The 142,380-nt window shown below is 45.9% G+C and overlaps 5 protein-coding genes and 2 long non-coding RNA genes across 9 annotated transcripts in view; 4 read left to right on the top strand and 3 right to left on the bottom strand.

Annotated features, from left to right (window-relative positions):
* The first annotated feature begins 5,440 nt into the window (after positions 1 to 5,440).
* Positions 5,441 to 11,990, top strand: UCN3 (urocortin 3). The gene is made up of 2 exons (XM_072825089.1): positions 5,441 to 5,753; positions 11,016 to 11,990. Exon 2 carries the CDS (start codon positions 11,022 to 11,024, stop codon positions 11,523 to 11,525), a length of 504 nt encoding a protein of 167 aa, XP_072681190.1. The 5' UTR covers positions 5,441 to 5,753; positions 11,016 to 11,021; the 3' UTR covers positions 11,526 to 11,990.
* A 9,404-nt stretch (positions 11,991 to 21,394) lies between these two features.
* On the bottom strand, positions 21,395 to 29,617 carry TUBAL3 (tubulin alpha like 3). Of its 2 annotated transcripts, none has more exons than XM_072825087.1 (4): positions 29,524 to 29,617; positions 25,654 to 25,897; positions 24,112 to 24,264; positions 21,395 to 22,758 (listed from the first exon to the last, which is right to left on the bottom strand). In XM_072825087.1, exons 1-4 carry the CDS (start codon positions 29,524 to 29,526, stop codon positions 21,818 to 21,820), a joined length of 1,341 nt encoding a protein of 446 aa, XP_072681188.1. In that variant the 5' UTR covers positions 29,527 to 29,617; the 3' UTR covers positions 21,395 to 21,817. The 2 variants fall into 2 exon arrangements, with proteins under 2 accessions (XP_072681188.1, XP_072681189.1); XM_072825088.1 differs by lacking the exon at positions 29,524 to 29,617 and adding an exon at positions 28,348 to 28,483.
* An 11,292-nt stretch (positions 29,618 to 40,909) lies between these two features.
* On the top strand, positions 40,910 to 103,782 carry NET1 (neuroepithelial cell transforming 1). 2 transcript variants are annotated; one of them, XM_072825932.1, is made up of 12 exons: positions 40,910 to 41,052; positions 61,222 to 61,288; positions 65,364 to 65,423; positions 95,604 to 95,711; positions 96,322 to 96,489; positions 97,125 to 97,187; positions 97,458 to 97,554; positions 97,933 to 98,009; positions 98,678 to 98,935; positions 99,368 to 99,538; positions 101,356 to 101,542; positions 101,860 to 103,782. In XM_072825932.1, the coding sequence occupies exons 1-12, from the start codon at positions 40,925 to 40,927 to the stop codon at positions 102,264 to 102,266; spliced, it is 1,791 nt and encodes a 596-aa protein (XP_072682033.1). In that variant the 5' UTR covers positions 40,910 to 40,924; the 3' UTR covers positions 102,267 to 103,782. The 2 variants fall into 2 exon arrangements, with proteins under 2 accessions (XP_072682033.1, XP_072682034.1); XM_072825933.1 differs by lacking the exons at positions 40,910 to 41,052; positions 61,222 to 61,288; positions 65,364 to 65,423 and adding an exon at positions 89,956 to 90,214.
* Positions 102,414 to 112,034, bottom strand: LOC140633433 (uncharacterized). Its single transcript, XR_012031044.1, has 2 exons — positions 111,732 to 112,034; positions 102,414 to 105,277 (listed from the first exon to the last, which is right to left on the bottom strand). It is a non-coding gene; the product is annotated as an uncharacterized lncRNA (long non-coding RNA).
* A 9,419-nt stretch (positions 112,035 to 121,453) lies between these two features.
* Positions 121,454 to 122,310, bottom strand: LOC140633431 (calmodulin-alpha-like). The gene has a single exon (XM_072825931.1). It carries the CDS (start codon positions 122,167 to 122,169, stop codon positions 121,720 to 121,722), a length of 450 nt encoding a protein of 149 aa, XP_072682032.1. The 5' UTR covers positions 122,170 to 122,310; the 3' UTR covers positions 121,454 to 121,719.
* A 6,672-nt stretch (positions 122,311 to 128,982) lies between these two features.
* Positions 128,983 to 130,877, top strand: LOC140632920 (uncharacterized). Its single transcript, XR_012030567.1, has 2 exons — positions 128,983 to 129,131; positions 130,649 to 130,877. It is a non-coding gene; the product is annotated as an uncharacterized lncRNA (long non-coding RNA).
* A 10,365-nt stretch (positions 130,878 to 141,242) lies between these two features.
* Positions 141,243 to 142,380, top strand: part of LOC140633429 (calmodulin-like protein 3) — a 1,254-nt gene continuing 116 nt past the window's right edge. Inside the window, exon 1 of the mRNA XM_072825930.1 lies at positions 141,243 to 142,380. This exon is cut by the window's right edge and continues 116 nt beyond it. Within this exon, the coding sequence (XP_072682031.1) occupies positions 141,375 to 141,824 (450 nt within the window). The 5' untranslated portion in view covers positions 141,243 to 141,374 and the 3' untranslated portion in view covers positions 141,825 to 142,380.

The following is a 142,380-nucleotide window of genomic DNA, read 5'->3' as shown; positions in this document are numbered from 1 at the left end:
CAGCCTAGGCTTAGCCGAAGGAAGCAGATTAAAATTCACAGCAGGTAGGAATATGCTGGCTTTTACTTCTCATTGACTGATTAGATAGTTGGTGGAGCATGGTACCTGATTGACCTCCAGGCATCAAGGCAGAGGTTCCAAAACGCATCTAGGGGCCGGGTCAGTGGCTAGAAGAGAAGAAGTGGCAAAGGTGCATTTACCGCACTTGGGGGAATGGCGTCTGCTTGGCCATCATTACCGCCGAGCCTCCACGGAGAAGTGTGGGAGCACGCCGCCTGCTGTATTGCTTTTGTGTAGAAGTTTCAGAGTTCCCATTTCCTTTGCTACTGGAGGAAATGTATATCCTCTATGTGGATCTGGTGCTATGGACTACTTAGTTTGCCCACCACCTAGATAGACCCCTGAGTTTGGGAAGACAGAGAACAGGCGTATCAGGCTATCCAAGAAGGCTCATGTCTGAGTCTGCCCCTTCCTTGGAGAAACAGAAAGCTTTTGATGCTTCGTCCCAGGCGGCCCTGTTAGAGGCAGCTGCATCTTGCTGGTGGCCCCTCAGGAGACCCTATGAATCAATCAGCTACCAACAGTCCATTAGGGAGAAGACCATAAAATGTCTGACATGTCACCACTGTGCCTGGATGTGGAGACGAACCAGAATTTTTTCCCACCTGTCCCCACTGCCGCTGGTTTCAAGATGGATACAAAGTCCAGTGAAAATAATCTGTGATAGATCCACAGAGGAGGTGTTGCAGGACCGCTCCGGAGAGGCCTGGACGTGACCGTGATGTAATGGGTCTGCTATTATTGCAGGAGTATGCCCTATTTGCAATTAAATCAGTCCTGCTTGTTGAAGAAACAGGAATGAAAGCATGGGTCTCCCCTTCCCTAAGGATAGAATGATTTTACCAGTTTACTGTTCATTATTTTTTGTGGGATGCAGTGAAAGCAGTGCTCCGAGGACACATTGTGGCTTTGAATGCTTCTACTATAAACTACGAGAGGGAAAAATGAAAATGAAGAACTAACCCAGCAGAACACACCAGGAAAAACCCAGGGCAAATAGAAAGCACAATGTGAGACAAGACAGCAGAAAATAATCCAACTACATCCGTAATCACTATCGGTATAAGTGTGTTAAAGGCTTTGTTAAAATACAGGTGATTAGATCAGATTTTAAAGTTTAAACAGGTACCACTGCCCAAAAAAAAGTCGACACAGAAAAGACCAGAAAAGCGCACCAGGCAAATGTTACCCAACAGCACCCTGGAATAGCCATTTGGATACAAAGCAAAGCGGACTCCGAGACAACAGATGTTATATGGCATGAAGGGGTTGGCAGTAATGTCATGAAACATGATGAAACAGGCCACTTGCACGTACCCAACACTCCAGAAAGAGCAAAAAAGTGGACAGATCCACAAGAAGAAACACACACACACATGCACGCACGCACACACACCTGTCAGCCACCCAGGAGTCAAGGAAAATAAGGGGAGGACTGGAAAGTAAGGCTGACAGTGATATTCTCTGTTTGCGCAGAACTTCAACGGGTTCATACCAATGCCCATGACGTCAACCTTGGTAGAAGAAGAAGGCGGGCACGCCGCCCCACACTTTGTGAGACGGGAAACAGGAGCCGAGAATGTGCCGGGCGTGACCAAGGAGCCACGCGAGCCCCCACCGCAGAAGTGGAAGTGCTCTATCCTGACACCAAGGTAAGGACTCCTGCCCCGCGGTCCAGCGTGCTCCTGTCCCCTCGTTCCTTTCCCTGCCTCCTTCTTTTCTATTTCTTTCCCTGCCTCCCTTGGAAGCGGAGAAACTGATGGTGTTATCTCGTGCACCTGCTCTGAGCACTTTGGGGAGAGGCGCTTTATAAACACAAGCTGGTTCTGTTGGCGTGTGAAGCTGCTCGGCGCCCTCCACCTGCCTCCACCGCGGGGTCCCCCCCTCCAACCACATTCTAAGGCTGCATCCATGGAAGACACCTGTGACCCACCAGGGCCAGAGAAGAGCGCCAGCCTAGCACAGTGCCAGGTGTGCACTTCTGCAGAGGGACGGAGGGAGACCCTGTTGATGAGCAAGTCTCACCAGTCGGCTTCCTTCTGCCCAGCGCTCTCTCCAAGCCTCCATCAGATGCATCTAGAAGCAGCTGTGCAGCTGTAAAGCAACCAGGCTGCTCTTGACCTTTTAATCTCTGCGAAAAGCACCCTTAGGACTGTGCGCCCAGCCACCGCCCAGGGCTACACGGACCCCACATGGGACCTTCTCCTTTCAGGCTGAGAGTTCATGGGAGTCATGAGCCAAGCCCAAAGCCAACCCAGATGGGCCGATAGGGCCTGAGGAGCCCAGCCCTGTCTGGAGAACGGATGGTGCCCTCAGGGACAGCCACCAGCCACTGCCGCAGAGAGGCCCCACGGTCCCCTGCAGCTTCCGACTCAGGTAGAGAGACTCTGTAGGACGTGAGAGGGGCCAGGGCAGATCAGCAAAAAGAGGCCAATGTTGTCTCTCTTCCTAAATCCCACAGTTTAGGGCAGGGGTTCTCCACTGGGGGCAATTTTGTCCACCGGGGACCCAGCTGAGACACTTGGTTGTCACCGCTGGGCAGGGGAGGGTGTGCTGTGGGATGTCCCAGGAGACGGGATGCTGCTGCTAACATCCCAACATGCTCAGGACAGCCCCCCACGACCTCACCCGGCTCAAAATGTCAGCAGTGCCAAGGCTGAGGATCCCTGCTCCGGGGGTATCTTCACAAGACCACCTGCCTCGTATCCCAGAGCTCAGAAAGGCAGAGAAGGGGGTCAACTCAGGTTTCTAACCACCTACCCCTCAATCTACGCAAATTCTATTACTTCGTAATTATCTGAAATGGGCAAAAAGAACATTTCTCCCAATGACAAATATATGGATGAGCGAACAAGTGAATGAATGAGTTTGGATCAGCTCTCTAGTTGCATGTGGCCACTAGGCTCAGGAGAACCTGGGGCAGGCAGCTGCAGAAGAAGGAGCAAGGTGAGGTCCAATCCTGCTCGTCCACAGTGGAGGCTGAGACACTGGGGGGCTCCACATCCTCCCCCACAAGGCCACAAGGGCTTTCCACTTGTTCCACAAAACACCTCTGAGCACTAACATGTCGAGATGGTTCCGGAAGTCCACTTACTCTTCGTCCAGAGGAATTTTAGGAGGTGAGAAGGCCCATGGAGGATGGAGAGCTGTGGTCTTGCCCAGAGGCCTGGGCATAGCGTGGGTCTTGCACGGCCCTTCCAAATGGTTCAGCCCCAGGTTCAAAGAGCTCTGGGCTCACAGGAGACCCAGATCCTCACCCTGACTCTGTCCTCGGTGCCCTCATCTGTGAAACAAGGAGGTTGCCTGCCTCAGTGTCCCTACTTCTTCACGCCATTATATTTGGAATGAAATCGAAACCCCCTCAGCTGGGCGTTGGGTGCCTCCGGGTGGGAAGCCAGCCTCCTGACCCAGACCTGCCCACCTGCCCCTCCACCCCCCAACACATCCTCAGACCTTCTCCTCCCTGGTTCTCTCCTTCTCAAGCCTTTCTGTCTGAACCTCTGCTCTCCTCTCCTGGCACACGCTGCCTGTGTTCAGTCTCCCCTGCTCCTCCGTCCTGTCCTCCGGCACTGGCCATGCTGACATTAGGCTGTTTTTACCCATCCTTCCATACTGTGATGCCTAAGAGAACAGGGTTCTCAACTTTGAACTCCTCAGGGCCCTGCCAATACCTGGCACACAGCAGGGGCTCCAAAAATATTGGATGAATGGATGGAAAAAATGGGTAAAATTCAGATGATTTTCCAGCAGAAGCTCTAGGCACAGTGTGTCTGCCCCCTTGTGTGTCCTCTGATGAACACAAACTTGCAGAGCTCTGTGAGCCGCTAAGGATAACAGCACACGGCAGGACCCACAAGAATTAGAAGACAGCACTTGAACTTCAAGTCACCTTCTCTGCTTTCAAAGCAGGACCCACATCCAGCTTTCAAAAGGAGGGAAGGATTGTGAGAATTCAAGCCCCACACAGGAAAAAAAAAGAAGAGAAAAAAAGGTAGATTGCTGCATATAACATTGAAGAACCAAGTAGAGTAGCAGCAGGAAAAAAAATGAAGAAAAATAATTTTACAGAGGTAAAGTTTTGTCTCTTAAGACGGAGCTTGCTAAACCTTATATACCTTATTTAGGTAATGAGAGCACCTTATGACACTAACAGTCTTATAATGCTGTTGTTATACTGCCTCAATATGACTTATACCGGCATTGAAAATGCATTAAATTATGCCTAACAGTTTATAAGTCAATTACACAGGTGCTCAAAGCTAATTTCTCAAGACCTCAGGCTATAACCCCCTGTTTTTACTAGAAAAAGACTGTGTCAAGTTACATAATTTTGACTTTAAGCAGCCTTTTCAGAAACATAACCAAAGTATGCAATTGCCAGTCCCAAATGTTAGGATAATCTCCAACTTAAAACCATTATACACTAAATGGATCAAAGCAGCAAGGTTTTCACAACAAAACTGTGAGAAGGTAGGAAAAACATAGCCAACCTCAACCCAAAAAAACCCCATTCATACTCAGGCTAAAAACTGAGTGCTAATGTAAAACAATTCACAATTACTATAACACACACCTAAAATTTCTTGATGCAACCAAAACACTAACAACAAAAGAGGCATTTCCCTAGAAAGGGGTCTATTCCTCGGCCATTAGAAAGGACGAACACCCACCATTTGCTTCAAGGTGGATGGAACTGGAGGGCATGATGCTGAGGGAAGTAAGTCAGTCGGAGAAGGACAAACATCCTATGGTCTCACTCATTCGGGGAATATAAGAAATAGTGAAAGGGAATAAAGAGGAAAGGAGAGAAAACGAGTGGGAAATATCAGAAAGGGAGACAGAACATGAAAGACTCCTAACTCTGGGAAACGAATCAGGGGTGGTGGAAGGGGAGGTGGGCGGGGGGTGGGGGTGCTGGGTGACGGGCACTGAGGGGGGCACTTGATGGGATGAGCACTGGGTGTTATTCTATATGTCGGCAAATCAAACTCCAATAAAAAAAATATACAAAAAAAAAGATAAGTTGAAAGAGAACAGACCACGTTCATGTAACTTTTATTACAGGACATTGTTACAATTGTTTTACCTTTTTAGTTATTGTTGTTAATCTCTTACTGGGCCTCATTTGCATATTAAGCCTATTAAACCATATCAGGGGCAAAAAGAAAAAAAAATAAAAACAAAGGAGGGATGGAGTGATGAGGACGGGCATGGAAAGGCTGAAATCAGTAGGAGCTAAGATCAGGAGCTGCTTCTCGGGTTAATAGAGCCTTTTCTCCTTTTCCTCAATGAGCAAGTTGCCAGGGCAGGAGGGGAAGTGGGAGGTGGTGGGAGGGCCAGCGGGAAGGCGGGTAGGAGGGGTCAGGGATGCAGAGTGTCTGTCATCTCCGTGACGCAGACAGCTGGTCCGGTTGTCTTTTAAACGAAATCGCATCCCAGGGTAGACACCGCGTCTGGGATTACGATCCACCCCGTGACCTGTCCCTTTTATATATACATATACACACGAGGGAGTGGAGTGGTTTCCATAGAGAGGGAACCATCACGGCCCACTTAGGACACACAAAAGGAAAGAAGAAGTGACTCCAGCAGAGACAGAAGTTCAAGGGGATGTTTCTGGGGCAGATCTCCTGGTCCTGAAGCTGCACCTGCCACGCCGAGCATTTCTACTCCAGAGCGAAGGCCACTCCCAGGTGAGCTTTTGGCTGGGACTCGCCCATCCGGGGTGAATTTATTTGCCCCTAGATAAGGCAGGACGTGCTGGGGACTGGGCGGGCGGGGGTGAGAGGCAAAGCCGGCCAGCACCCCCCCACCCCCACGGGGGCACCGGCCCAAGGGAGCCCAGTGTGCATTTTAGGTAAGAAGTGCATCCTCCCTTTGTTGGTACAGAGAGACCTGCTTTGCAAAGGTAAGAGATTGGAGGCAGAGCGGGTTCTCGCAAATGTATTTTTTCCAAACAAATGGGGAGGCGGGTGTGAACAGAAACTACAAACTACAGCCTGTTGTTCCCCACATTCCTGGCTGCAGGAGCAGGAGGGTGCTGGGATTTATTGCTTCCTCCCTGGACACCTGCAGGGCAGGTGATGTCTCTCTTTCTCAGGATTCACTCCCGGGACAGGCGAGAGGGTGAGGGGGGTTTCGAACCCAGGTCCTCTTGCCTTCAAAGCCCAGCGTCCTTTCTCCCTTGCCCGTGCTGGGGACCCTAGAGGGAGGGGACTCACGTCTGTAATAACTCGGGGCCACCACCTGGGAGGGGGAAGGAACACAAAGATAGACGTTGGATGTCTCTATGTGATGTCCGGGTTCTCTGAGGAATCCCGTTTTCTCCGTGTGGCAACCTTGCAAACACGCGCACACGCACACACGCGCACACACCACTTCTGAGAGTGGATTGAGTGAGGTGAACATGAGCACTGCCGGGGACACGTTATCCGTAACATGCACACGCTTCTCCCGGTGCTTCCTCCGTCTTTGGGGCGGTGGGGGGGTGGGGTGGGGGGAGCCTTCAGGTAGGAACCCTCCTCGCCCGCTCACTTTGAGGGTGCCTTGCGCAGCCAACGGAGGGCTCCCCGGTCTACCAGAGAGGGCAGCTCCTTGCTATGACACCTGCTGAAACGCATAAACGTCCCCCAGATTCCACAGCCACGGTTTTATATTTTAAAAAATTTTAATTTAACTTCTTCCCGGTGTTTGCAGATGAACAGGGTAAAATGGGAGGACTGGTCCTGCCTCCCACGGCTGGGAAGCGCTGGCCCCAGGCGCAACTGGGGAATGGGTGCGTCTGCCTCTGGCTTCAGGGCCGGTGCCCATCCCTCCCGGGGCGCCTGGGCTCTCGGGTTCGGCTCCGACGGGCACCTGCAGAGGTGACGCTTCGCAGGGGAGGGTGCGGTGTCAGGTACCCAAACCAACAAACCCACGATGGATGGAGAGCTGTCCCCTCCTTCCGTCTGTCTCCCTGGAGGGGGAGCGCTTGCTCCCGCAGCAGGTGGCTGGGACTTGTCCGCCTCTGTGGGGTCCCACTAGGGGGGGATGGTGAAGGAATCCTAAGAATGTAGGAGGGGAAACGCTGGGGAATCAGACCTCCGGGCGGAGCAAAGGACTTCCTGGCTCCCTTGCGGAGACCTTCCCTCGCAAACCCTAAATGAAGCTCTCTCCACTACTTCCCGCCACCACTCGTCCTTTCTCTGTGAACTGGGTTTTTCTGAGCCTTTAAATCCTTTCAGTCTTACGAGCCCTTGGGACCTGCCCCGGAGCTTTAAGATGTCTCCAGGGTGTGAGGCTGCTGAAGCCACCGCTCCTACCAGGTTTACACAGGCGGCCACTGGGTCCTCAGTGAAGGATAAAGCCAAATGTGCGGCTGTTGAACATGACGTTACAAGAAAGACCAATTCCACTTTCCCACAGAGACGGTCCACATGCCCCTGGTGACTGTTGCCTGTCCCGGGAGCTGGTGCGCAATTCTTTTTTTTTTTTTTTAATTTATTGATTTATTTATTTATTCATGAGAGAGAGAGAGAGAGGCAGAGACACAGGCAGAGGGAGAAGCAGGCTCCATGCAGGGAGCCCGACGTGGGACTCGATCCCGTGTCTCCAGGATCAGGCCCTGGGCTGAGGGCAGCGCTAAACTGCTGAGCCACCCAGACTGCCCTGGTGTGCAATTCTTTTTTTTTTTTTTTTTATAAATTTATTTTGTATTGGTGTTCAATTTGCCAACATATAGAATAACACCCAGTGCTCATCCCATCAAGTGTCCCCCTCAGTGCCCGTCACCCAGTCACCCCATTCCCACACCCACCTCCCTTTCTACCACCCCTAGTTCCTTTCTAAGCAGGTCCCAGGAGGGAAGGGACAGCCGAGGGGTGGTTCCCGGATCCGCAGCAGCAGGACCCATAGGAGCAGGTTAGAGACGCAAATGCTCAGGCCTCGTCCCATCCCTACCTTACCTATCCAGAAGCTCCTGGGGTGGCGCCCTGTGGCCGTGCTTGGACAATCCCTTCGGGTGATGCTGAGCTTCTCCAAAGGCTGAGAGCAGCTGACTGGGACTTCGTTCAAGGCCGGAAAAGCCTGCGAGTGAGAGGATGGAGAAAGTGGCACAACAGCCAAAAACTTAAAAAAAGCCAGAAATACAACACAGTAAAGAAGAAATCGGCCTGCAGGATCAAGTGAGTGGCCGAGAAGAACCTGGCATGGAGAGATGTAGATGGAGAGAGACCGAAATACGGAGACACAGATGTCACCTCCCAGATGGTTACGCGTGACCTGAATCTCATCCTCACGGGACCCAGAGATGATTTATGTGCAAACATATATTTATGTTATGTTCGCACATAAGTAATAGGAAGCAGCCTTCTTTGCGAAGCGCGTCTGGCTGGAGCAAGAGCTCTTCCACCCCGATTTCATCCTCCACACGGGCTTTCTGAGGTCCTCGTTGCTGTCCCCCTCTGTCGGATGAGGGGATTGCAACGCATGGAGGTTAAGTGACCTGCCCACCGGGCTCAGGCGAAGAGGGACAGGGTGGGCTTGAACCTGTGTCTCGCTAACTCCCAAGTCTGGGAGTCTGTGGGTGTCACCGCACACTGCCATGTGCCCCGGGCACCTAGGTCAGGCACTTCGGTCATAGAAAGCAAGCATCGTGTATTTTTCCATAACTGATCAATTAACTTGAAATCTTAACGATGTAAAAACAAATAACAAAGAGATCCACCTGGTTCTTAAGGGGGACGTGGGGAAGGCAGGCGGTCGCTACAACGCGGAATGGCCAGGAAAGCACCGGCCTTCCACGGGGCGCTGGCCTGGTCAGTGCGTGTGAGGGCGCACAAGGTGCTCCTTCAGAGAGAGGACGAGGCTCGGGTGTCTGAGGGTTGGTTCTAGGTCCATTCACGGCCTAAAGAAGCTGGGAGGGGGTGTGGGTTCATTCCCACTCAGGAAAAGACCTGCTTACGGTCATGTTGACAATGATTCGCAGAGCTGAGGCCAGCGCTCGGCCTCCACGGCCAGCCCCTCTCGTCTCTGCTTGTCACCTGTCCCCGCAGAGAACAGAAGGATCATCTGCTATGCTAATAGGTTTTTTTAAAAAGAATTTATTTATTTATTCATGAGAGACACAGAGAGAGAGGCAGAGACACAGGCAGAGGAAGAAGCAGGCTCCCTGTGGGGAGCCTGATTCAGGACTCGATCCCAGGACCCCAGGGTCACGACCTGAGCCAAAGGCAGGTGCTCAACGACTGAGCCCCCCAGGCATCCCCAGGATAGCACTTCTTAATGCCCAGAAGGACCCCCGTGTTGACTTATTTATCCAATTTTTTTTGCTTCCTAAAAAGCTACCTTATAGAAGCAGTCTAGCAGGTTCCACAGAGAACTCCACCTTTCTTGCTTTCTTTTGTGGGAGCCAAGGATGTCATAGGCAGGAATTAACTCCAAGTTCAGGTAAAGCAGCCGAAGCGAACAGCACAGCCCTTCCCTCCTCATGCCCCCTTGGACCGTCGGGCAGCCTGAGAAGAGGGGTGGGCGGGGGGATCGGCGGGTCGGGCGTGCAGAGGCCGGGGCCCTTCCTCTGGGGGGGTTGATGGACTCCCACACCTTGGACCTCACATGGTTTCCCTGCGCCTGATGAAGGGAGACAGTGAAGTAAGGGAACCTCAGGTCTTTATTCATCCCAGAGCAGGAGAGAGCGTGGGCAGGACAGACCAAGGGGGCTGGGGTGCGGGTAGGGGTCCCGGGCCCCAGGAGGGGCATGCTGCCCACTTGGCCGTCGTCTTAAGGCACAGTGACCACACACAACCAAACGCTGGTGTCTTCTGAGCGCTGCGAGCTGTTGCTGCAGAGGAGGTGGGACAGAGGGTGGGACTGGCCCGGCGCAGCCCTTCTCCCCGCCTCGTCCAGCGCCATTGATCAGGGGCCCAACGCCCATGATGGCTTCGAACCCAAACAGCCCAGGTTCCAGGAGGGACACTGCGCTGGATGTTTTCACGGCCATGCACACTTCCTACACTAAATTTAGGTTTTCTTCCTTTGCCTTCTGTTTTTTTTTTTTTTTTTAAATAAAAGACTCGATTCAAAGGTCACTCTAGACCATAACCCTTTCATACCTCTGAGCATGTCCGTCTAGCCCTGGACAGCTGCACGACCTGCCCTGCATTTCAAACCACGACCGAGCAAGCACCCAGAGAAGCACGGAGCCACTCCTGGTAAAGCATGTGCTTGGGTGTCGGTGCCTCTGGGTTCGTTCTCAGATGATGGCCCTCATTCAGGTCGATGGCCAGCCAAGAGCGTCATGTAGTAGAAAAACCTGATAATTTTAGGATTGAGGTCGCCTCAACCCTGCACGCTAGAGAACATAGGTGTCCTTTGTGAAACATTGAACATCTCGACACAGGGACCAAACTGACTTTCGCTTTGTAAATTCTATAGTAAAGCCAACCAAATTCACAAACTTGTTTGCTCCTGAGGAAGCAGGCAAAGGACCTTGAAGATCTGCCTCAGAAACACTGGCTGGACCACCCACCATGGTCTTTAAGCAATAGGGACGCACTCAATAGGGCCCCTGCTAAGGATGAGAGAGCTGCAAGTCCTCGGCTGCTAAAATCAACCAAAATAAGCTACTAAATGCTCATCTCGCCTATTTGCCTTTCATTTTTCAGGGCCAGTGATGACCAGCAAAGCTGAATGAAATATAACCCATCAATTCCAGCCGATTAGTGGCGCTCAAACTTTCCCAACCATGAGAATCATCTGAAGGGTTTGTTAAGCCCCAGATTGCTGGCCCCAGACTTTGATCTAGTAGTTCTGGGGGTGAGAACTGAGAATTCTTTGCATTTCTAGCAAATTTCCCGATGATGCTGCTGGTCCTGAGACCACACTTTGAGAACATTGTAGAACATTACCAAAGCCCCGGGTCCTTCTGAGCTCCGAGTCCTTGTCACACCCTCTGCTCTCATCCCTGTCTTCTCTTCCAGGGAGAGATGCTGATGCCAGCCTACCTCCTGCTGCTGCTGCTGCTGCTCCCAGGAATCCCGCAGCCGGGCGTCTCCCAGAAGTTCCACCCAGGAAAGTCCTTCTTCAGCTGCATCAACACAGCCTTGTGGGAGGCCCGGCAGAGCCCGCTGGAGGATGCACCGCTGCTGAGCAAGAGAAGCTTCCCCTACCTGCCCAGCCAAGACCCATCCTCAGGGGAGGACGAGGAGAAGGAGGAGGAGGAAGAGGACAAGAAGAAGAGGACCTTCCCAGGCTTCGGGGGTGGCAACGGAGCCGTAAGCGCCCGGTACAAATACCTGTCCCCAGCTCAGCTCAAGGGGAGGCTGCACCAGGACAAGGCCAAGAGTGATCGGCGCACCAAGTTCACTCTGTCCCTCGATGTCCCCACTAACATCATGAACATCCTCTTCAACATCGCCAAAGCCAAGAATTTGCAGGCCAAGGCAGCTGCCAACGCGCACCTGATGGCACAGATTGGGCGTAAGAAGTAGAGGCAGAGGCCAGCAGGACGGCGGCACCTCAAGGACAGGGACGGGGGTCAGGGTGGAGGGTGAGGGTCTGCCAATTTGGCTGCTTTGTGTTCTGAGGGATGGGCCCAGGTCTCCAGGCCGCCTCACTGCCCGCCCCCCGTGTTCCTTTGGTGCCTCCAGCCCCCCTCTCTCCACTGCACACACACACTGAACACTGTCCCGCCTGCATGGACCTGAGCCCGTCGGGGTGTCTCCCGCTCTGCGCCTCCTTTCTGCTCCCCCGCAGTGAGTGGCCAAGGTCGCTCACGCCTGCTCGCCAGGCTCTTCCTCCGTGACCCGTGCCCGAGAAGAGGGCGCACAGCGCTGCTCGTGCCCACACGCCTCCCAGCCACGGGGGCTGCAAGACGAGGTGCACCGCTCACCGTCCTGCCTTCAGACCCCTTCCCTTCTCTCTCGCCCCCATTAAAACCAATGGCTTCTGCAACCCCGAACTGGTTCCAATTCCTTGTCCTTCATCAATGGGCTTCACATCTCTGAGCATGGAAAAGGGGAGGTGAAGGAGGGAGGTGGATGAGTCCCATCCTGATGTCTCCTGTGATGGAGAGCTTCTTGGAGATCCTAGGAGAGCTAAAGGGAGGCTTGGGAAGGCCAAGCTGGCAGGACACTGCCAGCCGTCACCCAAGCTAGAGCCATGCGTTTGGCCTGGTCCCACCCAGGAGGCAGAGCCTAGGTCTGCTGTAGGATGGGCACCAGGTCAGGTGGGAAGGGAGCTTTCAGTTACCCCCCTTGACACCCCAAACTCCTCCATGGCTGAGCATGGGGCCACTAGGCTGTTAATAAGGGTTCATTGGATCGGAAGTAGCTACCCAGCTGATGCCAGGCCTGGTGGGAGAGGCCGGCAGGGGAGGCAGGGCCTCTACTCTCCATGAGCCCGGACGCTGAGTGATGATCTGAGAAGAAGCAACTTCCACCAGGGACTGTAGAAGCGCTGGACTGCAAGATGATAGCAACTGGTGTAAAAACTTATATGGGGGGTTTAGAGATGAGAAGGTTTAATATGAGCAGAAGCTCACTAGAAAGGGGCATCCGCAAGAACTCTGTGGCCTCTGGCTGCAAAACCCGAGGGCCAGATTCCCAACCAGGGACTGTGGGTCTGCTCCCTTCTGTGTGCAGATAAGTCACAGTCACAACAGGAACTTCCGCACGCGGCCGTTACTTCACAATAAACAACACACGCACCAGCAGCCAACGCTAGGCAAAGTCTGAAGACGGACACGTGATTAGATAAATGCTTGCCAGTCATATAACAGGGACCAAAGGCTCCCTGATCAAATGCATAGAGCTGCTAAAAATTAAGAACAACCCCTCCCCTCCAAATAAGCAAGGACATGAATAGATCTCTCTCTGTCTCTCTCTGTCTCTGTCTCTCTCTCACACACACATTCAAATGCTCTTTGCATGTATGAGAAAATGCTAAACTTCATTCCAATGAGAACTGCCCTCCCAACAATTTCTCACCTACCAGATTGGCAAAAGTCCCTAAATATGACCATTAACCTAGACTCCACGGGTAAGGCGAATAGTCACCCTCCTCCGTTGCTGCCTGGTGGGAATATAAACTCCAGAGAGGCAATTTGGAGGTACCTATCAAAATTACACATTTATTTTTTTTGAGATTTTATTTTTTAAGTAACCTCTACACCAACATGGGCTCTAATTTACAAGATCAAGAGTCACACACGTCACCAACTGAGCCAGCCAGGTGCCCCTACAAACTCATTTTGCCTTTAACTCAGCAACCCCGCTTCCGGCAGAAATTACTGGACAAAGTAAAACTGGATATTTTTGTAAACAGTGAGTCAAACATGAGATGAATGTGTAATGTTTGGTTTTCCTGGTACATTCTTCCTCCAGGTAATCTGCATTCTCTGTATGTCGCTTCCTCCACGTCTTTGACAAATGCCTCTTTCTCACTGACCATCCTCCTCTCCTCTTACCATGGTACTCTTAAGAGGACCGACGCTCAAAAAACTGAAAATGCAGCTTGTTTCCATTCTGGAAAAGGCTCTCAGAGCCTTATCTGTGATTTATTTTTTTATAATAAATTTATTTTTTATTGGTGTTCAATTTACCAACATACAGAATAACACCCAGTGCTCATCCCATCAAGTGCCCCCTTATCTGTGATTTAAATGTGAGCATAGACATAGGGTTAATGAACTAGGAATTTGCCAGAACTGGTCCCAGCAACAGTGGGAACACACAGGTTTATGTAGGAGCAACCCAGCATTCGCTGTCTGAGCTCCCGACTCGGACCCTGACCTGAGCGCACGCCGAGGCCGCAGGGGGCTCACAGTCACATCAGTGATGCCCACGAGGACAACAGCCACATCCACAGATCCCCAGTGATCCCCCTTCACCCTTGACTGTACTTTGTGAAATCCCTGGGGAGGCGGAGAGAGAACTGGTGTCAATCCTCTTATTTTATTTTTAAGATTTTATCTCTAAACGAATTTCTATACCCAAGGTAAGGCTTGAACTCACAACCTCGAGATCAAGCGTCGCGCACTCTACCCATTGAGCCAGCCAGGTGTCCCAATCCTAATTGTTTTATAAGGAAGGACCACCCCCCCCCCCGCCCCATCCCCTTTGCCTTCTCCTCAGTGGAGAAGAATACGTCCATAGGAAAGGAACAACCTCCCCAGCCACAAGAATCTAACATTCCAATTTAGTGGCAAGAGTTGAAGAGTATTTTAGGAGGATATGACAAGCCCACGGCCATCCCTGGGTGCCACAGCAGGCTCCAGGTACACAGGATGCAACATTGTGATTGAGGCTTTGGTGAGTCCTTGAGGCACAATACCTGTCACCTGCCCAAGACACAACTGGATAACTCTGCAGGGCAGATGCCCACAAACAGGTTGCTTCACACCCACAAGCCCAGTCCGTTACCAAGTGACCTGTCTCGGGGCAGGCGACTTGGCCTCCATTCCTTATCAAGGATGCCCCGTGTCATGACAGTCCTGAAGAGGGCTGCTCAGGTTTTCACTGGTCTGCGTTATTGCATTTTGTGGAGATTACTGATGAATTTGCAATCCTCAGAGGTCTTCAGCAAAGTCTCACTGTGTAGGCTCCCATCCAAATCATATCAGGGAGCCTCCCGGATCCCATGCCCTAGAACTGAGAGTGCCACGTGCTAGAAGGTCTAGGAGGGCACACCCAAAGACAAAGGCTGATAGAACTGAGTTCAGCTGACATATTATATAATAAACATTTTTAAAAATTAAAAAATAGTAGGTTCCTAACTAGTCTTAGAATTTATGAGGGACTGTGCTGTGTTAGCACTGAGGACACTCCTCTGAAGTGGATTTAAATTAAAATAATAATAATTATTATTATAATGCTTTGGCTGTATCCATAGAGAGACTGTGGGATGAATGATACCAAAAGGACTCTTTCTTTGTCAAGGGTCAGTAAGATTCATGGGGCCAATGAAAATACTAGTGTCGCTTCATCACGTCCAGGAAAGGAAATCCCATCATGGAAAACAATTTTAAAAAGATGTGATGAACACAAAAGCATATGAGCTTCACAGGAAAGTTTTGGAAGTGGGTTTTTGGGGGTGATAATAATGATTTCACATCAGAGAAAATTCTCAACACAATTTCTGTTGGATTATTTTTTTTTAATTTTTATTTATTTATGATAGTCACAGAGAGAGAGAGAGAGAGGCAGAGACATAGGCAGAGGGAGAAGCAGGCTCCATGCACCGGGAGCCCGATGTGGGATTCAATCCCGGGTCTCCAGGATCGCGCCCTGGGCCAAAGGCAGGCGCCAAACCGCTGCGCCACCCAGGGATCCCTCTGTTGGATTATTTGTGTTGATTTGAACTCCTTTGAAAAAAATGTCAAAACCCTCTTTTAAAAATAAGACAAGGTTCAAAAGCCAAGTGAGGCTGCTCAAAGGAGACAAGACCAGTGAATGGATGAAGTGATCTCTAAATGTCCTACCTCGTAAGAAATCTGAAAACAAACACCAACCGCAAGCGAAAGGGCCTACTTTGTGACAGTGGCATGACTTGACAGCTGTAACCAAATAACCAGGGAAAGCTGAGGGACACTCAGCATTCAGTCAGATATTTAATATAATTCAAAAAAATGGAGGATGCACAAGTTCACAAGAATGTAGTATTAAACTAAAAAGACAGTTGCATATGTTAAGAGCCAAAGAAGTACAAAATCTTGCCAAATGGTGGCAAGATAATAAGGATTACAGATGAATTCCAGTCTGACTTGAAAATTAAGTAATCACATTAATCTAAGCATGGGCCATCAGACAATTTGTTATATTAAAATAAATTATTGGGGCAACCTGGGTGGCTTAGTCAATTAAGCGTGTGCCTTCAGCTCAGGTCATGATCTTGGGGTCCTGGGATTGAGCCTCATGTCAGGCTCCCTGCTCAGCGGGGAATCTGCTTCCCCCTCTCCCTCTGCTACTCCCCTACTTGCTCTCTCTCTCTCTCTCTCTCTCAAATAAATAAATAAAATATTTTTTAAAATTGTTGAGGTATAATTGACATGTACCATTATGTCATTATATTAGTTTCAAAGGTACAACATAATGACTCCCCCTTGTTCTTTAATTAATGACATTCCCATCACAGACTGTTCCTAGGGTTGAGCGTGTTCCATCAGAACCTGTCACAACCTGGTGGATGTCACTAAGAAACCTCCGTAAGCCGAGAAGGCAAAAGACAAAAACATTATCTTGGGAAGGAAACCCCGAACCTATGGGATGACCCAGTATTTTCTTAAAGGTAAGCATGCTTCATCCCAGGAGATCATTCTCCCCACTTCCTCCCTAAGCCATTATTCGCCACCTGAACCTCACATCATCATTTGGTCACCCCACTGCCCATTGTTGTTACCATTCACCAACGCCTGGGTCAGTACACCTCGTTTCCCCATCACTTTAGCTCTCAGCTCATGAGTCTCTTGGACACCATTCCTGCCTTCATGGTTTCAACACACGTATAGATGACCTGTCCAACATCCTGGGTCTCATTGCCACTCCCTGACCCTGACCAACTCACTCCTAAAGTCACACTCCAGACTTTGCCATTACACCATAAGCTGTCCAACTACCCCTCCTTATCTCCCCAGCTTGCTCCTTCCAGGAAGCCAACCCCAAACATCTTCCAGCCTCACTGAGACCAATAATCCTTCAATCCTCAAAACTGCCCTTCACTCTTTGCCAGTGTAAATGCTGTGATCAATCATCATCACTGTACCCCTGTAGACACCTGTAATTCCCCTGTTCTGCTTCTGCTTTGCCTTATGGATTAAACCCCCATGAATTCACTCTACCCCCCTGTCCCTGTACTTTGAAGCTGAACATGCACACACCCATGTGCACACACAATCACCAATCCCACTATGCAATCCTGACAAGCTCTTCATGCAGTGCAGCAGTGACATTGCATTTCCTTACACTCCCACTCCTACTACCCTAGACGTTCACTCATTTTCCTCTCTCTTCCAACCTCACATATTTCTGCCCCATATCCAATCTTAGGTGATGACTTTGCTTTTCATTTCACTTAGAAAATTGGATGCTTCTGAGGCAAAATTTCATAAAATCCCATCACCGCCTTCACCTACGCTAAGCGTCACTATCCACAAGCTCTCTTTCTTCTCTACATTGGACGCACCATTGGTGCTCCTGTGTCAGGGACAGCCCTGTGTCATACACAAGGTTCCCCTCTCCTCCCCTCCCCTGTTGCCATCTTAAGACACGGATCCAACAACTCTTCCTTCTTTCTCCCACGTCATCGGCATTACCCCACCTGCCATTCACATCAGCACAAAAACCCACTGTACTTTTCCTACATCATACCAAACCCCAAAAAAACCTTGACTGCCGTTCCTTGCAGACAGTAGCCTATTACTCTGCTTCTTTTACGGCAATCTACTTTTGATCCATTTCTCTCTTGGGAATGAGTGTCTCTCATTCCCATTAAACCCACGCTATCAGGCCTCCATCCCTACCCTTCCACTGAAACTTCTCATCAAGGTCAGAAAAGACTTCCACATTGCTAAATTCAATGGTCAAGGGACAGCCCTCATCCTTCTTGACCTGTAAGCATCATTTGACACAGTGGACCACTAACTATCTCCTCCTTCACACACTTTTTTCCAATTGACTTTCAGGACACCAGAGTGTTTCCCTTCTTCCCCACGGGCTGCTCCTCTAGATCTTCCTTTGCTGGTTGGTTTTCCTGGTACATTCTTCCTCCAGGTAATCTGCATTCTCTGTATGTCACTTCCTCCACGTCTTTGACAAATGCCTCTTTCTCACTGACCGTCCCCCTCTCCTTTACCATGGTTTATTTTTCCCAACTGTACCTATCACCTTCTAACATCTGATATAATTCAATTGTTGTTTATGATCTTTCATACCCACCCCCATCTTCACTACTGTATAAACTCCATGAGGGCTGGGATTATTTTTGCTTTATTCAACATTATATCCCCAGTGGTCAGAAGAGTGAGTAGCACCTGAGAGGTGGCCAGTGAATAACTAGTGAATGAGTCAATTAAATAATGTAGTAAAGTTCTTGCGACAAGGAATCCGTACATATTTAGCATTTAAAGTACAGCTTTTCTGATAGTTGAGTATAGAAGCGTTTAGGCTTATAATTCCGATTTTAAGATATGTGAACTGAGTGAATGATTTATATTTGTGATCTTAAATAAAAATCTTACTAGCTTATAGGCGGTTTGGAGTACTTGAGCATGCTTAATCAGCATGTTTATAGTTTCACTTATTAGATTTTAAAAGAATTACTTCAAGTACTTGTGCAAGTCTGTTGGACAAAGCCCTTAAAAGAAAACAGAATATATTAAATTTATAAATGCAATCTAAAATATTTAAGAGCAATCTTCTAAGATTGCAAAGGAGATGAAAAATTTGTGTGTATTCCCTTTAAAAGCGATTAAATTTGGTAAGCTTAGAAATGATCAGATTCTCATGCTGACCTTAAAAGTGTAAGGAATAATTAGGTTTTGTTTTGTTTTTTAGAGAGGGAGAAAGCAGGCTCCACGCCCAACACAGAGCCCTGGTGAGGCTGGATCTCACCATCCTGAAATGATGACCTGAGCTGAAATGAAGAGTCAGATGCTTAACGAACTGTGCCACCCAGATGCCCCCAAATAGTTTTTTTAATCTTAATGTTAGTAGACTATTAATTTTTGAAAACAAGAGAAAACCTCTGAATAGTCTTTTTTGAGTGTATGAATACACACAGGCACTCGCTTGCACACCCACACACACGAATTTCCTTGAAAATAACAGAACAATTATGTGACCTGAGGGGGTTATTTGAGCATTCACTAGTGCCCTCTGGTGTCTGAAGAGAGAAACAACAAATGCTCCTAAAACCAGTAAAAATCTAACATAAGTTCAAAGCTCTCTGTAGGATATGTACATGAAAATATATGCATAATTCATTAGTAAGTATTTACTATAATATTTCCAATTAGTGAGAGATTTCATAGTGTATCCCAAGTACCCCTAATCCTGGGGTGGGAGTAAATGGATGCCCAAGAAGCTACATGGAACAGGAGAACTAGGTTTGAAGTATTACATCACTCAGCCACAGAAGGAAAGAAGGAAGCAAGCAGCAAGAAGGAGCAAAGGCAGAGGAGAGAGAAGAACAGGTGCTAAAAGGGGCTGGGGGGGGGGGCGCTCCAGTTTGGATGGAGTGCATGGCAGCACAGTGAAGGATGGCACTGGGGATTTAAGTTGGAACTAGTGAGGACAGGCTCTGCACACCACGTGCAGGAATTTTTTTTAAAGATTTATTTATTTATTCATGAGTAATTTAGAGAGAGGCAGAGACACAGGCAGAGGGAGAAGCAGGCTTCCTGTGGGGAGCCCGATGCAGGACTGGACCCCAGGACCCCAGGATCACAACCTGAGCCAAAGGCAGATGCTCAACTGCTGAGTCACCTAGGGGACTCCATGTGCAAGGATTTAGACCTCATACTTAAGAAGTTGGGAATCACTAATCCTTTGAGCAAGGGGGCAAAATAATTCCGAATGTCATCGCAGGGTGGTGTGCAGGACAGGTCAGGAAGGCAAAGGGAAAGGTGGAAAAGCCTTTGGGCTCTAGTGGTGCTAGCTCTGGGGAGAGGGTGTGAAGGCCTGAGCTAGGTCAGCTTCTATGGGAAGAGGAGGAAGGGAATGGATCCATTACAGAGGTAGAATGGGTAGGACTCCTATAAGTAGAGAGCAAGAAGACAATCAGAAGACAGTCAACGATGACAGTGTTTTAGAATCTGGGAAGATGACATAAACAAGAGAGAACACCAGGGGAAGAGCAGATTTCTTTTGAGGAGAATGGTAAGGTTTTCTTGGACAAAGTTAAATTTAAGTGTAGGCAATACATCAGAAGGTAGGTCCAGCAAGTAGGTGGCAGTTTCAGTACAAAACTTGAGAGAGAAGGAGAACTTAAAGTTTTCACAGTGACCCACGTGGAGCTGATGTGGTTGTGGACAAAGTAGCCGAGGGCCACAGGAGAGCATCAAGCCTGCCTCCATCAGAGGTGGACGAGTTGGAAGAGGAGCCTGCAGAGATGCCAGGTGTAGTGAGAGAACCAAGTAGAGCTGAAGGAATCACAGGACAAGTTTCAAGAAAAAAGGAATAACCAAACGTTTAGGGCAAAGAAATCTGAAGGCTGAGAAAGTCTTTGTTTCAACAAATGAGGTATGATTGGTGATCTTACAGGTAAAGTTTTCAGTAGAATGGTGGGGAAGACGCATCACAAACGAGCAGTAAGCAGAAAATGAGGCATGGGCATCAGACATATATTCCCTAGAGAAGCTTGACAGAGAGGAAAAATGTGAGGATCCAGGATCAAGTCCCGCATTGAGCTCCTACGAAGAGCCTGCTTCTCCCTCTGCCTGTGTTGTGGCTCTGCCTTTCTCTCTCTCTTTGTGTCTCTCATAAATAAATAAATAAATAAATAAATAAATAAATAAATAAATAAATAAATCTTAAAAAGAAATAGGACACTCAACTTTATGCCTTCAGCCAAGGCTTTAGTGGCAATTCCCCTCAGATGTCTACCTGAACCAAAAGCCCTGACCATGTTGAGGCCAAGAGAGTACAAATGGAGGACTGCAGGGTAAACACCGGAGCTGAATGAGGCACTTGGAAACTACCATTAGCTCAAGAGCAACCCCCAAGCCCAAGTGAGCACCTTTGTAGTGTCTAGTTCTCCCTGAATCTAATGATTAGTCAGGTAAAACATCATGGATAATAAAAATGTGACTGATGGTTTTAATGCATTTATAGCTATGTGTTTCCATTCTAAGTTATAACTTGTTTGAAAGTGGTATAGTTTAATACCAAAAATGAATTCCGTTAAGTGTTTTTTAAGCTTCAAACTCTTAGGTCATGCCCCCTCCAACCCCTAGAGCTTCTGTAGTGAAGCTCAAGAATCTGCATTTTTAAAAAATTTTTATTTTTTAAATTTTTTTAAGTAATCTCTACACCCAACACGGGGTTTGAACTTACAACCCTAAGATCAAGAGTCGGACACCACCCACTGACCAGCCAGGTGCCCAAGAATCTGCATTTTTTTCCTAAATGTCTCTACTGGTTCTGATGCAGGGCTCTGTTGGCTACACTTCAAGAACATCTTTTCAAGGACGGGGGTGGTGAGAGAGATCCCTTTCACCTTCTGACCCATAGGAACACAGATGCACATTTTTGAAAGACCCAAGAATATTCTTGTTTTTGTTTGTATAAAAAGCAAGCTGAGACTGTAAGGCCTACATTTGGAAGAAAGAAAAGAATGATACTGAACATGTTCATTATTTAATCAATGTACAAAACATAGCCATGGGGGAAATAACATTATTATGTGCTGTTTTATACTTCAGGAAAGGAAAAGCAAAAGCACTGACTTGAGGGTTTCATCGTCTTTTGTTGAAAAAGCAAAGAATAAAGCTAGGTTTCCATTCGGAGAAAAAGAAAAAAACAAAAAAGAAACATGGACAGGATCCAGAAGCTCGAAGGACCCCAAACGTAGGAGGTTCACAGGTAGTTGCGCTGAACTAGCAGACAAGGAAATCCGAGCTCAGTGTTGATACTGACCTATTCAATGTAGTGTGGAGCTTAGGGGCTTGCTTGATTTGGTTTCCAGTTTCTTCCAATCAGGGAAACTCTACCCACCAAGAATAGATAATGTCTTGAAAAGAAAGCATGACACTTCAACCTAACACTCATTCTCCCTGACCACGTTTACATCAGAAACTTCGCCCCATTTCTTCATAATCCTTCTCCAGGGCAGCCAAGTCTTCCCGGGCCTCTGAGAACTCGTCTTCCTCCATGCCTTCTCTGGTGTACCAATGCAGAAATGCCCTCTTGGCATACATGAGGTCAAACTTGTGGTCCAGGCGGGCCCAGGCCTCCACGACAGCCGTGTTATTGCTCAGCATGCACACGGCCCGCTGGACCTTGGCCAGGTCCCCTCCTGGCATCACCGTGGGTGGCTGGCTGTTGATGCCTACCTTGAAACCAGTTGGACACCAGTCTACAAACTGCACAGAGTTCCTGGACTTCATGGCTGCAATGGCTGAATTCACATCTTTGGGGACCACGTCCCCTCTGTAGAGGAGACAGCAGGCCATGTACTTCCCCAGGCGAGGGTTGCACTTGACCAGCTGGTTGGAGAAGTCAAAGCAAGCAGCAGTGATGTCGCACACAGAGAGCTCCTCACGGTAGGCACTCTCAGCGGATATGATGGGGGCAAAGGTTGTCGTGGGGAAATGTATTCTCGGATAAGGAACCAGGTTGGTCTGGAATTCAATGAGGTCCACATTCAAGGGCCCTTCAAACCTGAGGGAAGTAGTGATGGAAGACACTGCCTGACCTATGAGCCTATTAATGCTGGCGTAAGAGGGACACTCGACACCAAGTTTATGGTGGCAGATGTCATAGATGGCCTCATTGTCCACCAAGAAGGTACAGTCCGAGTGCTCTATGGTGGAATGCGTGGTGAGGATGGAGTTGTAGGGCTCCACTATGGCAGTGGAGATCCTAGGGGCTGGATACACAGAGAACTCCAGTTTCGTCTTCCTGCTGTATTCCATTGAGAGCTTCTCCATTAGGAGGGATGTAAATCCGGACCCCGTGCCTCCTCCACAGCTTCGGAAAACCAAAAATCCCTGAAGTCCACTGCACTGCTCTGTCTGGGGAGGTGAGAGGAGATGTGAGAACTGGGTCAAATGAACCTAGGAGCAGTGGTAGTGGGAGGTCAACAAGTTCCCCCCCAAACAAACAAAACCTTCAGAAAGGACGGGTGTACCATTATTAACACCATCATAACACACGCAAGTGGTTGGTTACCTCTGGGGGTTGGGGGGGGTACTTTAGAATTTCACTCTAAGCAAAGCAGAAATATTCAGCTGTCTGTAGCTGCCCTCCCCAAGTTTATCTGCATGTGACCTAAAGCAAGATCTTTCTCAGTAATGAAGAAAGCAAAATCGCAAACTATTGAAGCAACCTATCCCCCCACTTTCCTCCCCAACCCCCGGCCCGGGAGATGAAGTACCTATCGCTTCTATGTCCAATCTACTCTGGGCTAAAAGACATCGGGTTCCTTGAGGATTACACCAGACACCGAAATAAGCACTAGACAAAAGGGCCTCCAAAGGCAGGTCCTTAAAGAAGAATTAACGGTCAGTAACTACAGTAACCAATCTCCAGGTAGGATGTGCCTCCTGTTGACTTCATGAATAATGGATACTACTGGAAAAGGACCAGGTTCAGGATGCTCTCTCTGGAAGCCTGTGCTGACAAGGTGAGCCATGAGGAGTTACAGAAACAAGAGTAGAGGAGGGGGCTAGTCATTATAAAGCAGGTCATCCTGCCATTTGTGGCAGCGTAGGTGGACCTTAAGGGCATTATCCCAAGTGAGAGACATCAGATGCAGAAAGACAAATACTATATCATCCCATTCACATATGCGGAGTCTAAAAATGTCAAACTCCTAGAATCGGAAAGTGGAACGGTATCTGGCAGGGGCTGTAGGTCAAAGGACACAAACCTCCTGTTAGAAGATGAGTAAGTTCTGGGGATCTAGTGGACAATGTGGTGACTTTGGTGAACACCATGTTGTACGCCTGAAAGTTGGTAAGAGAGTGGATCTTGAATGTTCTCATGCCCCTCCCCCACACACACACATTGACTGTACTGTGGCAATCACTGCACCATAGATGTGTATCAACTCATCACGTTGTACACCTTAAATTTACAGGGTTGGGTGTCAGTTATCTCAATAAAACAGTGAAAAAAAACCCAAAATATTTCCTCATAAGTCTAAAAAGAGAGTAGGTGGGGCTGCAGTAAGGGTAAAGGTTTCTTTCGCCCTTCCTACAGGACAGAGCCTAACCAAGGCCAACAGCAGGATGCTTCCCAGCTTTGAGCATCTGCGGAAGAGGCCACAGTGGTGATGCAGGTGGGAGGATGCGCTGGTGCTGTTGGGAGGGCAGGTCCCAGGCCTTGGGGTCCTGCACCCGCTGGGGAGAAAGGGGGCCACTTGCCAGCTTTCGGATCCTCTCTAGCACAAGATCGATGATCCCTGACCCCACGGAGTAGCGACCGCGGGCATAGTTGTTTGCAGCGTCTTCCTTCCCACTGACCAGCTGTTCTGGGTGGAAGAGCGCACGGCGCGGGCCAGCTCGAATGCCATCTGCAGGAGGGGACAGGAGGTCAGTGCTCCATCCATTCGGCTGCCACCCCTTCACCAATTCCTGCACAGCCCAGCACCCTGCCCACACATCCCCAGTGTTGCGGTGAAACAAGGGCTTTACACCACTGGACTGGCCTCCCTAGTCTACAAACAGGGTCATCGCTTCCAGATAGATTGAAAGTCCATCCTCCCATCCTATACCCTTTATTAGTTTCTTGTGGCTTCTGTAACAAATTACAACAAACTTGGCGGCTTAAAGCAAGAGGAATATTTTCTCTCACAGTTCAGGAGGCCCTAAGTCCAAAAATCAAAGTGTTAGCAATGCTGCTTCCTCCAGGGGTCCCAAGGAGAAGCTGTTTCACTCCCCTCTCCTGGCTTCCTCCTGCTGGACATTTGGGGAGCTCCTCGGCTTGGGGCTGCACCACTCCTGCCTCCATCATGCATGTCCGCTCCCCCTGCCTGTGGCCCCTCTTCTCACAAAGACACAGACTACTAGAGTTAGGGCCGACCCCAACCCAGTAGGACCTCAACCTCATATACCCACTGAGACCTTATTTCCAATAAAGTCACATTCTGAGGTTCTAGGTGCACACAGATCCCATCATGCACACTGTGACACTCTGGCATTCTAAGGCGAGTATTTCTATCTACAAATAGCCAACTGAGTGCCAGAAAAGTGGGGAAAAGTAGACCGACCTCAATTATTAGGAGTATGCTTTAGCAGAGAAGGTGTGACCAGCTCCAACGCCCACCCAACTCGAAAGCAGTTGATATAAACACAACCAAAACTCTTTCCTTCATTCTAAAACCATTCCAGCTGCCTTTGGACAAGATCAGCTGCTTTCACCACTTCCAAGGCTAGATTATAAAAATGCCATGGACTTCAGCTTTGTGCTCATGAGATGCTTGCTCTTAGAGCCGAGCGGCCACACCATGCTTCTGGACAAGATACTACAAAGTCTGCCATTAATAATCATAAAATTGTACTGATTTCCCCACAATTAGAAGATGTGTTTGGCTCCTTGTCTCTTTGGAATCATGCTCAGGTAATGCCAACTTTCAGATTCTTTGTTGGAACCCTCTAGCAACTGGTCTTTAAATTCAAGAAAAGATTTAATCTTCTGTCACAACAAATGTGTGTGGAGAAACTAACAAGGTTTGAATTTGTTTCATCACACAAAAAAAGAAGACTACACTAGTACTCCCTTAGGGTATATTTCATGCCGATCACCTTAGGTGGTCATGAGCGAACTTCTAGATTTAAAAAAAGTCCCTATGATCTTATTCAGATAGATTCATGTAACCTAGTGATCCCATCCACTGGTACTGGATTTGTTAGCTTTGATTGTGGACCTGGTTAAGTACCGTTGAATGCGAGTCTTATGTTACCTATAACAGTGGGCTCCAGATCCATGAAGAGTGCTCGGGGCACGTGCTTCCCAGTGCTCGTCTCACAAAAGAAGGTATTGAAAGATGCATCTATATGCTCCATGTTAGCATTTTCCAGCTGATCCTTTTTACTGTTGAGAACAACACCATCTGGCTGGATTCCATGTTCCAGGCAATAGAGTTCCCAGCAAGCATCCCCAATCTGGATGCCAGCTTGGCCAATGTGGATGGAAAGGCACTCCCTCTGAAATAAGCCACAGGAAGTTAGAACTAAATAGTCTTCTTAGATAACATGAGCTTGCTCACTCAGTAATTCTGCTCACAAGCAATAGAAAGCAAGCTAGCATAAGCCAATAAGAGAAATGTACGATAAGGCTAATTAATAGTATCTCATAGAAATAAAAAACCAGGTACAGGTATGTTTTAAGAACAATTGAACCAAAAACTCCAACCTTACTGAAAGATTTCTTTCAACAACATAACTTAAGTATTTATTGTGTAACAGGCCAAGAGTGAGGTAGAAATATATATACATAATATACTATATATGTATGAAATCAAGCTGCCTCACCTAGAAAAATATCAGGTAGTTACTAGAAAGGGATAAAACCAAAGATAAATGTATAATCTTGATATATATTAAAACCCATAGCACTTAAATTGAAGATGTTACCTTTTCATATATTGAGATTTTATATTACTATTCATATGTGCTCTAAATAAGGAAGGATGGAACATGAGAGACTCGCAACTCTGGGAAACGAACTGGGGGGGTGGAATGGGAGGTGGGCGGGGGGTGGGGGTGACTGGGTGACGGGCACTGAGGGGGGCACTTGATGGGATGAGCACTGGGGGTTATTCTATATGTTAGCAAATTGAACACCAATAAAAAATAAATTTATATTAAATAAATAAAAAAGGAAGGAAGGAAGGATGTTCTAATCATAAAAGTAGTGGAAAATTTACCAAGGAAATGTGTAATAGATTTAACAACCCAAAGTTGTAAAATCTCAATACTGTAATAAACAAATAAGAATAATGATGTATATAAAGTGAGTTATGTATAGTCCTTCATATTAAGGTCTATCAATAAGGCAATTTTATATATATTAATTTTTAAAAATGCTTGAGGGGCACCTAGCTGTTGGTAGAGCATGCTACTCTTGATGTCAGGATTGTAAGTTCAAGCCCCATGTTGAGTATAGAAATTACCTAAAAATAAAATCTTTAAAAACCCAACCGTATACTTGAAATATCTAGTAGATAAATAGGCAAGTAACATACACAAATGAATTATTTTGAAAAAGAATCTAAAATGCAAAGATTTAGGCACAATGGCATTCACAGCATTATTGTTTATAAGAGTGAGAAGCAAGAACCAATCTACATTCATTCATTGTTGGGCATTTGAAGAACAGTTAGGCAACCCTTAAAAGTTTACCCTCCAGATTTTATGACATGGGAAAAGCTTATGAAAAAAGATGAAGTAAAAGGTATGTAAGTCACATAATTATATATTAAATGAAATATCAAATATATTAAAAATAAGCATAGAAAAAGATCTTTAAAGTACATCAAATATTAACTTCAGTTCTATCTGGACAGTGATCTTTTTCCTGGTTTAAACTCTACTGTTTTCCATCACTGTCATCAGCCTCCACTCTCCCATCCCACGTTTAAATCACCATTCATATCTTTTTTTTTTTAATTCACGAGACACAGAGAGAGAGAGAGAAAGGAGAGACACAGGCAGAGGGAGAAGCAGGCTCCCTGTGGGGACCCCGAAGTGGGACTCCATCCCAGGACCTCAGGATCACGACCTGATTCTCAACCACTGAACCACCCAGGCATCCCCACATCTCTCTTCTTAAAGACCAACAAGTTTGGGTCATTTAAACAGACACAAATATCTACTCAACTAAGAGAAGTAAAGAAAAGGTTAAATCCTAAAAAAACATAAGAACAGCAATCGCCAATTCGAATGTGGTTGGGTTTTGGTTGCCAGCGGGCGTAGGACAGGTGTATGCAGGGGGGCTCACGGGGCGAGCAGCGTGTTCTCCGCATCACTGGGACCCTTCCAGCTGTTAGCCTGTGAGCCGGTGGGCAGCCCTGCCCTCGTACAGGCTGCTCTTTTCCTGGACAAGGTCTGAGATTCAACTACGAAAAGACCACTAGTCCAGGGAGGGAAGGAGGGAGGGAGCTCTGGCCAGTCACAGCCCTGCAATGCGACTTGGATTCTGTTCTTGCTCCGCTGCATCAAGCCCTTATACCTCATCTCCTTGATTCGCCAGGCCTAACACAGCCCTCTTTGCTTTATGAGGAATGCAAATTCACCACCTGAGTAGAATTTCCTCCTATTTCCTTCCCGTGTAACTATGGGTCTCTCATGACAAAGGCGGCAAATTTGTCTCATGACAAATTTCTCAATTCAGAAAGCACCTCGCTTAGCATCAACCAGTGTTCCAACCTCTGTCTGGCACAGGAAAAAAAAAAATCAAACAACATGTTCCAGCATAATAAACAGGCTTCTAACACACTTGTCTGCAAAGCATGCTTTTATTCCTCCCACACCTGCTGGACTGCAAATGATCTCAGTACATCAGATACTGTAATCAGATCAAAACTCCCTAGATTTAGGTAAAAATGCTGAAGGGGGGAGCATTTCAAGATTTTCACATCATTTAAGCTACTTACACCTCAATTTCTCTCTGTCCTTTCTGAACAAGCCAGGAATACTTGGCCCAAGAAGGATCAATCACACCCTTCCTGGTTTGAGAAGCAGCTGAGTTTATAACACGACTGTGTCCCAGAGGACAGAAGGTAATCTTCACCTTCCTCTCTTAGCCGGTCCCTCCTTTGCAAACTATCTGTTAAATATTAGTCACACTATAAAGTAAGATTGTAAACTGCGCATTCTGTATCAATATTATAAATCGCAGCATGTTAGCTGCAGCAAGGTCAATCTGAATTACTAGGAAGGCATCATTTTCTAATTAACGTTTTATTTTGAGATAAGGAGAAGTCGTAGATTCCTAGATTCAGATGCGGTCCTAAAAAAGGGTAGGTATCTTGCAAGACGCTACAGAACAGTTTCACACCCAGGATACCGAAGTTGATTCAGTGAAGACGGGGAACAACATTTCCCTGACTGCAGGGACCCCTCTTGTAGGAAGGAATCATTTTTTTCAGAGCAGAACAGCTTCAGCATCCTTAAAATGTTGGGGAGAGAAAGTCCAAGGGGGATGAGAACATCAAAGATGAGAAAGCACTATGAAAGGCAACTTCCATTTAAGAATTTAAAATTCTAAGATACCAAAAATTACTGTGACAGACACATAAGACATTAAAGGAAAAGTGGATCTTAAGAGAGGATCCCCAAAGAGGAATTACCGTAAGTAACTAAGTTTCCTGTTGTCTCCTAAGAAGGAAACTCGAGAGGATGTCCCTGCACTTTACCCTGCCATGCATTTATGAGCTTTAGCAACAATGACCCGGGTCTGAAGTCCCCAGAAACTCTACAAGCGTAACTAAAAGTGAAGCAATGGATTTCTACAGAAAAAAAAAAAAAAAAAAAATCAGCACAGCAGGTCTACGACAAATGTAGACCTAAGGGAAAGAGAGGTTCTTGTTTCAACACTTGAGTTAAAAGCAGTGGAGCACTACACACCCACCAAGTTTTCCCCCAAAGCCGCAAAACTACAGCTGGACGGACGAGAGCTTATCCAAATCTTGATAGAAACAAATGCCCCCTTGCTGATTTCTTCTCTGGAGTAAGAATTTATGAAGGGCGGGTTAGTGGGAGAGGACCAAATCTGGGGAGTACCCTCAGCTAGGGCTAGGGCGCTGCCAGCTGGGGACACAGCCACTTACCATGCTGATCCGGAGATGCCCCCACCGGGCCGGCAAGGACGAGTGAGCGGGGCCCAGGCCGACTTTATCACATCTATCACAGGGCAGGAAATGACTCCACCTGAGGGCAGAGGCACCTGCTTCACTTAAAGCTGTACACGCCCCTCTGCGCTGCTCTCTGTCCCCCAGGGGACCTGAACCCCCCTCCCCCCGGGAGAGTCTGTGCACGGCCACCGGTGGAGCTTACCCAAATCTACTTCCACCTTAAACTCATTTTTTGTTGCTGTTAAAAATAACAAATGTCTCCTTCCAAACATCCTCCTGTATTAAGACTATGTCAATTATATGGTCTCATTCATTCGGGGAATATAAAAAATAGTGAAAGGGAAGAAAGGGGAAAGGAGAAAAAATGTGTGGGAAATATCAGAAAGGGAGACAGAACATGAGAGACTCCTAACTCTGGGAAACGAACTAGGGGTGGTGGAAGGGGAGGAGGGCGGGGGGTTGGGGTGACAGGCACTGAGGGGGGCGCTTGATGGGATGAGCACTGGGGGTTATTCTATATGTTGGCAAATTGAACACCAATAAAAAATAAATTTATAAATTAAAAAAAAAAGAATAAAAAAGACTGTGTCAAGCATGGAAAGGGAAGGAGTAAAATTTGCTGCTGCAGCAAATAACTTTCTCTAGTGCATCAGTATTACCTGAGTATCTTCTCTTTAAATAAGACTCAAACAACCCCCGGGGGGCAGAGAGCAAACGGAGAAAGTGTCTTTTTACCTCCCACCTCCTACTCCTGCACCTTGATCACCAGCACTTCCAAATGTATGGCGATTTTCTGTGTGTTTATTATTACTAATTTTATTATTTATTCTATTTTAAATTATGGTATGGTCATACGCAATATACACGGATGCCGTGATTTTTGATTATTCAAACTAAGATCAGAGAACAGACTCTAAACGATTTCTCTCTATATGTATTTGTCAAGACAACCTCTATGTTCTGCTATGTGGTCAAGTTTTGAAAATGTTCTATGAATGCTTGAAAAGAATGTACATTCTGTAGTTTGTTGGATGCAACGTTTTTATATACATATTTCAAACTGATTCACTATGTAGTCTAAATTTTGAGTATTGGTTACTTCTAAAGATGTGTTAAATTTTTCCGTTATGATTGTTGATTTGTCTATTGTTTCTCTTTCTGACAGTTTTTGCTTTATATATTTTGAGGCTATGTTAAGAACATGTGAACTTTAAATTATTATATTTTCTGTGGAATTGAAATATTCTATTATTTTTAAATGGCTATATTGGGGCACCTGGGTGGCTCAATTGGTTAAGCGTCTGCGTTCAGCTCAGGTCATGATACCAGGGTCCTGGGATCAACTTCCTCATTAGGCTCCCTGCTCAGCTCTATCCTTCTCCCCTGCTCGTGTTCTCTCTCTCTCAAATAAATAAATACAATTAATAAAATAAAATAAAATAAAATAAAATAAAATAAAATAGATAAAATAAAATAACTATATCTATGAGTGATTTTGCCTTAACATCTTTATTATTGAATATTAATGTTGCTACTTTAATGCAGTTTTCTTAGTATCTGAATGATGTCTTTTCCAGCATTTTACATTCTTAAGAATTTAAGAACCCTTCAGTATTGTCATATTTTTGATGTGTCCTTTGTAGGCATAACTGAGTTTTTTCCAATTTATCTTTTAATCGAATAATTTGGTCTCATTACATTTAATGCAACAACTAACATAGATGGGTTTAGATATTTGTGCTTTTATCTTATTTCCTCTTATTTTTTTTAATTTTTAAAAAGATTTTATTTATTTATTTGAGAGAGACACAGTGTAAGAGGGGGCACAAGAGAGAGCAGGAGCAGGGGGAGGAGCAGACTCCCCGCTGAGCAGGGAGCCCAATGCGGAACTCGATCCCAGGACCCTGGGACCATGACCTGAGCCAAAGGCAGGTGCTTAATGGACTGAGCTCCCAGGTGCACCACTTTTATCTTATTTCTGCCTGTTCCCATGTTCCAGGTTATTTTTTTACATCCTTTCTTTTGCACCAATGAAATGTATTTAAGCCTGCAGGGCATTATTGTTGTTGTTGTTTTATAAAATCAATGTTTGTTTTAGATTTACCCACGTTACAGCTTTTTTTGCTTTTCATTCCTTCTCCCATTTCAGAACTTACTTTTTTTTCCTTTTTACTTCTTCTGCCTGAAGTAAATCCTTCAGAATTTCCTTGAGTGACATCTTTCAGTTACTTTTTTTTTTTTTTTTTTTTTTTGCTTTTGTCTGAAATGCCTTACTTTCACCCATCTTCCTGAAAGTTATTTCAGCAGGTAAGGAATTCTATGGCAACATTTCTCCCTGAGTCCACTGGCTTCTGGCTTCTGTTCCTGACTACGAGAAGCTATTGGTATAAATATTGTTCCTTTTAAGGTCTCTTTGGCTGCTTTAGGACCTTTTTCCCTTTTTTTTTTTTGAGGTTGAGATGACATTTATACAACATAAATTAACCATTTTAAATTGTCCAACTCAGTGGTGTTTAGCACATTCCCAGTGTTGTGCAACTATAACTTGTATCAAGTTCCAAAGAATTTGCATCACCCCAAGAAAGACCCCATACCTGATAAGCTGTCACTCCCCACCTTCCACCTCTCAACTCCTGACAACCATTAATTGACGTCATCTCTATGGATTTACCTATTCTGGATATTTCATGCAGATGCAATCATACAATATATGTGACCTTTCGTGTCTGGCTTCTTCTTCTTGGCATAGTATTTTGGGGGTTCATCCACCCTGTAGCACGCGTCAGAATTTCCTTTCTTTTTATGGCTAACATTCCTTTGTCTGTACATATCACATTTTTAAATTTTATTTCAATTCAATTAATTAACATAATGTATTATTGGTTCCAGAGGTAGAGTTCAGTATTCATCAGTCTTACATTACACCCAGTGCTCATCACCACGTGTCCTCCTTAATGCCCGCCACCCAGTTGTCCCATCCCCCCATCCTCCTCCCCTCCAGAGATCCTCATTTGTTTCCCAAACTTAAGAGTCTCTTACGGTTTGTCTCTCTCTGATTTAAACTTGTTTTATTTTTTTCCTCTCTTCTCCTGTGATCCTGTTTTGTTTCTTAAGTTCTATACATGAGTGAGATCATTTGATAATTGTCTTTTTCTGACTGATTTATTTTGCTCATCATAGTATCTTCCAGTTCCATCCACGTTGTTGCAAATGGCAAGACTGATTGACTGATTGATTTTTTTTTTTGCTGCTTTAGAATTCATCTTTGTAAAAAAAAAAAAAGGAATTCATCTTTGTGTTCAGTTTCTTTAGTTTTACCATACGTGTCTTTTTTGCATATTTTTTATAATGTGTCTTTATGTGGATTTCTTTATTTGTCTAGCATTGGATTTGTTGGGCTTAATGATATGTAGATCCATGTCTTTCTTAAGTTTTAGAGAGTTCTCAGCCATTACCTTTTTGAATATTGCTTTCCTCTCATTTTCTCTTTCCTCTTCCTTTTGGTCGACATTTTTACTGTAGCTGGTACATCTCTGAACACCTTGTATTTGCAATCTCTTTGTACCCCTGTGCCACATCCTGCTTAATTTCTACGGCTATCTTCCTCTTCATCCATTGCTTTTCTTTGGCTTCGCCTAATCTTTTTTAAAAGTCACATACTGAGTTGTTAATTGTAATTATATATGTTTTCGCTTTTAGAAGTTTTTTTTCTAAATCTGCTACATCCAGCTTTTTATAAATAAATAAATAAATATTTTATTTATTTGAGATAGAGCAAGAGAAAGAGAGAACGAGCGGGGTGGGGAGCAGAGGGAGAGGGAGAAGCAGAATTCCCACTGAGCAGGGAGCCTGACTTAAGACTCAATCCCAGGACCCTGAGATCATGACTTGAGCCAAAGGCAGACACTTAACCAACTGGGCCACCCAGGAGCCCCTCCAGCTTTTTTCTCTTTTTGTAATTGACTCTTTCCCAGTGATATTTTCCATCTTGTCTTCTATACATTTAGACACAGTAACTGTAAATGTTTCCTAATCTGTCTGATTATTCCATGAAACAAACATCCTTCTGGTCTGTTTCCTCTGTCAGTTTTTTTTTTTTTCTGATTCTTCCCAACAGTGGCTTTTCCCCCCTTATGTGTGAGCTTCTGATTTTCTTCAAAAACTTACATGAAGAGCATCTTTGAGGTCTGAGATGAACATGTTTCTCCAGAGATGATTTGCGTTTGCTTCTGCAAGGCACCTAGGGGATTTATCTGTTTACACTGATTCACTGAAGTTTTCTTTTTCAGACCATCCAAGTGAATGATTTTAGGTTCCCTTTTGGTCTAGGGCCAGCTTGTGGTTATAACTTCTGAGATGCAATCCCTCCCAACATCCTGCTCTGCTCAATGCCAGGAAAAAGCTTTGTCATTTCTTGAGTGTTGAAAACTAGAGCCGGCTTACCCTTATTCTAAAAGTATTTTGGGATTTGAACTTTTTGGAGAAGGATCTCCTATGAAACTATCTTGGGTTGGGGTCCTCTTCCTTGTGCCCACTGAGTCCATGAAAGCTGATGCTTCCCGGTTTGGCACCCTTAGCACAAAAGCAAGTTTCTGGCCTCCACCACCTCTCTCATTTCCTCAGGAATTGGCCTATCTTATTCATGAGTCCTTTCAATATATTCTTTTGTGTGTTTGTTGGCGTTTTTAGTTTCACTTAGTGGTCAAAAGGGTCCAAATAACTTATCCCATCTTATTACTGGAGCTGGAACTGTTTTTTCTTAGGATTTTATTTATTTATTCATGAAAGACATAGAGAGAGAGGCAGAGACACAGGTAGAGGGAGAAGCAGGCTCCCTGCAGGGAGCCTGATGTGGGACTAGATCCCGGGACCCCAGGATCATGACCTGAGCCAAAGGCAGATGCTCAACGACTGACATATCCAGGTGTCCCTCCAATTGTTTATTTTTAAACTTGTAGATGTGCTTCTTATAACGATGATGAGAGTCTGTCTTTTGATGAGAAAATGTGTTCACATTGCTTGTGATTACCAATATGCCTGAGTATATTCTTGCCTTACTTCATGTTTTCCACTATGTTTTTCTTTTCTTACTTTTCTCCAATTTGATAGATCGATTGAATTTTCTTTGCACCACAATTTTTTTTTCTAGTGGTTTGTAAGTTGTAGCACATTTTCCAGGACTTCTGTTACTCTCAAAATTTTAATATGCAGATTTGATTATATTTTTTAATTTATATATTATTTTAATCTTATATTTTTGTCTTTTAGAAATATATTACCCGCTGAAACACACACACACATTTTCAATCTTTCCCCTCTCCCTTTCCAAAAATTTTTTTTAAAAATTTTATTTATCTTTTTAAAAATTGTATTTATTTATTCAACAGAGACAAAGAAAGAGACATGGACACAGGCAGAGGGAGAGAAGCAGGCTCCTCGCAGGGAGCCCAATGCGGGACTCGATTCCCAGGCCCCAGGATCATGCCCTGAGCAGAAAGCAGACGTTCAACCACTGAGCCACCCAGGCATCCCAACATTTTATTTTTAAGTGATCTCTACACCCAGTGTGGAGCTTGAACTTATAACACTGAGCGAAGAGTAGCATGTTCCACTGACTGAGCCAGTCAGGCACCCCTCATTCTTCCTCTTTTGATGCTATCTTCACTTCTATCACTTCCCAAACTGAAAATATCTGGAATTTTGGTGCCAAAGTATCACTAAAATAAATTTTTTACACTAGCCATCAAAAATTATTTGGGCATAAAGATAGTTTTGGCTTCTTTATACACTACTGCTCCCTGTAACCCACTTATTCTTTCTTACAGGATTTGTTAGTCATGTTGCTACATTATATATGCAATTATTTTTTTCTTTTTTTAAATTTAATTTAAATTTTTTTTGCAAGTAATTTTTTCAATTATGCAGATGGTACATTTGATAGGTTCTTCTTGCAGATCCAAAAATGTGTTCTCTTGTTCTTAACCTTTAAGTACCAATCTGTTTGAATATGGGCTTTTAGGTTCCAAATCATATGTCCTCAAATCTCTGAAGATATCGACCGTTATTTTTTCTTTCCAATGAAAACTATTGCACTGCTCTGATTCTTTTTTCCTTGTAGATAACCTATTTTTCTCTGAGAACTTTTATGATTTTTCTCTTTATTTCTTCTAACATGAAAATTTCCATGACGTGTCTATATAAGTAAATCTTTTTAAAATCACCTTGTTCTGTACTTGGAGGACACTTCAAATATTCAGGTCATATGCTTTCTTGAGTCTGGGCTTTTTATTTATTTGATTATTTTCTCCTCTCCATACTGCCTGTTCTCTTTCCTGGAACTCTTGTTAGATGTAAGTTGAAACTTTTAGTTCTACCCTTTTGACTCTAAATTGTCCTTTCATTCTTTCGTTTCCCAGGCTCTTTGCATTATATTTTTGGAAAATTCCTCAGCTAGAACTTTTGGCTAGTTAATTTGCTTCTCATCCGTGTTGGCTCTGCTACTCATGTGTCTTTTGGTTTATTTTTATTTTAAATGGCCAGAATTTTAGTGTGTTTTTTTTTTTTCCATGGCTGAACTGGCATCTCATCTCTCCCTTTGAAGTTTTCTTCTGTTTACTTTATTTACTCTCTTTCCTTGTGTTCAAATTCTTCCCCCTTTAGGATTTTGATGTCTCTCTCATCGTGAAGGTTTTCCTTAAATCTTTTAACAGTCATGGTTTTGTCTTTCATCTTGTTTTCTTAGACCTCTATTTGCCAAGCTGTGCTATTTTCTACAGCCTGTTTCTAGTGATAAAGGGGGAGGGTTGGAATGTACTGCCAGAGTGGCTTGTACATCTCCTGGTTTAGTGTTCTCCATCTTCCCTGGAATATTCAGCTTTCTGAGGCACTGCTCCACATCTCCAGCTCTGAGTCCCACTCACTGCTTTAGCCTATGGGCAAGTATACTTCACAATTGACTCACGTGCTCTGTATATACCTTCCAACTTAATGGCTCCAACAAATCATTCAAACTCCTTCTGCATCTTGTACCTGTTGATTCTGCATGGGGAGCTCCTTTAATCATGTGCTCTCCAGCAGTTTTCTCCTGAATTTATGAGTTCTACTTGTCTCAGAATTTGATCTTCATAAAGTCAATCCTGTCTGTCCCTACCTGCCAATAATCCCCCAAATTTTTAGGGTTCTGGTAGTTCTATATAATAGAGATGAAGAGTAAGCCGATTCCATTTTATAAAATCAGAATCATGTTTATTATGTTGCTGTGTCAAATTTCTCCCATTGCCCTCTGATTATTTTTAATTGAAACAAGATAAGGGAAAATGAGATGATTTGAGTATCTCATTTCTGGTCCACTGACATATTCAGTATGTTTCATTTTTTTTTTTAATTCTCAACCTCATATAGAGCTATGATTAACTTAGATTTGCAAAGGAATTAGAACAAAATTAGAAGAATCTCTTCTGCAAAGTAACTTAAGAAATACATCTTAGTATTATTTTTTTTAGTAATTCCTTACTACCTTGAAAGACTAAATCTGAAAGCAATAAAGTTCCCTAAAGTAATAATAATTGGAATTTCAAGTCTGGAGAAGTCTTCTGTTGTGATGGTTAGTTTCATGTAGCAACTTGGCTAGCCCATGGTGCTCAGTTATTCAATTGAACACTAATCTAGGTGTTGCTGAGAAGGCCTTCTGTAGATATGGTTAACACTGACAATCAATTGATTTTAAATATTACCCTTGATCATGTGGGTGGGCCTCATCTAATCAGTTGAAATGCCTTAGGAGCAAAGCAGCAGCAGCAGCTTCAGCATCTACCTGAGTTGCCAGCCTTCCAGTCTGTCCTACTGACTTGAGACTTTACAGTGCCCACAGTGATATAAGCCATTCCATGAAATACATCTCTACATATGTATAATATACTACTTCATTATCTCATATACATATAATCTCTCCTCTATATAAAACTCCATTTTTCATAAACATAAACACACACATACACACATATATATTATATAAATTTATTACTATTTCTATTTCTCTGGTAGACTCCTCACTGACACATGGGGTGGCACTCCTTAGATCTTGAAAGAGAATGAAAAAATACCTGCATGTATAAAAGTATGGTGTGTATAGTTAGGATTTCCTTTCTTTACAAAGTTCCCCTCTTAAGTATTTTTTGTTTTGGTTTGTTTTTCTTTTTTTTTTTTTTCTTCTTAAGTATTTTTTAATATAGGCCAGTCAACTCACTGGCTAAGTGAATGAGAAAAAGAAAGCTTCTAAGGAAGAAATTCCTGTTCAACAAAAATTCTTCAGCATTGAGAAGTAATTCTGATATTCTCACATTTCTGAAGTTATCTTTGCTAATTCTCCGTTGGCAGCCAGAATCACTTTTCATTGTCATTCCCACCCCCGCTGAGCCCACATCCCTATATTCCTCCCTCTCCATCTTCCTCCCCCATGACTAACATAATTCAGTACTTTAAAACTCCAATGGCCTCCTCACAAGACAGTCCAAGAATAAAAGCAATTCGACTCAATCTACTTCTAATCAATTGTGCTTCTCCTGGGCACACATTTTTCTCCCCAACTTCCATTCTCCTAAAACTCCCCCAGCTGGCACTCTAGTTTCCAATTTTACTGTTTTTCTCCTTAAAATATCTAAAAGCAAACCACAATAGTAAATAGATGATAAATGGGTGAAAAAAAAAAAAAAGAATAACTCTCCCTTCCTTCCCCTACACACAAACACACATGATAGATTTTAAAAAACAATAAAACTGATTTCAAATAGTCTGCTCTCTGGTGCCTGTACATACTGTTCTGCTGGTCAGATTAGATGATGGAACATTGTCTTCATCAAATAATTTTACCATCAGAGTAACCTTCCCATTTGGCAGTTTATGAAAGCACAGCTTCGATATTTTTTAAAGCATTCTTCTAACTCTGATTTTCCTGCAAAACATGTCTCTGAGGGCCTGGTGAAAGAACTGAAGTATCCAGGGTGCAGAATTAAAGAAACTTGTGCATTCCCAGCATTTTCCCTCTATAACCCCACTCACATACAACTGGCACATACTATCTGACCGCGCTGGTTGCTAAAACAAGCATGATCCGTATCACTTGGTAAGTAGTTTCACAAAAAGAGAGTGGGATTCACTTAGGGAATGAAGAGAATAGGTTTTAGAATTATTGATTTGTGAACTACTTCATATCAGTCTACTAGTTGTTGAAATAACCTTTGAGAAAGACCCCCAAGAGAATATTTGTAAATCTCTGTTTTGGTTGAAACCAGCTCCTTCTGGGCACCTGGCTGGCTCGGTTGGAGGAGCATGTGGCTCTTGATCTTGGGGTCATGAGTTCAAGCTCCTGTTGGGTGCAGACACGACTTAAATAAATAAAAACAAAGAAAAACAGATCCTTAACATTTCTTTTTTTTTCTCTCTCTCTCTCTAGCATTTCTGTACTGCTTTATTCTAATGGCTGCAAAGCAATACTCTCTTCTTTAACTTTGGGGGAAGGGTAGGATAAGGTAGGATAACTCAACATGATTCTCATAACACAAGAACTTTTCCTTGTCTTATAAATGCAATTCAAATTCAGCATCTCATGATTTAAAAAATCACGAAATAGGGACTCCTGGGTGGCTCAGTGGTTGAGCCGCCGCCTTTGGCTCAGGTCGGGATCCTGGGGTCCTGGGATTGAGTCCTGCATTGGGCTCCCTGCAAGGAGCCTGCTTCTCCCTCTGCCTGTGTCTCTGCCTCTTTCTCTGTGTCTCTCATGAATAAATACATAAATAAAATCTTTTTTAAAAAATTCTGAAATACAATAAAGTAAAAAAAAATTTAATACTCATACTCTGACTACTTAGAGATACATTTATACATTGATTTCATCTTCTTCCTGTTTAATTGCTCACAAGTCATAACTCAGAATATACTGAATATACCTTTATATTCCTTGTTTTTATTTCAAAAGTACAGTACTTATTGTATCATACATTCCAAAATTAATTTTTATTGGCTGCAAATACTCTTTCTAACGGATCAACTATCATTAACCACTTCCCTATCATTATTTAGATTGTCTTTACTTTTTCTGATATTAGAAACATCAGTGCCCTTAACATCTTCACGTTGTAGGGAGAACCCAATGTCACATCCATCCTCTCAGGGTGTCCAGTGGGCATGAGAGTTAAAATGAATGCAGATTAACAGGGTTTGAAAAGCAAATCAAGGGCAGCCCGAGGGGCTCAGCGGTTTAGCGTCTGCCTTCAGCCCTGGGCCTGATCCTGGAGTTCCAGGATTGAGTCCCACGTTGGGCTCCCTGCAGGGAGCCTGCTTCTCCTTCTGCCTGTGTGTCTACCTCTGTGTCTCTCATGAATAAATAAATAAAATCTTTTTTTAAAAAAAAAAAAAAGGTCAGAGGAAGAGAGACTTAATTGTGGGAAAGTAGCTGCAATATATGAGAAGAGAAGAGGTACTGTAATGAGTGTTGTTTCTACGAATTCTCTGTCCTTGGGCTTCCTCTTATCTCCCCAATGGGTTGTTCAGGACGCTTTTTCCTTCTTGGTTCAGGAAGGGCAGCTTTCACAGGGGAGTCCGACCTCCAGGTTTGAGGAAGGAAAGGACGAGCTCAGAACTGGTGCACATAGCTCAGAACAGACCCGACAGTATACTGGGGGGGGGGGGGGGGGCATGCTCTGCACCCCTCGATGCACATGCAATCCTTTTTTTTATTATTATTTTTATTTTTATGTTATGTATTTATTTTTTTGCACATGCAACCTTATGATGCCTTAGGATGTAGTCCCAGAAACGGAATCTGTAGCGTCAGAGAGAAGTTTTGCAGCCTTTGACACATAAAACGCAAGAACTTAAAAGCAAAGACCGTGCTATTGAACGCCCGTGTTCTTTACTTGAGAAGGTCCTTCACTTGCTGACTCGGCTCCCGAGGGCGATCAGACCGCAGCAGGGCTTCCCCAGGCGCCGCCCCGAGGTCGCCTGCACCTGCGGTTCCCGGGGATCTACGTCACGAGGAGGTATGTGGCCAGCACATCCCAGCTTAGGGCACCACCTTCGGCCTCTCTGGGACCCCAGCACCCTTCCGGCGCGCCCCGGCCGCGGGCGATAGCCCAGGAGCTGTCCGAAGCGCCTGCGCGCCGGGGGCGGGCCTCGCGTCTCCTAGCAACCGCCCGCCGCCCCCGATTGGCTGCTCGCCGCGCGGCCGCCATTTTCAAACCCCGGAAGATGGCGGCGGCGGCGGCGGCGCCCCCCTGACAGGACCCGCGCTCCGGGCCGAGGCGGTCGGGCGCCGTGCCCGTCCCAGCGGGCCCCCCGGGCACCCGGCCACCGCCCCACCCCCGCCCGCCCCCTCCGCGCCATGGAGCCCGCGCCCGCGGCCCCGAAGCCGCCCCGGCCGCGGAGGCGAAGCCGTCGGGCCTCCGGGCTCCACGCCGACGGCGCCGCGGGACCCTCGGCCGACGCCCCCAGGCCCGAGCCGGACGGCGGGTAGGCGCGGGGAGGGGAGCGGGGGAGGGGCGGAGAGGGGATGGAGGGGGAGGGGCGGGGGCTGGAGGGCGGGACCGGGGGGAGGGGAGAGAGGAGGAGGGGCCTCCCCCGCCTCCAGCCCTGCCTCGGAGGGGGCGTGCGCTCCGCCTCCCCCGCGCCCCCCTGCTGGGGGGGCCTCAGGCTGCTCCCCCTACTCCTCCCCTTCCTCCCCCCGCTCTGGGGGGGCTCAGGCTGCTCCCCCTCCTCCCCTTCCTCCCCCTGCTCTGGGGGGCTCAGGCTGCTCCTCGTCCTCCTCCCCTTCCTCCCCCTGCCCTGGGGGGGCTCAGGCTGCTCCCCCTCCTCCTCCCCTTCCTCCCCCCGCTCTGGGGGAGGGCTCAGGCTGCTCCTCCTCCTCCTCCCCTTCCTCCCCCTGCTCTGGGGGGGGCTCAGGCTGCTCCTCCTCCTCCTCCCCTTCCTCCCCCTGCTCTGGGGGGGGCTCAGGCTGCTCCTCCTCCTCCTCCCCTTCCTCCCCCTGCTCTGGGGGGGGCCTCAGGCTGCTCCCCCTCCTCCTCTCCTTCCTCCCCCTGCCCTGGGGGGGCTCAGGCTGCTCCTCGTCCTCCTCCCCTTCCTCCCCCTGCTCTGGGGGGGCCTCAGGCTGCTCCCCCTCCTCCTCCCCTTCCTCCCCCCGCTCTGGGGGGGCTCAGGCTGCTCCCCCTCCTCCTCCCCTTCCCCCCCCTGCTCTGGGGGGCTCAGGCTGCTCCCCCTCCTCCTCCCCTTCCTCCCCCTGCCCTGGGGGGGCTCAGGCTGCTCCCCGTCCTCCTCCCCTTCCTCCCCCTGCTCTGGGGGTGCTCAGGCTGCTCCTCCTCCTCCTCCCCTTCCTCCCTCTGCCCTGTGGGGGTCAGGCTGCTCCGCCTCCCCCGCGTCCCCCTGCTCTGGGGGGCTCAGGCTGCTCCCCGTCCTCCTCCCCTTCCTTCCCCTGCTCTGGGGGGGCTCAGGCTGCTCCTCCTCCTCCTCCCCTTCCTTCCCCTGCTCTGGGGGGGCTCAGGCTGCTCCTCCTCCTCCTCCCCTTTCTCCCCCTGCTCTGGGGGGCTCAGGCTGCTCCTCCTCCCCTTCCTCCCCCTGCTCTGGGGGGGCTCAGGCTGCTCCTCCTCCTCCTCCCCTTTCTCCCCCTGCTCTGGGGGGGGCCTCAGGCTGCTTCTCCTCCCCTTCCTCCCCCTGCTCTGGGGGGGCCTCAGGCTGCTCCTCCTCCTCCTCCTCCTTCTCCTTTTCCTCCTCCTCCCCTTTCCCCCCTGGCTGTGGACCGGCTCAGGCTGCTCTGGCTCCTCCTGCTGCCCCTCCCCCAGGCAGCGGGGTGGGGGTGGGGGGTGTGGTGGGCGGCTCAGCTGGGGGGTAGGCTCAGAGGAGGCAGTGACCCTGCTCTCCACTGGCTGCAGGGGTGGGGTCGTGGCGGGGGCGGGTCCTAAATGCAAACCGGGAGCCTGAAAGTGCCGTGGGTGACTCCCAACAGGCAGGGAGGTTTTGGCCTAGAGGGTGCCTGTGATGTTGGGGGACACCAGCATCGGTCTTTTGGAGAACTGGCCCAGTCGGTGAACCGAGCAGAACTGCCGGTTCCAGCCTCCCCAGTGCAGAGATGCGAGAGGGTGGCCGCCGACCCTTTTTCCCTGTTCACGCCGTGTCTCGAGTGTCCCGAGTGTCCGGAAGGGGCACTGAGGGCTTCAGGAGGCGGTCTGAGGAGCAGCGCTGCAGGGAAGTGCGGAGAGCTCCGCTTGCCCACCCACGTGGGAGGTGGGACCCTACATGTCAGGCCTGTCCTCGCCCTCGCCCGTCGGTACCTGGAGACGGTGCCGGCCCCCTCTTGTACAGGTCGAGACCTGTGCCGGGCGTCTAGTGAGATGGTGCCCGTGCCGGGCGGACGGAGCAGCTGCGCAGAGAGCCCTGTTCGCTCCTGCTTGTGGTTCTCGTCTGTGAGTTCCACCTCTGCTCATCATTTCAGAAGCCCCTGTAGGCCATTTCACACACTGCTTTGGGCAGAGTCCCGTACATGACATACGTTCCCTGTATGCCTGATGTGCTGATCCCTTTTTGAGAGCCAAGACACCTTACTTTCATCAGCAAGGCATTTATAAACCCATCAGTAGGTTACTCCGCAGAGGTCTAGGTTTTTTGTTTTTTTGTTTTGATTCTGGGAGTTCTGGTGAATAAAGTAGATGAAGTCCCTGTTCTTGTGAAGCTTGACTTCTCACTAGGGGAGGGTCACCTGGTTGACTCAGTGGTTGAGCATCTGCCTTAGGCTCAAGTCCCCAGGACCTTCATCAGCCTCCCCGCATGGAGCCTGCTTCTCTCTCTGCCTCTCTCTGTGTGTCTCTCATGAATTAATAAGTCTTAAAAATTCTGATTGGGTGAGAAAGACCTGAATCAAATATATAAAACAACAGGTGGTCATGCTGTGAAGAGAATAAAGGCATTAATAGACCTAAGGAAGGGGTAGTGTTGCTGTTTTTAAAAGAGCAGAAGGGGGATCCCTGGGTGGCGCAGCGGTTTAGCGCCTGCCTTTGGCCCAGGGCGCGATCCTGGAGACCCGGGATCGAGTCCCACGTCGGGCTCCCGGTGCATGGAGCCTGCTTCTCCCTCTGCCTGTGTCTCTGCCTCTCTCTCTCTCTCTCTCTCTGACGATCATAAATAAATAAATAAATAAAAATTAAAAAAACATAAAAGAGCAGAAGGAAAAGCCTGTCTTACAACATTTGAGATCTGAAGGAATTAAGGAACTAAAGCTTTGTGAATATTTGGAGAGGAGCAGCAAGTGCAAAGGCCTTGAAGTAGAATCTTGTTTGGTGTGTTTAAGGAACTGCAAAGAAGCCAAGATGAGCTAGTGCTCAGGGGAAGAAGGGCAAAGGATGCAGAGACATGGCTGGGGCCATATCATGCAGTACCTAGGAGCCCCGGAAAGGGCTTTATATTTGAATTCGTGAGTTGGGAAGCTAGAGGAAATGATGTGATGTATATTTTAAAAATACCACTCTGTTAAAAAGCAGAGACCAATTAAGGTATTGCAGTGGAGACATCATATCAGAGTGGGAGATGTGGAAAATACTCACATTTGGGACGTGCTTGAAAATAGAGCTGACAGGATTTGCAGATGGATTAACTGTGGAGTTAAGAGAAAAAGACAAAGGAGCACTCTGAGGTTTTTGGCCTCAGCACTAGAAGGGTGGATTTTACTCATGTCAGAAAAGGAAGACTTGGAGGAGGTTTGTTTTCTGGTAGGTTATGAGACGCTTATTAAAGAGTTCACAAAATAAAGAGTTCACAATTATTTTTTTCCTCTTTTTTTTAAATTGAAATATAATCAACATACAGTGTTCTATTAGTTTCAGGTGTACAATATGGCGATTCAACAATACTATACGTTATTCTACTCGTTACTCTCTTATTTGCTTTTTTCTCTTTTTTTAACCTCTTATTGAACTTTAACACTTGAAAGAGTGCACAAATTGTGTTTAGCTCAGTAAAATTTCATTAAGTGAACCCACCTACATATCCAGATACGAATTTGAGAGTTGTCAGCAAATTGGCTTGAAATCATGGAACTGGGAAGTCATCTAGATAGCGAGTATAAATAAAGAAGAGTTTGAGGACAAACTCTGGAAGCACTCCCAATATTTAAAGGTCAGGGTAAAGAGAATTCTCAGAACCAAGTAAGAACAGTATCTAGGAGGGCAGATGAAGAAAGGACTTCAAGAAAGAGGATATGGTAAACTATGTCAAATGTTACTGATAAGGAAGGACTGCAAAGTTTAGGTTGGATAAGGAAGAAAAAGACCATTAAATCTGGTCATGAGAAGAACATCATCTTAGATCATTTCTATAGACTAGATAAAATACTGAATTTAGAATGTTTGCAGGGTTTGAGAAGAAAATGAGGTATGATTTATTCAGGAAATATGTAAATGCCAGATACTAGAAATATGGAGATGGAAGATACTATCCTTAATCTGTAAGAGTTTATAATTTTATAGGGAAGAAAGATACATTGATAATTACAATTGTGACAAAAGTTACGTAGAGGTGTACACAGGATGCCATAGATGCAAATAAAGGGAACACTTAAGAAAAGAACAGAAAATGATTTCCTGTTGAAATCCCTGAGTCTTGGAGGACCAATCTAGAGAGGTGTAAACAGGTGGCTTCTTACAGGGGAGAAGCATGCTGAAAGGCCCTGAGGCAAATGAGCATGAGTTCTGTATATCACCTAGTTGGCTGTGACTGGACACTACTTGTGTGGAGGGAAGGATTTAGGGATAGTGATGAGAGATTATGCTGAAGAGGTAAGAGCCACATCATGAAGGAGTCCTTTATGCCATAAGAGTTTGGGTTTTATCTTAAAGGTGATGGGGAAATACTGAAAGACAAGCCAGGGACATGATCATATTTGCAATTTAAAAGGTCATTCTGCCTCCACTGAGAAAAGTAGGTAGCAATTGGGGTCATAACACTCCTTAAGTCTTAGAAAATACCCCCAAATTTCAGATTTGTAGTCCCTTGCAGTCCAACTATGGATACCAAATTAAAAATCCCAAGTGTAGATGATGACTTGGTGGGAAGTCAGTCTGTAGTAGTCTGGATAAAAAATGAGTTTTTGAATGAGAGCTGGCAATGAGATTGGAAAACAAGAAATACTCAGTGTGGATTGCACTTTCAAGAAGTTTCATTGCAACAGGAAGGCAAGAGTAACGGGGGAGGCAACACAATTTTGTGGGGCAGACTCTTCAGGTATAAACTTGATAGGATTGGGAAATAGGTAGAGGGAGACAGGAAAGAAAGGATGATTAAGCAAGGAGCCAAGAAGGCAGAAAAGGATGGAATTCAGATTAAGGGTAGAGAATTTAGCCTGGCTAAGAGCTATGGATGGCTTACTTTTGGATAAGTTTTGAGGAGTAGGGAACGTTGTGAGCGGGAATTTGAGGCTGCCATTTTTTTGTGTGGGTAGAAATGAGGTCTGCTGAAGAAAGGAGGTTAACACAAGCGGCATGAGGATAAAAATGAACTTGGAAGAACCCTGGAGGCAAACTAGGGAGTGAAATAACTATTCCATTTTCCAGAAAGAATGTAAGACACCTGCATAAAGACACAAAATATGACAGGGTAATATCAATTAATAGTGGAGGAAGGAAGAAACAACTATTTAAGTTGACACCAAATCCGGAAATCATTAAGGAGAAAACCTGGTGTATGAATCTATGTAAATATAAAACTTTCTGTAGATAAACTCACTGTACACTAATTTGAAAAACAACATACAGTACAATTTTGCCCATTTAAAGTATACAATGTTTTTCTATGTATTCACGTATGTGCAACCATCACCACCATTTTAGAATAATTTTATTAATCTTGAAAAGAAACCCCATGCCCTTTGGTTATCATTCCACCTCCCCAAAGCCCCTCCCCTTCCTTTGTCCCCAGCTCTGAGTTCTTTCTGTCTCTGTATTTCCCAGCTCTGGACATTTCATACAGATGGAATCATGGGGCCTTTTTTGCTGGGCCATCTTTTGCCCATCTTTTTTTAGTTATTTGTCCTTCATTATTGAGTTACAAGAGTTCTTTATTCTAGACTCAAGTCCTTTATCAGATTTATGATTTGCAGATATTTTCTCTTATTCTCGGTTGTCTTTTCAGTTTCCTGATGTCCTTTGAAGAACAAAAGTTTGTTTTTTTTTTTTTAATTTTGATGAAGTCCAACTTATTTGTATTTGTTGCTTTTTCTTTTGGTGTCACATCTAAGAATCCTTTGCCAAATTCAAGGTTGTGAAGACTTACCCCTAAGTTTTCCAGTTTAAGCTCTTATATTTAGGATTTTGATCCATGTGAGTTAATTTTTATGTATGATGTGAAGTAAGAGAACTCTTTTTCCTGTAGCTGTCCAGTTGCCCCAGCTCCGTTTGTTGAAAAACCTGTTCTTTCCCTATCAGATGGGCTTGGCATCTTGTCAAAAACCAGTTGATCATAAGTATCTGTTTCCTTTGGGACTTTAGATTTTATTCCCTTGATCTGTATGTATATCCTTGTTCCAGCACCACACCTTATTATCATTACTTTGTAGTAAATTTTGAAATCGAGACATACGAGTCCTGCTTTTGTTCTTCATTTTTCATGACTCTTTCACCTATTCTGGGTCTATCGCAACTCCATGTGAATTTTAGCATCAGCTTGTCCATTTTTACAAAGAAATCAGCTGGGATTCTGATAGGGATTACATTGAATCTGTAGATCAGTTGTGGGAGGTATTGTCATCTTAGCCATGTTAAGTGTTTCATCTATGAACAAATAATGTTTTTCCAACTATTTAGATCTTTATTCTTTCATCAGTATTTTGCAGTTTTCAGAGTATAACTTTTGTACTATTTGCTTAATTTATTCCTAAGTATTTTTTTTCTTTTGGATGCTATTGTAAATGGAATTTCTTTAATTTCATTTACAGTTTCATAATTTCAAGTGTATAGAAATACAATTGATTCTTGTATCCAGCACTGTTGCTGAACTCATTTTTTATCGTTTTGATTGTTTTTCTTGGTGAATTCTTCAGGATTTTTCTACAATGTTATGTCATCAACAAATAAAAATAGTTATATTTCTTCTTTTCCAACCTGGATACCTTAATTCTTTCTCTTCCCTAATTGCCTTCACTAGAAACTCGAGTACATTGTTGAATAGAATCAGAGACTGGAAATCCTTATCTAGTTCCTGACCTTGGAGGGAAAGCATCAAGTCTTTTACCTTTAACTGTGATGTTAGCTGTGGAATTTTGTAGATGCCCTTATCAGACTGCCATTTATCAAACTTCTATTTCTAGTTTTTTGAGTGATTTTATCTTGAAAAGGTATTGGATATTGTCAGATGCTTCTCTCCCCGCCTCACCCTAACTTTGGTCTGTTTTTTATTGTTACGATGTATTGCCTTTTTTTTTTCTTCAAAGATTTTATTTATTCATGAGAGACAGAGAGGAAGAGACACAGGCAGAGGGAGAAGCAGGACCCATGCAGGGAGCCCAATGTGGGACCCGATCCCGGGTTTCCAGGATCACACCCTGGGTTGAAGGCGGAACTGCTGAGCCACCCGGGCTGCCTGTATTGCCTTTTTTTTAAAAAAAAAAATATTTTATTTATTCATGAGAGACACAGAGAGAGAAGCAGAGACAGGCAGAAGAAGAAGCAGGCTCCATGCAGGGAGCCCAACAGGGGACTCATAGGACTCGATCCCAGGAACCCCAGGACCACATCCCAGGCTGAAGGCAGGCACCAAACCCGCTGAGCCACCCAGGGATCCTGATGTATTGCATTTTTAAAAACATTTTTATTTATTTGTCAGAGAGAGGGAGCACAAACAGAGGGAGAATCTGGCTCTCCACTGAGCAGGGAACCTAATGCGGGACTCAGTCCCAGGACCTGGGATCATGACCCAGGCCGAAGGCAGATGCCCAAACCAACCTTGCTACCCAGGTGCAATACCCTTGATGTATTACATTAATTTTTAGGTGTTATAACAACTTTGCCTGACTATAAGTCTCCCTGGTCATGGTGTATAACTTTTATACTATTGGATTCAGTTTGCTAGTATTTTATTGAGAATTTTTTTCCATCTATATTCACAATATAGTTTTCTTCTAGTGTCTTTGGTTTTGGCATCAAAGTAATACTGGTTTCATGAATTGAATGGTGTTCCCTACTCTTCCGTTTTTTGGAAGAGTTAGTGAAGAATTGGTATTAAATCTTTAAATGTTTGGTAGGATTCAGGGGTAAAGCCATCTGGACCTGAGCTTTTCTTTATAGTTTTTTGATGGCTAATTTAGTCTCTTCCCTTGTTTTAGATCTGCTTCTTAAATCAGTTTCAGTAGTTTGTGTCTTTTAGAAATTTGCTCATTGCATCTAAGTTAATTTGTCAGCATACACTTATTCATAGTATCTTTTATAATCTTTTATTTTGTAAGATAAATGATAATTTATTATCTTTTATTTCTGTTTCTAGTAATTTGAGTCTTTCCTTTAATCTTGGTCTGTCTGGAGATTGTCCATTTTGTTGATCTTTCCAAAGTATGAGCTTTTGATTTCATTGATTTTTCTCTACTGTTTTTTCTGTTTCATTAATTTCTACTTTAACTATTATTATTTCTATTCCTTTGCTTGTTTTGGGTTTAGTTTGCCCTTCTTTATCCATTGTCTTAAAATGGAAAACTATTTCTTTGAAATCTTTTAATATAGTTATTTATAGCTGTAACTTTCTCCCCAAGCACCACTTTGGTTGCATCCTACAAATTTTGATGTTTTGTGTCTTCACTAGCACTAATCTCAAATTATTTTGTGATTTCTCTTTGCTTTCTTCTTTCACTCATTGACCCATTGTTTACTCAGGAGTGGGTTGTTTAATTTCCACATATTTGTTAGTTTCCCAATTTTTTTTCCTATTGTTGATTTCCACTTGCATTCCACTGTGGCTAAGAATGTATTTTGTATTATTTATATCCTTTTAAATATATTAAATGTTGTTTTATGCCCTAGAATATAGTCTCTCAAGGAGAATGTTCTATGTGTATTTGAAAAGAACCTATATTCTTTTGGACGTAGTGTCTATAGATGGCTGCTAGATCTAGTTGGTTTATAGGCTATTTAAGTCTTGTATTTCCTAGTTGATCTTCTAGTTACTACTCTACCATTATTGAAGATGAGGTGTTGAAGGTATTATTGTTGAACTGTTTTTCCCGTCATTTCTGTCAGTTTTTGCTTCCTGTATTTTGTTATTAGATACATACATTTGTAGTTGTTATTCTTCCCTGATGCATTGAACCTTTTATCATTATAAAATGGCCCCCTTATCTCTGGTTACTGTTTTTTGTTTTAAAATCTATTTTGTCTGATATTAAATAACAGTCTAGCTTTCTTGTGGTTTGCTGTTTGTATGATGTCTTCTCTCTTACTTTCAAGCTATTTGTATCTTTGAAGCTAAGATATATCTTCTATAGATGGTACAGTTGACTCTTGAACAATGTGGGTTTGAGCTGCATGGGCCCACTTATATGTGGATTTTTGACAGTGCTGTAAATATATCTTCTTTTCCTTATGATTTTCTTAATAACGTTTTCTCAAGCTTGCTTTATAGTAAAAATGTATTGTGTATAATACATATACAAAATAAGTGCAAATCTACTATTTATGTTATTGTCAGGGGTTATGGTCAACAGCAGAGGGTATTAGTAATTAAGTTTTGCACGAATGAAAAGTTAAATGTGGATTTTTGACCACATTGTCCAGGGGGTGGGGGGGTCACAATGTCCTCCTAACTCCACATTGTTCAAGGGTTGATGATATATAGTTGGATTATGATTCTTTTTTTTAAATCCAGGTTAACAATCTCTTTTGATTGGGTGATTTACTCCCTCATTTGTAATATTAACTATTGATAAAATTTGATTTATGCCTGCTATTTTATTTTGTTTTCTATGTGACTTTTGTTTCTCTGTTTGCCCTTTACTGCTTTCTTTTGCATAAAATTTCTAATTTATGGCATTTTAATTTCTTTATGGATTTTTTTTTCTCTTTTAAACTGATTTAATTGATGCTCTTTGTTTTTTTGGGTAGATTCCTATAGGCTCATTGCTTTTAGTCTGAATAATTCTGTATGTGGGACAGGTCTACAAATAACAAATTTTCTCAGTTTTTGTTTATCTGATAATGTCTTTAGTTCACTTTCATATGTGCAAGATAGATTTGCTGGATATAGCATTCTTTGTCAATAGTCTTTTTCCTTGAGCACTTTGAATATGACATCCCACTGCGTTTGGCTTTCATTGTTTCTGCTTATAGTCAGCCCTTAAACATGTTGGGATTACTTTGTAATTAGCAAGTCATTTTTCTCTTGCTCCTTTTAAGATTCTCTCCAATGTTTGACCATTTTTACTGTGATATAACTGTGGATCTCTTTGAATTTATCTTCCTTGGACTTCACTTAGCTTTCTGGATGTATATGTTTTTGTTTTTCAGTAAATTTGAGTCTTCAGGCATTATTTCTTCAAATATTTTTTCTGCTCCTTTCTCTCTGGTACTCCCATTACATGTATGTTGTAGAAGAAATTTGGCAGATGAAACAAAATTTTAAGAGTACATATATATTTTTTGATATGGATTTTATTTATTTATTCATGAGAGACACAGAGAGGCAGAGACATAGAGGGAGAAGCAGGCTCCCTGTGGGGAGCCTGATGGGGGGCTCAATCCCAGGACCCCAGGATCACGACCTGAGCCACCCAGATGCCCCTAAGAGCACATATATTTAAACTGAACACTATATATAAAGTAATTTATCTTAAGAAAGTAACTGTACAAGTATATGTGGGTGTATGTATAATCAAGTATATCACAACACATTTTTATAGTAATAAAAAGGCTAGAAAAAACTGGAAGGAAATTAAATACATTATGATACTTTTTTACAGTGAAATATTACTACAATAGTTTTAAGTCTTTTTCCATAATTCAGATGGAGTTTATTTGGTATATCATATAAGGTATATTTGGATGTCCATTTTCTTTACCTGTACAAGTCTTTTCTAGGGTAGCAGTTCTCATTTTTGTGGTATCATGACTTCTGTATACTCTTTAAAATTATTGAGGATACCAAAGAGCTTTTGTTGATGTCTATTATATTTATTTAGAATGATTAATTTGTTAATTTTTTTAGCAGTCAGACCCGTTATATTTGCATAAACAACATATTTTTGAAAACAAAGATTTTCAAAACCAAAAATTAGAGGTCTGGAGTTTTTATAAGTTTCATTGATTTCTAATACCTAACTTTTTTTTTTTTTTAAATGATTTTTTTTTAATTTTTATTTATTTATGATAGTCACACAGAGAGAGAGAGGCAGAGACACAGGCAGAGGGAGAAGCAGGCTCCATGCACCGGGAGCCCGATGTGGGATTCGATCACGGGTCTCCAGGATCGCGCCCTGGGCCAAAGGCAGGCGCCAAACCGCTGCGCCACCCAGGGATCCCTCTAATACCTAGCTTAATAAAAGAGAGCAGGATTCTTTTGCTTCCTGCAGTATGTAGAGATGAAGTATATTAGAGAATGAAGTATAGATGAGTATATAAAGAAAATATGCCCTGACATAGATTTTTAGTTCAAAGTGCATGAGCCCTTTAATGGTCTTTTCAGACAATTATGGGTATTCTTCTTGGATTAATATACCAGAACTTGACAAGTGGTAGTTTCTTAAGGTTTGGCTACAGTTTGGAATCTGAAATGTATCATGAACTTTTCATTCTTTGTTATACTAAAATCCATTGTCTTTTAAATTTTTTAATAGATATGTTTTACTTATCCATGATTTTGTGACATGTATTTGTCATTTAAAAAATACTGGTGTACTGAGTTATGCAGATCTTCCAAAGGTTGATACAAACTATTACATGCTATCAAAAAATCACATTTATATAATCACCAATCTCACTTGAAAAGCTTTTAAGTGTTGAGGTATGCTCACATGATACAGTTTTCAAACATCCTAATTTTCATTTGAAAGCACAGATTTTTATCATTGGCAGGAATACTTCATTGTAGAGTAAATGCCTGCAAAGTAGTCAAGTCCAAATAATGATAGTTTATCTGTTAGTGGCTCCTTCAAGTAAATACATTGTTCTCTGAAAATGACCAGCTAAATCAGTTCATAAATCCATTGATCACACAATTGCTTTTCTTCAAGACAACCTTGTTAAACTATGTGCCCTTATTCATCAAGGATCTTCCTCTAGCAATTTTTATCTTTAAATTGTTGCATTTCATCTAGTTATATTTCATATCTGATTATTGGGGTTTTTTGAAGTTAATGTGTTTTGTCTCTGGCTTCTCTAAAGAGTAGAGAAGAGAAGATACAACCCAGTGTATAGGTGGAGGGTTTGGTCTCCTAATACGGCTTACACATTGTAACAAAAAAAAGAAGAAAAAGTTTAGAATATGTTGGTAGATTGGACAGCGTAAATGTGGGGGATATAATATTATAAGATGCAAAGTCATAAGCTGAAAGTGAGGGCCAGTTGAGGAGGGAGTATTGGAAGAGTAAGAGAAAGGTTTGAAATAGTTATTTCCAAAAGTAGGAGAGGAAATGACCAGTAATTTCACTGCTAGGCCAGAGTGAAGACCTACCTGAAATTTGTGGTCAGGGCAGCCTGGGTGGCTTAGTGGTTTGGCACCGCCTTCGGCCCAGGGCATGATCCTGGAGACCTGGGATCGAGTCCCATGTCAGGCTCCCTGTATGGAGTCTGCTTCTCCCTCTGCCTGTGCCTCTGCCTCTCTCTCTCTCTCTCTCTCTCTCTCTTTTTCTCGTGAATAAATAAATAAAATCTTAAAAAAAAAAAATTTGTGGTCAGAAATTTAAAGTGAAACTAGCACATGGTGTGTGTGTGCGCGCACGCGTATTTGTGCATGTGTGCATGCACATGCATACATACACATGCATGCCCACCCTCTAATAACCTGACCCATAGGTCTGGAGCTCATTTCCAGCTATACCCATTGCTAATAATTAATCCTGGCCTGCGAAGCAAGAAATGCGCTACGTCAGAATGAAGTGGGCAATAGAAATGGCTAGGATGTACAGCTCCTAGGAGAGATAGATGACTTACTGTTTTTAAGTCTGTACCAAGTTAAATAAAGGGTTATGAAGCTGGTTTGCCTCCACTAAATACTGATTGTGGGGGGAACATGTCATATGTGTAGTGACTGCTATAGGCTCTAGCAGGGGAGAAATTAATGGGGAGGAAGGTAGAAACAGCTAGAATCCAGTGGAGTGTAAGCTTCTGTGTAGGTTCTATGGCAGGCCTCTCAAATCCTTTCTCCCCTTATGTCCCTCTCTTTTTGTCCTGGGTAGGAGGAAAGGGTCTTGTCCACGGACCTTGTCCTGGGTAGGAGGAAAGGGTCAGTCCACTGGGTAGGAGGCCCTGCCATATAATTCAGAGCTCAGAGGAAGGCCTGCTTTCCTGGTCTCATTTCCCTGATGCTGACTCTGTTCGGGCCCTAGCTTTGATTCACCTAATTATTTTCTCTGGGAATGTACATTCTTTTAGACTGACACCCATAACCCAAATAAAATACTAGTGTTTAAAGAGTTTAGGCTTTACGGTCAGGTTTCCTGGGTTCAAACTCTGGCTCTTGAGGACTTAGCCTCTTTAAATCTTATTTCATAGTATCTCTGCCTCGTTAGGTTTTGAAAATCATGTGACATAATTCATGTAAAGCATTAGGACAGTACCTGGACAGAGCAAATGCTCCATAAATATTAGGTATTATAATTTGTAATTTTTGCAGGAAACACTAGAACTATCACTTACTTAACATTTATCAAGAATATTAGCAGTTAGCTCTGTTGTCAGCTTTTGTAGAGGTGGTGTAGGATATTTAGCAGTGTAATGCGAGATGCAAACTGACTAGATGTGAATCCTGATGCTGCCACTGCCGACTTTGAGGCCTTGACTAAGGTTTCACTGATGTGTGCTGCCACCTTCTTCATTTATACTTTGTTTATAAGAACCCGACTTTTAGAGTTGCTTGTAAGAGTTATGAGTCAATGTACAGAACTCATGTAAACATCCAGACGCTTAGAATAGTGCCTGGGACATAACAGGCATTCCATAAATTTCTTGATGCTGCTGTTATTAACTCTAAGAAACATTGAGTCATCCATTTTAGTACCAAGAGGGCCTTAGAATTTAGCACAACTTCTTCTATGGATGAGAATGTGAAGCTCTGAAATTTCACAGCTCGATGCTAGAAAATGTCCTGTATTTCCTAACTCTTAATGTTCCGTTTGCCATGCCTCCACAATATGTCTCTAAAGAGATGTATTAGTAGCATTAACCATTGGAACAATTACCATCAGTCATGTAACCACATTTAAGGAGCTTTTCTATGCAAATACTACAATTACTGGATATAAATAACATTTAAATAATTCTATTTCTGCTGTTTGGAGCCTTGGGAGAATCTACCAAATATTCTATATCACTTGTATAGCAGGAGCATAAATCCCTACTGATCCTTCTAAGGATTTTATAGCATTTTTCTTTTAACAGATTTGAAGTAATGTTCTCCATTGGTAGAAAGATAATACATGGGGTGCCCGGGTGCCTCACTCAGTTAAGCCATAGACCCTTGATTCATGATCTCAGGATCCTGAAATCCAGCAGCATGCCTCCCCCAACACTACATCAGGCTCCATGCTCAGCAGGGAGCTCGCTTGTCCCTCTCCCTCCCCCAACTGTCATGTGCATGTCATTCGCATGTGCATGCGAATGCTCTTCGTCTCTCTCAAATAAATAAAATCAAAAAATTAAAAAAGAAAGATAATTCCATCCCAGTGATTAACCAGTGGTGATGGGACTTACTCTGTACATTTTTTTTCCAATGAAAGTGATAAATATATAGAATGCTATCAAGGGTTAAAGGTAGTCTTTAGCCAGACTAGCTGTTATATAAACTCAGAGCTAAGGATTTCTGTTCCCTTATTTAAAGAAATTTCACTTTTTGAATAGGGTATTTTTCAAAACGTATTTTATTTTATTTTGTTTTGTTTTGTTTTGTTTAAGATTTTATTTATTTACTCATGAGAGATACAGAGAGAGAGGCAGAGACATAGGCAGAGGGAGAAGCAGGCTCCCTGCAAGGAGCCGGATGTGGGACTCGATCCTGGATCCTGGAATCATGCCCTGGGCCAAAGGCAGACGCTCAACTGCTGAGCCACCCAGGTGTCCCTCAAAACGTATTTTAAACCACATTAGGGCATATAAACAAATAATTGAGCCAGTCCTCGATAATTTGAGATTGTCATTGTCATTACTGTTTATATAGTTGCTAAAAATAAAAGGATATCCTCATTAGTTCCTAAGGCTATTTGCTCCCAAATCAAATGATTACTTTTTTAACAGTTTTATTGAGATACAATTTGCACATCATAACATTTACCCATTGTAAGTGTATGATTCAGTGAATATTAGTAAATTTATGTAGTTGTGCAACTATTACCACAATCCGTTGATGGAACATTTCATCACCACGGATATTACCTCATGTTTGTGTGCAGTCAACCCCCACTTCCACCCATAGGCCTAGGCAGCCACCAACCTGCTTTCCATTTGTATAAATTTATATTTCTTTACATCTTATATAAATGGAATCATATAATATATAATCTTGCAGTTTATCCATATTATGGCTTGCATGAATATTTCATTCCTTTTTATTGCTAAATAGTATTCCATTATATGAAATGAATATTCTACATTTTGTATATATGCATGATGCTCAAATGTGTTCTAGAAATGTTCCAAAATAGATCTATTATTTGGGGCTCACAGATAACAAAGTTGAGAAAGCCCTAATAGAGTAAGAGATATTAGTCTATATGACTTTCTTGCGGAACCTTTACCAAGTGGGAGAAGAGACAATTTCTTTTTTTTTTCTTTAAGATTTTATTTATTTAAAATAATAATTGGAAGATTGGAAGATTAACTCCCTAACGAGGGATCCCTGGGTGGCGCAGCGGTTTGGCGCCTGCCTTTGACCCAGGGCGCGATCCTGGAGACCCGGGATCGAATCCCACATCGGGCTCCCGGTGCATGGAGCCTGCTTCTCCCTCTGCCTGTGTCTCTGCCTCTCTCTCTCTCACTGTGTGCCTATCATAAAATAAAAAAAAAAAAAAAATGTTTAACTCCCTAACGATTTTTCTCAATTATTTATATATTTATTTATAAATGAGAGACACAGAGAGAAAGGCAGAGACACAGGCGAGGGAAAAGCAGCTTCCCTGTGGGGAGCCCGATGTGGGACTTGATCCCAGGACCCCAGGATCACACCCTGAGCCAAAAGCAGACGCTCAATTGCTGAGCCACCAGGTGCCCCAAGAAGAGACAATTTCTTAATAGCAAAGATGCTAAGTAGTCAAAACAGTCCATTATATCAGATATTTGACCCAAATAAATGAATTGTTTCAGTAATATTTGTCATTGTTTTTTGCCTGATTTACGAAGAAATGGGAGAACCTTAATAGTTCAGCACCCCAAATACCAACAAATTTTCACTACAGAGAATAGTTTACATCATTCTTTCTACATTCATGGTAACCTTAGCATCTACAGAGTAAAATTTTAAATTTTAGCTGCTTATGAGTTATGCATAGTAGTTTGTAGTTAGGCTAAGACATTTATTTGAGTTGCACTGCTGGTGTGTAGGACCAGCTTCCTTTGTCTAGCAGCTGTATTTCAGCCCTATTGTATTTTTTTCTTGTTTTACCATGTAGGAACTAATTCTCCTTAACAGATCTGGAGGCATCACAATTTTCAATTATACTCTGTCTTATTTTGGGTGCCCTATGCATCAAGTCGTCTTGCTAAATGTCAATGACCTAGTCTGTTATATTCCTATCTTTAGCCCTTCTATTTTCCTTGCTTTTTAAAAATATTTATTTTGCTAACTCATTTTGGTGGTTCTTTGTTAAAAACTTCTAAATGTCTACCTTGTTATAAGCCAGTATCTTTACATTTTTGTGGTTTTCCTTTTTAATTGGAAGATTAACTCCCTTATGTTGTCTAGTACATTTTATGAAAATGTTCATTGAGCTGTCTTTCTGCTATTTATAATTCAAATTCAGTTCTTATTTGCCACGATAGAAGAGGGCAGTAATACAAATCATAATCTAAGAATGAACTAACGATTTTTCTCTTATTGAATATCATCTTTACCATTGTAGTTTTGCTTTGTGTAGGCCAAAACTAGTTCAATGTAAAAATAATTTACATTGTTTAAAAACACACCAAAAGATAAGAAAAGAAGTATGGATGTTAGGCCAAGGAATAATCACAATGAATTAATAGAAAACACGATTTACTACAACAAGCTGGTTCCTTCACTTATTAGTTTATTTTATGCCTGAAATGTTGTAATTGTTTGAATATATTAAAAAGAGGATTGGACAAAAATTATTGAAAAGATGAAGGACCATCATTTCTTATTTCAGCCCTTAATACCTCTTTAAATGAACTCTGCTTAGTATCTTTTAGAAAGGCCACTTACAATTTTAACATTTTATGAAATAAAAACTTTTTTTCCCACAAGGATTTAAAATAGCTATTACATTTGGGCCTGACCCCTGTGAAAGATAACTGTATGTCTTTCCAAGATTTTTTAAAAGTTGGCACTGTCTTACATGATTTTTGGGCACAATTTGTTTATTGGGTTCTTTTTTTCCATGGGTATTCAGAATAAATAGGTACTTGTTATTCAATTGGGAAAAAATAGCATTACTATAAAACTGATTACAGCTTGTACTGGAAAGAATCTTGCCATCTGATTGGAAATATTTTTCCAGTTTGTTGACCTATTTGAAATTCCTAAGAGCTATTTTTCTTTCCAGCTTTCAAACATGAAATTCATTCTGAGGTCAGTTTGGTTGATTCTAGGGACTAAAGAAATGAGTAACTTTGGTTTTGTGTTCTCCTTAAAACTCATCTTAAGGATGTATTTATTGAATATTTTAAGTGCTACTATAATTACTACTTTGTAATGAATATTTGCATTGGATTAAAAATAATCTTATGAGAAATCATAATTAATGCTTCTCAACCAAGTCCCCACTGATGCTGTTATTAACCATGTAGTATATAACAGCACTTACCTAGAGAAGTATTTTTAAAAAGTATGATCCATGGATACATGGGGTATGAATGTCCTGTTTTTCCCTATTATCTTTTAGCGTTGTTTATAATATTATATCTATGTATTGTTTAGACATATGAATTCTGATTCTTTTCAGATGTCATGTTGGTTTAACCTAAATACCTCACTCTAGTGTTTTATCAAAAATCATACTATTTTCTTCATTGTTACTTTTTCTGCAGTGGCAAGAAAAATCAGTTCCTTAAGTTCTCTTGCTCCGCTAAAGAGGCCCTGGGGAGGCCTGGGATGGGGGGACGGAAGGGGGTGGGATGAGTTTTAATAGTAATAAAGGTGGGGCATCCAGGGGTTCAGTGGTTGAGTGTCTGCCTTTGGCTCAGGTCGTGATCCTGGGGTCCTGGGATCGAGTTCCGCATCGGACTCCCTACAGGGAACCTGCTTCTCCCTCTACCTGGGTCTCTGCCTCTCTCTCTGTGTGTCTCATGAATAAATGAATAAAAATCTTTTTTTAAAATAGTAACAAAGGCTTACTGTTTTAATATTTCATAATAATAATTTAAATAATTATTTAGGAAATGCTTACTTAAATATCTTAAGATCTTTCTGCATCTAATTATCAGTGGAACCCTATTTCTCTGTGCCGGGAAACTTGCTGGAAACTGAGGCTGACATAGAAAGAGGGAAAAATCTGCTAGTTTTGTCATTGAGCCCACTTTCTAATATGCTTCACTAAACTTTGTTGCTATGCCTTCACCCTCTTGCTTCTTCCCGACCAGTCTTGTTGCCTCCCAGTTCATCCCTCTTGTTCCAAGGCTTATTGCTGCTGCCATTCAAGATCAAGTCCATACTCTCTAAGGGTTGTTATGTAAGGCCTTTTATCTAGTCCTACCTTATTTCTTTAGATACTCAAACATAAGGAACTACTTGCTGTTTCCTGAATATAATTCATTTCACTCCCACTTGTGCTGTTCTCTTTGCCGGAAAAGCCTTCCTGGCTCTCCTATGCTTTGCTAATTACTATTTCTCTTTGATTTAGCTTTAATATTGTTTAAGAATGGATTCTGTGAAGCCTTTTGACATCCTCTTTCTCTGTGTAGCCATTTTCCCTTGTGTTCCTTGTCAACATGTAAGCAGACTGCTGCTTTATATTTAGCTTAAAAAACTACCTGTATTTGATGTAAGCTTGTAAAGTCTTGTAGGTTTAATAGCGTCTGTGGTATTTTGTACTTAGAGTGAATAAAGACCATGAGGATCAAGGGTGAGAGGTGGAATGAATATACAAATGGAGGATGGCCTTTCAATCCAGAAAGCGGAACACTAACTTTTCTAACAATTGAACCACGTGGCCAGGACTTGATCATAACTGCCAGGTTCCCTAATTTTTATCCTTGCTTCCAACTTAGAACCAATCAAAGCAAGCCAAATACACCTTCCGCCGCCACCACCAATCACATAGGATGTCTCACCTTCAGCTTCCCATTGCCAACAGTCTCCAATCAGGGCACACTTTTGAAACCTTCCCTTTTTTCCACTATGAAGCTTTCCCACTCTTCAGCCTTCCTTTGAGTCTTCCTCAACACAAATGATGGTGACTGACTCCCCGCGTCTGGCAGGCTCTGAATATATAGCCTTTGCTTTTCTCATTTATTTCTATACAAGGGGAAAACCTATTTATATTTACTTACATCCAAAGTGATTAATGGTAAGTATTTATAAACCGTATTTCTTGTGCTATCTATATTTTGTGTTTTTTTTCTACATGTTTTATAAACATAGAGGTTTATATTTTATAAAGGTGAAGACAGGTTTTGGTTATAAGGATTCTCATGAATGGAAAAATAACACAGAAGAAAAGTCTGTCACTTAATAGTAATGAACAAAAACTAGTCAAATTTTAATCTTGAGATCTTCGTCTCAGATACAGTTTTTAAAATTCTTTATTTGGTTAATTAAGCCATAACTTTTTTAAAAAGTACATGCAAGAGATTTAAACATGAAATGCAAATTAAATATGTTTGGGTTTTATTATATTGAACATCCTTTTATTTTTAAAATACTAGGCATACATAATGACTTTTATTAAATATTTTTTGCATCATTTACTGCTTTTTATTTAACCTATTAGTATACTATACTATATAGATTTCTTGCTATTGAACCATGTATATGTACCTAAAGTAACCCTGCTTGGTTTGGTGAATTATTTTTGATATGTCCACTAATTTTATAAAGGCCCTTTCACCTTTTTAAAGATCGTAAAAATGACTAAACCCTATACCCTGGTTTTTTTGGGTTTTTTTTTATTTTTTTTATTTTTATTTTTTTTTGCATGCTCTCATTTCTACAATGAAATGACTAATAAGGCTACTTAAAATCATTTTGAACCTATGAAAAAGAGCTTTTAGTATGTCTAGAGTGCTTTGTTTTATAAAAGTTACTCTCAGTTTATTTATTACTTGAATTTTCTTTTAACAGATATTCCCTTCGGAGAGGTAGCTCCTTCACATTTTTAACACCTGGCCCCCATTGGGACTTCACTTTGGTGAGTAGCTCCTGGGTATTTTATGTCCGGGCATTGATAGAATTAATTCCTAGATTGTCTTTCAGTCAATGTGGTGTACAACTCAGTTGTCGGTACTTCTCTGAGTATCTTAAGGTACAGACTTCCGATCACCACCCTTGGCAGTCTAATTTAATTCTTTTCTGCTAACAAGCTAAAAAAATACTTTTATTTCAATTAAATATAAAACGTATTTTGAAAAGTACCAGATCTTTTTATTTTTAACCCTATGCAACCCTTTTTCTTATTACTACCAGTTTTTAAATTAGAATATATTATGAAACATGAAGTTGTTTTTGTGTTCATACTCTAACAGCTTTTTTCTTGTTTGAAAAATATAAAAATGATTTCAGATGATATATATGAGTGAATTATTTTGTGTTGTTAATCATCCTTGTATCCTAGTCTCATTATTTTTAGAATGAGACTTTACGGAGGCATCTAACTGCAAAATGACACCAGACAATTGATTCTTTTTGTAATTAAAAACTCATACCTTATAAATACTCATAAAAATAGTGTATATACAAATAGAACATGATTCTTTATTTTCTTATTTGGAAGAAATAGCACATATCATTCTGTTTCTAGTTTGCCAAGCTTTACATAATCATGTGCCAATGGGTTCAGCAATACAGATTTAATTTGTACTCTCTTCTTTTGTGTTTAATTTATATTTCTGTTGGAGACTTTGAGATTTCTGTACTCTTAACACCAGTAACTTATATTAATTGGTCAGTGAAGCATTCATAACAAGAATCTCCTGACTTTAATATAATTCTCTATTTTCTTTGAAACTTTTTTCATCTTAGTTTCTTTCCCTTAATAGTTGACAAGCCTAAACTCACACAGAAAAACTTTAGTAGAGAAGTATCTCCAAACTTGATTTTGTAAACCTATCAGCAAAAATATTTTGAACATGTATGCCTGATACATTTATTTGGAATTTTTATGTATGTACCACCATTATTAACTACTAACAGCACAGTACTCAACTTAGGGTGAAGTTCATGATAGTGGACATAAGTCTTTATTGCAAATAGCCATGACATTTTCACAGTGTGAGGTCAATTTCTTAATCTGTTATATTTCCTTATGATGTAGATGATGATGAGCTCATCATCTGTGTATTGAATATTAGTAAAGCTTATTCTTAAGGATTAGTAAATACATAAAAATAGAAGTTCTTGCATTTTCCTCCTCCACTCCAGGGAAGATATCTTACATCTCCTCTGGGATGGGTACATCCCACTTGGGAAAAACACTTTTGTAGAGTTCTCCCATGACAAAAGAAACGTCTCATGGTTCATGTATTACGACGTTTGGAATGTGATTAAGGAGTTCTAAGAGAGAGATTTATAAGGAAAAAAACATGGTTTAAGAAAGGAAAAAACAAAAGTAAGCATCTAGCTTACTTTTTTTATAAGTAAAAAAAGAGATTTATAAGGAAAAAACATGGTTTAAGAAAGGAAAAAAACAAAAAGTAAACATCTAGCTCAAGTAATTAGAGAAAACAGCAGAATGAACCCAAGAAAATAGAAGGAAAAGTGAGAATGGTTAAAAATAAAATCAGCGCCCAATCATGAGAAAATTCTTGGCAAACTAGGAATAGAATTGAACTTTCTTAGCCTGAGACCTACCACAAGCAACATGTTTTGTAATGATAATATGTTAGAAACATCCCCTTAAATTTTTTTTAAAAAGCCTACTGTCACCATGTCTATCCAGTATAGTACTGGTGCTTCTAACCAACACAGACAGGAAAACAAGTGGTATTCAAATTAGAAAGGAAGAGACAGTAGGATTCCATTACTTAGGAACAATATGACTATCTACATAGAATATCCAAGAGAATATTAATTGCAGCTGTTAGAACTAATAAGAGTTCAAGCAAGATTACAGACTATAAAATTTATAAAAAGAATTCAATAAAATGTATATATACTGGCAATAAACAATTACATGTAACTTGTAAAGCTTTTATTGAAATAACAATTTTTAAACCTAGAATAAATCTATGAGAAGATCTGTGAGATTTTTATGGGAAAGATTGGAAAGCGTTAATAAAGAACATAGACACCAAATTAAATGGAAAGAGAGTTACGCAACATGAAAATATCAGTACTCCCCGTATTAATTTGTAAATTCAATGCAGTTCTGATAGAGTATAAGAGATCTCAATTCTACAGCTCAGGAAGAAAAGTGAAGGCCCGACAGCTGTAAAAGTATTGTGCAAGTCGGGGATACATGTGACTTATTATATTAGCTGTTTAGACTTATCCCACAGGTACAGTTAAGTATGGAACCACAGTGTGAATGAAAGTCTAGGTAAGTAGGCCAATGCCATAAGATCGAGAACCCAGAAACTGACATATATATGAGAACTTACGGCATCATAGGCATCAGGGGGAATAGTGCTTGCAACAGAGATAATAGCGGTGGGACAGTTAGTTAGCTGTGGCTCATACCATATACCAACAAACAAGTTCTAGATGGGCTGCACGTGTAAATAGGAAAAGCAAAATATTCTTAAGATACTTAAAAGAAAGTACAATAGAATGTTTTAAAATATGTTAAATGTCTTTATACATATGCAGACACATGTACATGATTTTATATAAATGCATAAGTACACTCATAAATGAGCTTTTCCCCTCAGTACACTTCTTTCTGACAGTTTTCCCCCTTTCCTCTCTTCCGTCAATCCTTCCATCCCCAACCTCCACTCTAACCCTTGTACCTGTCCTTTATGTTTTGCTCATATAATTATTTACACACACACACACAGCTTTACAAATAAAATACACACATGCATGATCTTTGCTTAGTTTGTTTTTCTAAATTAGGATCATATTATTCATATTTTTCTAGATCTTCTGGATATGAACTTAGGATCGATAAAGATTTCTTGTCACATCATTTTTCATTTTTTCCAATCCTGATTTATATTTTCTTTCAGATCTTACACAATTTTCTTAATGTCTTTTAGCTAAATTTTGAAAAGTATGTCATAGCTTTTCCCTGCTTCTTTGAGCATTTTGTTCTGAGGTACTTTCATTCCCTGTAGGGATGTTACTCTTCCCTTTTTCCCGTTTTTTCCTTAGTTACTTTGTATAGGATTTGACTTGGAGAATTTTCTGTTCATTTTAATGTGAATTTAGTTTTTCTGAACTTTGCAAAGAGGCTTGATTCAGATCAACTTTGATCTTCACAAAGAACTTTGCTAACTTCACAGAGCTCCCTCTCCTCATTTTGATGATGCCTTACTTCTGCGAGATCCAGGCTCCATCTGTTCTCCCCCTTCCGTCTGGACTTCATCTTTCCTTTTCTCTATAGTCCCTATCCTGCTCGATTTTGACTCCACTCCTAGCAGTTTCTCCTTGGGATAGAGTCAGGTCCTGGAAGGGAACCCTGGCTGGTCAGTTTTGAGAGTTCACAAGAGCTAGACTGTGTCACAGGTAATCCGAAAAGTTATTCTGAGGGGTAAGTGGATGACATGTTACTTAACGATTCTTCTTCAGTAGTGATAAAGGACAGAAATAAGATTGTACAGTTTCGCCACTACAGGCATCAGCAGAGTTGAATGAGGCTGAAGAATGATAGCTAGGAGTGTGTTGTCTTCCAACCAATAAATCCTGCTTCAGGCAACAAGTCTTAATTTCTTTGAGCCACGAGAAAAGGATTTTTTTTTTCCTAGTGAAGGCCTTCCCCCCTCCATAGGATAAATAATGTGTTCCTTAAAAAAAAAAAAAAAAAAAAAAAGTTGCCTTTATGTTTAAAACATAATTTACTTTTTCTCAGAGTTGTGTTCTAGAAAAACTTTCCGTAAGGTTTTTTTTAATAGGGTGTAGCATGAGATGATTCACTCAGGGAGACTAAGTAGTAAATATACTAGAGATAATTTATGAGCATCCCTCAGAAATAACCTCTTTTAAAAAAATTTTAAGTACAGCTTCACTTTTTTTATAGTGATTTTTCTGGTTTTATGGAGTCCTTGTTTAATGAAGCAACATGCATTCCTTCTATATAAGAATGAAATCTTTTTTTTTCCACATAGAAAAGAAAGCGGAGAGCAAAGGATGATGATGTTGTGAGCCTTAACAGCCTTGATCTAAAGGTAAGCCTTCCTTCTCTGTCAAAGAAAAGCACTTTAAAAATGCAGATAGTGTTTTATTTTTTGTAGCTATAATAATAATGAATGCTAATTTTTAAAAAATTGTAAGTGCAAAACTGAATAATGCTGGCTCTTATAGGTATTTTCTTTTTCCTGTTGTTCTTAAGAATGAGGTGAGAAAACAAAAAAAAAAAAAGAATGAGGTGAGAGCCTTCCTTAAGAACCATGTAGGCTTTAGCTAGTGCTCTCACATTCAAATGTGTAAAGAGGTCAGGCCTACTGTATATGCCTTGAGGAAGGAAGGGCTGTGGTGGAAAAGAGAAACATGCCCTCCTGCAAGAGGCAGCTGCTACTGTGCTCTAGCCCTTGGCTACCTTTAGGACTATCGAAATCTGGATTTTTAAGTGAATACTATGTAAAATTGTTAAGTCCCAAAACCTAGTGTCTCTGGAATTTCTTAGACCATTTTCGTCAGTTGGCCAACTTTATAGAACCATCTTGGTTTTAAGGAACCTTTTTTTAAAGATGGTTATGTAAAAGTTATACATTTGTTAAGTGAGTTAAAAAATGTCTGGCATCGTGTGAAATGATGGCAAATTTTTATAGGTCTGTCCATCAACATTTTACCAAATCCAGCTAGCCAGAGGGGGGTGGGATGGGGCATGTGTATGTACATAATATGTTTATGGAAGAACTCTGTGTTTTAAGTGTTAGGCTTTTTGCAAAACAATTTTAATTACACTTAAAAATCTTACAAAGAGAAAAAAGGATAAAATGGCAGCTCTGAATATTTTTAGGTATGCTTCAAATCAGATCACATACAGAAATAGGACAGTATTTATCATTCACCACAATAAAATCCATGGTCAAATCTACTTAAAGACAATCCTCTGGTTGATCCCAACTTCTGCATAAAGACAATCCTCCTTTGGTTTATCCCAACTTCTGCAATTTGGATCATTCTCATTTTAACTATCAACCTGCCTCCTCTCCCCTGTATTATTTTGAAGAAAATCCTTTAAGTTGTATCATTTTATCTGTATCGTCAGATTAAGTGTTCATACTTCCCTTGATTTGTCTTACACCTTTTTTGTTTTGGTTTTGTTCATTTTGTCTGTTTGAATTGGAATTCATATAAAAGTCCAAACGTTGTCTCTTCAGTGTCTTTTAATCCACAGATTCTCTCTCTAGCTTTTTGGGTTTTTTTAGGATTTGTTGTTGAAAAAGAAATCGTGTGTAGAGCCTTTTACAGTCTGCATGTTCATGGTTGTGTCTCCATGGTATCATTTCTTCTGTCCTCTCTTCCCTTTATTCTTGATAAACTGATAGAGCTAGAGATGGTTTGGGCTCTCTAATTCCTTGGGAGGTACATCATGTCTTTTTGTGATGTTGTCAAAATTAATTATCATTGCCTAGATTTATTTGTTCATTGAGGGTTGCAAAATGGTGAAAGTGCCTTTATCAGTCATCTTTATTATATTTCTGTAAAAAGAAAACTGCCCTTGGGGCACCTAGATGGCTCAGTCAGTTACACGTCTGCCTTCAGCTCATGTCATAGTCTCAGGGTCCTGGGATCTAGACCCACATTGGGCTCCCTACTCAGCAAGGAGTCTGCTTTTCCCTCTGTTCTCCCTCTGCCCCACACCCCCCACTTCCTGCTCTCTCTCTAATAAGTAAATAAAATCTTTAAAAAAATAAATAAATAGAACTCCCTTCATCAACCATTTGGTTACTATGACGTACTTACTTATACTAAAGGTAGGACAGGTGCTTGATTTGATTCCTTTTATGGTTTTCAAAAGTGATGAGTTTTATTCATTACAATTCTCTGAAAATAGTTAATTTTTTTCTTTTTAATATAATTATGAACTTGCAGATATTAGCACATTTGTGGTGTTCTGATCCATTCTGGTTATTACTCTTACAATGTTTAGATTACCCTATCTTTGGCCACTGGACGCTGCTTCAGGATGGCTTGCTCCTAGGTCCTTTTTTCCCCTAGTTTTAAGGTATAATTGACATTTAATATAATGTAAATTTAAGGAATGCAATGCATTGATTTCCTATATCCTTTGACATTGACCCCCCCCCCTTATACCTAGAGGCTCAGTGGCCTCCCTTTCTTCAAGGATGACCAGTTATTCCATGCCCACTTGTACATTTTGTTGTTTCTGCTCCATACCTGGACTCCGTCATTTATAAAAATCCTGGTTTCCTTAGGAAATGGTAGAGGCTTAAACCTGTACTTTAAGAACACTCCCTGCTGCTGTATTGATCCTTTTTCTGTGCCTTTTAATGGACAAAGCTAGGAAATATATATCACTTTTTCAGATAAATTATAAGTTTATACTTATATTTCAGATTTGAGGCTACAATGTTTCTTACTCAGTCTCATCAATATTACTATCTGGATTTCTCGGCCACACCAAAAATCTAGGTCTTGGAGATACTGACATAATTACTGATTTGATTTACTCACAGTTCAAAGACAACAGTCTACATTACTGCAAATCACTACTGTATTACTATAAATGAGACAATTACTGAAAACATGTTTCATTTTTCAGATTTTTTTTGTTTTTTACATATAAGTTGTAGTGAGTATTACAGCTTACTATGTTTTTCAATTATTGAACTAGTATTTTTTTTGTTAAGATAGCACTTGCAAGTAGGAACAGGGGAGGGGCAGAGGAGAGAGAGAGAATCTCAAGCAGACTCCTTGCCTCCTTGCTGAGCATGATGGGGAGGGGTGGGGTTGGCTCAATCTCAGGACCCCAAGATCATGACCTGAGCTGAAACCAAGAGTTGGATGCTTAACCAACTGTGGCACCCAGGCGCCCCTGAACTAGTGCTTTTCTATGTGTAATTACAACAACAACTCACTTGTTCCTTTTTATTTTCAATTTTTAAGAACTACTACTTTTTAATTATTTTTTCTTATAATCATGTGACAAAATTGTATGGAATTTCAAAGTTAAGTTCCACAGTATTCTTGTTTCTATTCCTGGCCCTTCTACCCTACTTCTTTCTTCCATACAGAATCCTTTTTTTCTTTTTTTTTTTTTAATTTTATGCTTTATTCTTTCACTTTTTAAAAATAGAAGCAGTTGCATGTATATTTGTATATCCCACTTTATTGGCTACACAGTAGCACGCTGTCCTTCATTATGTGCTCTATTTTATTCTTTCCTTGTTTGTTTTGCTTGTGTGTTTATTGCTTTGTAATGTCTTTCCATATTTAGGAATGTTCATGTTTTTGTTCTCTTGGTTATTTTTTTTTGCTTCAGTTTGCTCTTTTTAGCCTTTGTAAGTTGGTTCATTCCTACGAGCATTATTTTAATCAACTAACACCTCTTCTCCCTCCTCTCCTCCTCTGTTAACAAACTAAAGTAATATCTCTTCATTCTAAATTAATACATTTAAAGTATTAAGTGCTTATTTTACTTTTTATGAACATCACCATTTTCCATTTCTTGAACAGTTTAATTGTGTCCATAAGATCAGAGCATTTAGCCATTGCAGACTGCTGTGTACCCTGGTAACCATTATCTAGGCTTTAGTTTCACAGGTAAGTGTATATTGAATGTTGAGTACCAGTTCTAGGTTTTTGGTTTTCTGAAATTCATTCCCTAGCAAAGGGGTCAGCAAACTGTAGCCCACAAACCATTTCTGACCTGCTCATTGACTTACATGTATTGTTAACGGCTGCTTTTAAAAACACTACAGTGGCAGAGGTTGAGTAGCAGTGACAGAGACCATCTGACCTATAGAGACTGAAATATTTACTATTTGGCCTTTTATAGAGAGTTTGCTGACCCCTCCTCTAGACTTGAGTAAAATTCAGAGGACTTGTTTGTTAATGAGGACAGTATTATGTGAGTTACCGAATGTTCATGTTGGTTGATTTGCAGTCACTGTACTTGAAGGGTTTGAATGGATGAAATCCATGGCTCACATTTTCTTTCCTTGATAATTAAATATTTTACTCCATTAATTTCTGCATAAAATGCTACTGTTGAAAAGTTACTATAAATACATATTTTTGAGTCATCTTTTATTTTAGGAACATTTTTTTCCTCATAGTTTTTGTCATTTTTTTCTATTCCATTGTTTTCTGTCCTCTCCCTGCCTTTTATACTTGGATTGGATTTTTTTTCTTTTATATTTATCACTAAAAATATTTTTTATCTGCTCATATCTTTTTTATTTTTATTTTTATTATTTTTAGTAGGCTCCATGCCCATCATGGAGAGCAACATGCGGGGCTTGAACTCCTCATGACCATGACCTGAGCTGAGATCAAGAGTCAGATGCTTTGCTGACTGAACCACCCAGGCTGTCTTTAAATTTGTCTTCCCTTTTGTCTTCTTTTTCTCTTAATGCAGTAGATAGATTTTCTTTATTCTGAAATAATTTTTCTTCTATTTTTAATTGTTTTTGAGTCTGTCACCTCATTACAAATCTTGCTTTCTCTGCCCATCTAATTTCTGAGTTTTGTGTTCTTCCATAGCTTCTATAATTTTTTTAATTTATGTTATAGAGATATTATTCTACTTCACATTTTCTGCATCTTTATAATACTTTTAAAAGGGATTCATGGGGACGCCTGAGTGGCTCAGCAGTTGAGCGTCTGCCTTCGGCTCAGGAAGTGATCCTAGGGTCCTGGGATTGAGTCCTGCATCAGGCTCCCCATAGGAAACTTGCTTCTCCTTCTGCCTGTGTCTCTGCCTCTCTCTCTCTATCTCTCTCTCTCTCTCTGTCTCTCATGAATAAATAAATAAAATTTTAAATAAATAAATAGGATTCATGATTCTTTTCTGTTGCTCTTTTTTTTTTTTTTTTGAAGTGGAATAAGTTTTCCTGTCTTAAAGGTGAGAGGAGTGAGCCCTTTTACCCTGTCTTCACCTTCATTGCTCCAGAGCTCCCTCTTCTGTTGTCTGCACAAAGTGGTTTTTAACAGTACAGCCTCAGGCTTTCTGAGATCTTTTTCTTTTCTGCTCTTTTTTATCTGGGCTTTTTTTTTTTTCTTTCTTTGCTTCTGTTGCTCTGTTCCACTCAATTTGGATCTACTCCTAGTATTTTTTTCAAAGTAGTGTTATCTTCAAGAGTTTAAGTGCCGCAGACTGCTTAACCTTTATAGCACTGCAGGATCTTTGCTCAGCCCAAGAATTTGATCTTGGGGTCCTTCCCAGGTTAGACTACTGTCCGCAGACTAGCATGCTCGTGAGGGGTTCCCTGTCCTCAGTGCTCTCAGAGAAGCCCAGTTGCCTTCCCTTTGATAACCCTGTAGGTCTCCTAGCTGTCCTATTTGTCACTGCCTGGCCAAGAAAAGGTTTGGGGGGAAATACTGTGTCTTCATTTTGTTGTAGATTGAGTTTCCTGTTTTGCTAGGTTAGTTGCTCTAGCTGCCTTTTTTTTTTTTTTTTTTTAACTTTAAAGAGTGAAGACCTGTCAAAGACTTAATTAACATAATAATGAGTGAACCAACAGAATGGTAAAGCTAATCAAACGACTATAGGAAACACTGAAGTATTCTAATTACTGAAAGAAGGAAAGAATGGTGAAGGGGGGCCTGGGTGGCTCAGTCTGTTGGGTGTCTGACTTCTTCTGGCTGGAGTTGTGATCTCAGGGCCCTGGGATGGAGCCCCACGAGGGGCTCTGCGCTCAGCCTGGAGTTTGCTTCTCTTTCTCCCTCTGCCCCTCCACTCATGCTCTCTGTCTCTCTCTAAACTAATTAAAATATTTTTTAATAAAAGAAAGAATGATGGAATAAGATTGCTGAATTAGATGGAAAACAGATTAATGTCCTCATCTGTAGCTCTACCTGCAAAATGTATTTGCACTGTTTTCAGCTTTCTGCAGTTTAATATTTGCCCTTACAGAGTCACAAAACCTGATCAATAACAGTGAGTCAGAGAAGATGCACATCCTAGAAGATGAAATCATCCACTGAGAGGACGTGGGGACACCCTTTATGTCTGATTTCAAGTTTTGATTTTCCTCTATTGCTAATTGTTAATATTACCACTTTTCTAATTCTGATTTATACTCTTTAATAGCTAATATTGGAATATTACAGTTTTTTATGAGCATGTTTTTCTACCAGGCTTTTCTTTTTTGTCGGGATATTATTTTTTCCCTTATACCTTTTTTCTTCATGAAAATTTCATAGAGATGTGACTGTGATTCTTTTCTATTGGTCATTACCACAGGAAAATGGCCTTAGAAAGGAGGAGTGCGTCAGTAGAGCTTTTCTAGCTTCATGACTCTAAAGCTTCCTCTTCTGTTGACTTTAACAAATGGTAGATATAGATAGACTTTGAGCTCTCCAGGACCTGTTTCCCTCCTCAACTTTATTCAGAACTCTTTCCTGTGTATCTGTCACTTCTATTCCTCTTGACTTGAATCTATTCCCAGAACTTGCGCCACAGTGTAGGGCTTTGTCCCGGAAGGGAGCTTTGAAAGTTTCTAAGCTCATGTGTTCCAGCCTTGAACCCTTTACTGCTACACTTGAGGAGATAAAACCCTTCCCGGTTTCAATTACTGTGCTCTCTGAAGCTGCAGCCAGTAGCTGTCATGGTTTCAGGATTCCTCTCTACTCAGACCTGGCAGATATTTTATTTTTCTCTGCTTTCTCTTCTGATACCATATAAATCTTATAGTTAGTTGTTGGTAGTTTATCCATATTAACTTGTATTTTGGAGTTAATGGAGATATGTACCTTGTTACATATCTATTCATAATAACCTTTGGGTTTTGGCCTAGCTGTCCTTGTTCTGAAGGATTTGGAAAAATTGTAAAACTATGTCTCTGCCACCACCTTAAGCCAGAATTATGCCTTCTGTATCTTATTCCCAATGGTGAAAGGCAAATTTAGCGTTCTTCTGAACCTAATATAATTTGATCACATATTATTGACATTGAATTTACAGGAGTTATTTAAATTGCTATAATTCTTAGGGTCATATGTTATGAACTGATACCAATATTCATCAACTAGCCAAAAGATAAGCTTTTTATTGTCTTTGAAAATTTATCAAGTTTGGGGCAATGATTATACATTTGCATGTACTGTTACTAGCTTCTTCAAATTGTGGAGTTATCTTCAAGAAAGAAATCCTTATAAAAATTTGGTGACATTAACCAGACTCACTTGCATGCCATGATATAATCTCCATTTCTTCTAAACCTAAGTAATCATATACAACTGTGATAAGAAAAGAATGAATTTGAAATAATAATTTATTGAATATCATCTTTGTATACTCAAAACTTCACTAGGGTCAGCTCTAAATTCTTTCTTTTTTCTTTTCTTTCTTTCTTTCTTTCTTTTTTTTTTTTTTTTTTTTGATTCCACAAATATTTTATGGAGCACCCATAGTGTTCCAGGTCCTATACTTAGTTTCCAACCAGGACAAAATCATGCCTGCATAGATTACAGAAGTATGATAGTGTTCTTAAAAAGAGGAATTGGAGGGAGAAATAGAAGATTTGGGGAGGTTTTGATTTGGAGTTGAGTTTTTATGAAAGTGAATATGAACTGGGAAAAATCAGACACCCCAGTTGGGGGCGTCTACAATGGAGATTATCATTGGATTGGAGAAAAACCAGACACCCCAGTTGGGGGCGTGTACAATGGAGATAGTCATTGGATTGGAGCATTGTCATTGGATTGGAGCATGTCAAGAATTAAAATGAGTTAAGTGTAAGGAATAATAAACATATTATTTGGAAAGAGTCAAATATATGAGGAAGAACTAAGAAATGAAGTAGTACAGAGGCCTAATTGGCCACTCAGTTTGGAGGCTGAAGAGTTTATCAATCTATGAAAATGAGCAGAAAGGACATTCTGGATTCTTGAACTGATTTTCTGTGGTTACAGTCCTTCCATCTCTGTAGAAAGTACTGGTTAGTGAGGGCCTGGTACAGAGTCTGGAAGCCTGGAATGAGACTGATGGCTGTGGAAATGAAAAAAGCATTCCTAATGTTTCATCTTCATCAATTTTTTTCTTCTTACTTAATTATCTTTCTTTGGAGAGTTCATTCACTCGCCAGATTCAGCTGTCTGTAATTGATGACTCCCTAATCTGAATCTCTAAGCTAGATCACAGTCCTGATTTTCAGACCCTTTATCCAGTTGCTTCTAGAGATACAGCCTTGTAACTGGCCTCCCTGCCTATAGCCTCTTTATGATGCTGTATTGATTTTCTTGGGTCTGTTTTTTTTGTTTTGTTTTTTGTTTTTTTAAGAGAGAGCGAGCTAGAAAGTGAGCATGCGCGTGCATGCAAGTTGGGGAGGGGCAGAGGAAGGGAGAGAGAATCAGAGAGAATCTCAAGAGGACTCCTCCATGCCCAGGGTGGAGCCCAACATGTGCTCATTCTCATGACCGGAGCTGAAAACAGGAGTCGGGAAGCCTGACCAACTGAGCCACCCAGGTGCTCCTCTTTGGTCTGTTCGGTACCTTGCTTAAATTGTTTCAGTAGCTACTCATTGCTTTAAAGATAAAACCCAGATATTACTTAACAGGTAATCCCCATTGTATGAGCTTCCTGCAGCATCTCTTCAAAATCTCTCTTCTTATCATACTCCCTGTTTCCTTTCCCTTCTACATCCTTATTTTCTTTGCCTGAAGAATGCCTCCCTATCCCCACTCAGGCATTATATCCAGGAACCCTTCCCAGAGTCTTACACCTCTGCTGTATCCCACCCCCACGAACCTGGGCTGGTTACTTTTCCCATTAGCCCTCTAGGTAGGGAAAATTGAATAGAGAAGGAACAAATTAGGATTTCATGAGGAGGAAGGAGGTCAGCATTGAAGTTCTGATGATCACAGTAGCATTAAGCTATATTTATAGCTTGAAAATAACAACTCAACTCTGACTGCAGGTCAGAGTCACCTGAGGGTTTTTAGAGGAGGAAATGTATGGCTAGGTCCTATCCCGGACTGTGTAAATGTGAGGAGATGGCGGAATAAGGATGGGTGCCCTTGGGACCTAGGAACATCTGGTTGTTGGTTTCTTTTAAGATTTTTATTTATTTATTCATGAGAGACACGGAGAGAGAGAGAGGCAGAGATACAGGCAGAGGGAGAAGCAGGCTGCATGCAAGGAGCCTGATGTGGGACTTGAACCTGGGAATCCGGGATCACGCCCTGAGCCAAAGGCAAGCATTCAACCGCTGAGCCACCCAGGTGTCCCTTGGGTTTTGTTTTTGTTGTTAAAGTTGTTGTGGTGATTCTTAAGTATAGCCAGGGTTAGAAAACCATTAAGTTAGAATGTGACATTCTTAAGGTTGTCCTTCTCCCCCAAAACACACCGTGAAACAGATACACTGCCAACTCTCCCAGCCCTGTTTTGGTTTTGCGTGGCCTTTCATCTAAATACAACAGTGATTATGTAATATACTAATCACTTTGTATGGTCTTTTGAGGACTGCTGCTTCCAGCCATTGCTTCATTTACCTCTACTTCAGTCACCTAGCCCCATGGCCTGACACATAATAGGTGCTCAGTAAATATTTAATGAATGAACAGATAATATAGGTTAAATGAATCCAATAAGACTTTGGACTTAGGTAAACATGTAATATGAGCATTGTTACATGTTTTGATTTTGGATATCTTACATTAGGAATGTAATACTGATGTTAAGAATTTGTCATGTAGGGGATCTTTGGCTATTTTGTTGCGAAGTTGTGGTTGCTTAATCAAATTTGTCTCTAAATTTTAGCACTCTGTTTTATCAGGTTGCCTCACCATTATATTACATATAAAATTATTCATTTTAAAAGGAACAAAGTATTTGTTTTTCAAAGGTGTTTCTCAGCTGTGTTGTTAGCAACCATAACCTTGCCCTTTTCTTCTGATAGTAAAGAGTCCAAAGTGACTTTTTACAAATAATACCAGGATGAGTAATACTGAGTCATATTTTTATGGCTAAAGTTTTTTAGCTCTGATAGTCATGAACAAAAAACAAACCAGAACTCTTCAAAGGAAATGATTATATATATATATAAATAGTTCATTCTTTTTCAGAATGTTCAGATTTAGGGATTTCACTTTCTGATTAGTTAAATAGTATATTAAAGGGTTATACTTTGAGTATTTGTATACTGTAACTTTTAGATTAAACATAATGAGTTATATATATTATTCCTAATAAATGATTTTAAAAACATTTGTGATTGTTTAGAATTATAATACTCTTTTGTCAGTTCCTGGCTTAATAAAATCTCACTTTTGAGAAACCCACCTCTTAGAACCATGACAGGTAATTGGTGATTTTTCTGAGGCACAGATTTGAATAATTTGAAGCTCGCTGCCATGCTAAAACTAGTGGCTTATTATATTTTTTAAAGATTTATTTAGAGAGAGCAGGGGGAGGGGCAGAGGGAGAAAGAGTCTTCACACAGTCTCTGTACTGAGCAGAGAGCCTGATGCAGGGCTGGTTCTCACCAACCCAGAGATCAAGACCTGAGCTGAAACTAAGAGTTGGAGGCTTAACCCACTGTGTCACCCAGGAGCCCCTAGTGGCTTATCTTATGAATAAGGCTAACTTACTGCTCCCCCTTCTTCCATTTTGATGTAACTTATGGTCTCTGCTGGTTGCCCTGTAAGATAATATAATAAAATATTATTTCTGTGGGACACAGGTCCAGAAAATGAAGCCAACTGCTGGCACAAGTAATGAAAGTTAAGAGGAACAGAGGATAGATACAAGGCAATGGTTCTTCTTAGCCAAAAACATAAAAGTTAAACATAAAACAATTACTCCTGATAATGCTCTAAGAAGCCACTGAAGTATCCAGAGTTATTTATCCTTATGCTTAATCATTCCTAGACCTCTGTGAATCATTCCTAGACTATGTGCATTTAAATGCTTGTATCTACTTTTCAGTTATAAAAGTAATACAAGAATGTATTGTCCTTGTTCAAAATTAAATATTTTTTTTTAAGTTTCCTTGTATCACCTTCATCCTGTGAAGTAGCCAGTTACTATTTGATGTGTTCCAGGTTCCTTTCTGTTTATTTAAGTACTTTCACGCAATGTATATAATGGTTACCTATATATGATCTTACTATACATGTGTTATAGCTTGCTTTTTTCTCTTTATGTCTTATCAATACCATATAAAGCTACCTTATTCTTTGGTTGCCATATTCCTGTTCCATAGTATAAAGTACCATAATTTATTTAACCAGTCCTTAAAGAATGGCCCTTTAATATCTTTTCCATTTTTTTCACTTTAAAAATAATGCTGCAGAGGTGCTTGGGTGGCTCAGTCAGTTAAGCACCTACCTTCAGCTCAGGTCGTGATCCCAGTGTGCTGGGATCAAGCCACACAGGAGGCTCCCTTCTCCGCGAGGAGCGTGCATCTCTCTCTCCCTCTACTGCTCTCCCTGCTTGTGCTTGCGCTCTCTGTTAAATAAATAAAAAATAAAATCTTTAAAAAAAATTTAAAAATAATGCCACAGTGTGTCTTCTTGTATACAGAGGAACCATTGTTGTGTCTCTAATACAGATATCGAGGTAGAAATGCTGGGTTACAAGTTTCAATTTTGATAATATTGTTCACTTGCCTTCCAGTAGTTTGACAAATTTATACGTCTTCATCAGTTTATGAAAACATATCTCTGCATTCTTCTCAACCCTGAATGTTTTTAATGTTTTAAATTTTTGCCACTGCTGTGATAGACAACCGGACAGAAAGTTAATAAGGGAATAGAAGACTTGAACACCACCGTAAACCAATTGGACCTGACATCTATAGAACACTATCCAAAACGAGCAGAATATACATTTTTCTCAAGTGCATGTAGAACATTCTCCAAGATAGACCATATAAAGCCTTAATCAATTGGAAAAGATTGAAATTACAAAATTGCATTGTGATTACAAAAATAAAATATTTTTGTAATCACAATGGAATGAAACTAGAAATAATAGAAGGAAAATTTTAGCACTATCTCGTATCAGATTACCTTACTACTATATTATGTATAATAATGTATGTGAAAAATTCACAACTATGTAGAAATTAAACAACACAGTATTGGACAACCAGTGGGTCAAAGAAAAAAAATCACAAAGAAAATCAGAAAATACTTTAAGACAAATGGAAATGAAGACATAACAAAACATACCAAACTAGTGGGATGCGGCAAAAGCAGTGCTAAGAGGGAAATTTATAGCTCTAAACTCTTATATTAAAAAGGAAGAAAGATCTTGGGGCACTTGAATGGCTCAGTTGGTTAAGTGTCCAACTCTTGATTTTGGCTCAGTCATGAGGGTTGTGAGATCAAGACCCACACTGGGTTCTACTCTGGACTTGGAGCCTGCTTAACTTTCTCTCTCTCCCTTTCCCCCAAACCCCTGCTTGCGTGCATGCACTCTCTTTCTCTCTCTCAAAAAAAAGATCTCAAATGAGCAACCTATTTTCACACTTTAAGGAACTAGAAAAAGATGAACAAGCTAAACTCAAAGCTAGCAGGAGGAGGGAAAAAGTAAAGATTTGATGGGCATTAAATTAAAAAGGGAATAGAACAACAATAGAGAAAAATCAATGAAACTAAAATATGGTTCTTTGAAAAGATAAAACCAACAAATCTTTAGGTAAATTGACCTAAAGAAATGAAATGAAATAAATGAAAATGAAATGAAAATAAAGACATCACTACCAATTTGCAGAAATAAAAAGGGTTATGAGAGAGAACTGTGAACAATTTTATGCTAACAGATTGTATGACCTAGATGAGGAGGACAGATTCCTAGAAACCTACCAAGACTGAATCATGGAGACAATCTGAATAGACCTATAACTATTAAAGAGATTGAATAAGTAATCAAAACACCTCCCAAAAAAGAAAAGCCATGGACCAGATGACTTCATTGGTGAATTCTACCCAACATTTAAAGTAGAATTAACACCAGTCCTTCTCAGATTCTTCCAAAAAATTGAAGAGGCCAACAATACCCTGATACCAAAGCCAAAGATACTACAGGAAAACTATAGACCAATATCCCTTATTCCCTTATAAGTTTTGATGCAGAAGTCTTCCAGAAGATACTTGCAAAGTGGATTCAGCATGATAATAGGATTATACACTGAGACCAACTGAGATTGATTCCCAGGATGCAAGGATGGTTCAATAAATGAAAACCAATGTAATAACCCTACATTAACAGAATTCAGGACGAGAAAACTTCATGATCGTTTCAATTGATGCAGAAAAAAACATAAGACAAAATCCAGCACTCTTTTGTGATTAAAAAAAAAATAGCCAACAAACTAGGAATAGAAAGAAACTTCCTCATGGATAAACAAGATGTGATACATACATCCAATGGAATATTCAACTTTAAAGAGGAATTGATTACATGCTACAACACAGATGAACCCTGAAAACATTATGTTAAACAAAATAAACCAGACACAAAAGGACAAGTGTTGTATGAGTTTGTTTATATGAAGTACCTAGAATAGTCCAATTCATAGAAGCAGAACAGAATAGTGGTTACCAGAGGCACAGTAATGTGTATAGGGTTTCTGTTTGGGAAGGAAGATGGTGGTAGTGATGGTTGCACAATGGTGTGAGTGCACTTAATCCTTCTGAGCCCTACTTACTGTACTTTACCCTTCAAAATGGTTAAAGTGGGGGGTGCCTGGCAGGCCTATTTGGTTAAGCATCTGCCTTAGGCTCAGGTCATGATGGGGGAGGGAGTACCTGCTCAGCAGGGAGTCTGCATCTCCTCCTTGTTCTGTACCTCCCCCCACTCATGTTCTCTCGCTCACTCTCAAATAAATAAAATATTCAAAAATAGTTAAAATTGTAAATTTTATGTGTATTTCATCACAGCTTGTAGGGTTTGGGTTGGTTTTTTTTTTTTTTTGTCTCTTGTTTTTATCTTTTGATAGGATCATTTATTTAATATTTTTCATTAATTTTTTTGTTAATCCTGTTTGGCATATTTTGGACCTTCTAATTGCAAAGAATTACATACATTTGTTTTTAGAAATGCCTTGTAAAATTTTTTGTTTTCAGATTATTTTCATCCTCTTACTCTGGTTGTAGCTTTTAGAACTCAGGAAGAATCCAGAAAATCTGGAATTATTTTAGGTTTACTAACTCTTTTTTTCTTTCCATCTCTTTAATCTTGTATGCTATTCCCCAACTTCATTTTCTAGCTTGCTAATTCCTCATTAGTGTCTATTCTGCTAGTTAGCCTATTTACATTTCTATTTTGGTAATAAATAAAATTTTGACAATTTTATTTCCAAGATCTCTAATTTTTTGTTTTCCCATAATAGTCTTTATTTTCATTAATGTACTTCCCTCTATTACCTTTCTGAGAATACTACTTCTATTTCTTTTAACATCTCCCTCTATTTGCTTTGTTAACTAATATAAAATAAACCATTAACCAAATGAAATTATGCTAGGGCCAGTAAAGATTGTTTAGAAGTTGCAAAGTTTTGGACTCAACCCACGTGTGTAACTATTAGTGTGACCTTGTACAAATTGTATAACCATTTCTGTTTTCTGTATTTATGATAAAATTTTAATCTCAAATTTGATTCATAGCTCTTTTTATCCACTCCTCAGCATATTTGGTCTTCATTCATTCATTCTTGTATTACTGAGCTCCTTCTGTGTGCTAGACACTCAGAGAACAAAATATAGTCTTCGCCCTCATGAAGTGGAGGCATATCTGTCTCCAGATTGTATCTGTCTGCAAACCTAGAAATTTGTAGAAGAGATTTGTATTCTGTTTATTGCATGCATCTCCTTCCCACCTTTTTGAGACCCAGATTCCTCCAAGGGTGAAAGGAGAAATAGGAAAGAGTCTCTTTACCTTACTGGATGAGATTACAATCCTTTCGGTGTTGGTTTGTAACTTCTGTTCTATCTCATCCTCTATGGGATCAGCGAGAATGAGTAATGGCTCCACCAAATCCTGCTAATGAGGGATCCATTCCTGTCAAACTCCTCAAGGTAGTGATGATAGTTTATTGCAAGATGAGCCATGTCTTTTGGATGTCCTCTAGCAAGTAGCATACCATGTACCCTTCAGTACGTGCTGTTGTTTGCCCACCCGGGTGCAGCCACCCCAGCAAGACTATGCCCTCAATCTCACCTCTGCTCTTTGTACTAGAGGAACCAGACATTCATGTGGGCTCAGTGCCATGTTGGCTCTCTCTCCTCTTGAAAGTCCCTAAGGGAAGGAAAGCTTGGAGAGAAGAGAGAACAGTTTCTTTCCAGGCAAACTATAGGCCCCACACCAACAGTTTTATTTCTGAGTCCTTTTCTGCTGAATTGGAGATGGCTACTGTGGGCATGAATGGTTCATTCTCTGATCAGATGCTCATGAGTAAGTCTTGCAGGAAAGCTGTAATTGAAAGACATTTTCCTCCTCCTCTTCCACCACCCAAAATAGGTTTGTCTCACCCTGAGCTAGTGGCTGGTGCCACTTGCTCATAACTCATTGAACTAGAAATATGGGTGTCTTGGGGCTCCTGGGTGACTGAGTAGGTTAAGTGTCTGTCTGCCTTCGGCTCAGGTCATGATCTTCGGGTCCTGGGATCAAGGCTCACATCAGGCTCTCTGCTCAGCAGGTCAGCTTCTCCCTCTCCCTCTGCCCCTGTCTACCCCCCTTGTGTGTGTTCTCTCTCTCTCTCTCTTAAATAAATCTAAAAAAATAATAATAATGGGACACCTGGGTGGCTCAGCTGTTGGGCGCCTGCCTTTGGCTCAGGTTGTGATCCCAGGATCCGGGATCGAGTCTCACATCGGGCTCCCTGTGAGGAGCCTGCTTCTCCCTCTGCCTGTGTCTCTGCCTCTCATATAAACGAATCTTTAAAAAAAAAAAATACGGGGGTCTTAGTCTACGTTTCCCCCAGAAAGTAGAACATGAGATGAGGCTTTTATGTAGATTCTTTATTTGGGGGACATAAGGGACTGGGAAAATGAGGAAAAGTAAGTTCCAGGGCGATTTGTTGGTTTGGCAGCTAGGCCTCTGAGGAGTCACATAGAGCATCCTCACAGGCAGAGAAGAAACAGTTCATCTGTTGGTCCAGGTTCCCTGTAGGATATATGCACCCTAGTATTTTTGTAGGTTGTATATTCATAAAGCATTCAAGAAGCCCTGGAGCAGAAAGATTGATTTGTAGTACAACTAATCAAAGGGTAGGGTTAGGGAATGTGAGGAGGAGGAGGAGGAGGATACAAATGCTGTTTGATTGTGTACACTCTGTACTGTGGAGATGTGCTCATAGACTCCTTTAAATCCCGTCTGTCACAGAGGCTTCTAGGTAGTGGCCAGCTACCAACTCTGCAACAAGCAGATACAGAGCAACAAGCTACAGTGTCTGCTGCTACACAAATCCCTAAATGATGAGCATCTTACTCCTCCACTACTGTGATAGCGTTCCTTCACCCTTGGCCAGCACTTCAGAGTCTGAGTTGCCTGCTCCACCTTCATCCTTGAGGGGTCTGACCTCCTAGTTTGCCTTTTTTGAGCCTTGGTGGCTACAGAGCAGGTTGTAACTGGGAAGCACCACATCTGGGAGTGATGATGAGAGGGATCAGTTCTACTTCCACCCCTTGATTCCTAGGACCAAGTATGATAGCTGTTGAGGACATAGCACCATATATAGGTTATTTCACAAGACCACATTCTGAAGGACAGTGTTCCAACACTGCAGAATTTTAACTGAGCTGCTGCAGTAGCTAAATCTTTAATAAACAATTACGTCATTCAGTTAAGGTGTCTACTTCTGGATAATGGGGAATATGGAGGAACCCATGGATCAAGTGATTATCTTTCCATTGCTGTAACTCCTTTGCTATAAAGTGGGTTCTGAAGTCTGACCCACTTGTTTAGGATCCCATGCAAGTAGAGCAGGCACTATACAAGCCCTTAGAGGATGGTGCTGGCAGGGGCCCTGAAGATAGACCAGGAAATTCAACGTCCAGTGGAGGTGTCCATTGCAGCAGGTGTGAACCACTGCCCACTCTTAGAAATAGGGTCTGATGTAATCAATTAGCTGCCAAGTCTGCCCAGAGAATGGGACTATCTGGCCAGATTTCTAGCTGCTGACAGGTTGGGCATTCATCAGTGGCAGTGGTTAAGTCAGTCTCGGTAAAAGAGGGCTCTGCTGGTGGACCTGCACATACCCTTCATACCCGTGCTACAGCCGCACTCTGTGGGCCTCTTCCATTAGCGCTGTGATGGTTTAGGAGAGAGACTTGTTGATATGCACAGGATAAATCATTGTTTTTACCTGATGCTTCCAAGGTACTAGTACCTTTGTATTCTTGATAACAGGAGACAAAGATCCTCTCGCGTTGTGCACACTCCATAGGTCCATTTATATGCTGCTTTCCAAAATTCTCAGCCTTGTTTTAATCTTGCTCCTTCCAAGCCCTGAGCAATTAGCCAAGCTATTCACTACTTCTCAGGAGCCTGTATATATCTGTATTTCCTGCCCTTTCTCCTGTATAAATTGGACAACTGCCTGTAGCTCTGCCTGCTGGAATTGTTTCCCTGTACCCTTCTCCTTCAAGATTATCCCTAAATGGCACTGCATTGCAGTAGGGAGTCTGTAGTAGTGCTTATAACAACAGATGAAGCTAATCTACCCAGGAACCCAGGGGAAGTTTTTCTCCTCTATCAGTTGGTTATCAAGAACTCACCACCAACAACTGAAGGCTTGAAGGTGTAATATCAGTGTACTGGGACAGTTGGGGACATCTTTTTATGTGATTTACTTAGGCCTTTTGGTCTTGTTCAGGCCTAACTCCACATAGACCATTTCCATCATATAAATGATTGCCATTGTACCTGCCCAACCTCGTGACTTAGTAGGCTTGACCCTGTTCATTTTGGACAGCTCTGATTACATTAATCACATGATGTTCCATGGGCAGGTCCTCATTCTGTAATAGAGCTGCTAGCACATGAGCTGCTGCTCAAACAGCAAGTGATTTCCTGCCGTGGAAAAGCATAGCCTAGTTTCAGAACCCTAAGGACCTGCATTGCAATTCTTTTCCTGGCTTTGCCAGAGATATCACACAGCATCTTTGTCTACCATAGAGACCTCAGGCTTTATCAGATAGGCTGGGTCACATGGTTTGAGCAGCAGGACAGCTTGCACCACAGCCTAGACCTGCTACGGAGACTTCTTTTGCTCCAGATTCCATTCAAAGCATTTTAGGTTACTCCATTAATGGGTCAAAGCAAAACTTCCAGATACAGGTAAAGTCCTTCCTAGTGCTAGGGAATGCAAGGTACAACAACTTGTTCTTCACCTTGGAGGAGAGATCTCAGAAAGTCTCAGGCCATTGGACTGATTAAAACTCTTCTAATGTGAGAGCCCCAGGATTTTCACGGATTTTCATTTGACTTCCTAGGGTGTCCAGAATACTTGCCATCTCCTGCCCACCAAGTTCTGTTTGAACGATGTCGTCAGTTTACTAAACTAATATGTTCTGTGGATAGGAAGGTCCTTTAGGACTCTGACGGAAGAGAAAAGTTAATAGCCTCAGGACATGAAATAGAAACTTCTGTCCTTCCCATCATAAAAGCCAACTACTTTTGATCCTCCTCACTAATGTGAATTGGAAAGAACACACGGGCCAGATCAATAGCCATATTATCAAATGCCAGAGGATGTCTTGATCTGTTCCAATAAAAGATCTGCATCTTACCCAACAGCTGAGATTAAAGCTACCACTTCAGTTAAATTCACAGTAGTCCACTGTTGGCCATCGTGGTCCATCTCATTGTAGGAGCCCCACGAATTAATTGGATGAAAATGTAGTGGAGACTGTCATTCCTGCCCACTGTAATTTTGGTGACTATCTCTGCATTTTCCCTTGGTGTGCAATATTGCTTCCATTTATCATCTTGACTCTGGGATAGGGGATAGAATTTCAGGGGCTCCCACTTGCCCCTTCTCACCGTAATGACACTGAGAACATTATGAAAGTTACCAGCTGCTTTTTCAAAGCCTTTGAAACAGTTAAGAGAAGACCACCAATTCTACAACCTTTGCAGTTCCGATAGGATGTTTTTCCTATGCCACAACTGCTCTGTGGGCCATTGCTTAACGCCATCTGTACCGATCAGCAACTATAGACCTCATTACCCTTTTTCCAGAATCTTGTTCTGTATGTCTAGTCTCTAGGGCCAGTATCAGTGTCAGTGTCCTAGCTGGATTCCTTTCAGAAATCAGCCTGAGACATTTTGAGATGTGGTTCCAGGGAATGGGGAATTGAAACAGAAGAAAGTAGCTAATACCAAGTGCCTGCATTTAAGCTGGTCACCACTGGGCAGCTGAGGCTCGTTTTTGCCAGAACCTCCTGAAGAGCCTTGTAAGATACATCACAGAATTGTCTTGTCGAAGGACTGAAGAGGGAGCACTTATCGACCAGCCCCGGTGCTCCATTAGTCAGTGGCTCACCTGTAGGATGTTAGTCTTACAGTCTCAGGCTTCCTGTGTAAATACTACACTCCCTTCAGGAAGCCCAAAGTGGGGAGCAAGAACTGCCGAGTACAGCTGGTTGCTGTAGCAACAATTGAAGTAAAAGTGGGCTGAGGAAATAGGCTGGGCACAGGACATAGTACCATTTGTCTTAAGGTTCGGGCCTTAGCTGAGTTTCAGGGACAAATGAGAAAAATCCCATTCGGCATCTTACTTTGCAAGTGTAAGTGATCTTACATTATCCTGGGTGTTACTTGCTATCCTCTGTACTTGAGATAAAAGTCACCACTAATAGCACCAATACCCCATTTTATTTGCTGTTTGTGTTATTGGAAAAAGAACTCTGGTTTTGCTAATACCAAGCTTCTTAGCCTCTCAGGTATTCTGTTTATAGTCTTTCCTTTTTTTTTTTTTTTAAGGTTTTATTTATTTATTCGTGAGATGCAGAGAGAGAGGCAGAGACACAGGCAGACGAAGGAGCAGACTCCCTGCGGGGACCCCAATGCAGGACTCAGTACCAGGACCCCAGGATCACCCCCTGAGCAAAAGGCAGGCGCTCAACCACTGAGCCACCCAGGCACCCCTGTTTATAGTCTTTCTAATAGTAAAAGATCTCGATTGATCTTTTTCCAAACCAAGCTCTTAGTAAAGCTTGGAGACCATCAGGTTTTTAATCCAAATAATTTTGTAAAACTCAGATCCATAGGGCACCTGGGTGGCTCAGTCATTAAGTGTCTGCCTTTAGTTCAGGTTATGATCTCAGGGTTCTGGGATCCAACCACCCAGCTCCCTGCTCAGCAAGGAATCTGCTTCTCCATCTCCCACTTTCCATGCTCATTCTTGCTCTTGGCACATGAGCTCTCTCTCATAAATAAATAAAAATCTTTTAAAAGACTCTCAAATCTACATATAACTTTATTACCAACTTCTTTCATGTGCATCTAGTCCAAATGTAACTGCCTTTTTGTTGTTTTGTTTCAAAGATTTATTTATTTCCGGAGTGGGGGTGGGCAGAGAGAAACCAGACTCCTCACTGAGCCCCACAGAGCCTGTGGGACTGATCTAACAACCAGGAGATCCTGACCTGAGCCGAAACGGAGAAAAAAGTAGGTTGGCAATTGCATTTCACAGTATTACCTGCAGATGGCAGCGGAGAGCTAAGAGTTTGTTTTCTCTTTCCCATACTAGGGCTTTCCTGGCCCAATCTCCAATTGCTTATTACTCCAGACAAAAGTAAATAAAAATAAATAGTATCCAGACCAAAAAAAAGTAATGATTATTCTTTAGCTCTAGTTTATCTAAATTCTAGAATTTTGATTTCATCTTAAAAGGAGGAAAAAAGGTTAAGTAGCCTTTCTCTATAGAAGGGAAGCAATGTTCCCTCTTTTTACCTTCTTCATATTTTAGGAAAGAAAGTATTGAGGGCTCCATACAAGCAGAAGAACAGAGGTTACAACTATAACTGGTCTTTGGAAACCCGTATTTTCACCAAAAACTGGTCTCTTACAGAGCTGCATTATTTCTAGAAAACTCAGTTTTTAAGTTTATAAATTTTAGATTTTTTACACAGAGAAAAGACACCCAATCTGTGCTTCAGTTATGTGATTAGTAATATGTACAAGTCATGCTTTAATAAGCTGGGAATAACATTAAACGATTGAAATAGGATCTCCTCTAAAATTGAAGCAGTTGGAACTATTTTATTATCTTTTTACTTACCTGCCTCATTATGAAAGACTATGAGGCAACTCATCTCTCAATTGTTTCATGATTTCCTTCTCTGCAAAGCATTCACGTTTATTTCACAAACACTAGCCTGAGACAAGGAGACCCAATTCCCTGAAGGAGGCCGGCATTGACCACGCATCAAGTGCACACTGAGCATGCTGCAGGCGGTGCTGTGCTGCCCATCTCAGCAGGAAGGTGTGCTGTGACGGGAGTCGGTAGACCAGACTCAGGCCTGTCCAGCTCCTAGTTAACTCTGCAATTTCGGACAAGTTTCTTAGACTATCTGAGGCCCAGCTCCTCCATTTGTAAAATGGTGCTAATTAATAACACAAACTTCATAAAGCTGGCCAAGCATGAAGCTCCGATCCTGGGGTAAGGACACAAATTTCCCTTTTCTTGTTTTACTGGTGCTCAGTGTCCTCCTAAGAAGATGGAGGAGGAGAAGGAAGACTAATGACCTCAAGGACCTTTTCAGCCTTGTGATTTTATGGAGCATTGTTAGCGTCGGAATCCTCTTAGGCTCATTACTCAGGGTGCTCATTGAACATCCTGTGTTCATTATTGCTTTTTTAGATGCTATCTACAGTTGCCTAAATTATATTTAGACCATACCCCTGAACACTCAAAAGGAAACGAAGATTTTAGGATTGGTGAGCTGGAATTTTTGTGCCATGACTATCACCATTAAACCCTATGTGGCTCCTGTAGGCTTTCAATTTTTATAAGACTTCTGTTTACCTCTTGGGTCCTCAACTACCAGGGAGAAATGACAGGAATCTCCCTCCTCATTATCTTGGCCTTACCTCTATCAGAACTAAATAGAAAAACAGTGAAAAGAGATGTCAGGTAACAGACCCATGAGGTCACACTGGCAGCTTCTTCCTACACTCCCTGAGTGTAAGGCCTGTATTCCCTTAGGAAGCTCAGTGGCCATCAACAACTGGCCTTACTTGCATCATTTTTGAACCAGTGAAACTAAACCAGACTCCTGGGTTGTAGCCTCACCTCTTTCTGAGGGCTTGAGCAGGTCAGTGTTTTTACCTGTAAGAACTGTTCTTACCTGCTATATAGTACTGTCTTCTGCACACAGCCACCCTTGAGGCCAACCATATCCATGAAATGTATGACCAGGTGTGGTCAGAATAGATCATGAGATCCAACCAGTCACCATTCTTATTTTTTTTTTTTTAAGTCTCCGAGCAAAAAGATGAATTGCCTTCATCTTGAATACAAAATACATTGGCATTTATAGAACAGCAGCATTGATGCTTCCTGTAAGGAGTTACTCTCTCCCACAAACCTTAGTAACTTGTTATAAATAGCCTGTGCCCCATATTTATTCTGCTCTATTCACTCTCCAGCCTCCTTAGTTTATCTTCTTTCTTGATTTCACTGAACTAGCACACTCCAGGTCCTCATTAAACTTAGAGTCACTCAAACCATGGGCCTTTTCTTACCCTTCTTAACCTTTCTGCTGTAAGCAATACCTTTTCTTCCTTTGGTATCTTGCTGTTTCTTTTCTGCTGACTTTTCCTTTTGCAAAAGTCTTTTTCCCTTGGCATCTCTCCAAAGTTAGATCCTTGTTCTTGTCCAGATTTTCTCTCCTAAGCATCTCATTCACTCCTAGCTTCCACTCTAGTCCCTGTGTATATGGCTCGCCAGTCTAAATCTGCCCTCTGGCCTCTTCCAGGTTCTTGTCCAGCATCTTCAAGTATTAGCTCAGGATTTTCAATTTTACGTTCTTCCACCACCTCAGTAGATCTAAAAATGAAACTCAGAATTCTCTTTCAGAGGTCATTCTTGCTTATTTCTTTATGTGTATTAACGGTAATCCCTCCTAACTTTAACATTGTAGGCATCTTTGACTTCTTGATGTGTTGGCCCTTGTACATATCCTTTTCCTTTCCCACGGTCCCTACCTCAGGCCAAGTTCTTGATACCTGATTGTGATTCTTGCACTGTATTTCCAGTCATCTTTCAAACCATCTGAAAGACCAGCTTATAACCTAACTTCCATTTGGAATCTCTCACCTGCTCAGTATAATCCTCTGCTCATCTATCTTACCCACAGTCCATGATCGCAATCTGTGAGTTCACTTCTTCATGCTCTTTTGGGAAAGCCTACCCTTTCCCCTTTCCCAGTCCCATTTCTCCTCAGAGGACTGCTAGAAGCCACTTCTCCTCCTGAACTCCTATGGCACTTATTAGCTAGCTGTATAACTTACTTGGAATTTTCAAGAGCTGCTTCTTATGAGTTAACTCTTTGTGTAGCCTACTTTTTACACAGTGGTTTATTAACACTTTAGGAGCAGATATGAAACCTATTTTTTATATCATCCACAGTACCTGGAATAAGGCCTTCTACATACACTTCTCAGATTTCTCTGATCCTAATAAATTCTGAGAACAGAATTTTTTTTTTGCAAATTACTGACATCATTCATAGTAGTTAAGATAAAATCCTGCCTTTCAAAATAGAATACAGTATGTTCTGTTGAGAAAGAAAATCTGCTTTTTAGCAGGCCTACCAAACCAACATAAGTGGTGTTTTTCTAGAGAGGAAAGAATTTAGAGACTGTCACTAATGCATAACTTGGGGCCAGTTACTTCACCTCCCTGAACCTCATTTCTCTACCTGTAAAGTACAAGACTTCTTACGTTGGCCTTTTGACTCTTTTAGGACTATATCAAGAGGAGTTATTCGGAAAAGAATCCTGTTATTAGAAATCACCTTTTTTGTGTATATGTTGTGAAACACCTCTTACACAGATACCAAGTTTTTAAAGCCTGTAAGTGTCCAGAGTGCTGCCTTTGCAATCCAAGGGAGGGCAGTTCTTCCCCCACAGCCGCCTGGTGGGGTGACCTCAGGTGGGCGGGCCCTCGCGGGGGTCGGTGCACTGGCACTGAAAGCTCCTTGCCTAGTCGGGCTTCTCTTCGGTACATACACGCAGTTTTCTTACTTGGAGCCAAGCTGTCCACAACTGAGTTCGTCCCGAGTTGCTAGGGTTTGAAAGAAAACTGTCCCGGGGACTGAGTTCTAGAGTAGGTAACCTAGATAGGCAATTAGTTTCCCTTCCGGAATGCTTCTTAAGGGAGGAAGACCCCCTAAGGTTTCCTTGAGCCTGCTCGTCTCCAAGTAGAAATGCCAAACTTGGAAAGCTTTCTCCTGCAGGGCCAGCGGGAGCCTAGGTGTGCCGGGCTGTCGGTAGGCGCGGTCACGTGCCCGCAGGCCCCGCCCCCCGCAGGCCCCGCCCCCCGCAGGCCCCGCCCCCGCAGGCCCCGCGGGCTGGGTGGTTCTGGCTGCGGCCGCGGGAGTTGCAGTCGGTGGCGGCAGCGGCGGGAGCGGCGGGGCCGGCAGGGAACGGAGCGGCGGGGCCCATGGCCGCGGGGGGGCCGCGTGCAGGGAGGGGAAGTCTGCGCGCCGGCGGTGCGTCGCCGTAGGGCGGCTCGGCTCCCTTCCAGCTGACGGTCTGCAGGGGCGCGGGGGAAGCATGGTGGCTCATGACGAGGTCGGAGGTCTCCTGCCCATCAAGAGGACGATCCGGGTCCTGGATGTTAGTCATCCGTCCTTCCGAGAGCAAGAGGTAAGGCAGCCGCAGCCTTCGATGGCCCCGCGCTGGCCCGAGGTCTCGGCTTGTTCACGGTCGCCCCGAACCCCACTTTTGACGGAGCGTTGAAATAAATGCAGGACTCGGAGCCCTCTGCAGGTGAACGGCTCCGCGGTGGAGCTGTGGGAACCCTGCACGGGCAGGTTTGCCCGGAGCGACACTGATACGGACAGGGCAGGCTGAGTGTGTAGGCTGCTCCAGTTGGTTACGTTGGTCACGTCTCCCGTGCTTCGCACTTTGTTCTTCTTAACGTGGACTAATGTTCCTCGTCTGAGGACCTGCCTGTGGGCTAAAAGGAACATAAGAAAACCTTCCGTGCAGGTTCACGCTCGGGAGCAAATGGCAACTAAAATGCTCTCACCCAGCGCTGGTTTTTATTTTTCTTTGCGCATCTAGTAAGTTTATCGTGTGTAACTTTTTTTTGGAAAGAAAAATATGTTAAAATGTTTAAACCATCAAATCATTAGTTAAGTAGTTCTCCCCTCCTTTGTCTAAAGTCATCGTGGTTTTTAAAAGTCGTTATGAACATTTATCAAAATAAGTGATTTTTGTGCCATTTTACTTAATTTTGACAGTTGATATTTAATACTGTGTGGATATTCTATTTATACTGCTTACTATAAATAAGTACCCTACGGTATATACTACATTATCACTTACGGGTTAGAAATAGTGTTCCTGTGTTCAATTAACTACAGACTTCTTAATCTGGATTGTGGTGATAGTTTTGTGGCTTTACACTTGCATCAAAACTTACCTGATTATACATTTTAAATATGTGCAGCTTGTTGTATACCTCGGTAAGGCCGCGTATTATACATACACACGCCTTTTGGTAGTTAAAATAGCTGCCATCTCTAGGACTTACGCTTTCATTTGGTATAGTTTAGTTTTGGATTTTGTTTTTGTTTGGTTTTGGTTTTTCCTTTCATGTTTCAGTTCTCTCAAAATGTGTAAGCATTTCCTTTAGGGCAAGTCATACGTGATTATCAGTATAAATACTGAAACTGATCATTTTTTGGACCATCAAAAACTAGTCCTTTTCCATTGGTATCTGGCACTGGCCATGTTTCTGGAATATCTTTATTCCAAGGATTTAAAGCACTGGGAATGTTGTCAAGTTTTTAGTACTAGCAATAAGAACCTAAAATAAATGACTAAATTTGATTGTTTCTAAGTAGAAAGGGAAGAAATCCTGTATAATCATAACTCTTTTATCTTTCTATAAACAATTTTTTCTTTTTGTTTTTCTTATTTTCAAGTTCTTACCAAATAGTTCATCCCGTAACCCAAACAGATAAACCCAGATATATAGATTTTTTTTCTTTTTAACTAAGATTTAATTTTTTTTTTTTTTTAAGTAAACTCTACACCCAACGTGAGGCTCAAACAACCCCAAGATCAGGAGGCGCACGTTCTGCTGAACAAGCCAGCAAGGCGCCCCTGTACTGGTGTTTGTTTATTTATTTATTTTAAGTGTCTTGTTTTGGTTAACTATAGAAGAGACTCTCCTAGCATATCCTCTTTCATGATGTCATTAGGAGAAAAAAACCTTTTTATCAGAAACAACTGCATTCACAACAGAACTTTTCTGTTTTTGTTGTTATGTGCAAAGTACATTCCAGTAAAAGAATTAAAATCCATCTTGGGACACCTGGGTGGCTCAGCGGCTTAGTGTCTGCCTTCAGCCCAGGGCGTGATCCTGGAGACCCTGGGACCCCGGGATCCAGTCCCACGTTGGGCTCCCTGCATGGAGCCCGCTTCTCCTTCTGCCTGTGTCTCTGCCTCTCTCAGTGTGTGTCTGTCATGGATAAATAAATAAAATATTTTTAAAAAAATAAATAAAATCCATCTTAACAGTTTTCTGTTTTCAACTGGATTAGTAAAATAAATTGAAAACTGTCTAAAAGCAGATATCCTAAAATAATGCATGTGATTGCCTGGCTAAACTAGAAAGTCTAGTTAAAACCTAATCTAAATAAAAAAAATTAAATAAACAACATAAATTTACTTTAGAGGTATTGGAGTATATTTCCATGTCTGTGAACTTTGGCCCTGGTAAGAGATTGGCTACAGGAGAAAGTTCCTGTGTATGGAAAATTCGTTGGTATTCCTTGTTTATTCTCATAGATGTTCAGTGTCTTTTGAGGAGAGTGTATAGTTTCACCATCTGCACTGGCTCTTTAAGCTTTTTGTATTCACCATGGCACTGTTAGCCGCACTCCAGAGCAGAAATAACAGCAGCAACAAAACCATTTTGTAAGCCTTATTTTGAGTGATGGTGAGGCAGGTAGACTCCTACCCTACTCCACTCATCACCTCCAAACACTGTGCGTCTTGGCAGATATGAGTGTAATACCAGTTCTTGAAAAACTTTGTGTTTGAAATAGTTTTGGTGCAGGGCAGATGTCTAGGTTCTTAATAACCAAACCTAGAGCATTCAGATGGTTCATCTGGACCTCTAAAGACAAACTCCATTTGGTTGTAGCTGACATAGGCTGAATCCTAACCTGTGTTTTTAAAAGAAATTTTTGTTCCAATTATTAAAGTGACCCTGTAATAGATGAATGCCTAACCCATATCACGTTGCCACAGAAGTTTTCTCTGTGTGATTTTTTTTCTCAAATACTGTATGTGTAGAAGTGAACCATATTCAGTGTTACAGCTTTACATTTCACCCACACTTGAGTTATTAAAATTTTTCATACTCTTGAAGTATATATGCTGAAAGTTGGTGTGTGTCTCCTAAACATTCATCACAGATGTCCTTTTAGTAAGGCAGTAAGGCCTTTACTTCTGGATCTCCAAAAACATGTGAAGAGTACAGAGATGTCTCCCCCCCACACACACACACACCCATTTCCTGATTTAGTACTTGCACTTACCAGGACAGTCACAGAGTCTCATGTTCTAGTGACTGAGCTAGCCTGGAGCTCTTAATCAAGACATTTTAGATTAGATAAACTCAGAAGACCGCCATATCCTTTGTGAAGATAAGAGATACATGGCTTTCTAAAGGGCTGTAGAATGTACTTAACCACCAAATCCAAATACTGCTCAACGTAAATATCCCACCGCCCTGAACAGACTGCATACACAAGATCCGTACTAAGTTCAGAAAGATGCTTTAGATATATTTAACATTTAATCATCTAAATCTAAATTCTGTAGTTTTAACTTGAAGTACCACATAATTTTGAGTTACCAGGAAATGAGTGGTTGAACAGTAACTAATCCTCTAAAGATAAGAATTTTTTTATCATTAACTTGACTTAATATAATAAAATGGATATCAAAAATCTTTTCCATCGAAACTAACTTTTCAAATTCACTGCCGAAAGCTTATTTCCAAAGACATTTTAAGTTGAAATGACTTATTCTGTGAGTTACTAGGAAGTCAAATTTGTTATGTTTTAAGCAGGAAAGAGGAATTAACTTCTGTTTCCAAAAAGTGGAACAGAACTTTCTGACAACTGCTTTGTTTCTGGTTAACATTGGCATATCTTCCTTTGTGAGGAGGTAATTATATCTCTGTTCAAACAGAAGACTCTTTGTCCTGTCTTTACTAAATAGAAAGGAATGCCTTATGCTGGACCTTCTGCCCGTGCACGTGTCACTTCAGTCTTGCACAGATGTATGTTGTAAAGGCATCCGCACATGTCCTTAGCCACACAGTGTGTCACTTTACTATGTATCTTGAAGGTTTCTTTTTTAGTTCATTTAACATTTGCACGTTAGTGGTTTTATAGTCAGTTTTACTTCGGGGTCAATCATGTTGGTGGGAGAGAGTTAGTCTGCAACTCTTCTTCGTTAGGCCTTCAGAGACCTGAGCTGTTACCTGCCCAGCCTCCTTACGTGATAGGTCACACTCCCTTCTGATACGAGTGTGTACCTTCAGGAGCTGTGATAGGCCTTGCGTCATTGAAGGTTCTTCCCAGAGGATTTTAACTCTTTCTGCTAGTTTATTCTAAGGGGACTGTTTTTACTCCATTTTCTCACCCCTTTTTTATATGACTTCAGTCATCTCAAAGAGTTCTTAGAAAAAAATGTTTCATCTGTCATTTTTAAATGGTAATTTTAATTTTTACATGTTATCTTTATTTAAAAATTAATTTATTTTTATTAAGTTAATTTTTTATTATATATCCTTCTGAATTATCATCAAAATTATTTTTTAAGTATACCACAATTATCAAAAGCACCAAATACAATTAAATATGCTTCTTAGATATGTAAAAGACAGACTTTTTGTATGACCTGATGTTATTTCTCTGACTATATGAGTCACCTAATGCTAGGTCTCCATTTTCCTAGCAGTAAAATTAGAATAATGTAATTTGTTAAGTTTTGAGATCCTTGAATGATTAAGTAATATGTTTGCTGAACTATTATTTTTGAAACAATACGTATAGAATAACGATTTCTTTTCAACTTATATGTGTTTCTTCCTTTAAGTTAATAAATTAAATGTTTGAGAGAGAATCTAATTACAAATCCCAGTGTTTATGTAGCAAGTGGAAATATTTCTAAGAATGTTAGTAATAGCAGAAACGTAACATGTTCCAGGCATTGTTTAAGCCACTTACACATATCTTATTTAATCTTCGTAACAACTTTATAAGAGAAGGTCTACTATTAACTCCATTCTTCAGATGAGAAAACTGAGGCCCGGGATACTCCCCAACAAGTGCTGGAACCAGGATCTGGGCCCAGTCAGTCTGATCGCAGAGTCCTGGTGCTCTCCTGACCACTGTCCTGCCTCTATTTGAATACCTCCCGTCACAGGGATGCTCTGCCTTCAGAATTGACAGCCATTCCAGTGGCAGATACATTCATTTAAAAGCTATTCTCTAACTGAAGTGCTTAAGAATGAAATGATATACGATGTCTGGGATTTGCTTTGAAATAGATGAAACAAATGCTCACACCAGAAACTTACTGAAGCTGTGTTACAAGTACATGGGATCCATCATGCTACTATTTTTTGCTTTTGTGTATGTTTGAAATTTTTCATAATAAGATACTTTTTTAAAGTGTATTAAACTAAAAAGTTCTGTAGGATTCTGGAATCTAAGGTCTGTGTTTTCATTTTAGTTTTTCTTCCATGTACTGGTAATATTTGTTCTGTTCTCAAAGTGATATTCAGCTGGCCTTTTTCAAACCATTAACTTTTTTAATAATTTACCATCATTAGTGTTCTTAGTATTTTAATAGCAAAGGACAACATTCATTTTCAGAATTTCATGTTTTTCTCTATTTTATAATTTACAAATACGGTTTTTGAGACTGTTCAACTTTGTCCAAACTTGTTTGAAACCATTACACCTAAACACACATTTAGTGTAACCTGTTTTTGTTTTTACAGGAGCCAAGCAATAAAAGAGTTCGACCTCTTGCTCGGGTCACATCCTTGGCAAATTTGATCTCTCCTGTAAGAAATGGAGCAGTCCGACGCTTTGGTCAAACAATTCAGGTAAGCAAGGGATGGGACTGGGTGAGTAGTGTAGTAAGGAAACCTCTTACAGAAGCCTAAAATACGTATTTTCCTTTGAGTTGTACAAACAGTTTTGCACTATTATATTTAAACGCAAAGTTTTTTTAACATGCTGGCAAGGAATATTTTTACCAGAACAGTATCAAGTTACATCTTCTATCAAAGAGGAGTCTTGGGATCCCTGGGTGGTGCAGCGGTTTGGCGTCTGCCTTTGGCCCAGGGCGCGATCCTGGAGACCCGTGATCGAATCCCACGTCGGGCTCCCGGTGCATGGAGCCTGCTTCTCCCTCTGCCTGTGTCTCTGCCTCTCTCTCTCTCTTTCTCTCTGTATGACTATCATAAATAAATTAAAAAATTAAAAAAAAAAAATTCAAAGAGGAGTCTTAAATAGTTTTTAATCCCCAAAAATGTAATTTTGGCTGATAAATTTTAGATTGAAACTTGGATAAATGATTGTTTTATGTGCTGAGATGCTGAGAAATTCTCAGAACTATGTTTTTGTCTTTGTTTTTTTAAGAAAAAGAAATAATTATTGTATCCTTTAAATCTCTTTTGCTCACCTTTTTTTCTTTTTTTTTTTTTTTTTAAGTCATTTACCCTTCGTGGTGACAGCAGATCTCCAGCTTCTGCCCAGAAGTCATCGAGCAGATCAACAGTCCCAACACCTGCCAAAAGGAGAAGCAGTGTACTGTGGTCAGAGATGTTAGATGTCAGTATGAAAGAGTCTTTAACTACCAAAGAAATTAAACGTCAGGAGGTAAGCTGGCATTCAGTAGCAAGGCCATATTTTTTGTCTTACACTAAAAAAAAAAGTCCCTATTTTTTATTTTTTTTATTTTTTTTTATTTATTTATTTTTTTTTTTAATTTTATTTATTTATGATAGTCACATAGAGAGAGAGAGAGAGGCAGAGACACAGGCAGAGGGAGAAGCAGGCTCCATGCACCGGGAGCCCGATGTGGGATTCGATCCCGGGTCTCCAGGATCGCGCCCTGGGCCAAAGGCAGGCGCCAAACCGCTGCGCCACCCAGGGATCCCAAGTCCCTATTTTTTAAACATGTTGTGTCTTAAGAATAGCAAACTAATACCTAAGCAAAATCAGCTTGCAGTTTTCTATCTGTGTGGTAATTCATAACACATGCTGAGCAGGAACATTTTGTGATGGGTGGTAGTCATCAAAGTTAACTCTGATGGACCAAAGTTATAAAACATATGGCAACCTCTTGAGATTCCATTCTGAGTTAGAGTTTTCAGACTGTATCATTTTAAAAAGCACTCTGCAAAACATCAGCTAAATAATTAATGACAAATATCAATTGTATATAATTTTCCTTTCTCAAAGGAAGGAATGACCTGTAATGTTTGCTGGATTTTTTTTTTTCCTTTTTTTAGGCAATATATGAAATGTCCCGAGGTGAACAGGATTTAATTGAGGATCTCAAGCTTGCAAGAAAGGTCAGTAAATAACTTCTTATCACTTGCTCTAGTTTTAAAAAATTATATTTCACAAATTTTAAACTTTTTATATGACTTGAAAATCTCTTCAAATATGAGTATCAATAAGAGACTTTGAGTATTAACATATAGTTTGGTTTCTTTTATGTGTAACATATAGAATCCACACTAGCTTTTATATAGTTAGTCATGTTTGCGTTCAAGGAAGGTGTCTCATCATGTTTTATTTGCTTGATCTCTTTGGGTGACATATTTTTCCCCCTCTGACAGGCCTACCATGACCCTATGTTAAAGTTGTCTATAATGTCAGAAGAGGAACTCACCCATATATTTGGTGATTTGGACGCTTATATACCTCTCCATGAAGGTGAGATATATGATATTTAATTTCTATTAGTGTCTGAACAGCATTAACACAAAGTTTTTTTTTTTTAATTTGTGGGGGAGGGTATTTTTTGTTTGTTTTTTAGAGCAAGCAAGGTGGGGTAGAAGGAAGGGAGAGAGAGAGAGAAAGAGAGAGAGACAATTTCAAGCAGGCTCCATGCCCAGCACAGAGCTCGAGGTGGGGCTTGATCTCACAGCCCTGAGATCATGACTGGAGTTGAAATCAAGAGTCAGATGCTCAACCAACTGAGCCACCCAGACACTCCAACACAAGTTCTTTTGAATCTAAACTTCTAATTTAGTGCTGAATTACTTTTTAAGATAAATTTGTTATTGGTATTTCTGCCTTTTTACATTTCAGATTTGTTGGCAAGAATAGGAGAAGCAACCAAACCTGGTGGAACAGTGGAACAAATTGGTCACATTCTTGTGAACTGGGTATGTAGTGAGCTCCTTACACCAGCTCCTTTTTCAGTCTATGCCATACTTGTCATTTGTGGTGAATAGCAGATCTAGTAAATGAATTCTAAAAACAGAGAAACAAGGCATTAAGACAGAACAAAATTATATAGCTGTAAGAAGTTACAGTGTTTACTTAAGAAAATACTTCACGAATGATACAGTTTTATTTGTTTTAAAAATCTCTTTCTCTTGGGACAGAATTCCCACATTGCCTGTTTTGTTCCTTCAGTTAACATTTCGGTCCCTCCTAGATGCTAGGTGCTGTTCCAGGAGGGCTCACTGGGGGTTCAGTAGTGGAAGGTGTCTACATTTATAATCCAGTGAGAAAGGGTGGGTAGTCAAGTACATATGCGATCTTAAGGTTGGTGATGACTGTGGTAGAGAAACACTCAGGTGCCCTGGAAATATAGAAGACTACCATCTAAACTGAGGCTGGGAGAAAGTAGAAGCCATGGGTCTTGGGTTAGATGTAGTCAAAATTACAAAAGGACATTCTGATGTTGGCTCAGATACTACCTTACCCCCATCATCATCTGCAGGGAAACTTTTGCAGCTTATTAAAATTTTCAAGAATTAGCTGCAAGTTTTGTTTTTGTTTTCACAAAAACATGTATCCTACTGTGTTTTCTCTTCGTATTCTTTAGTTGCCAGGCTTGAATGCCTACAAAGGCTACTGTAGTAACCAGCTGGCAGCCAAAGCTCTTCTTGATCAAAAGAAACAGGATCCACGCGTCCAGGACTTCCTCCAACGATGTCTTGAATCTCCCTTCAGTCGAAAACTAGATCTTTGGAGCTTTCTAGATATTCCTCGAAGTCGCCTGGTCAAATACCCTCTACTGTTGAAAGAAATTCTTAGACACACTCCAAAAGACCACCCTGATGTTCAGCCTTTGGAGGAAGCTGTAAGTCTAGTAAATGATTCTTAGATTTTTCAAGTTTATATATTAGCTTGCCTTAGAAACATACACAGTGGTACTCTCAAATCTTATGCGTATTGCAACATAGCAAAATGCTCTGTTCATTACCCAGTACACTTGTGTACTAAGCAGTAAAGAGACGTAATGCGTGTTATATTTATATTTTAATCAGAAGACTAGATTGTAATATCTGACCTCTTCCACCAGCTAGCTGTGTGGCTTTGGGCAAGTCACCCAATTTGGCTGTGGCTGTCTTTTCATCTGTAAATTGAAGAGACTGACTGAATTATCTGATTTCTAGAGAGAGTCCTTTCAAGCTTTAAAATCCTATCACTTTAATATAATGTTTTAGCCCTGTAAGGAAACCATAAAGCTAATATGCTGAAAATGCTTCATTGATTTCTTGATAACTTTTAGATACTGATAATACAAGGAGTTCTCTCTGATATCAACTTGAAGAAAGGTGAATCAGAATGCCAATATTACATTGACAAACTGGAGTATCTAGACGAAAAGCAGAAGGATCCTAGAATTGAAGCAAGCAAAGTACTGCTCTGCCATGGGGAGCTGAAGAATAAAAATGGACATGTGAGTGTATATTTTTTCTCACCAATATGAAATGAGCTATTACTTTCACCTTTCCCCCTTGTTTAATTTTTTCTGCATAAGTTATGAAGCAAGTTTTAAAATAAAATCATCACAGTGAGAAAATTACTAGTTTTTACTTTACATTATTAGCTTTGATGAAGCAAACTTTGGTTTCTGTTGTGACAGAATGACTCAAAGGTCTTGGTTGGAGAACAGTTTGTATATTTTAGTTTAGTTTTTTTTTTTTTTTTCAAAGATTTTATTTATTATCACCAATTCATGAGAGACACAGAGAGAGAGGCAGAGACACAGGCAGAGGCAGAGAGAGAGACAGACAGAAGCACAGGCAGAGGGAGAAATAGGCTCCATGCAGGGAGCCCCTGTGGGACTCAATCCCAGGTCTTCAGAATCAGGTCCAGGGCTGAAGGCGGCAGTAAACCACTGAGCCACCTGGGCTGCCCTATATTTTAGTTTTGAAGCATAAATCAACTTTTTTGGCTAGGGGTTCCTTTCAAAATAAATTAATAGTTTCCTAATTTAAAAAACATGTCTTTCAATTTTTTTTTCAAAGAGTTTATAGTGATAGAAGTAACTTGTAGCACTACTAAACAAATTTCTACAACAGTTTGAATGAAAGCAAACTTATTTTTTAAATATTAATTATACAGGCACCTGGGTGGCTCAGTGGTTGAGTGTCTGCCTTCGGCTCAGGGTGTGATCCCGGGATGGAGTCCCTCATTGGGCTCCTGGCATGGAGCCTGCTTCTCCCTCTGCCTCTCTCTCTCTCTCTCTCTCTCTCTCTCTCTCTGTCTTTCATGAATAAATAAGTAAAATCTTTAAAAATGAATGTTTATTATAAAAGTATTTGCTAGAACTAAATAAATGTAAGCATGGATTTTTTTTTTTTTTTTTTTAAGATTTATCTATTTATTTGAGAAAGAGACAGAATGCACCTGTTCAAGGGAGGTGCAGAGGCAGAGAGAGAGAGAGAATCTCAAGCAGGTTCCATGCCCAACATGGAGCCCGATGTGGGGCTTGATCTCAGGACCCTGAGATCATGACCTGAGACAAAACCAGGAGTCAGACGCTTAACCAACTATGCCACCCAGGGACCCCATGTAATGGTATTTTGTTTTATTATGTGCTTTTCAGAAAAAAGGCCATTTTTTTGGAAGTTTTATTTTAATTCCAGTTAGTTAACATACAGTATAATATTAGTTTCAGGTGTATAATGTAGTGATTCACCAATTCTGTACATCACCCAGAGCTCACCACAAGTGCACTCCTTCATCTGCATCACCTATTTCCCCCATTTCCCTACTCCCTAGAAGCCCAGTTTAGAAGTTGAGATCTTTTCGGAAAAAGTTGAAACCTGACACCTCTGATTTCTATTATGAAGCCTAATTGTTCTATAAAGGCTTACATTTGTGTGGGACAAAATCAAACCATTAACATTTTTACCAGCTTGCATTTGTTAATCCTTGTTTTGTTAGAAAACTGGTATCTGATACTGGTGTCTCCAGACATGTTACTACTGGTAGGTGTTTTGTGGTGCATAGCGTTTACTCAGCTGCTGCTTAATCTAATGTTACCCGCTGATAAAAATAAATTTTATATAGTCTGAGATTAGAAAAGCTCTCCAAGTAGAACATGGGTAGCTTTGAAATCAAAGTCTTTATGAGATCATTTGTAAGGAGGATGTTAGTAAATAAATCTGAGGAAGTTACTGTCGAATCAAGTCATTTTAATGGTGGATTTCAGTCACTTAAAATTACAGAGTTTCACATTTAAGACATATTTATTTCTTGTTTTTCCAGAAACTTTACATATTCCTGTTTCAAGACATCTTGGTTTTGACTCGGCCTGTTACACGAAATGAGCGTCACTCTTACCAGGTTTATCGGCAGCCAATCCCTGTCCAAGAGCTGGTCTTGGAAGACCTGCAGGATGGAGATGTGAGAATGGGAGGGTCCTTTCGAGGGGCTTTCAGCAACTCAGATAAAGGTAAGAAAACAAGCTTTAAAGTAGTTTAAATACACATAAATTCAAAACCTAAGTGAATTTAGTTGTCCTTATACAAAAAAAATTGTAAATGAGAAGGATTCCATTGTCCTGTACCTGTTGCACTCACTGAGTTGGCAGGTGCTTTGCTGCCCTGACCCAGCAGGTGTATCTAAGGAGTCAGGGATGGGCTTTTCCTAGGCTGTCTGCCTGATGGATGTACCTGCGATATGAACACCCCCCATCCTAAGATTGCATGCTGACTTTATTTACCAGAAACTTTTTTAAGTCTCTTTTTTTACATTTCTTTATTCTTCTAGCTAAAAATATCTTTAGAGTTCGCTTCCAAGACCCCTCCCCAGGCCAGTCCCACACTCTGCAGGCCAACGATGTGTTCCACAAACAGCAGTGGTTCAACTGCATCCGTTCAGCCATCGCTCCTTTCCAGCAGGCTGTCGGCCCAGCTGACCTGCAGGGTCTCCCAGAGCTCGACGAGGAGTGTGGGGAGAACGACCCCTCTGCCGGGAGCATCCGGGCCCGGAGAAGGGCCTCCACGGCGTCCAGCATGACTCAGGTCCAGGTTGACGGAGACACTTCAGAATGTGTGTCCCCAGTGCACACAGCAGAGGACGTGAAGAGTGTGAAAGTTCACCAAACACAGTCTGGCTTCCGAAAAGCAAGGGACAAAGCCCAGTTCAGTGGCAAACGGAAAGAGACTTTGGTATAAAGGAAGTTCTGTGTATGAACTGGTGGAGAGACTGTTTATTTATAAATGTGTACAGTTTGTTTTTTCTTGTAATGTAAGCATGGGAGCATTGCAGGGCTACTTAATACCAGTCTTAACATTTTCTGTGTTTTTGGTTGGTTTGGGTGGTTGTTCCTTTTTTTTTTTTTTTTTTTTTTTTTTTAAGGCAGCTAAAGATACATGCAGATTACTGTTAAACTGTAGCCTTTTTTTTTAAAGATATTTTTCTCAGATTATTTAGAACATGCAAGCCTTTTATTAATCAAATGAAATATTTATGAAATGGATTTTCTCTTCTGCATTCATCAAGACTTTCTAATTGTGATATTTACAATATTTGCCAAAACTTAAAGTTTTACAAATACTGGGATTTCACCAGTGTTTCTCTGGTAAACTCTGCATACAGAGTTTGAGTTTGTAGCATCAGCAACCTGAAATCTTCACACAATATATGTTTGTGATATTTCAGAACTTACAGTGAAACTTAAAGTCTTTGGAGAACAAACCGTAAAACTTACTAAGTTTTCCATTTTGTCAACTGGAATGCTTTGTATTTGTTTTTCATTGCACATTCCTCATTTTTCATCCATTTAACCTGCCAAGTATTTAATTTTTTTTTAATTTGTAGTTTTTAGTATTTGCTTTTATTTTTTTTTACTTTGATGCATTTTCCTTTTCAAATTGGTGTGTCTCTAAAGTATTTTTCTTTTTTGATTAAAATGTGTATGTATGTGTGTGTGTGTGTATATATATATATACATATATATACATATATATATCTTTTTTTAAAAAATCAGATTAACTTGACCAAGTGAAACCAAGCCATATTGTTTTTGAGCCAATTAAGAAAATTGCAATCTTTAAAGCATAGCATGTCAGAATGGAGAACACACATGAAATGACCCCGTGTATCCTGGACTATGGGAAGAAAAATGCCGTAAGGTTTTTCTTGAAAGTTTTAGTGTTTTCTGAGAAGCAAGAGGGAAAGCAGTTGACTGGTAATAAGTTCAAAACAAACAAATAAAAAAGAGAGCCTAAGAGAGTAGTTTTGTCTTAAGGTAAAAACGTCTGGTTGTGCCAGGACGTTGAAAGGATATCGTAAAAGCTAAACTTGAGGGTATGTCGTAAGTCGTAGAAGGCTTGGGGGAAGTGAATTTTTCTTTGTCTTGGTTTATGGGTTTGAAAGGAAACAAATGTGTTGAAAATTTGACCATTTAGATCAGTTTTGCTGGATTTATTCATAAGAGGGAAAAATAACTGATGAATCTTTCACTGTAAAATGTTTCTGTTCAATGAGGCCATTGTCTCTAAGGAGGGAAGGCCGAAGCCCTGTGTCATGGCAGATCTATATTGGTAATCAGCTCAAGTAAATGTTGACTATTACGTGAACTGTTTCTGGCCAGTGGAAATGAAAATTGAAAAAGATTGTAAATAGATAATCCAAATGATTTCTCTGTATAAATGAATTATACAATTAAAAAAAAAAGCACACACATAATCACCCTTAAAGGTTTATTGGCTGGTGGATGTTGAGCGACATGTGCCATGACATGCTGGTACAGCAGAGGAGGTTAATGACAAGCTTCACAAAGGTTTTTAAAAATCATAAATAACTAAACCCTTAATTCATTGATGAGTAAGAGAAAGACTGAATTATAAGGTCAAGCTTTGTGAGTCTTTTTAGAATATTAGAATACGATATAATCAAAAATAGCTATTCGATTGAAGTCAGCTGAACATCTGGCTGCTTTCTGATTATAGTAGTAAAGCTAATAGCAAAACATGCTGATTAATTTCAGATTTTCATGTCAGTATCTCAGGTTTCCAGGTTTGGAAATGCAAAGTCAAAGTGTAGGTTACATGAATAGTTGTGATCTGAAAAGTCAGAAAACAAGATGTTATATAGAATATTCCTTCCAGAATTACCCTGTTCAGCTTCTGAAGGTACAGAAACAAGTTCAAATGCTGTTAATGGAATGATTTTTCATCAAAAACTGTATCTTCTTTGGTTCACTCAAGAGAGAAAATAGGCCCAGAAACTGAATAATTACATGGAATGAACATTTCAGAAATTGCATCTGTGTATTTGAGAGCATCTGATAATCTAGCTAGTGGCTCTCAAACCAGTTCAGGCATCAGAATCACCAGGGGTGCTTTAAAAAAAAAAAAAAGGAAGTGGGCCCACCCCTTAGCTCCTCCCCATATAAATACCCATTTCCCTGAATCAGGATCTTGCGGAGAAGGGGTGGCAAGAGTGAGGGTTGATCATCTGTATTTGTAAACACTCCCTCCTAGTAATTCTGATAAGTGAACTAACTCCTTGGGTCAGCACTTCATAATCAGTGACCCAGCCAATAGCCATTATGTAAATGATACACGTAAGTATAGGCATAACTTGTCCATCTGCCTCACACTCTTCAGGGTCTGTCGAAATAAGTCTGATTTTTCTAACTTCTTTCATGAGTGCATTTATGTATTTTGAGCAAAGTTAGTCTCTGCCTAGGGAGATCTTTTTTAAACTCAGGATGTGTGCACACGAGGTGGGGCGGGAAACTAAGGCACCCGCCCAGATTAACTCTAGAGAACGGGAAGCCATTGTCATTCAGTCACCCTTGAGTCTGTGGTGGGGACTGGTGTTTCATCAACTGACTCAGGTGAGCAGTTACTTTTGTGCTAGCTTCTCTCCACAAGCAGATCCAGCCCAGTACTTGGTTATTTAATATATAGAGAACTATAATATTACTAGATTAATTTTGCAAACCACAGCAAATGTCCGGTTGAATGCCCAGGGAAGGCTTCCTTCCACCTTTCAGGCCTGGTAACTGAGATGCAGAGAGGAGGTCTTACAGTTTGTCTTCATGATGCCCATCAGATAAAATTCCTGCCTGTCCCCAGAGATGAAACTGGTGTTCGTTGTTCATTCAGAAGTCCACCGGATTCAGAGGACATGACAGCTCAACCTTGAGCTTTTCTTAACCAGCATTCAAGAACACCTACGAAAGAATGGTATTTCCTTGTCCACTGAACCTAATTCCCCTGAGGGGAGTGTCCTATCGAAAAAAATCTCCCTCAATCCAGAGGACTCCATAATCTCCACGATCCGAAGGAGTTTTGATTCTTGCCTGCGTATTTGAACAACTCCAGAACCAACCGCAAGCCCGAGGATGCCTCAGATAGAAGTTCCTCAGGGCCAGTCGATAGGAGTACCTTGAGACTCCCGATACAAGGTATGGGCTCTCTCCCAGAAAATGTATATATGTACATACACATCCACACAGGTTAGTGGGGTTCAGGGATATTCCCCAAACCTATCTATGGACCCCAAGTTAAGATTTGCTCAAATGTAGTCTGACCAGGACTTTGTTTAGGGAAACATGCCATAGAGTCTCAATTTTTAAAAATCAGGAAAATATAAAAAAAACTTGTGTCAGGGAAATAAGACTCTACAGACTCTAGGAGAGAGTATTTGTAAAAGACACATCTGATAAAGGATTATACTAGCCAAAATCTGCCAAAAACAACCAAAAAAAAAAAAAACCTTAAAACTTGACAATAAGAAAATGAACAAACTAGTTAAAAAAATGGACAAAAGACCCAAACAGACACTTCAGCGAAGAAGATACGCAGGTGACAAGCACAGGAAGAGAGACTCCACATCATACGGCCTTAGAGAAGTTCATGTTCTAACAAGGGGGTTCCACTCCAGCCTGTTGGGACGGTGAGTCCTACCCCAGGCCCTGACTCCAGGCCCGGCCGAAATGTAGAGCAGCAGGGACGCTCATTCGTTCCCGCTGGGAACGCAAACGAAGCGTTGGGCAGTCTCTTCCCAAACTGCAAAGGACAAACCCCGCCCCGCGGTCAAGCAGTCCTGCTCTGGTTTTACCCACGGAGCTGAAAAGTTCTGTCCACACAGGAACTTGCACATGGATGCTCATGGCAGCTTTATCCGCAAAAGCCAAAGCTCCAGAACAACCGTGGTGCTCTGCTTGGTGACGGGGAAGTAAACCATGGTGCATTTAGACCTAAATAAGACACTCGGCATTAAAAACGCAAGTAGCCATCAAGCCCCGAAGACAAGACAGAGAGGAATCTTAGACGCGTATTAGCAAGGGGAAGAAGCCAATCTGAAAGGGCTCTGCGCTGTAGGATCCCAACTTTACTACGTTCTGGAAAAGGCCAAACGGAAGAGACCGTGGGGATCAGTGGTTGGCAGGGGATAGGGCGATGGGGTTTTTACTTCTAGGGCAGTGTGTGTGATACCATAAGGGTGGATACATGGCATTGTGCATTCGCCCAAACCCAGAGAGTGCACAACACCGAGCATGAGCTCTAATGTCAGCTACGGACTTTGGGTAATGTGACGGTGTAGGTTCACCGCTGTCCCAGTCGGGGGGGTGGGGGTGGGGGTGGGGGGAGGGGTTGCTGATGGTAGGGGCGGCTGTGGGTGTTTGGAAGCAGAGGGTAAGGGAAAGCTGCACTTCAAACGTCTTATTTTTGAGAAAAGAACAAAAAAATTACCCAGGCCCAGAAAAAAAAATGTGCACTTAGGAATATGCATCTTTCAGGTCAGATCTGCAGAGACCAAAACTGGAACACTACTGTGGATATTCTAAGACTTCGGGTGTAAAGTGAGAAAAGTGAGCTGTGTGCACGGCCGGGCCAGGACCTCAGGTTCGGCGCCTGCCGGCCAGGACCTGGGGTGGGAAGACGGCTGGGCCAGTCCTCCCCTCAGAGGAGGAGGAGGAGCAGGAGGAGGAGGAGGAGGAGGTGCCGTCAGCAGCAGCACCCCAGCTGGGTGTGGAGGGGCGCCCTGGACTCGGCCATCCTCCCCGGCTTGCATCTGCGGTTGGGGCTGTGCGCTGTCCTCGGTGCCCCGGAGCCCCACTGCCCCCGTCTGTCCCAGTCTGTCCCCGTGGGCCCCCGTGGGCCGAGGGAGCAGGGCCTGCCCTCACTGCCGCCGCCTGGCCGAGGCCGCACCTGGCGCCCACCCCGGAGGGTTGAGGACGAGCTCGAGCTCGTGGCGGCCGGCGGGGTGTCCCCTTCCCGCACACGCTGCTCCCAGCGCTTCCAACCGCTACTGTCAGGGCAGGACATGAGAGGTTGGCCCAGGCCGCCCCCCTCCTGGAAGGGAGCCCCTCGCGTGACCTCACCGCCCCGCCTGCGCCGCCTGCCCGGTCTCCGCTCTCCGGTGTTGGGCGCTCTCCAGGTGTGAGCTCAGCCCGCGCCCCGCCCGACTGTCCCAGAAACCCGGGGGCTGCGGTGCCCGCGGCGTGCGGGCGCAGGCGGGCAGGGGCACAGAGCATCAGGTGGAGCTGTAGCCCACAGCCTGCCCAGCACCCCGTCCCGCCCCACGGGGTGCAAGCCCACCCCATGGCAAGCCACACAGGCCTCCCGTGGGGACAGAGAGCTCGCGGGTTCCTATTCATACATCAAGGGTCCAGTGCACTGTACGGAGGGAGGGGTTGCCGGAAACGGGGTGCTGTGCTGTGGAACTGGCGGGCCTGTGGTCACCAGTGTCCCCCAGACCGCCGGCCACCTGCTCCCCCACGGGCAGCGCACTTCTCCACCGCAAAGGACAGCCGCCCGGGCGGGCAGCCGCACACCCCGCGCCCTGTGGAGCAACTGGGGGGCCAAAACCCCGAAAGCACGTCCGCCTGCAGGCAAGAGGCGTGAAGCAGTGTTTTCCATCGCTGAAAAGTCCTTCTGTGCTGTCGTGACCCACAGCCAGCTCCTCCAGGCTGAATGTCCCAGAACTTTCCAACGAGCTTCTTTGTTGCAGGAACAGACAAGCGCAACCTGGCATCGGTCTAACAGATCGCGCTGGAATGATGCGGAACTTTCCATTGGTTCTGGGAGGTTCTGAAACCAGAGCGTGTGGGAGAAGAGACATCCTCGCGGGGCAAGGCCGCGCCCCGACCCAGGCCGCCCGGCTCTGCACCTGCCCCACGTCTCCGCATCTGGGCGCCGCTCCTCCGTCCTCCCCGAGACCTCCTCCGTGCCCTTGGGGCCCGCCGGCCCTCACCTGAGCCCAGCAGCCCTCTCCATCCCGCCCGCTCAGCTCTGTGACATGGGACACCTTCCCGCCGAGCATCGCCGTCGCGTCCAGGCTCTGGGTGTCCCCAGTAACGGCCACTTCCCCCACTTCCCCCGATGCAGGGAACGCACTCGCGTGGGTTTGCTGAAGGAACCGGACGGATACGTTATCCCGGCCCCGTGGGAGCAGGAGTCGGTGGCACAGGGACGACTCGCGGCCTCTCCGATGGCCTCCGACGTGGCCGGCCCTCCCGGTGGCCGCTGGCCAGCCCCACCGCCTGCAGCTCACACTGTTCCCGGTCCCTCCCACAACGCATCGCTGGTCCCCACGACCCACAGAGTGACACGGATGTGACGGCGTGCGACTGCTGCTTGCTGTGCCTCGGGTGGCAGACTCTGGAGGACAGTCGGGCTGCTCAGGCGGCGGAGAGGCCCTGGGGAGGTCCGGCTTTTGGGGGGCGCCGGGGGCGCCCTGGGACGTGGAACCGAGCTGCCCCGACGGCCAAACTCATGAGAGGTGCGGCCTCTCGCCCAGCAGCTAGCTGCTCCCCGAAAGGTGAGCTACCCCCTGCTGGTTCTGTCTCGAGCCACCAGGTTGTCATCCCGCAGCAGCAGGCGAGTATCTCAAGTTCCCGAGGCTCAGCGGGGTTGTGGCCGCTGCGGGGAGAGCCGTGGGGTCGCCGGCTGCGGGGGCTCACGGCGGGCACCCTGGGCCCGGGACACGCCCGATGGAAGCAGCGAGGAGCACCTCCCAGGAGGAGCGACCGGGCTCACCCCTGGGCCCAGACGAGGCACAGGTCATGCGAACACTGAGCAGGCGTGGCTGTGGCCCACGCCCCGGGGCCTGCTGCCCTGCGTCCCCGAGTCCGCGTCCCCGAGCGTGCTGGCCTTAACTGCCCCACTCTGTCAGTCGCACTAGGGACCGTCGCCCCCGAGCAGCTCCAGAGGCCCCCACCTGCCCCCGCACCTGGACGCCATCCCCAGCTGTGTAGCAGCCACACAAGCCCCGTCAGCCCCTGAACACCCCACTTCGGTCACACCGCCACCGGGAACGGCCGTCTCCTGGGCTCCGCCGCCCGCCACCCCAACCTGGGCCCAGAGGGTCCTGCGCACCCGGCCCACACCCCACCCGGGGTCAAGGGGCTCCAACGGCAGCGATCTGCCCCGAGTGGGGAACAAACAGGCCCCGGAGGCGGGTGCAGGGTCCCAGAAGGGGGGGCTATGGCTGCGGAGCCGTGGGCCCAGCAGCGCCCGACTCCTGGGCTTGGCCAGGTGGGGACACGCCCATGGGTGCCCAGAGCAGCGGCCCCAGGCTCAGGCGAGGACGGCCATCCAGGCGCTGGAAACCTGGCCCGGCCTTATTTGCCCCTGGACACTCGCTTCGCCTGAAGGTCTCCTCGAAGTCTGTCCGAGGCGCTGGGGCTCCGCCTGACCCCCCGGGAAGCCGTGCAGACCTGAACCTGAGCGTCCTGGGGCCGATGGGGGCGGGCTGGGCAGCACACTTGGTGGCAGCGGGACCACAGGCCCCCAGACTGGCACGGAGTCGGGGGGGCACCGCGCCCAAGGCCAGCATCCCAGGGCAAGTCGGGGGGAGGGGTCCCGAGGCAGCCCAGGAGGGGTCCTCCAGCACCCGCCCCGTGCTGTGAAGCCAGTGCCTGTGGACTCAGGCTCGGGGCTCAGGGAGCCGCCGGTCGGGGGGCTCCCCGAGGAGGAGGCCACGCTCAGGTCCCTCTCCAGCCCCAGCCCACCGGCTCCCCGGGACTGGAGGGCAGCTCCCTGCAAGGGGCCGCAGGGCATCACCCGGGGGGCATCACCCGGGCCGCCCTGAGCCCCGCCTGCCGCCAGCCAGGCTGGAGCACCCGGAGACCCTCACTGCGCGGCAGCCAAGCCTGGGGAGACCGAGTCACGCCACGGAGCCCTCGATTCTGCAGGGCCTCCCGCGTGCAAGCAGGTCACCCTGGAGGGCGCCTCGAGGCCTGTGCTCGGGGAGACGTCAGGGACGCGGTAGTGGCGCCCAGGAGCCCACGATTGTGGGTTCACCCCAACCGCAATCCTGTGTCTGCCCCACACGCCTCAAGGCCGTTGCTCCTGCTTAGTGACCTTATTCTCATAACGTGACCAAGCTTCCCCTCTGTCGGCCACCGCGTCCCAAGGAGGTGGCCGGGGAGGCGTCACTGACCGCCAGGGGCGGGGTTGGAATGGCCTGTCCTAACCCACGTGGAGGGCGTGCGGCACACGCCTCCGAGACCCCGCAGGTCACCCCGGGCGGCTGGGCCTCCTCCCAAAGGGACTCCAATGGGGACACACGCGCTGTACACGTCCAGGCGGCCGGAGATAACCAATGAGGACTTCAGACACTCGCCGCCGGTCGACGGTCAGCGGCCTGGACGAGCTCAGGGTGGCGACCACAGCTCCGTGCTACAGCCTGGTGGCCGCAGGCGGCGCCTCTGCGGGGTGACACTGGCGATTACCCGGGATCGCGCCGGGGCGCTCAGCTTAGGGACCCGGACCTGCGGGATAAACGCCGCCGCCCGAACCCCGGCGCTCCGCAAACCCGTGCACGACTCCGGGCTCAAACGGCTGCCCGCCAACGAGCGTGGGGCCTCGCACAGGCCCGGGGGTACCGGGGTCAAGCCCCCCTTGCTGCCCGCGAGCCCCCTCGACGCCTCACACCGGGTCACTCCCCCGAGGCTCGGGTGCGCTCTTCTGTGCTGCATACGTTTCCGTCTACACCTCCCGTATTTATTTTAAGAGACCGCTTCAGGCCCCGATTAAGTGGAAAACCAGCTTCCCTCGCCATAAATAGGAGGAAACGACAACAATCAGGGTCCTGCCTCGATTCGCAAGGGGGGGTCTGCTCTCTCTCGTTGTGTTTGTCATCCTGGGAGGGGGGGTGCAGAGGCCCCAAGTGAGTTCAGAGACGTTTGGGGTCCCTTCCAGAGCGACCAGTGGAACTATTTATTTTTGTTTCTCCCCCTCCACCCCCAGGATCCCCCCGTGGTCGCTGTAACCCCCCGTGAGGATCACAACACACGCAGGAGCACAATCCTGGGCTGTGAATGGGCACGCCTCGAAAGACCCTTTTTTTTCTTTCTTTCTTTTTTTTTTTTTTTCCTTTTTTTGCCAGCCCATGGAACAAGGGCCCGGCACGGTCAGGGGAGAGATAAGGGGCTGTGTTTCCAGCACTTGTCCCACTGGCCCTGAGAGATACCCCAGTGGTTCCTGATAGGAAATCCCCTTGTGCCTCATGGAAAACCCAGAGAGGGAAGCGGAGCAGCCCCTGCGGTGGGTTCAGGCTCCACCCAGAGCTGCAAGGGCCGAGTCCCCGGGGGGGGGCAGGCCTGGGTCCCCTCCCCTGGCCTGTGGGCTCCGACCATCCGGGGCAGGGACCCCAGAGCCCGAGTGGCCTCTCACCGTGGCACCGCGTGTGAGCTGCTCCAACGGGGTCTCCGCACCCACGGCACCTCGTGGAAATCTGCAGTGGGGGGGGGGCCTGGGGGCTCAGTGGGTGAGCGTCTGCCCTCGGCTCAGGCCACGATCTCAGGGTTCTGGGATCGAGGCCCATGAGGGGCTCACTGCACAGCGGGGAGTCTGCTTCTCCCCCTCCTTCCGCTCCCTCTGCTCATGCCCTCTCGCTCTCTCACTCACTCTTTCTGTGTCATATGAATAAATAAGATTTAAAAACATCTGCAGAGAGAGAGAAGCATCGCTGCCCCCAGATCTGCAAATAGAAAAGTCAGGGCGAAGGCAGGCTCCCAAGATCTAACTCGAGGTCAGTGCCAAGGTCAGCATCACTGCCTGCCCCGCCCCTGCCCCCCACCCCTGGCGTCAAGGCTCCCCAGATGTGTCGCCTGTTCCTTCCAGAACTCAAGAGCTGAGCTGTCCAAGGCCACCAGGGAAGGCGGCCTGAGCCTCTGGCACAGGAGGAAGGAGAGAGAACAGGGAGGTGCAGGACAGCGTGGTCTTGGGGCCCCCGGCAGCTGCCCTGCGCACCTCAGGCTTCCTCTCCCAGTGGCGGTGGCGGCTGTGGCCCTCTCTGCCCTCAGGGACCACGGCTCCAGTCCTCGGCCTCGCTGCAGCCCAAGGGCACCTGAGTCCCAGTTACAGAGCGGGGTGCGCAGGCCAAGCACCACTGCACCCTCCTCCCCGACCCGCCCCGGCCTGGGGGGCAGAGGCTGACCCCCCTGGGAGGAGGGGATGCTGATCCGCTGTTACAGGCCTTCCCGAAACCGGGGAGCCCGACCCCAAGATGCGCCCTGCCTGGCGGGAAAGCAGTAGGGGGAGCTGGGCTCCAGCTGGGACCCTCTGGGGGGCCACCTCCCCACCCTTCCCCCCGGGGTCCTCGCCACCCCCGCCCCTGTGGCCTGGGGAGCCCGCGGCGCCTTCCAATCTGCTCACAGCCACCCAAACCCTTTGCTACCCAGGAGCCTTTATTCCCAAATGGTGTTTTTAGCACAATTCAGCACCGACACTGCTAAGCAGCGCTCCTCTGGTCTTCCTACTCAGTGCAGATCAGGGACTTGGAGACCCCCAAAGCCTGCGCAGCTGCAGAAGGGGGGGACTGTGCACCCCTTCCTCCATTCCCTGCGAGCAGCTGACCGTTCACCTCCCCAACCCGTGTGCACCCCCCAGGACCCAGTGACAAAGCACGGCACACTGGGTGCCCCGACACCAGAGCTCATCCAGCCTGGGCCGGTTCACTTGCCCCCCCCACCCCCAGTGTTGCAGGATGTGCTTCCCAGAGGGGAACTGGGGGGAATGTTAGGTCTCTGGGGGCGGGCAGGACCCCGACATGCAGTTCATCTCATTGCTTCCAATAAAACAAGGGTGTTTAGACCCGTCTTAGGGAGTTAGGGAACCGCTGAAGTGGGGCGGGGTGGACGTGTGGTCACCACATCTTCCTGGATGCTCCGCCCACCGGCTCCCTGCAACCGTGGAGCCTGGGGGAGCCCCGCTTGGGGGAGCCCAGTCCTGCCCCCCTCCTGGCCCCGATTTTAGCCCCAGGAAGCAGGGGGATGTCCCCGGGCATCCAGCAGGCACTGTGTCCGTCTGTCTGCCCTGCTGCTTGCCCAACAAGGGCCTGCACCCCTGCCTTCAGAAGGGGGTGCCCGTTGCCAAGAAGGGTGGCCTTCGCGGATGCACGTGGCCTCCAGGATGGAATCCGCGCAGGGGAAACCAGCAGTGCGCAGGACAGTCTTCCAGGGCAGAGGAGGGGAAGGGGGAGGGGAGGAGAGGGAAGGGAAAGGGTGAGGGGAGGGGAGGGGGGGAAGGGCGAGAGGAGGGAGGGGGAAGGGGAGGGGAGCTGCTCCAACGGGCTCTCCTCACCATTGGCACCTCGTGGAAATCTGCGGGGGGGGGGGGCCCTGGGGGCTCAGTGGGTGAGCGTCTGCCTTCGGCTCAGGCCATGGTCTCGGTCCTGGGATCGAGGCCCATGAGGGGCTCACTGCGCAGCGGGGAGTCTGCTTCTCCCTCTCCTTCTGCTCCCTCTGCTCATGCCCTCTCCCTCTCCCTCTCTCGCTGCCCTGGGGTCACTTCTACACCTTGGCCTCACCCCACCGCCAGGGCCCTGGCCAAAGGGGGATCTGAGCTCCCCTCTCCATTCCTGGGACCTGGGGACTGGGGACTTTTCCAGGCCAGGCACTCTGCCCTCTTCTACCAGAGCCTGAGGCTCTCGGGCTCCCTGTGGCCCCAGGATTCTGAGAACTAACGTGTTGTCACCACTTGGTGGGACGAGAGGCCACACGTGCCCCACGGTGCCGGTCCTCCAGCCACGGCGAGGACAGAGGCAGCTCCCGAGGCGGGGCGGCTGGGGCGGCACCTCCCTGGTGTGGCCGAGCGCGGAGTCCCCTCCCTGCCACCACCACCTCCCACCCCGGGTGTCCCCGAGGCCCCAGTGGACACAGTCAGCGCCACCCCTGCCCTGCCCTTGCTTGGCCGCCCCGGACCCGTCTGCCGCACCTCTTCCTCATCGGCTCAGGTTCGGGGTGTCCCCGAGCCCCCGCTCTGCTTCACCGCCTGCCGCTGACGATAACCTGCCAAGAGCAGGTGTGACCGTGTGTCCCCTCCCATCAAACTCCTCCCCGAGGCTCCGTTGCACGGATCGCGCTGCGTGCGAATCCAGAGCCAGCTACTCGGTCCCTACTCGGTCACTACTGCCAGCACGTCCTCCGTAGGACTCACCGAGGCCTCTCGGCCACATCGACGGAGGCGTGTTATTGCCCCCACCTGCCAAGGAAACCGGCAGAGGGGAGCTGACTTGTCCAAGGTCACGCGCTGGGGGTGGCTCCACTGGGAGGCCCTCCGTCCCAGGGCGCCAGCGTCTCCCCCGTCTCCCAGGCCATGGGACGCCCCAAGAAGGCTCGGGGCGTCCCCACTGCCACACCTTTAGTCTCATGGTTCCTCTGCCAAGAGCATGAAGGCCCCTTGCTCCTCCCCAGGTCTCTGCCCTCCGTGTGTGTGCTCCCGACGCCAGAATCCATCACGAGGCACCTGCCACCCACCGTCTTCGCCCGTGTGTTCACAACCACACCTCGTCACCCTCCACGGGCAGAGGTGTGACATTTCCCTCCGTGTCCTCACAGACCCGTGGTAAGGTGGGTGGCTCAAGAGAACTCTGCAGAATGGATCAACGGATGGCTGGAGGTCACTGCCACCACTGCCACCTCCACCACGCGGCCACGGGGCTCCGCCGGGGCCCCCACATCCCTGCCCCAAGACGGACTTCCAGCTGAGTCAAAGGTCAACCAGGCAGAAAGGAGGCAGAGAGCTGAACTGGTGGCGTTCCAGGCACCAAGCGTCCCTGAGCGGGTATTGGGGCTGGCGGGTCACCAAGCAGAGCACCATCTGTTCCCAAACACAGTGACTCACACTTGACTTGTGCAACCAGTGGAGACCTGTAAAGACGAGTGCCTACTCCCCCGGATTCCTCTCCACATGCTGTGCCCGTCTGCCCAGTGGGGCAAAGGAAGAGTTGGGGGGGGGGGCATAGCGTCATGGTTTCCAGAGATAGGCTGGAGCAGTACTTCTTACTCTTGGCTTCTCAATCATGGCCACACAAGCACTTGGAAGCATAAAACAGATGGTCAAGCCTGGGCCCCCAGACCAACTGGGGTGTCAGAACATTGGGGGGCCCCTAGACCATCTGGGAGGGTCAGCTCATCGAGGAAACCCTAGACCATCTGGGGGGGTCAGAATGCCGGGGACCCCTAGATCATCTGGGGGGGTCAGCTCGTCAGGGGACCCCTAGACCATTTGGGGGGGTCAGCTCATCAGGGGGCCCCTAGACCATCTGGGGGGGCAGAACGTCGGGGGACCCCTAGACCATCTGGGGGGTCAGAACGTTGGAGGACCCACCCATGGCTGGTCTCAGCAGAGCGCAGGTGCAGGCTGGATCAGCACAGCTGGGGCGAGAAGCAGGGGCCGGGTCCCTGGGCGCGAGGACCACCTGCTGTTGGGAAGGGGGAGGGCACCCTAAGAGAGGAAACAACTGTAGATGGGCAAGGGGGAGAGTGCAGGGTGGGCGTCTGGGTGCTTTCCCAGAGAGAAGGGCGGGAGGAGCAGGGGCGCTCCCGCTGGGGCTGGCCCTGCTCCCTCAGTGGGGGTGGGGTGGGGTGCCGAGCAGACCCAGAGAAGGAGGGCCGCGGCAGCCGTACTGCACACCCTCAAACTCAAAACCTGACCAGTCTACAGGGAACACAGGCCGAGATGTCTTATCTAGATTTGTCCTGAGCACCTGGCCATACAGGTCCTGTCCCCGGGGTGGCAGAGGGGACGGTGCCCCAGGAAAAGCACTGATCTGAAATCCTGCAAACTGGCACAGAGGCCCGACCCCTGCAATCTCTGTCCTGTGACTCACATGCCCTGGGACCTCCCTCTTTCTACACTAAGAGCCATTGAACTTGAGACGGTTCATTTTTGGTGTCAACCTGGCTGGACCGAGGGGCGCGCAGACGGCTGGTGAAACCTTGTTTCTGGGTGTGTGTGCAGGGGGCCGATTCGGGGCACCGTGTACAGCAGGTGGCCTCCCCGGAGGCAGGGGCGCCATCCAGTGCATCCAGGGCCCGGATGGAACAAAAAGGTGGAGGAAGGGCGAATCGGCTCCCTGCTCTTGAGCCGGGACGTCCATCCTCTCCTGACCTGGGCCTCCTGCCCTGCTGTTCCTTGGGCCTGGGGACGTGGATGGGATTTCTACCCTCAGCCCCCCCGATTCTCAGGCCTAAAGACTCGGGCTGAATGACGCTGCGGGTCGCAGCACCTCTGGGCCGTCATACTTCTGGGACCCAGTTCCCATAATAAATCCCCTCTTGGGTGTCTCTATGTCCCACGGGCCCTGTTTCCCTGGAGCACCCAGGACTGTCGAATTTTAGAGCTTGCGCATAGAGCACAGTGCAGAAGGGGGGCAGGCTCCCCTTCTGTCCCTCCGGGTCTCTCCTTTTCCTGCTGAGTGGACGTTGCGGAGACCTCCCCCCCCATCCTGTGGGCACCGCGGAAGCCACATCTGGGCGGTAGAGGCGATGCCTCGTGGGGGACGGAGCCCGCCCAGTCATCACATCTACTGCAGACTCAGGGACCTTGAAAGAAAGGCCCATCCGGAATCGATAGAAATTAGAATTTTTTTTAAAAATCCAGGGGCAATTCAATGATGAGATTGTATTACCGAGTGTAGGGAAGTCGAAAGATCTGTTTTGACCGGACGCAGAATAATTCATCTCAAATCCATGTCCTGATTAATATCTTGAAGGATTTTGGGAAAATTTTGCTTCAGTTCGGATTAGTTTTGTTTTGACGGAGGCTGTTCCTCCCCTGCCGGTGCCCGTTGACTTATCAGTTCCGTTCTGCTAAATGTCAGTTTTGTGGGTGATTTCCTATTTCAGACACCGAGCCTTCACCAAATACGTCCTAGAACACACACAAAATACCCATCCTGCTGAGCCAGTTCATACATCTGGGAATTAAAAAAAAAAAAAAGTATGAAAGCAACAGCCAACATTGAAAATCTTTTTTTTTAAATTGTATTTACTTATTTATAAGAGACACAGAGAGAGAGAGACAGAGACACAGGCAGAGGGGGAAGCAGGCTCCCTGTGGGGAGCCCATGCAGGACTCGATCCCGGGACCCCGGGGTCACAACCTGAGCCAAAGGCAGACGCTCCACCGCTGAGCCCCCCAGGAGTGCCCAACATTGGAAATCTGTTTGTGATTTATAATCCAGAAGATCCTTGCTATTAGAGGCCCCTCGACCTTGAAACGCCCCGTTCTCCTTCCCCCAAATCACAGACCCGATGCACCCAAAACAAACACAAGAACAGAAAACAGCCAACATTCGTGTCTGTCGGGTGGTGGGGCGAGGTTTTGGTGAGTGGAGTAACTCAATGTACTGCGCCAGGCAACGGAATGTAGCGAAAGCTTTAACCTGGGTGAGGAAATCTCCAGAGAATTATTCCAAAAGTCTTAAGCCATCTCATCCAGTATGAAGGTCTGTAATCCTCATAAAGTGTTTTTACAATTTTTTTTTTTCTTTGGTAGATTGGGAAATACCAGCACACTGGCCTTTTGCAGAACTGGTCTTGGCAAACTGAGTTTCAGAGAAGAGGCTTTCAGAGAACTGAGCTTCCCTGAGGTCCCCTTTGGCCACGGGGTGCCCTCCTTCCAGTCTCCCCCCAGCTCCAGATTGGGGCGGGGCTGCCTCCTGAGCTTGGACTCCACCCCCAGAGGTCTTCCAGGGGAGTCAGAGCCCCGCAGAAACTGGTTCTGCACAGCTCCCAGGTGCCAGGTGCAGCGAGAAGGTCACCAGGATCGGGATTGCGGGCTTCCAGAAGATGTTCCACAATGTGGGTCCCCACCGACCTTCTCCACCAGACCCACCAGCATCCCCAAGGGTCTTTGCTCCTTGGCGGATGGCGCCAGCATCTCCAGGGGCAGAAGAAGCCCTTGTGGGGGGAGGTGGTCCCACACGTCTCCCCATCTCTCATTGGAAACCTGAAGTGAGTCACTTGTCTCCCAGACCCTTGGTCCCCACTTGTCCTCCTGGGACAGCAGGTTAGGAGAAGCCCCTGTGCCCTGTGCACGAGCTGCTCACGGTGAGCAGCCTCAGGCGCCCCATCTCCCAGCGCCTGGGCTGGCAGGGCCTCAGTTCTGTCTTTCCCTCTGCCAGGGCCAGCTTTCAAGTACCTTGTGCATTGGGCTTAGTAGGACACCCTGTGCATATCCAGAAACCTGGAGAAAACATCACACAAAACTCCTGCAGCTCCCCCCCCTCCCCCCGCAACCACCCCGGGGAAGCGCAGCAGGAGGCCGTGGTGGCCTCCCCCACCCTGCCCTGTGCAAACACCTCTCTGGGGCCAACACCCACCCGGCCCTGACATCCTTTTTTTTTTTTTTAATAATAAATTTATTTTTTATTGGTGTTCAATTTGCCAACATACAGAATAACACCCAGTGTTCATCCCGTCAAGTGCCCCCTCAGTGCCCGTCACCCAGTCACCCCCACCCCCCCGCCCACCTCCCTTTCCACCACTCCTAGTTCATTTCCCAGAGTTAGGAGTCTTCATGTTCTGTCTCCCTTTCTGATATTTCCTACCCATTTCGGTCCCAACATCCTGAAGGAGCATTTACTATTTACTCTGGGAGTTGACTATTCCCAGTGATGAGCCACCTCCTTCCTTCCTCAAAGTCGGGGGGGAAAAGGTAGAAAGAAAGAGAGAAAGAGGAAAGAGAAAGAAAGAAAGAAAGAAAGAAAGAAAGAAAGAAAGAAAGAAAGAAAGAAAGAAAGAAAGAAAGAAAGAAAGAAAGAAAGAAAGAAAGAAAGAAAGAAAGAAAGAAAGAAAGAAAGAAAGGAAGGAAGGAAGGAAGGAAGGAAGGAAGGAAGGAAGAAAGAAAGAAAGAAAGAAAGAAAGAAAGAAAGAAAGAAAGAAAGAAAGAAAGAAAGAAAGAAAGAAAGAAAGAGAAAGAAGAAAAAAGATAGAGAAAGAAAGAAGAAAGAAAGAAAGAAAGAAAGAAAGAAAGAAAGAAAGAAAGAAAGAAAGAGAGAGAGAAAGAAGGAAAAAGAGAGAGAGAAAGAAAGAAGAAAGAAAGAAAGAAAGAAAGAAAGAAAGAAAGAAAGAAAGAAAGAAGGAAGGAAGGAAGGAAGGAAGGAAGGAAGGAAGGAAGAAAGAAAGAAAGAAAGAAAGAAAGAAAGAAAGAAAGAAAGAAAGAGAGAGAAAGAAGGAAAAAGATAGAGAAAGAAAGAAAGAAGAAAGAAAGAAAGAAAGAAAGAAAGAAAGAAAGAAAGAGAGAGAGAGAAAGAAGGAAAAAGAGAGAGAGAAAGAAAGAAGAAAGAAAGAAAGAAAGAAAGAAAGAAAGAGAGAGAGAAAGAAGGAAAAAGAGAGAGAGAAAGAAAGAAGAAAGAAAGAAAGAAAGAAAGAAAGAAGAAAGAAAGAAAGAAAGAAAGAAAGAAAGAAAGAAAGAAAGAAAGAAAGAAAGAAAGAAAGAAGGAAGGAAGGAAATCGACTTTACACGCCCCCCACTCCAGCAGTGGTTCTCAGACATCTGGGACCACGGGGCAGTGAAACCCCCACATTAACTGCGGAGGGGGGTGGGCACTTGTAAGGACTCTTCAGTTTTTTTCAGACTAAGAACATTAAAAAAAAAAAAAAGAAAGAAATCCCACACAACTACCACCTGCCATCCTGGTGGCTTCTTGGGAGCAAGGACATGTAGCCTTTAGAAATTTCAGAACGGCATCCGTTCGGGCAGGTCGAGAAAGTCTTTATGGTGCCTGTTTCCACACCGAGGCAGCCTGGCATTTAGGACTCACTAATTCAGAAACTCAGGCCGCGGTGACCTGCATCTGTGAGGGGACAGGGACTTTCTGGAGGGAAGCACCCCGGTGCTGGACGTCAGCCACCGCAGCCTTCACCACACCAGGTGGGCCGCCTGCCTCCCCCCTCCCCCACCCCCGGCTTCTCCTCGTTGTCACGTCTTGACCTCCTCTGGGTTGCACACTTCTGTCCTCCTGCTCCTCGGCCCATCCCCTGCCTCCCTCAGGACCTTCGGGGACCTGAAACTCTTTCCCCACCTCGGAGCCCCCAGCCCTCCCCCCAGGACCTGCCCTGCTGTGTCCAGCACCTGCTGTGCTTTGGAGGGGGCTTGGCCATACCCTGGTATCCCGGGCACTTGGTCTGAGGACGGGCCTGGGAGACGGCAACCTGTGAGGGTCACAGGACACTGCAGTGACCCACCGACCATGTCAATGGGAGGAAAAACCCAGAAAAGCATCATCTGAGCAGCAGTGCCTACCCCCATGCCCTGCCCCCCCCCAGCCCTGCGCTCACCCACCACTCACCCACCACCTGGGCTGGAAAGAGGGGTGGGCAGGCAAGGGCGGGCACCAGGATTTTGCAACAACCCCCCCGGGGGAGCTGGCTCTGCCTCCCTGCCCAGAGCTGGAAACCACTGACTTGGCGCAGCTAGGAAAACATAGTCATCGCCAGAAGGAGGAGAAACCTCATTTCGCGAAGGAGGACGCAGAAGCCCACCATTGCAGGGCACCCAGAGCCGCACGGCCGCATGCAAGACGCCGCCAGAAAACCGACGTGTGTGTGTGTGTGTGTGTGTGCATTCTGGATCCCGGGTCCCGGGGCTCATCCTGCCTCCCCTCCAGCCCTCGGATTTCATTCTGATGCCACCTGGGCCTCAGTTCCCTCTGGCACAGGGGGACCTCAGGTGGAGCCATCTCTGAGACCCAGGACAGGTGACGAGCAGCGTCCAGCAGGCCTGATGCAGGGGGACCACCCTGCAGTGTCACATGCCCCAGGTCACATAGGGTGAGGGCACAGCAGAGAACGATGGGGTGCAAAAGAGGCAGTGTCCCAGCCCCAGGCTCCAGCCTCCGGCCTCCAGTCAAGACCCAGGCTCAGGTAGTCCCTCGAGCCAAAGAAATGCTCCTCTTCTGTCCTCCCCCCTTGTCACACCCCACTTGCACCTGTTCTCCTCAGGTGTCCGGGAGATGCTGGAGGAGGACTGTGTGGCCTACCCAGGCAGGTTTCCCCACTGGGACCCAGTGAAGGGGGTAGAGGCTCAAAGGAAACCCAAATGCCACCGTTTGGGGCCTTCGATTTTCTACTTTCCAACCGCTCAAGCACAAGCACGCACCCCCCTTTGGAGCTCACACTGCTTTTATTTCAACCACCACATTGCGTTGGGTTTCCTCAGCGCAGTGAGGTGGGGGCTCCCCACTTCTCTGTAGGGTCTCACCAGGCGCAGAGAGCACAGAACCCAGGCCCAAGAGAGGCCATGCTTTCCCACCAGTAGGTAATTTCCCAACCACCACCCACACTTGCCCTTTACATCCCCGCCACACAAGCAGGGGCCCCAAAGAGGCCTGAAGACTGGAGTCCAGCGGGAGATGGGCCAGGACTGGGCCTCACTTCTGGGAGAGGATGCGCATGAACTCTTCGTAGTTCACTTGCCCGTCCTTGTCCACATCGGCCTCCTGGATCATGGTGTCCAGCTCCTCCTGGGACAGCAACTCGCCCAGCTTGGCCATGGCCTGCTTGAGCTCGTCCACGCTGATGTGGCCGTCGCCGTTCAGGTCAAAGGCGCGGAAGACCTCCCGCATCTCCTGCTCACTGCCCCAGGACTTCATCCTCTTGACCATCGCCTCCAGGAACTCTTGGAAGCTGATGACCCCGTCGCCGTCCGTGTCCACCTGGGCGATGAGCATCTTCAGCTCGTCCTCTGATATATCCTGGCCCAGGGCCTGCATCACAGCGCCCAGCTCCTGGGTGTTGATGGTGTTGTCACCGTTCTTGTCAAATCTGGAGAAGACCTCCTTGAACTTGGCCACCTGTTCTGGAGGCAGCTCCTCGGCCATGTTGCCCACACCTGTCACGGAGCTTCCGACCTTGCTGCCAACCGGCTCAGAGCTGGGCACTGCAGTGGGGACGGGCGGCTGAGTGTGTGCGAGGGCACAGCCTCTGTGGCAGCCTTGCCGTGGGATGGGAACCCCTCCTTTTCTGCAATTGGAGCAAAGGGAGGAGGAAGGCTCTCCACCCTCCCCATCATGTCCTTGGGCAAAATCCTCCTCCCAGGGAGGGACAGACCAGCTGCAGACCAGAAATTCAGGAATTGGAGTGGCGGGGCCCGCCCAGGGGAGGCTGGAGGGAGCCACACCACACGGGGGGCCATCGGCGGCCTCCCCACAGCCCCTGGCCCTGATGGCAGATGGGCCACTGTGGAAGCTTCTTGCCGAGGTGATCCCCACAGAGAGCACGGCTGGGAAGGGGAAGGGAGCCTCGCGTGGTGGACACAGCAGGTCCCGGGTGAGAGGGGGCCTGGCTGGCCATCCTGTGCTCCTCTCGGGCCGCCCGTCAGTGCTCACCCCACAGGGTGGACTGTGGAGGCGGATGTGCTGGAACTGAGTGGAATCAGGGTGGCCCCATGGGCGTCACTGAACTCCCAGCCCAGGTGGCCAACAGGTCTGTAATGGAGGGTGCGGCCAGCTGCCTGCGGCTTGGAGCGAGCAAGGAGCTTGGGTGCGCACAGACCCTGGCACATGGATGTGCCACTTGTCACACGAATATTCCGAGGGTGATTTCGGGTGCGAGGGAAAGGCTTCCTGTCCCCGCAGAATACCTCTCCTCTAGCTCCTCTGAATCCGTTCCATCGTTAGGTCCAAGTCTCTCCCTGAGGCCACAGGGAGGAGTGGGACGTCCCTACCCAGAGCAGCGGGGATGCTGGGGAGCCTGAGCACCCCCATCTTGTGTGTTCTCTAAATGCCCGCTGCCCTGAGTACAGAGTTAGAGCAAGAGCTCAGCCCTTGGGGTCTATTCCTCAAGTCCTTGGCAAGTGGGACCCGAGGCTCTGGCTGGGAGTCGCTATGGGGTCTCTCTGCATGCGAGCCCTACACATTCCCAGGACCTCCACCCTCCACGCAGTAGGACCTGCGTCTCTGAGGGATCAGATAAACTCCAGCTCTGCCTCAGCCCGTCAAACCCTCTGAGGAGTCTCTCCTCCCCTAGGAGGCAGCCAGGCAAACAGCTCCCCGGCCTGGTGCACCTGCCCCCTCAGCCCACCCTGGGCTCAGCGCACCTGCCCCCCCTGACAGTCTACCCCGGGCTCAATGCACCTGTCCCCCCAGCTCATCCCTCACTCAATGCCCCCCAAGCCCATGTCATGCTCGGTGCACCTGCCCCCCCAGCCCATCCCAGGCTCAATGCACCTGTGCCCCCATTCCACCCGGGCTCAGTATACCTGCCCCCTCAGCCCACCTTGGGCTCAGCGCACCTGCCCCCCAAGCCCACCCCGAGTCAGGGGACCCCCAGGTGGAGACACAAAGGGAAATGCTCTCGTCGTCTAACTTCTTTAAAGAGGTCTTGAAGAAGTGCCGCGGTTTCATCTTCGTGCTGGAAGAGGACTGAGGCCTCGATACGTCTTGAGCAATCGGTTAGTCAACAAAGCCGCAGTCGCATCGGGTGGAGAACGCGGTGCAGCGGGGCCTGGCCTAGGGCGGGGCTCCCGGCAACCAGGGCGTTCTCTGAAGACTCTATGAAGATATAAATCTATATTTTCACATTTTATTTTCCTCTTCCCTTAGGAGCGGGACCCGTGATTAAAAATCTGAGGCGCTTACCATTTTCTTGTTTTCCCTCGGTATTAAATGGTGCGGCGTAAACCACGAGGAATTTTTCCGATGCTATCAGGAGGCAAAAGCTCTTGGTTCTTGCTCCGCCGCTGATTTGGAAATCCAACTTGGTCTCGGTATCTTCATCTATAAAATAGGATACCACGTCATCCTCCGTGTATGATCAGGGCACTTAAGATCAAAGATCAAAGCATCTTTGATCAACGGAAGGCATTATTATTCTAGGATAAAGCTCATCTTCGGTAGCAAGGGCTGTGTTTGATGTGACCCGACACTCAGAGGAGGGCCTCCCTCTCTCTTTTGTTATTATACGTTTCTTGATTGAGCTGATAAACCAAACGCGTCTGCCCGGAGGTCTGGAGCCTGTCAAGCCGTCCGAGGCTCTGGCGTCCGTCAGCTCGTGGACGTCGTGGCTCGCACGCAGCAGAGGTGGTGTCTAGAGAGCATCTAGCGAGTGTCCTCATGGGACGGCAGGGGGAGAATGGTGGTCACTCACTGTCCCCACGCACAGATGGGGCCTTGGGAGGGATGGTCCTCTGCCCAAGGCCACCCACCCCTGGGGAGAGGGCCACCCTCTGTGAGTACCTCCCCACCTGCCACTTTGGGGCCTGCTTCCTCCCTCTGCATCACCGTATGTTCCAAGCCACATGGAAATCCCTCACTTCCCCTCCCACCCGGTGTCCTGCCTCAAGCGGCCCTGGGTCCCCTGCACTGGAGAGTGCTGATGGTGGACCCCAGGGCCGGGGAAGGGGGACAGCAGGGCCTGTGTTGCCAGAACCTAACCCAGCGTGATCCAGCCCCTTTCTTGCTCCGCAGCAGCCCCCCGCAGAGCCCAGCGCTTTGGAAGGAGCAGGAGGGAGCCGGGAGGAGTCTGAGGCTGGGACACTGTCACTTGCTTGTGTCCCAGCACTGGGTCCCCGGGGCCTGTAAAAAGCATGCACAGGAGAGAAGAATGCCTCACATCAGCCCGTGGGGTGCCCCCCTCCCCAACCGAGTGTGAGGTTTACAGAGAAAGGCTGCCTGCTGGTAGAGGGGGACCCAGGTCTGCTGAGAATGGAGCGCCCGGAGCCCACGAGAACCCAGAGGCTGTGGCCCAGAGACCCAGCAGGCCGGCTGGAGGAAGCCTGGGGCCCTCCTGGTGTCACCTGCCCGAAGTCAGAGGTCAGCTGTCCCGCCCAGGACTGACTCCCTCACCTGCCCCACCCTGCAGCCAGGGACACGGGGTCTGCTGCCATGGTGAGTGGCTGCGGTCCTAGAGGTCCAGGGGATCCCCGGGGCTGAAGGGAGGGCAGGGAGGCAGCAGCCCTCCCCTAGGGTATGGGGGTTCCTGAGAGTATCCCCCCAGGGAGGGAGTCCTCCCTCCCACTGCTCATGCAGCAGCCCTGCGTGTGCATGTGCACGTGCGTGTGTCGGGCCCAGGTGTGTGGGGGGTGGCCCAGGCCTCAGCACCCCCAGCCAGCCCGGGCTTCCCCAGGAGCAGCAGCTCACTCAGCCCTCCCTTCGCTAGGGGCCAAGTATGGGTGAGAAACCAGTCAGACAGGTTTGGGGGCCTCCTCTGGCTTCCCTGACTTGCGGGAACCTGCTCTCCCTCCTGTCCCTCCCACTCGGCCAGTCCTTGGAGTTGGCACCTCCATCAGCCCGCCTGGAACCTCGTGTGCCCGCGTGAGGCCATCCACACACAGAGCTTCCAGAACCGGCTCCCGCCCCCCATCAGGCCGTCAGGCGTCTCGAGAGCAGTGGGCGGTGGAAGTGCTGAGCCTCTGTGCTGCCCTCACAGATGGCGGGGGCCCCCAGGGTCCCTGCTGAGCCCCTAACCTAAACCCAAGCCACATCCCCAGGAGCGCTCGGGCCCTGGAACCCGGGAGCCACGTGGGGTGTCGCCCTGGCCTCACGGGTCACAGATGCTGTAGCCCAAGGCAGGTGACCTCACTGCAGACAGGATGCCGTCCCCGCCTAAGAGGGTTGACCCCGGTGCAGCTGCAGGACGAGGAGCATCTGCTCGGGACGGGCTCAGGCATGCAGTCACCAGGAGCCTTTAGGGCCACCCTGCCCCGTCACCCGAGCGCCAGCACTGTGGGGGACCTCGGGTGGCCCCTGGCTGCGAGCATCTTCTTGCAGGTCGCAGGACAGACATCCTAGAAGCAGACCAGGGGGGCTGCGCCCCGTTCCCAGAAAGTCCCAGGCCTGGGCAAACACCTGGTCTCACTGCTGTGAGGGTCAGTGTCTGTCGCCTTCACCGCTTCCACCCCTCTCGCCCACGATGGAGCAGGTGCTCCCAGGGGCGCCGAGTCAATCTGGTAGGTGACCATCATCCTACAGGAGGCAGTCACACGTTGAAGGCTCAGAAGTCAGAGGTCATCTTTCCATTTTATTCTTATTTTTTTTAAGGATTTGTGGACTTGACTCGAGAGAGAGAGAGAGAGAGAGAGAGAGAGCAGGAGGGAGGGGCAGGGAGAGGGAGAGAGAATCCAAGCAGACTCTGCACTGAGCACAGAGGCCAACTCGGGGCTCGATCCCACGGCCCCGGGATCATGACCTGAGCTGAAATCAAGTCAGACACTGAACTGACTGAGCCCCCCGGGCGCCCCGCATCTTTCCATTTTGGATGGTTGTGCAAGCCACGCCAGGATTCTCAGGCTACCAGCAGGTCACCTGGACAAGGGCAGAGGCCCTGCTGCCATGAGGCTCGTGTTCAAAGAGCAGGCCTTGCGGGTGACCCTATGCCCCCAGCGCTGCCTGCCGGCACCGTCGGTGCCCGTGGTCTGCCTAGACTTGCCGGGCGGTGGGCAAGGGCCATCCTTCCCACCCTGTGACACCCCTGGGAGCTCGGCAGGACACACGCCGCCCTCCTCGAACCGTCCCCACACACGCACGCGGCCCCGGCAACGAGGGCCCTCTAGCTCTCCAGTGCTTTCCACGCGAGATGCTTTTCCGGGGACAGAGAGGTGGCCCTTCAGGCACCAAGCACGTTAATTTTGGCCATCTGCGGTGGGGACCTTCCAAGGGGGTTCCCTACTCTACTCCCCGTCACTCTGGGCAAGCGGGGCGGGCTGTGGCCCCAAGAAATGGCCTCGTGGGTCCCGTCACAGTGGGGACAGGACAGGTGCACACGCCGAGCCCTGGAGGGTCCAGTTGCTGCACCTTCTCCGGCCGACCAGCCCCAGCTCCTGTCTGCACACAACTGTGCACCTGCCACGGCTCCCGGCCTCGTTTCACAGCGGTTTAGACACAACAAGGTGGAACCGAAGTTGTCAGGGAAGAAAAAAGTCGATCAAACGTGTAAATCAGCAAGCTTAATTTAAAAACAGTAATAAATCGGGGCTCCCGGGTGGCTCTGCGGGTTGAGGGTCTGATTCTTGGTTTCAGCTCAGGTCGTGATGTCGGGGTCGTGAGGTTGAGCCCCCGGTCAGGCTCTGAGCTCATCAGGGAGTCTGCTGGGGCTTCTCTCTCTCCCTCACTAGTGTGCATGCTCACTCTCTAAAAAAAAAAAAAAAAAAAAATTTATTATTTTTAAAGATTTTTATTTATTTGAGAGACAACATGGCAGAGAGAGAGAGAGTGTGTGAGCATGGGCGGGGGTGGGAGAGGGAGAAGCAGACTCCCCAATGAGCAGGGAGCCCGACTCGGGGCTCGATCCCAGGACCCCAAGGTCATGACCTGAGCGGAAGGCAGATGCTTCACCGACTGAACCACCCAGGGGCTTTCAAAAAATTTTTAAATGTTAATTAAAAAAAACAATAATAAATCAATCAGTCTGAGGGCGGTGCCGGGTGCATCTAATCTATCTCTGGATTCCGGAAGAGACCCTAACGCATCGCATGAGGCTGCTGTTCCCTGCACCCTGGCTCAGACACACCTGCTGCAGCTCCCTCCCCTGACCCCTGCTCCAGGGCTGCCGCTGGTTCCATCCACCTGGCAAGAAATGAGGGAGGGAGGGGCCCCTGGGTGGCTCAGCAGTGGAGCGCCTGCCTTCGGCTCAGGGAGTGATCTCGGAGTCCTGGGATCGAGTCCCACATCAGGCTCCCTGCAAGGAGCCTGCTTCTCCCTCGCCTGTGTCTCTGCCTCTCTCTCTGTGTCTCTCATGAAGAAATAAATAAAATCTTAAAGAAGGAAAGAAATGAGGGAGGGAGCAGCCCCAGGTCATCCAGCAGATGGAGGAGCGCCGGGTGCACCCACGCGTCCCAGTGCATCCCATATGTCCCAGTGTGTCCCAGCTCATCCCAGTGCGTCCCAGTGCATTGCTCAGAAAGAGCCAGTTAGGCCGCGGAGCTCCCAGAGCGCCAGCCGCGGGGCCCTCCCTACCCGCTGGGGTTCCCTTGGAGAGCTCCCAACAGCTCTTCGCCATCCCGCCCCACGTCCCCTTTTCCATCTGCCCGGAGGAGAGCCAGGCAGGAGGCTAACAGGGTCTCCGTCCAAACATGCCCGCCCCACTGTGGACATGACCACACTAACTGGGTCACGATGTCCTATGTTGGTGAGTAGAACATTCCAGAGCGTGGATGATAGCCTCCCCCCCACCGCAGGACTGGTAATACCTGACGCATGCCCTTCTCTTGCTCTCTACATTGGCTTGAACGCACGCACATCCGCACGAAGGACTGGAACGACATGACCGCCCACATTTTACCTTGTAGGGTAAGGACAGTTCAAGACAGGACCACCTTTCCTTTTACCCTTAAGAACCTTAAGGACCTTCTCCGTTAAAAAACAGTTGGCAAGTTTATATAAACTCCTTTCTCAATGGGTAGGTGAACGCTCCATCACAGTCGGTCAGGCACCAGACCAGGGGCTGACTTTGGGGATCCCCGAGGTGGGGGTGCAGGCACAGCACAGGGTAGAAGCGGGAAGCAGGGGGGCACAGCTGCTAGAGCTTGGGGGGCAATCTGGGGGGGCCAGTGGGGTGTCAGGATGTGAGGGGGGAAGAGCAGGGTCTCTGGGTCCCTGGAGAGACAAGTGGTAACAGGAGGGAGAAGAAGAGGGGAGCCCCAAAGCAGAGAAGTTGCCAGAAACTAATTACGATTCTTCACCATTTTGCCAGAAGTCCCAGGACACAAATAATCCACCTGTTACACGAGGACATAACCAGTGCCCTGTCCTGGTCATGCTAAAGGCTGTGACACGCGGACTCAGACAGCCATCAGGAAGTTTAGATCTGACTCGACGTGCCAGTGGATGGAGGCCCAAAGTCAGAGGTGAAACAGCAGAAATACAGTAAAATGATTCTGGAAATGCGAAGTCATGAAAGACTACGCTAAAAAATAAGAGGGACTCTGTTAAAAATAAGCTGTCTTGTGAGTGGTAAAAAGTGACTGTCCATAAAGAAAAGTTGGTGCCTTTTGTGTTGGCATGAATACTCCTAGCGGTCAGGGCTCAGAAGGAGAGATGAAATATCTCATTTAGAGCCTGGGTCGTGCCGAGAACGCAAACAGCTTCTCTGGGATTTCGTGGCAAAGACGACCAAGAGTTTATACTCAGCCTTCCCTAAAAGTAATATGAATGTCATAAACCCCATTATTTCTCCCGGGAAACGTGGCCAGCTGGAGGCTTCCAAGAATACACTTACAACTTCCCTTGCTAGAAGGGAAGGAGGAGATGGACTTTCTCCACCATTTTCCAGAATTCCAGCTTGTGGCGAGGCCCTGACCTGTCGCTGGGGATCAGGAGGTGGTGTAGAAGTAGGGACATCATCACATGGCTCTCCTGTGGACTTCCTTTATATTCATGGAATAAAATCCTACATTGTGTAAGCTAAAAAAAAAAAAAAAAAAAAAAGACAAGAGAAAGAAAAAGAAAAAGTGACAGGTCTTGGAGGAAATGATCGAGAGACCAGTCATTTAATATATCAATGAAGAGCCCTTAATTTTTTTTTTTAAGAAACCATAATTAAATAGAAAAAAACAGGCCAAGGATACGAAGCCAGCTCACAGAAGAGCAAATCCAAATGGCCAACAAACATATGGAAAGACTCTGCCATTTGGCAGGAGATGGAGACGTACAAACTAGAGTAATAATAATAACAAGGTATCATTTTATCCCCAGTCTGGCTGGCAAAAATTCGTTGAAATCGCTATTGCCAGAGAGAGAGGACACCAAGAAATGGGTATCGCTCCAGGTTGCTCGGCAAGAGGTCAGCTGGGGCAGCAACAGGTCATGCAGTAAAACCCGGAGTAGGATTATATGAGCACGATCACAAATCTGGGCCGTGAGCAGGGCGGGGAGCGCAGGGAAGGAAGTACAAAGAAAAGGAAAAGATGAAAAACATGCATGATATGGTCCGTGTGCGCACATGAGCACGGGTGTACGTGTGCAAGACAACTTATCTTTAAAGGACCTTTATATCTGCTGCTATTTCTGTGATGACTCATTTTCCTTTTTTTTTAAATTTTCTAATTCTTTCATTTTTCTTAGTTGTAAGACTTATATAAAAAAGACATTTCCTATTAACTATTTGGTTATCTTGAGGCACAGTTTGTAGAGGAAAAACAGGATAAATACTTTGATTTTTTTTTTCAGCTTATTTATCAGTTTTTGGAAAAATAGGTTGTTCTCTTAGCATCCCCTGAAGGTGACCAGTGAGAGTTGTTTTGTTTTCTGAGTGTCATTATAAATTCATGGATTTAAGTGCTTTGGGTGTGTTCTAATCCATTGCAGTTATTATCATAATTGCTGCTGAACTTGTCCCAACTTTGGCTAGTGGAAAATCTTTTAGGTTGACTCTTTCATCATCATTATGAACAAGCTTTATTAAAGATTATGAATTCAGTTTCCAAGGGAGTTATAAATGGTTTTCTACAGAGAGATTATTTACTTGGTTTGTTGTTTTCACAGATAATATGTGTTTTGACCCATTGGGGTTATGTAGCTCATGTATTAAAATTGGAAGTTTATTCTGTTGTTCTTAACATCTGTGACCTGCAATGTTTGATTTGATCTCTGAACTATTTGTCTTCACTCTCTTTTTTTTTTTGTATATTTTTTATTGGAGTTCGATTTGCCAATATATAGCATAACACCCAGTGCTCATCCCATCAAGTGCCCATCACCCAGTCACCCCATTCCTCCACCCACCTCCCTTCCACTACCCCTTGTTTGTGTTTTTCACAAATCCCAGGCTTCGCAGGGCTTTCATTTTTAAGAAAAAAGGGAATCAAGAGAGGCACGCTTGGTGGAATCGATTCACCATCCTGGGTTTCCAGCGAGCCGGAGGGGGAGGCCTGGTTCCCCGGCGGTGGCCCCCAGGCGCGAGTGAGGCCTCCCTGCCACTGGGAAGGGTCCGCAGGCCCAGCGGCTTCTGGTCCTTGGGGCTTCCGGCCCAAGGGGGTTTCAGAGGGGTTCTTTCTCTCCGGCCTTTTGTTTTTTTTAAGATTTTTATTTATTTATTTGAGTGAGAGAGAGAGCACCAATGGGGTAAGGGGCAGGGGGGAGAGGCAGGCTCCCCGCTGAGCTGGGAGGCTCACTGAGGCAGGGCTGGATCCCAGGGCTCTGAGGTCATGACCTGAGCCCAAGGCAGACCCTCAACTGATGGAGCCCCCGGGCACTCCCTCTTTCCTTTTAGATCCACCTGAGGGACTGTCTTGTTGGCTCCTCAAACTTGCCCAGGACGTGAGCAGGTCTTGATTTTTGTTATGTTTTCTCAAGCTGCACGTTTGGTATCTTTTGAGTGTCACCTGGGAAGCAGGTAGCAAGTCGGGCAAGGTGACTCTGTTAGATCATCACGTTCAGGGAGACTCTCGGCTGTTCAGGGAGCCAAGTGTAGAACACGTGGAACGGAACCTCCGTAGGGCACATTCCCTGACACCAGGGGTCCCCGCTCTGGGCCTAAGGAGGTGGCGAGGACATGCTTCCACGAGATGCGGCCCATGGGCCTGTTGGCGCCTGACGGGGTGTATCTGAGGCTCGGCTGGTACTAGGTGGTGTGGCTGAGCCACCGACTCAACTCCGGGGAAGGGGGGGCCTTTCCATAATGCCCAGGTTAGCAACGGTGGGACAATGGGCACAGCAGGGCTCCTCCGATCCCCCTGGAGTCCCCAGGAGCGGGCCTGAGGCCTGTGGCCGGCGCGCCCCCAGGGCCACTCCTGCTGCCCCCAGGCCAACCCCGCGAAGGAACTTTCTAGTCTCAGGTCCTGGACGGCCCCTGACCCCAGAGGGAGGGAATGGAGCGGCCCAGGAGGGCCCGGGGCAGGGGCCGTGTGAGGGCGCCCAGGCAGGTTGCGCGGGGCCCCGAGGGACCAGCCTGGGAGAGGAGGCCTCGCAGGACGAGGGGCTCAGCGGCTGCCCTGCCCATCAGGCTGCGGAGAAGCCACTGCTCAGGAGTGAATGGGGCCGTCCCGGGGTGATCCCCCCGCGTCCTCTCTAGACCGCCCAGCCTCCCCTGGAGCCCAGGGGCCCCGGGCCAGCCGACCACCGGTAGGGGGTGACCCAGCGTCTTCGTGTTCACCACCCCCCGCCTGGGCTGACCCGGAGGCTCCTTTTGACCCAGATGCTGCAAAGGAAGACGCTGGCGGTCCTTGCACCTGCCCGGGGGGCCGGGGAGAGAGGGACCTGCGGCCGAGTGGCGGGGCAGGCTCGGGGTTCCTGGGGGCTCTGACAGCGGATGTGGGGGGCTCCACAGAGCCCAGAGCCAGGGAGAAGGGCCGCCCGCCCCGCCTGACAGGCTCCTTGCCCAACCTGGGCAGGACCAGGTGACACACCGCGGGGCGGCTCCTCATGACCCCGCCCGGAAAGGCTCAGTCATCCCCAAGGAGCCCGTCCCCTTGTGCCAGCTTCAGCGCAGGGGGGGAGGGGGGCCTCGGCACAGACGCCCCATGCCCAGCTCCGGCTGTTCCCAGAGCCCCTGCTGCCCGCGGAGAGGTGCCCCAGCAGGGATTGCTCAGTGCTGCCTCCCCGGGGGGCTGTGCCCACCCCAGGGACCCCAGGCTGTGTTCACTCCTTCCTCCCTCCCTGGGGGGGGGTGCGGTGCCCACCCCCACAGACCCCAGGCCTGGGTCAGTGCAGGCCCTGAGCTCACACTCCCCCTGGGGGAGCCCTGGGCCTGAGGTCACCTGGCCCCGAGTTCCCACCACCTTGGGTGTGGGGATATCAGACCTTCTGGGTCAGGGCCCCTCACGCCCACTGCTCTGCCTGGCCCCTCCACATGGGCTCACCTGCCCGGGCTGCACCCACGCGCCTGCCCCCCGCGTCGCCTCCACGAGCCTGCATCCACCTTCGTCCGCCCTCAGCTTCCTGCTCCCCAGCCTTCCGGGGCACGCTGCCCCCCTCCTGCCTGACCCCCTCCATCCCTGGGTAACCTGGCCTGTGGCCTCACCCATCTCTTTTCTGGGGCTTTTTCATGTTTTTCTCCTACTTTTCCTCCGGGTTCTTCATCTGTGTGTCTTTTTGAGGTCCACGCTCCCCATTCACATATGGAACAATGATTTGTTTTTTAAAGATCTCCAGTCTTTACCTTGAAGAAAATTTAAGAATTTTTTTCACATTTTTTTAGCTTATCTGACTACTTTCCGGCATCTTGAAAAGAGAACAGAAGGGCACCTGGGGGGCTCAGTGGTTGAACGTCTGCCTTCAGCCCAGGTCATGACCCCAGGGTCCTGGGATCGAGTCCCGCACCGGGCTCCCCTCAGAGAGCCTGCTTCTCCCTCTGCCTGTGTCTCTGCCTCTCTCCCTGTGTCTCTCATGAAGAAATAAATAAAATCTTTAAAAAAGAGAGAGAGAAGAGGGGAGCAGAGCTTCCTCTCCACCTGTGCCCGCCCACGCAGGCCGTGCTCTGCAGCCTGATCCCCACGCGGCCGACAGCACCTGCCTAGCTCTCTCTTCCTGCTCCCTGTGCCGCCGCTGATGCTGGGCCATCTCGCTTCCCTGAGTGTATTCCAAACTGTTACCACGCACACTGAAACAATCTTCTTTTAGAACCAAAGTGTTGCACACTAGTGCTAAATATTTGGGTTCATGGTCATGTGGTACATTTGTTTCCTCGAGCTGCACAGCTTTTCCCCCTACGATGCATTTGAAATTCCTTCCTCTGGGTCTACTAGACGGACAGACATATGGATAATAGATAGTAGATAAGAGAAGACTGATCGATAACGGGTGAGAGAGGGGGGCCATAGTTCTGCAGCTCCCCAGGTCAGCGTGGCAAGGAGTTGGGGCACCGATGAGCGGAGCAGCGGGGGCACACACCAAGAGCCCCACCCAGCCCTCCGCGCGTCCTGCACCTGCCGCCTCCTTCCCTGTAGGGAAGCAGCACCCACCCAGCGCCCAGCCTCACAGGGGCCTCCGCCCTGGCAGGTCTAGGGGTCAGGTGCTGCCGAAACCCCGACTCCTCGGGAGGCCAAAGATGCTGTCCCCACACCTGCCCACCGAGACACGCCTGGCTCCGCGCAGACAGAGGAGGTCAGGGGAAGTTGGGGGGTGCAATGTCAGGCCCCCCGGGGCGGACCCGATGCTGGGCCCACCCCCACCCCCCAAGTCAGGCCTGCAGCAGGTGCCTCCTTCTCGAGCCTGCCCCGAGCTCACCTGTGACTTGCCCTCCAGCACCCCGCGGAGGAAAATCTCAGAACTGAGCACCGCCCCATCCATTCCCCCCTTTGCCCCGGACTCCTGGTGGGGCTCCCGGGGGAAACTCCACACCGCACACCCGGCCCCTTTCTCCTCCTGGGGCCATCCCTTCTCCGCGTCCCCAAATTTGGCCTTGTCCACGTGCAATGCTTGCTCCTGGGTGAGGTGCACTGGGGGCCCCTGTACTGCTTCAAAGGAGCTCGGGGTGGCCTGTCCTCCGGGCTCAAACCCAGAAACGCCGACGCCGGGTTGGACGCCGGGTTGGACGCGGGGGGCGCTCCGGGTCAGCTGGGCCCTGGAGAGCCTTGGCTGGCTCCGAGACACTGCGCCCCAGGTCACCAGCCCTCCTGCCCCGTCCCCCCCCACCACACAGCCCCACTCCTGGGACCAAGCCTTCCAGCACCTTCTGTCTCCCAGGTTCCACCCCTGCCAGCTGACCTTGGCCAAAGGCCTCATCGCCTGTGCAGCAGGTGTTTCTTGAACGCCGGCTCCATGCTGGGGGCTCTGCGGGACCTGGAGAGTCTCCCGTGAACGAGACGCCCTCCCTGCCTCCCAGGGACTCAGAGGAGAGATTCCCTCGGCGGTGGTGACGCCCCTCAGCCCGGTCCCCAGAGCCCAGAAAGCCAGGACACCCTCCCGCTGGCGCGGTTTTGTGGCTCCATCCCAAGGTGCCGAGTCCGGGGTAATTACCCGAGGCTGGTGGGTGACCACGTCCTTGTCTGGGGAAGAAGGGGGTTTAGGCGGGAGGCGTCTTTCGGAAATCCTGAGCCGTGGAGGCCGGTTTTGCAAGGACATCTTCCTCAGATGCTCAGTGACCATCGGCTCCTATGGAGCCCTCGGCGTCACACGGGCTGACCCCTGTGCCACCCTGCAGATGACGACCCCGGGCCAGCAGAGCCGCAACCGGGCCCCGCGCGGGAAGGACAGGCACCCGGGCCTCCGCATCCCCCTCTCGGTCACCGGCCTCTCGGGAGGGACCCCTGCCGACGCCCAGCGAGTTGAGAGCCACCGAGTGAGCAGCCTGCAAAGAGACGTCCGCACTTGGCTGAACCCCTTCGCCCCTCTCAAATCGCTTACGGGTACGGAGCCCGCGCCCCAGACGCTCCTGCCTTCCCCACCCCGCCAGTGCTCCCGGCAGGTGGGGGGGCTCACCTGGCGTTCACCTGAGCCCCATGCCCACACGAGCACACACATGCACACACACACGCACATGCACGCACACGTGCTTTCTGCATCCAGGGAAAATGTTTTCATCACAATTATAAACTTCAAAGGCCTGGAACTTGGAACAAACGCTCTTCCGGCCTCTTCAAGAGCTCTGAACCCTCCGGGAAGACCAGCTCGTTCTCTGGAAGGTAAGTCCCGCACCCTGTTCTCGTGGGGACTGGGGGTCACCCACCTGGCCACCCACCAAGTGTAGCCGGCCGGCGAGCATTGCTCCAGCCCCTCAGCAACGTCACCTCCTTTAATGTTTTCTGTTGGTTGATTTCATTTCAAAACATCAAATATTTTTTTAGACTTTAATTTTTATTAATTAATTTAATTTTATTAATTTTAATTTTAGATTTTTTTTAATTTAAAAATCTTAAAATAAAATTTAAAAATTTTTTAATTTAAAATTTTTTTAAAGTTTTATATAAAAAAATGCAACGGGGGTGCCTGAGTTGCTCAGCTCAGACTGCTTCTCCCTCTGCCCATGTCTCTGCCTCTGTCCCTCATGAATAAATAAACAAATCCTTAAAAAAATAAAATAAGTTAAAAATGTAAACACCGTATCCAATATCAGATTTCAAAGGCCAGCGGGTGGTACAAAGAGGCCCTTCCAGACCCCTGCCCTGCCTCTCCACCCTGCCCTCCCCTAAGGCTTCTCCAGGACTCTGTAGCCCGCCCAGACGGTCACGGGAGACACCAGGGATCACAGTGAGTTACCTGGGCTAAGTCACCAGTTCCAGCAGGTGTCAGAAAAAAAAAAAAAAAATCACTCTTATCCCTGGAAAACAGGAAGTCTGAGAAGAGATTTGAATTTGTTTATCTGCTTTTATTGTGGGATTTAGTACTAATTTGCTTTCGTTTGGGGTGATCATTTAATCTTGACTTAATCCAAGGGACTGTCAATAATTAAATAGAGGTCACTTCGTGTCCTGCATCCTCCTGCCTCTTGTGTACGTGTTCTGATTGAGGTGCTCTAAGTCACTGGAGGCAGAGGCTTCAGTCGTCGAGCTGCTAAGAAGCTTGGAGATACCCAACAGGGGGCCTTGGCACGGTGGAGAACCCCCCTGAAGGCTGCCCCCAGATCTGCTGCCGGTAAAAGCAGGGGAAGCTGACGTGAGGACACACTGACCCGAGAAGATCCAAGAAACTTCTCAGAACAGCCCAATTTTTTGCTTCCTGTGCCTCGGTGGACTTCATTCTGCAGGTGAGGCCTCCGATCATAAAAGTGAACCACTCCTTTCCCTTTATGACCTAGCAAGAGGCAACAGGCGCTGCCCTGCCAGCTCGGGAAAAGGTGCTCTCACACCCTCTACCAGCCTCCTAAACCATGAGGTCACTCGGTTACTCAATCAGATTTCAGTCAAACGACTCCCAGGTGTGATCAGAACAACGATCTCCTCCCTCAGCTCAAACTCCAGTCTTAGCCTACCTAACCCAGGACGGCTGTGGAGGGCTCTGGATGACTCACACGAGAGTGACCAAGAGTCATTCCAAGAGCTGGGTCATGCACTGAGTCTGGAAGCCACCCAGTTTGTTGTATTTTGTTGTAGTGACCTGAACACACCAGGACAAGGTGTTTCTAATTCATCCTGGGGGCTGGTTGTTGAGCAACTGTTAGGCCTGGGGAGTGGCTTAAGAGAGAGGCGTGGAGGGGGGAGAAGTTCTCATGGCCCTTCTTGCAGGGCACACGCATGGCACCGGCTGACCGCACTGGGGAATCCCGGTGGGCTTCTCCAGAGCCCCCTGCGGCAGAGGCACCGCCCCGAGGGTGCTCCATGAACCCTTTAACAAAACCTACTCTGCCACCAATTCACACAGACCAGCGATACCTCGGGTCCCCTACTCTTCAAAGGCAGTAGCCGCAGTAGGCAGTCCCTTTGACGGGCGTCTTCATGAAGGCCGGGGGGTTGATCGGGGTCCTCATGAATACGGATTCTGTAAGGCCAACCCTGCCCCGGCCAGGATCCCAGCGTCCTCGGCACCTCTCACCTCCAGCCCAGGGAGCTCTGCTCTTGGTTCAGACTTGGTTCTCCATGCTCCACCGTCGTCATCCTCCAAGTGTATTCCAAGGACCCCTGTGGGGGAAGGGTGGCCCCAGTGCCCTTCAGAGAGCCTGGGAGGTCGGAATGATTCTCCTAATAATACATTATTTGCCTTTTTTTTTTTTTCCTGTGCTGACATCTTGCTCTGAGGCCAAAGCAATGTTGGGTGCAATCACAGCCCCTTAGCGTGAATCAAGGCTCCTGCACGAACAGTCATGATATTCTTCATGGCATCTCAATTGTTTAAAAAAAAAAAAAAAAAAAGCCAGTTTCACTTAAGAATATTCTTGGAGTGGTGAATTTTATTCAATTTCCCCCCTTGCACGTGCATCTTTAATACACTACTGAATGTGGAGATATAGTGGCTGCCATCAGAAAAGCGCCCGTGCGAACACCCTAAGTAACAGGGACCGCCTTTTGGACGGAATGCCACTTTTACTGGAAAGAACAGCTGATGTGACAAGTATGGTCGCTCAGACTGCGTATTTGGCAGACGCTTTTTCAAAATTGGATGAAGTGAGCCTGTCGCTTCAAGAAAAACAACTGACCCTATTTGTTGTCGATGATGATATTGGAGTTTTCAAATGAAAATTATAAATTTTTGGAAATTTCACATGTGCTTGAGACTTTCTGATACTTTTCTAATAGGATTGGTGGTGACATTAATGAATGTGATTTTTTTTAAATTATATGTGCAATGGCTCAACCTGTAGATCTGCAGAACTCGGTGAACCAATATCATCCAAATGACCAACCACAGCGTGACAAAATCACAAAGCACAAGACGACCAACGGATTTTAATGTGACAGTACGAATAGATTCGTTGGCGTGGTTTTAGATTCCACACTACGGGTAATGTTTGAGGAACCACCACTTATCAAATTTTGATACCGTACCAAAGAAGACTATCCACCAATATCCAGAGGAGTCACTTACATGTTCTTTCTTTTTCCAACTGCGAATCTGTGTGAAGCTGGGTTAACCCATGTTTCAAATCAAAGCACCTTCCCACAAATCCAGTGCGGCAGGGGCAGACATGCTTCTACAAGACCGGACGTATAAAAAGACTTGCAAAATTATTTTTATTAGGTGCCCCTCATCTCCTTTTTTTTTTTTTTTTTTAGTTTTAGAAATGTAATTATTTTCCGGAAAACAATATTTGCATATAATGAGTTTTTCATTTCTTTTTTTTCTGTTACAGATAAATCGAGAAAAATATATTTCAATAGTTCACGTTTTTCCAGTCTCAATTCCAAGTCCAATAACTATTGACAGATACACCCCACATACACAAAAGCTCCTCGGGGTCCTCAATAATTGTAGATGCTTAGATGCATCCGAAGATCAAAAATGTGTTCTGAGGGAAGGCTACAAGGGAGAGAGTTGCAGAAGCTCATGAAAAAAGAGCTGGTTTCCTAACTAGCGAGACGCCCCAGCTGAGCCCATCCCAGCACTCTCCTTGCTGAGTCATGAGTAACTTTGCTTAAAATCCTTACTGAGCTCCCTTTCAATGTCCCTTGTTGAAGAACACGCTTAGGGCGAGGGATGGATGTTGGAGCCCCGAAACCATAATCCAGAAACCTGCAGACACCTGTTGGCCACTTACCCCCTTGCAGGTGAGGTAGGCAGGAAGCAAGACCGACCGTAGCATCCATCAGGGGGCCTGTCTCAGGCACGAGCTCTCCCACCATGGCGGTTCTCCTTCTGCCTCCTGCTGCCGCCCTCGAATTATCTCATGGGTACATCCCTTTGGGGGTGAGATTTCAGCTTCTGAATTTTAGAGGGACACATTCAGACCACGGCATCCAGTTTAATGATTCCTTCTTTCACGGATCATATCTTTGATGTCATATCTAAACCCACCCCAGACCCAAACTGGATGAGCTGGATGTCATGGCCAAGCCCCAGGTCATTCAGACTTTTCTATGCCATCGTCTGCCAGTTTTATAGTTTTGCATTTTATATTTTGTCTACGATCCATTTTGAGTCACTTTTAGGGAAGGGTGGAAGGCCTGTGTCTAGCCTCACTTGTTGCACATCGATGTCCGCTCATGCCAATGCCAGAACCATTTGTTGGAAAGACTATCATTCCTCCCTCTCGTCGCTCCTTTGTCAAAGACCAGCCAACTGTGTCGTGAGGGGCTATTTCTGGGCACCCCATGCTCCTGCTCCACTGATCCACTCTGGCAACACCGCACCACCCAGATTACCAGGGCTCACAGTGAGTCCTGAAGCCAGGTAGTGTCCACCCTCCAACTTTGTTCTCCTGCAATATCCTGGTGGCTCTCAGGGTGTCTCCCAGTTTTTCATGGATCCCCACAGGCAGTGGGTGGTCATTCCCCCAGGCTTCCTGGGACTTGGGGGCAGGAGGCTATGCTCAGTGAGCACCCCCACTTCACCTTCTCGAAAATATCCCCTCTTCTGCTCTGCTCTCCCAAACCCGGGGGTCCAGATGCAGACGTGCCTTTGCATGTCTTCCCGTCAGTCAGAGGGCAAAATGGGAACCCCTCACCGCCTCTTACCTGGCCTGCTAGCGTGCCCCTCCTCGGGTGCTTCTGTCCCCTCATCCATCGGGCTGCAGCCACGCCAGCCCCTTTCTGCCACTTGGCCACACCAAGCCCTGTCCCAGCCAGCTCAGCCCCCTGCCCGGACCGCACCTTCTCCCGTCAGGTCACCCTCGGGTGCTGCCTCTGAGATTGCGTCCCCTGACCATTACTGTGTGACCTTCCCGTGTTCTCCCCACCAGGACCCTTTTAATTTCCTTCATGGCATTCGTCGCCATCTCCAAGTATCTCACCTGTCAGCTTACTTGCTAGCCGGCTGTCTCGCAGAGGGAATGTAAGCTTCTGGAGGACCGGAAGCTGCCCGTCTGGCTCGTGGCTCCATCCCCAGCTTCTCAAACCATACCTGCCCAGGCCCTCAGTACACGGGTAGGAATGAAGGAGCTGGGGGAAATCCTTCTCCATTCATGTTTCTTCTGGAGACGAGAAGACAGTCTGCTCCTACCCAAAGAAGAAAACCTCGTTCCTTCTCTGCAAACCCTCTTGGGAACCCGAAGGCTTTCAGGCTGTGGAAAGCAAAGACAAGCAGGGGACGGTCCCGTGAGGCAAAGGCAGCCTGGGCCTCTCCTCCTGCCCCGGCCGCCCCTGGAGGGAAGCTGGCTGTCCTGCGGAGCGCAGGGTCTGAAGACGGGACGGGGCGATTCAGAGTGAGCAGGAAGGGCCGGAGCCAGTCCCTGGGGCTGGGCAGGCCGCCCTCCCTGAGGGTGTCCTCGCGGGGTTACCGGGGCTCCCGGTGCAGGGGTGGGGAGCCGTGCACACACACACACACACACACACACACACACACACACACACACGCCCGGCGCTGGCGTCAGCTCAACCCTCGGCCAGCCGGACTCCTGTTCCAACAGCACCCGGCCTGGGGCAACCGCAGGGCGGGGAGTCTGCGTGTGCGGAGGGCCCTGCTCCCTCTTAAGCGCCCGCCAGTCAAGCCCGGGCCAGACGGCCAGCAGCCTGCGCCCCGCGCCCCGGGCCCCGCCGCCTCCCGTCCTGCTGCTCCACCGGCCGCCACCGCCACCGCCACCGCCACCGGGGCCGGCCACCGCCGCCCTCCTCCGCCCACCCTCCATGGCTGACCAGCTGAGCGAGGAACAGGTGGCCGAGTTCAAGGAGGCCTTCTGCCTGTTTGACAAGGACGGGGACGGGGCCATCACCACCCAGGAGCTGGGCACCGTCATGCGCTCCCTGGGCCAGAACCCCACGGAGGCCGAGCTGCGGGACATGGTGGGCGAGATCGACCGGGACGGCAACGGCTCCGTGGACTTCCCCGAGTTCCTGGGCATGATGGCCAGGCAGCTGAAGGGCAGGGACAGCGAGGAGCAGATCCGCGAGGCCTTCCGCGTCTTCGACAAGGACGGCAACGGCCTGGTGAGCGCGGCCGAGCTGCGGCACGTGATGACCAGGCTGGGGGAGAAGCTGAGTGACGAGGAGGTGGACGAGATGATCCGGGCCGCCGACGTGGACGGGGACGGGCAGGTGAACTACGAAGAGTTCGTCCACATGCTGGTGTCCAAGTGAGGGGCCGGGCCTGGCGCCGCGGCCTCCGTAGCCGGCCACCCGGCTCTGCCGTGGGCACCTGGGCCCTGCGGTGCTCCCTGCGTCCCTCCGGCCCCTCTGGGCCCTGCTGCTTCTCCGACCAGGTGATTCCGCCCACTTGCCAGCACTTCCTTGGCCCCCTTTTTCCTGCCAACCCTCCCTGAGCCTCTTCTCAGCCGGAATGACAAAGGCCACCCACAAGCCCAGCAAACACGAGGTGCTTCTGGTGCTCAGAAGCCACAGCAGCATCACTCTGCACCGTCGCCGAGCAGAGGACAGATCAAGCCGTGCTGGCTGGCTCCTGGGGGAGGCGCAGTGAGACATCACAGAGCCCTTGGCTGGACCCCTGACAGACCCTCAACACTCGCCCGGGGGGGCGGTAGCCCCCAGTGCAGGGGGGCGGGCTCCATCTGCTGCTGGACTGGGGGTGATGAGGGCCCCGGGGTGAGGGGGCCGCTGAAGGTGACGATGCTGCAGATCCAGCTTCCAGAGAGACCTCGCCTCCTTCCACTGCGTGCTGTCTTGTCTGTGATTCATC

Source organism: Canis lupus, chromosome 5 (assembly GCF_048164855.1).
Source record: "Canis lupus baileyi chromosome 5, mCanLup2.hap1, whole genome shotgun sequence".
NCBI classification, from domain to species: domain Eukaryota; kingdom Metazoa; phylum Chordata; class Mammalia; order Carnivora; family Canidae; genus Canis; species Canis lupus.
This window is presented reverse-complemented; position numbering and strand designations above follow the sequence as displayed.

Bases quoted from the DNA above. Each gene is read 5' to 3' on its own strand.
- UCN3 (XM_072825089.1), top strand. From the start codon at position 11,022: ATGCTGATGCCAGCCTACCTCCTGCTGCTGCTGCTGCTGCTCCCAGGA.
- TUBAL3 (XM_072825087.1), bottom strand. The intron at 24,265-25,653 runs GTAACATAAGAC...CCCCTCCTGCAG, and splicing joins TCTGGAGCCCACTGTTATAG to ATGGCATTCGAGCTGGCCCG. The intron at 22,759-24,111 runs GTGGCCCCCTTT...CTCCCCAGACAG, and splicing joins GAGGATCCGAAAGCTGGCAA to AGCAGTGCAGTGGACTTCAG.
- NET1 (XM_072825932.1), top strand. From the start codon at position 40,925: ATGGAGCCCGCGCCCGCGGCCCCGAAGCCGCCCCGGCCGCGGAGGCGA. The intron at 65,424-95,603 runs GTAAGCCTTCCT...TTGTTTTTACAG, and splicing joins TTAACAGCCTTGATCTAAAG to GAGCCAAGCAATAAAAGAGT. The intron at 96,490-97,124 runs GTAAGCTGGCAT...TCCTTTTTTTAG, and splicing joins AAGAAATTAAACGTCAGGAG to GCAATATATGAAATGTCCCG.
- LOC140633431 (XM_072825931.1), bottom strand. From the start codon at position 122,169: ATGGCCGAGGAGCTGCCTCCAGAACAGGTGGCCAAGTTCAAGGAGGTC.